We start from the raw sequence: 144,179 nt of genomic DNA on the forward strand, positions 1-144,179 counted from the left end.
CACAGGAGTGGCCCTGGAATGGTTGGCCTCCTTTTTGGAGGGGCGTACCTTCGAGGTTTGGGAAGGAAATGCAAAATCCCCTCCCCTCCCACTCCACTGCGGGGTGCCACAGGGCTCATCCCTTAGCCCCACGTTATTTAACGTGTATATGGCACCCTTGGAGGGTGTGGTGTCTCCGTTTGGCTTTAAGACCATAAGCTATGCGGATGACACGCAGCTAGTGGTGAGTCTTACACAGCTGGAGAAACAGCCAGAGACACTCCATGCTTGCTTGAGAGATGTGTTTGATTGGATGTCCAGGTCATCGCTCAAACTGAATGGCTCAAAAACTGAGCTGATGATCTTGGGTCATTCAAGTTTTGCCCTCTCGCCAAGCAGCTGGCCCAACTGCATGGGCACCCCGCCTGACCCAAAAAAAGAGATCAAGAGCCTGGGGGTCTGGCTGGAGCCGGACTTGTCCTTTAGGACACACGCCAAGAAGATCGCGGGCGTTTGTTATGGAATGCTCCGGTCGGCCCGTAAGGTTCTCCCCCTGTTACCAGAACTCTCCCGGAAGCTGTTAGTCCAAGGATTAATCATCTCACGCCTGGACTACAGTAACGTGCTCTTTCTTGAAGCACCAGAGTCAACATTTAAGATCCTGCAACAAGTGCAGAACGCAGCAGCAAGGCTGTTGCGGAATGTTCCGGCCAGGCAGTCAGCCAGGCCTGCTTTAAAAGCACTCCATTGGCTCCCTGTTAAAGAGAGAGTTACCTTTAAGGCCCTGTGCATCGCTCACAAGAGCATACAGGGGAAAGGACCAGCTATTCTGAAGGACATGATTCGCCCTTATAAGTCTACAAGAGCCTTACGCTCTGACAATAAACATTTCCTTCAGACTAAGAGAATCAGGAGAGCCCGCTTAGGGGGCAGGAGTTTTTCTATCCATACAGCGCTCGCCTGGAACTCCCTCCCATTCTCGCTGCGGTCCGAACCAAACCTTCTCAGATTCCGGAAACATCTGAAAACGTATCTGTTCCCAGAATAACTGTAGCTTCTCTGTTTTTTATTAGTAGCCTGCTCTTGGTTTCTATAAGCGCTGGGATGCCTCATGGTAACCGTGCGCGGTACAAAATTCAATAATAATAATAATAATAATCTAGAGGGGACTTCAACTCCCAGCAAGGCTTGCGTGAGTTCCAGGAGGTGCTACTGCAGCTGTGGTTCACCTGGAGGCGTACAAATTCACTTGCGGCACCCGCATCGTGGGAACTGCTGTACGGCAATCTTTCCACTGATCTTGCTGGTATCTAGAGAGGGCTTCAACCCCCAGAAAGCACCCCTTGTGTGCCAGGAGGCACCAACGCTGCTCTGTGTGCCCTGAGGCATACAAATTGACTCGCGGTACCCGATTTGCAGGAGCTGCTTTGCCGTAATCTTGTCACTGATCCTGCCGGTATCTAGAGGAGACTTTAACCCCTAGCAAGCCCTGCCGTGTGCTCCAGGAGGCGCCAATGTTGCTGTGTGTGTCCAGAGGTATACAAATTCACTTGCGGCTCCTGCATCACGGGACGTGCAAGGGCATGGCCGGATGAAGCCCATACCAAGGGTGGGCCTGTCTGAGCCTTCCAGGAATCGGAGGAGGCTGGCCCGGGCTACCCCCCTAAAATCTGGTTTTCAAGAGGTGCAACCCAAACTCTTTCACATTGTGAAAAAGGTACTGTGAAGTTCATATTTTACTATCCCCTTGGTTTGCAAAGCAAAGACCCAACTAAAATGGATAAACATAGGGGAGTGGCAGGAACTCTAGACGCATTCTTGGTTATAGCAGAATCATTATTGACTCATGAAATAGAGCTAACTGAGCGGTGTCTCTCTTTGGATCCAGCTACCTTACCTAAATGATTATCATTGGGTATTCCCATGACTATATTGGGGTATTCTGCACAATTATCCTTGGCCGTGGATCCCATTAATGTATCACCAACTCCCTAACCCTCATTCACATCTCTGATACCAGATTCAACAACTAGGTCACAAACCTCTAAGATCTCTGACATTAAGAAGCCGGTGGTAGAACCTGTGATGAAACAGAAACGGGAAACTGTTGGAAAAAATAAAAAGGTTTCAAACGGACTTCAAGTGATTAATTGCAATAACAGTGTAAACAATGGGAGGAGTGACATCCTGAGGTGTATTTCTGTTGGTACGCAAACTGAGGCGGTATTATTGATGCCTGTCTAAAGGGACATAAATATCGTAGATACTATTACTGAAACCAATGCGACAGATGTAATTACTGAAGATAAAGTACTAAGAGGGATAATATCCCGTGTCCACGATTTAGGTGAAAAAAAACTTGCACAATTATGGGAAAAACTGAATCAGGTGGACATTGCCTAAGGAGGATAGACAGGTGAATGGTGTTGATACAATAGATTTAAGAACATTAGCATATAGTGATTCTTCTGTAACTCTATATAGAGAAGGCAGAGGTGAATGTTCTATCAATACTACCGCAAATGATATGAAAGGAGTAACACATGATGTATGTAACAGACTAAAGATAGCAGGCACCCAAAAACAAAAAACATGTTTAGATGTAGGAACCACAGTAAGTACCACACACAAGTATGTGAGAGCTTATTTAAGTAATAATCGTCCAAAATGTAATACAGATGTGCTTAACCTACCCCCAGCCTTCTGTTCTTATGTTGTGATTTTGGCCAGGGTTCCCGCCCTTAGGGAGGAGCAAAGAGAGACTTGAAGTGATCTACCAAACAAGACCGTACACTGGTTGATAAAGAATAAAGGGTTTCACCCTTTACATACAAAAAGAGTGGGGTGGTTAGGCCAATCTAGTAAGTGCATTAAGGGTTACAGTGTAGTGAATAATTTTCGCAGAGCACAGTTGGCTAATCATATATTGAACTATTCCGTGGCAAATCTAAAATCCAATACTAGCTGTGTACTTCCTTTGGGATACTTTTACAAACCACAGATTGACCCCTTTGCAAAAAGACCTAATCCAATCTTAATGTCTAACAAGTTCCAGGTTCTTTCAGACCTGGATGAGCAGGACTTGCAATTATCTGGATTACATCAAGAGGCGACATTTACCGAGAGGACTTTGGTCTTGAATTCTATGGCAATTGTTAAAGACCTAAATGTAAGTGATACTGTTATGGTGAATGGAGAAATAGAGACTAGTATTCGAAATGAGGAATTTACTTTTGTTGGGGATACAGGTATATTGCATGACACTATAAACACATCAGTTATGTCTATACTTGAGGGAAATAGGACAATGGTGGATGCTGCTCATTCATTGCAGAATAATGGAAGTGATGCTTGCAATGATTATATACACACTTATGATGTAGTTGAGATGGGATTGGTGCTGGTCTAACCTGCACCAATCCCGGGAAAAGCAAAAGGACTACTTGGCAAATTCATTATGGAAAAATGCCAAACTGATTAAAGATTAATTTTGTTGAACATTGCAGGGCTCAAAAGAAATCAGAGGGATGAAATGTGGCAGGAGTATATTGGCCAAAATGAAATAATCTTACTCCAAGAAGCGTGGATGTTGGAAATACCCAATAAAGTAGTATATAAAATGTATAGGGCAGCTGCTATCCCCTTGGCCTGAGGTATACCCTCAAGGGGCCTCGATATTTGGGTAAAAGATACCCTAGTTATAGATATAAAACAATTGGAATTTTCAAACCAGGATATTCCGGGGATAAAAATTTCAATACCTAAGAAAATAGATTTATATATCATAAAAAAATATGTATAGTAGACCCAGCATAGCGAGCAAGGAGTCTGAGGTTATTGAACAGTTAGATCATTTTATGCCTCTATTTACTCTAGGGCTTGAGGTAATTGTGGGAGTAGACTTTAACTGCAAATCTGAACCAGTGGCAGGATTTACAAATATCTTTGTAGTTGTGGTAAATAACATTCCTCTGTTAGATAACAGTCCAGTAGTATCTTGTACTACAGCAGTTGCGCAGTTGTCAAGATTGGTTTCGGGACATGGTCTTTGAACTTGTAATGGTAGGTTGCCTTCTGATAGTCGTAACGCTTCCACATTCAAAAAGGGTAACTCTAAAAGTTGCATAAATTAAATATTGGTATCTATCGCACTATGGTCCATTCTTTGTCATTTGAAAATCGATGATAGATCTGAGAGTGACCATTATCCATAGAGCGTTGCGCAAAGCTGCCAATCTTTTCCAACCAGCTATTTTGAGGGCTAGAGACAATATTGAAGATGGAATAGACCCATTATTGACAAATAATCGTTGAGCTTTAAAGTGGCCTTCTATAGGGGGAAACAAGGTGGCTATGAAACATATCTACAATATTATTGTAGGAACTATTTCCCCGAATTCCCAATAATAAGTAGGATCCCCAAGAAATTTAGAAAGGGTGCAATAGGGGTGAGTAATTCAGGTAATCTGTGGTATAACAAAGAAGGCCATGATGCAAAAAAATAACTTATTTTGACAGCTAAATGTTGTGGCTCTAAGGGACACATATAAAAGGTCAATAAGCCAAACTAAGAAACATTGGGATGATAATATTTGGACAGAGCTAATTACTGCAGCAAAAGCAAAAGACCATCTAAGCATTTGGTGCCTAATAGCTAAAGGCAATACAAAGGGAAGATGTACTAAAGATCTCTTTTTGGACACAAATACATGGGTAAACCATTTTTCACACCTTTATTCTATAGCCGACTGTGACATAGAGTTCAGTCCAGTACATGTAATTACTGCTACTTCAGTCCCATTACATTTTAGTTTGAAAGAAACTTTGGCAGCAATAGATGCAATTAAACCAGGGAAGGCACCAGGACCAGACAAGATTCCATGACATCTGTGGAAACATGATAAAGAGGTGTGGGGCCCCTATATTAATTTCATCAGTAACTCAGTGGCTGCAGGTGAAGCTATACCTAAATCATGGAAAGGAGCTGAAATTACAACTTTTTTTAAAAAGGTAACCAATACGACCCTTCACACTACCAATCAATTAGTTTAATAAATGTTTTGCAGAAAATATATGTGCAGCACATTTTAACCAAACTGAATTATTGGATTGAGGAGAATAGTATTTTATCAAGGTATCAGGCCGGTTTTAGAGCTAAAATGAGTGCTATTGACCAGGTTTTTAGATTTTTTTTTCATGAACGTGAAATACACAATACTCAAGAACGGCCTTTGTATATTGCCTTTGTTGACCCAAAGGCCGCCTTTGACCTCATCTCCAGAAATCTCCTTTGGAAATCATTAAAAAATAAGCGGCACCTGGAGAAATACTCGTGCAGATAAAAAGGTTGCATGAGGACAATTTTGCAAGCGTTAGATGGAGTCCAGGGGGTCAACTTACTGATCCTTTTATGGTTTGCAGGGGTGTAAGGCAGGAAGGTGTGCTGGCCCCACCTTGAAATGAAATACCAGCATTTGTAAAGCGCACAGCTACCTCCGAAGTGGTGTCCCGGCACTGGGGGCTGTCTGGAAGATTAAGTTAGCTATTGCCCAGAGTCACATGGTGCTGGTCTAACCTGCTGCCGGTGCCAGGGATTGAACTGTGAACCCCATTGTCCGGAGTCAGGCACCCTTACCGCTGTGCCACGCCTTATTTGACCTAAAGGCCGCCTTTGACCTCATCCCCAGAAATCTCCTTTGGAAATCCCGAAAAAAATAAGGGGTGCCAGGAGAAATACTCGTGCAGATAATACGGTTGCATGAGGACTGGGGATTGAACCATGAACCTCATGGTCCGGAGTCAGGCACCCTGGCCGCTGTTCCACACCTCTTCGACAATATATGTTATATGTTGATGACATTCCAGAATATCTGTTGGGCTGCAAACATGATTCTCCCAAATTGGGGGGTGAGCTAATACCGGCTCTTTTATTTGCTGATGATACCATCTTAATTTCCCAAACACCCAAAGGTTTACAAAGTTTACTAGATACCTTTGGGGTTTACTGTGAGTCTAAAGGCCTGAAAATAATCTCAAGTAAAACTAAGTATATGGCAATAAACCCACACAAATCTTTTAAAAATAATGTAACTGTCAAAAATCAGAAATTGGAATATGATTATACTTTTAGCTATTTAGGCATTTCCTTGGATACTAAAATGACTTGGAAGTCACAACTGGAGAAGAGCAAGGCTATTCTATATCAAAACTCCATACCAATTATTAAAAAACTTGAGAGTTCTATATCTAAAGCGGTTTCCCCTGCCCTTGAGGTTTATAAATATAGGGCACAATCGACATGTATTATGGGGCATAACTATGGGGCCCTTCAAATAATAATACTCTCAGGGTGGAGGAGAATACGTTTTTTAGAAAGGTATTGAGCCTTCTGAAGCGCACACTGCTAACTCCAATAGTAATGGGCCTTAATATACGCCATATAGATTACCTGGTGCGTCCACGACCCTTATTGTTTTGGGGTCGCTTGTGGTTTACAGCAGAACTTGTCCACCATAGAGAAGGACTAAAGGACATTTTAAAATGTAAGAATATTAAAGGATTAGTATGATTTAAACATATCCATGGTTGGATCCATAAATTAGGTCTTAAACAGTTGTGGGAATGTCTGGCTGAACTGGCTAGGGGTTCCAAAAAATTGTTAAACAAACTTTTTGGGCTGATATTCAAGATACTTTATCGCATAGCTCAGCATCAGGTACATTGACATTGCGGTTTCTTCTAATGAAACCAACCTGGAGGTTTGAGCTATTTTTAGATGAAGTCCAGCCACAGTTGGCAAAATCTCTATTTCTTAAATTTTGTTACGGCGTATTACAGATAAATTCTAACACGTTGAATTGGCCCCATAAAAATGAGAATGAAAGTTCTGAGTGCTGTGATTTATGTACTATGGGTGCAAAAGAAATTGAATTGCATCTATTATTCTTCTGCCCAGCCAACATTAAATATAGAAGGAAATGGATCAAACCCATCTGTCGATTGTTGGGTACAAGATCCTGTAATGAGACAGAAAGAATATTGAGATCAGATACATCACAACCAGTAGTTATCAGTGTGAGCAGGTACTTATTTGGTGTGAGTCTAATAAGGAAAAGGGAAGACATAACATTTTAGTGAAAATATACTAAGCACTTTTTGTCTTGCACTTGCACTTTAGGTTTGTCATATGGAACTTTTTACCAACACTGTACTAATTCTGTATTACATTAAAGAAAAGTATATTAATTACATAGTGCATTTTGCATTTTTTTCTTATTTTCTAATTCAGAATTTGATCCAATGTAACGCCTCAATGTTTTACAACATTTTCAAATATATTTATTTTTTAAATTGCTTGAAAGGTCTTCATTGGGTATGTATTCCCAATAGTAATGTAATGGTCTTGAGGTAATTTTGAAATGTTTTTATCATATGTGTATGTGTATCTTTTATGGTTTTTTAAACTGAAATAAAGATGATTGATTGATTTGCCCAGAATCACAGCTTATCTTCTGTAGGGCTGCTCAGCCTCCTCACACCATCCCAGCCCTGCCAGAAGAGATATATCATCCTCCCAGGATGGCTTACATGGTGCAGTATACTTGCAGTACGCAGTGTGCTAGTGGGAGTGTACCTAGTAAACGTGTTGCCTGGAAGCCCGTTTTGTTAAATGGACCAAAGTGTCTCTTGTGAAGAATCTACTGAGAGCTTGGGAGTTGAGGGACGACTGGAACCTCTGTGTATTTGACACTCCCCCTGAACACAGCTTGATGTGCCCTGGTGGGCGATGTATAATAAGTCACTTGTCATTTTAAAACCCATTCTCGAGCAATCGCTCACACCTCCATTGGTTTCCAGAGCAATATATTTTCTTGTGAAAAGATTTGCAGTAGATAAAACATCTTTCAGACTGCTCCCAAGGCAGCTTCAAGTGTCCTGAGCACAACTTATATTGATTAATTGCATTAGAAGCGCCGTGGAGAAAAGTCCTGCTACTACCTGCTTTTGACCTCTGAGCCCCTTCTGTCGAGCAGCCTCCATTGATGTTAGCGGCGTCTTCGAAGTAAGTCACCTCGGTGCCAGTAAGATTCATGCCATCTCATTGAATGAGAAGAGGACACCATGAACGCCAGCTGCAGAATGCCGGCCGTGAAGGGGAGAGAAAGATCACCAGCAGGACCTTCATTTTCGGTGACAGCCAGGCTCAGGTATGCCGAAACTCAATTACCGGTGGTGGGGCAGCATCACCTGTGGCTACACGGAGGCCTGGTTCTCCACAGCGATCCCGGAGAAGCTCCAACCTTCAAATTTGAATTAAAATTTTGATTGTTTTTATACTTGGTTGTCAATAATTCCTAATTTATGTATGAGCTTCATGAATGCTTGTTTCTGTATTTTTGTGTTTTGTAGTGCAAATCATTGAAATTGCTTAGGCCAGGGTCACTGAATTCCTATTCCAATATTCACTCAGTAAAGGCCCCCAGATTTCAATACTTATTCAGTAGGGGTCCCCAGATTGCAGTAATCATTAAGTCAATATCCACAGAAGTTAAAAGGTTAAGAACCACTGCCTTAGAGATCAACATAGCATGTGTCAAAAATATCTCACAATTGTAGTGTGTCTTACTGTGTACTTGTTCCACTTCAAGCTTTTTAAGCTATTTACTAAATTGAAGCAGAGGCACTAGAATGAGATGACAGTGGATGCAGGTTTTCAATATTTCAATGAATCAACCAGGAGAGGCAATAAATGATTTCCGGGCCCATAACACCACATATAGGCAAGAAGCCATTTGACACTGGACCTTCAACCAGAGACGAGCCAGGGCTTGAGACTTAGCCCTGCTCTCAGATGCTCCTATTTATAGAGGAAGAAAAACCATCCCCAAGTCTGTCATAAAGATCCTGTCCTCAAAACGTGTCAGTTGACATTTCGGAAGATTGAGTATTAGTGTTGTAAAGCCTCTTAGGTCCAATTCCATTTTATGTAGGCCTGACTTCATCATGGAAAGCGGAACGTGCCAACGTCTCAATCTTAGACTATATAAGTCCCCATCATTCCAGATTTATGCAGAATCATTGTCATGTCTGCCATTTAACCCCTTAACTGCTGTGCCTCCCCCCCCCCCCCCCCCCCCCCAGTGCTGAGCCCTTTTTTGGCTATTTGTAGTAGTTCGTGATTAGGCCTCTGTAACTTTTTGACCACATAAATTATCCATGCCAAATTTGCGTCCTATGCTTCCAACATCATGGGTATTCTAAAGATACCCAGGGTTTGTGGATTCCCTAGGGGGTCCCAGATTTCAGCCAAAATACAGCAACATTTTGTTTTTTGGGTGTTTGGGGGAAAAATGGGAAAAAAGTCCAACATATGAATGTGTCTGGGTTTTTCCCTGCAAATGGTATCAAAAAAGGGTTTGTGGGGCTAAAATATCCATTTCTCCAGCTGTTAAGGAATGATGGACTTTTGTCAGAAATTCAAAAATGTTTACACGGTTTTGGCATTTTTCTGGGACATAGCCTATTTCTTCTATTTTTTGTGCTTTCAACCTCCTTCTAGTTAATTGTAGAAATGGGTATTAAATCAATATTGGATCCTGAAAAGCTATACATTTCCGGAAAGTAGACAAAATGCTGAATTCTGCAAGGGGTCATTTGTGTAAATCCATCAAGGTTTATTTATGGAAAGGAACAGTTACATTTTGGAAAAATTGAAAATTAGTTGAAAAAAACGCATTTTGTGTCAACGTTTTCACCTGTAAATTCTTTTAAATATGACAGATCAATATACCGTTACATCTAGTGGACCTTACTGGTTGTGGGATATATAGGACTTGTAGGTTCACCAAGAACCGGACGAACCCAGAGACAAAATCTGAGCAGCGTCTTGCAATGGTTTTTTATTATGTACCGGGTATAGAGCAAGTATTCCGGGAAAATGTATACATGGAAAATTTGGTATGAAATTCTCCTATGTAGTTTTGAAATGGGATCAAAATATAGAGTTTAGAAACAGGAGATATTTGCACATTTCCGAAACTGGGAATACTCATACTAGCATGAGAATTGTTGGTCATTTTTCAACATTTCTTTTTTTTTTACACATTGTCTTTCAATTGGAAGGAAGCAATGTATCGAAATTCAATAGGTAAAGACAGTTGATTTACAAATCTGAATTACCCTAAGTCTCCCAATAAAAATGGTACCCTACTTGTGTGGGTAGCAATAGTGCCCACAACAGGAAACGGGTGAAAATGCAACGTGAACACACCACAATTTCACAATGAAAAATTATCCTTTTTTTGCAAAGTGCCCAGCTGTAGTTTTTTAACCCTTGCTCTGCTGACACCCAGGGAAACCTAGCAAATCTATAAATTTTTGAAAACTAGACTCCAAGGGAAATCTAGGATGGAGTGACTTGACTGGCTCTCACCAGGATCAGTTACCCAGAGTCCCTTGCAAACCTAAAAAATTATCCGAAAAAAACACGTTTTCCTAACGTTTCTGTGGTGGAGAGTTCTGGAAGCTGTGTGCATCCACAAATTTCCACCCACTCCGTGTTCCCCAAAGTCTTCCGAGAAAAATGGTACCTCACTTGTGTGGGTAGGCCTAGTGTCCGCGACAAGGAAACGGCGCAAAAAGCAACTTGGACCACAATTTCACAGTGAAAAACAACCCTTTTTTTGGCAAATTGCCTAGTTGTACTTTGTTACCCTTAGCTCTGCCAGCACCTATGAAAACATAGCCAACCTATACATTTTTGAAAGCTAGACACCCAGGGAAATCCATAATGAGGTGTCTTGTCTGCCTCTCACCAGGTTTTGTTACCCAGAATCCCTAAAGCCTAAAAGTTTTTAAAAAACAACATTTTCCTCACATTTATGTGGTGGAAAGTTCTGAATCTGCGTGGATCCACAAAATTCCACCCACCCCGTGTTCCCCAAAGTCTTCTGATAAAAATGGTACCTCACTTGTGTGTGAGGCCCAAGTATCGGCAACTGGAGATGGCCCAAAACGCAATGTGTACCCACCACATTTTTCCTTTTTCAACTAAGTGCCAAGCTGTAGATTTTGAATCCTAGCTCTGCCTGAACCTTGGGAAACCTATCAAACCTATACAATTTTTAAAACTAGACTCTCAGGGGAATCCAGGATGGGGTGTTTTGTCTGCCTTCCACCAGGATTTGCTACCCAGAATCCCTTGCAAACCTAAAAAATCATTTAAAAAAAAACATTTTTCTCACATTTCTGTGGTTGAAAGTTTTGGAATCTGCGTGGATCCACAAAATTCCACCCACCCCGTATTCCCCAAAGTATCCCAATAAAACAGTACCTCACTCGTGTGGGAGGGCCAAGTACCCGAGACAGGCCAGGGCCCAAATCGAGTTAAGGCGACATCAAAATTGGCTATCACAAAACAACCTGGTTTTGCAAGGAGGTTCATCTTGGTTTTTGGCCCGGTGCTCGGCGGCCAGCTATGTAAACCTATAAAACCTACACATTTCTAAAAACTAGAAACCCAGTGGCTTCCAGGGAGGTATGGCTTGCCTCGATCCACCACGTTTTATTACCCAGAATCCCCTGCAAACCTCAAATTTAGCTGGAAAAAACACTTTTTCCTCACATTTTTGTGTGGGAAAGTGGTTGAATCGATGGGCAGACATGCATTTCCTATCACCCAGTGTTCCCCAAGGTCTCCCAATAAAAACGGTATCTCACTCGTGTGGGGGGCTAAGTACCCGCGACAGGCCAGGGCCCAAATCGAATTGAGGCAACATCAAAATTGCAATCACAAAACAACCTGGTTTTGCAAGGAGAATCACCTTGGTTTTTGGCCCGGTGCTCGGCGGCCAGCTATGGAAACCTGTAAAACCTACACATTTCTAAAAACTAGACCCCCAGTGGCTTCCAGCGAGGTATGGCTTGCCTGGATCCACCAACGTTTTCTTACCCAGAATCCCATGAAAATCCTCAAATTTAGCTGGAAAAAACACTTTTTCCACACTTTTTTGTGTGGGAAAGTGGTAACATCACTGGGAAGACATGCATTTCCTACCACCCAGTGTTCCCCAAGATCTCAAGATAAAAACGGTACCTCACTTATGTGGGAGGCCCAAGTACACGCGACAAGCTAGGGCCCAAAACGTTTTTGAGGCGACTTAAAAATTGGTGTAGCGATCGCCACCGTCAACATAGCCAGATGCAAAAGATTCCGTACTGAACGCCCGTACGGAAATACTACAAGTCCCAGAAGGCCATACGGCGCTGGGGGTTGAGACAATGGGAGGACCTTATTTGTGATAACAGCGCCGACGAAGAGCCAGCTTGGTCAGAGTGCTGTTAGTTGTCTGCGTCAACGAAGAGCCTGCGTGGTCAGAAGTCCTGTGGAATCATTGTTACAAGCCGTATCTTGCAGCGCATGTATACTTGAGGAGTGCGGGCTCGCCTACTACGTTATTCTCTTGTTGTTTTCTAATATTTGTTTAGTACTGGTGCAGATGCACCTTCCATTATAGTTTATGTACCGTGGGTTTACAATCCTCACTATCAGTCTTTACTGCTATAAATGTTATTCTGGGCTAGTCCGTCCACAAGGAGTATTGTGGTCCTTACAGGGCGTGTCACTTAACGCCAAGTACGAAAAGCCCTCATAAACCTCTCCTAGGCCAACTGAGGTGTGTTTAAGTCGAGAAGTGAAGTTAACTTCTCAGTACTTTTGGCAACATCTCCATAAATGTGCAGAGTATATGTTCTGGATTCATTCTCAGATACACTGGGTTGAGAAGCTGGTGAGTTCAGTAACAGGGGGGAAAAGAGTTCAGACAGTAACAGCTTGTGGTATTAAATTCTTGCTCTCTGTCTTCTCCTTTGTCTGCAGTGTCACAGTACCGGTGACCTCGTGGGTATATCGACCAGAGGATACCAGAAGCACCAGATCCCCAGTTGCCAAACCACCTCCCTTTCTGTACATAATTCCATTGTTGGGTTTTGTGCAGTACGGAGTTGGGAGGAATATCGTCTATCGTCTCTGCTGGCCATCGGAGTCAGGTTAGTGGCGCTTGCGTGTTCTTGCGCTGCTTTCAATCCCGACAATTTGCTATCACAAAACAATCTGGTTTTGCAAGTGGGTCACCTTGGTTTTTGGCCCGGTGCTCGGCAGCCAGCTAGGGAAACCTATAAAACCTACACATTTCTGAAAACTAGACACCCAGGGGCTTTGAGAGAGGTATAGCTTGCCTGGATCCACTAACATTTTCTTACCCAGAATCGCCTACAAACCTCAAATTTTGCTGAAAAAAACACTTTTTCCACACATTTTTGTGTGGGGAAAGTGGTGACATCGCCGGGCAGGCACGCATTTCCTACCACCCAGGGTTCCCCAATGTCTCCCAATAAAAATGGTACATCACTTGTGTGGGAGGCCCAAGTACCCGCGACAGGAAACGGCCCAAAACCTTTTGTGATAGGCAATTTTGAAGTCGCCTCAATACATTTTGGGTCCTAGCCTGTCGCAGGTACTTGAGCCTCCCACACGAGTGAGGTACCATTTTTATTGGGAGACCTTGGGGAACACTGGGTGGTAGGAAATGCATGTCTGCTCGAATATGCTACAACTGTCCAACATTAAAATTTGTGGAAAAAGTGTTTTTTTCAACTAAATATGAGGTCTGTAGCGATTTCTGGGTAAGAAAACATTGGGAGATCCACCCAAGCCATACCTTCCTGGAACCCGCTGGGTGTCTACTTTACAGAATTGTGTGGGTTTTATAGGTTTCCCTAACTGGCCGCCGAGCACCAGGCCAAAAGCCGAGGTGACCCCCCTTGCAAAACCAGGTTGTTTTGTGATGGGCAATTTTGAAATCGCCTCAATACGTTTTGGGCCCTAGCCTATCCTGGGTACTTGGGCCTCTCACACAAGTGAGGTACCATTTTTATTTGGAGACATTGGGGGACACTGGGTGGTATGAAATGCGTGTCTGCCTGGCGATGCCACCACTTTTCCACACATAAATGTATGCAAAATGTTACTTTTTTAAACTAAATATGAGGCTAGCAGGGCACATTGGGTAAAAAAAAACAGCGAGAGCCATGCAAGTCATTCACCCTTGTACTTCCCCCTTTGACTACTACTCAAAAATATAAAGGTTTGCCTAGGTGATAATTGAGCTAGGGCAGAAAGTCCCCTGCTACCCATTTTGACATAAAAAATATCTTACAAAAGGCCATTAACCCAACACAAACATAAATCTAACTTTAACTTGATAAAGCTAATCCACCACTTACACTGATTGGTTTTAGCACCTCCAGAAACACTGGCTTCAAAGCACAAATACTGAAAGTATATAAATATTGAAGCCAAAGATTCTGAAGCGGAGGCATAAAGCCACATCACGTCACCAACCACTTTATGGTCCATTCACACGTCATTCACACACCACACACAAAACTTCCATACCACCAGCCAAGGGCTCAATCAACCATATCACTTGCACTCACACAAACATACTGCCGCCATGCAAGGGCCCATCACATTCATATTGCACAGGACATTATGACTTTTAATATATTTTACCACCTGTCAAATCTCCAAATCCTTCTTCAAAAACATTCCAGAATGCATGCCCAGTTCACCTATACTAATGGCTTTGATGACAGTCACACAAGGCTCAGGAAGACATGTGTTTCATGCACCTTTAGTGCACTCACTATTCTAAATCCAACTCCTTCCAGTTTGTGGATGCAAGTTGGGGGGTGCTCGAGTATGCTGCAAAGCCATTTCTCGAGCTGAGCAAGCATATCTACCTTTGAAACTAAGGCAAACATGCTGGAAATGTTCAAAAGATATCATAAACTATGAACGGAGGAATGTGAAACAAGGGTAGTCCGTGACAACATAGGATATGTCCAATAAACCCTTATGTGCAGTGACTGTAATGCACTTATCATACAGCAAACTGACCATCTACTAAGTTCTAACGGAGGATGAACATGGCAAGCAGCATTGACCCTAAGTGCTACAGGAAATTCAGTGTGAGTGTGGGAGCAATGGATTTCGATCCATGGGAAAGAAGAAGTCAGAATGTGTACCTATACTACCTTTACTATCTGCCTTTTACCTTTGCAATATTCATCAGAAAGCGTCCCTACCGTAAGCTGTTCTACCCAGTTTGTGTGTCTGTCCACAGAGTCCTCACTAACATGGTCCAATTGTTAAGAAACCCTATACTAATGCCTTCCATCTTTAGCTACTTGAAGCTAGAGTGAACATTTCTGTCACAAGCTATCAATGCTTTTACAATGCTCAATCCAACTCAGGGGGGTGCCTGAGAATGCCACAAAGACATTTCCCGAGCTGATCAAGCATATCTACCTTTGAAACTAAGGCAAACATGCTGGAATTTTCAAAAACTTCATAAAGAGAACATCATAAACTACGAAGAACGGTTGAATGGGAAACACGGGTACTCCATGACAACGTGGCATATGTTCTGTCCACCAGTATGTGCAGCATGGGGACTATAATGCACGTGTCACTTGGCAAACAGAACAGCTACCACATTCTGAAAGCAGATAAAGGTGTGGCCCAGAGACAGTAGGTATCCATTCACACCAACTGAACGGTTAACCTATTGGCAGCTCCACCTCCGTCAATTTCCCAGTATTTTGCTTTAATGTGATACACCATAAAGCAAGTAGGAAAACAGAAAGCAGGATTACTTGGGCACTGGGGACAGTAAACACGACTCTCCAGCCTCTTTCCCTGCATCGAGCACACTTTACAACGACAACATGGTCGCTCCTTTTTGGCTGTTGCAGGAATTTTATCTGCAAAGTTTTGCTCCTGCAGCTTTGCCACGTCCTCCAGAACACATGAAGTGGAAGCTTCTGCTTCTGTAGCAGTGAGAATTTCAATCACAGACAACTGAAAGTCAAGGAAAGACATGAGTCTTTCTGTGGTGGTCTCACGATAAACAACATATGCATTGTATGTTTCCATCTGGATCAGGTGAATAAACAGTTTCATATACCAAGTGCAAGTTTTACGACTTGTATTGTATGGCTGAAGAACCTGGTCGTTCTTGTCCACTCCGCACATGTACTTGTTGTAATCAAGTATACAGGTGGGCTTGTGGACTTCGGCCATCCGACCCCAAACCATTACAGGGTAATTGCTCTGAGCATCAATTGTATTGAGCACATACACGTCATGCCTATCTGAGAAACTTCGTTGGAATGCGGGAATGCTTTGCTGCGACAACAAATTGTACTGCAAGCCACGGTGTCAGCTTTGTAGAGCTGCTGAACAGCTCTACTCCTGTATAGAAATTGTCCACATAAAGGTTGTCCCCTTTGTGAAGAAGTGGCTGGACAGGCTCCCATATGATCTTTCCTGTGACCCCTAGCATGGGAGGGCAACCTACAGGGTTAAGAGTTGTGTCCTTCCATGTATACACTCTCAGGCTGTACACATATCCAGTCAAGCTATCACACAGCATGTACAGCTTGATGCCATAGTGAGCGTGTTTGCACGGAATGTACTGCCTAAACAGCAGCCGCCCTTTATACAAGATCAAGGACTCATCAAAGGCTATATTCTTTCCAGGAGTATAAACCTCTGGAAACCTGGCAGACAAATGATCCACGACAGGCCGAATTTTGAACAACCTGTCATGGTCTGGTTGGTCCCGGGGAAAAGCAGCAGGATTGTCATTGAAATGCAGCATGCGCTGCAATAGCAAAAATGATCTCTGCATATATATGGTGCAAAGAAAGGGGTTAACCAAACCATGCGAGTAAACAAGTAGGATAGCAAGGTTGGTTTATGCACTACCCCCATTTTAAACGTGAGGCCTGAAAATATCTTAAACTCCCCTACATAAGTGGGAGTCCACTGCGTACCCTAGAATGAGGCCCAAGAGTGCCTCCTTGCTCCCTCAGAAATTGTTCTTCAAGCAAATTTGTTTGCTGCACAATTTGGTCTAGGAAGTCAACACCAAAAAAGAGAAGGAAGTAGTCAATTGGCAAAAAAATTGCCGTATCTACTTTACATCCAACGTCCCCAGTGAAAGGCGGAATTTGGGGCTGAACTAAATTGGGAGGCTGCCAAGACAGCACTCTGTCTGTGCTTGCAGCCCCATGTGCCTGCACTCTGGGCTGACCTAACCAGTTACAGGTGTCCTGCGGCACAGACTGTGCTGGCAAAGGGACAGCACGACTGATATTGTCTCCTTCAGAATCGCTGGACGATGAGTCTTTGCCGACTGAAAATTCACTCCCAGATTCGGGTCCAATATTCTCTCCCTCAGTTCCTGTCTCAGTATCTGCTGCATCAGTCTTTGATCCTGCCTCAGAGCTGGACTCCAGAACCAGATTTAGGTTCTGGGAGGCATTCATCCAAAGATGTGCCTTCTCTTTCAGTGCCTAAACTAGCCTTTTAAAACACTATCCTACGTATAAAGGTGATAGATTTTTGGTCCTAAAGTGTAGGTGGGTGTGTACATGAGTAAAGTGTTTACATTAATGATGACAAAGTCACCTTACCTTTGCGAAATCAATACGATCTCCAAAAAGACTAAGAAAGAGAGAAAAAACAAACAGTATTACTTTACCTTGCCACATTCCCATCAGCGCAGCCTTTTTGCGCTGGAGGGAGCCAGTGCAATCATCATTTTGGCGCCAAAATTCCTATGGGTGAACGTGTGTTTTACAATTGCACACTATGACCTCCTTTGATGGATGTATGACGTTACAACACATACTTTTACAACGCCTACCTTTACAACACATTTTTTACGCCGCAACATCCATTACAACGCATAACATTACAACGCATGCTATTACAACGAATTCTTTGAAACTACCTTTACAACGCATTCCACTACAACACATACTACATTTACAACGCATACCATTACAATGCATAACATTACATTGCATGTTAGGTAAGTATTGGATAGTGTTAAAATTACTATTGTAACTCCAGGGGGTGCAACAGTAGGGTAAGTGTTGGATAGTGTAGGGGTTAAAATTACTATTCTAACTCCAGGGGGTGCAACAGTAGGGTAGGTGTTGGATAGTGTAGGGGTAAAAAATACTATTTTAACTCCAGGGGGTGCAACAGTAGGGTAAATGTTGGATAGTGTAAGGGTACTATGTGTTGTAATGCTGTGCGTTGTAATGGTATGTGTTGTAATGACTGCATTGTAATGGCATGCGTTGTAGTGGTGTGTGTTGTAGTGTCATGCGTTGTAATGGTTGCGTTGTAAATGCATGCATTGTAATGGATCTTGCGTTGTAAAAGTTTTGTTGTAATGGTAGTGTGTTGTAAAAGTTGTGTTCCCCCTTTGATGCGCCCACTACCATCCTTGCAAACGTGCCCCTCATCTCTCCATTGCCCCTCTCTCACATACATTTTAAAGTGCCTTCCCAGTGTGTTGTTGTGGTTCAAGTATCTGCCATTTATTGTAGCATTATCCTTATACTTGTGTTTAGTACTCTTTTGTAACATGAACACACCACTTTTCTCTTGTAACAAATGCTTGCTTGTTTGCTTTAGATACTTGCACAAGTGCCACCATTGCCTCATGTAACGTTTGTTCTTGTTTTTGTGTCTGCCATTTATTGCAGTATTATACCTCTACTTGTACTTTGTATGCTTTTGTAACCTGCACACATATCACTTGTTTCTCCTGTAATGTACTGTTTGCTACCTCTTGTATTTGTGTGCTCATGATTGTCACTTTTGCCTCCTGTAACCTAACGTTTGCTTTTTAAATTTATTCACTTGTAATTTTCTCCTCTTGTATTATTACTGTTCTTATTGTGTAGCGCTCTGGCACCTTCTGGTGAAGTCCACGCTACATAAAAACACTTAAAATACATACATGAAAATAAAAAAATAAATAATAAGTATGTCCCCCACAGGGGGTCGGCCACTAATCAGAAGGACGACCCCCTGCGAATATTGCCGCCATTATGTAAATTTAAAAAACTGTTTTTTTTTTACTTTTTGGGTGGGCGATCCCCCAGGGAAAGCCAAGTTTATTAATTAAAAAATGTGCCCTGGGGGGGGCCGACCCACCACCACAGAGTACGATCCCCCCTGGTGTTCAGTGGGGTTTCCTGGCCATGGATGGCAGCGATGCAGTGATCCACGGCCAGTAAACCCTTTCAGGAAGGCCTAGTTTGAAAGGGGAGATTCTACTCTTTCAAAAGAGGCCTCCCTGAAAGCTGGGGAGGCCGTTTACAGCCAGATTTCCCCCAAGGAGTGGAGAGCGGTCTTACCTACTGCTGTCCTCTGCTCCGTTGGGGAAATCAGTGACGTCAGAGCGCCTCACGGTGCGCTGATGTCACAGTTGGGGTGGAAGGGGGCGGTGGGAGAAGTGGAAGGCTTTAGGTGTCTCCCCCAGTAAAAAACTTTTTTTTAAAAACGACATTTAATTACAGCCCTCCCCGGTGACGTCCAATGGACGTACGCAGCACTAGGGAAGTAGTGCTTGCATCCCCAATTGGCGGACGCAAGCAGCAAAGGGGTAATGCAGATGTCATTTGACCCTATCTTTATAAGAACTGCCAAAACATGAAGCCATCTGATTGATGACTAAGCCAACTCTTGATGAAACATTTGTCTGGGCCAAATATCTACTTTTCACTCTGTCAAGGTTAAATAAGAGCACATACAGACATATCACCAAAATAATGTAGTGTGAATTGACATCATTTTACGTTAAATGTTCATAAGGAAACGTCTGTGATGCACACCTTGATTCACATAATCTATGTTAGATATTGTGTAACTTACATAAGAAATGCCAATCTCTGATAAGATTTAATATATAACGACTAACACTTGTCAGGAGAGGTTCTTCGCCCAGATTTTTGCCCAAGATTCTGCCAGAGAAGGTACTGCCAGCATACTTTGCAGATGCCACCGCTCACTTGAAGACAGAAGTCGAGCCCTGAAGGAAGACCGCAGCAAGTGTTTGTGCCTACACATAAACACTGGCTACACACCTCCGAAGGTAAAGATAACCTTTGCTGTCGGCAAGGTATGCAGTGCATCTCTTCTCCCTAAGGGGAAGTAGCTCTGCCTTCCATGCTCTCTTAGTGTAGGGCATAGAAGTAGGTATGACAGGTTAAAATCTTTCCTGATCTCTTTCTTGTTGGAGAATGTGAGCTTGAAGCCGAAGTAAAAGCTGTTCGTGGAAATTTTACCCATAAAATCACTTCCCAAAATAGAACAGTCACTGGCCACAACCTTGCTCCCATATATACCCACAAGAAAAAAGGGATTCATGGGCTGAAACCGAAAATATGTTACTGCACAAGAGTGGGCAGGGCTCAACTCATGGTGCAGCACTAAGAGATGCTTTTTCACAGGTTATTGCGTACCACGTCCTACCTTTTAACACAACAGTCATACTAATGTCATCTAAAAGGTAATGATGCCATCAGCATGGTCAATATCTGACATTTCTTACCATCTCCAAAACCGGTCAGGAGAAATGCCAACCACAGGGATCAGCACAGCACATCCTGCTAAAAAATTGCTTTCTTGTTGCACACAAAACCTTTCTGCATCCAGCGCAAAATGACAAGTATAAAGATTGGAATTCAAGTCAATTAGGGATCCCCAAGTCCTCTCAGCCAGACACCGAAGAGAAAAAGCAGGAAGAATGCTGGGTAAGCTATAGTGTCCAAATGGTGGGAAGAGTCATCTAGCAGCTTTCTTTGAAGTTCCTTTTTTTCTCTTGTCTTCCAGTTCAGAATATTTCATTAGTAATCATTGGAAAAAATGATGGATGCATGAAGGGATATGGGCCCTACCCCTGAAGATGAGGCAGCCAGGATTCCTTCTGCTTTGCTTTGCCTTCCTCTACACAGGTGAACAGAGCACTAAGAATAAATAAAGAATAAATAAACAAATGAACACCATTTTATTTGCAGGAATTTGCTTTTGTCTACTTCGAGGAAGAACAGACATAAACTCTGAATCTGATTGATCAGTTTGATGACCACAAAGATATAGGGGCAACCTGGAACTCAATGAACATTTTTTGTTCAGAACTCATCATCTCTACGGCAACCAGTTTTGGGAGAAGATGCTCTCCTGCGTTTGCGTATGCCAACTCAGTTCTTATCACAGCACACAGGAAAGGGAGGTAGGGCAGGAAGCTGCTATTCACTACAAGTGGTTTGTACCGTGTCCTTGCTTTTTGGTAATTCTTTTTTAGGCCGGTGTTATTAAAGACAGGTCATACAATTGTCTGCTAGAACTGGTCTGTCCTTCTCTCTCTTTCAAGGTAGTAATTGGTGCCAGGCTGTGAAACTGGATTAGAAAATCATTTTATAGGGAAGGGAGAACTGACAGAAGCAGTTCAGGGGTGGGGGGGCATGTGTGGATTGGGGAGACAGCACTCTCTCACTTCCAAATCCGGTATTTGTGAAGCCCAAACTACTCACTCCTAAGGGTCTCAAGGTGCTGGAGGACGTTGGGAAGATTAAGTGAGTTATTGCCCAAAGTCACAGCCTGCTAAGCTGAGCTGCCAGTGGTGCCAGGGATTGAACCGTGAGCACTACCACTAACACTAACCCTATGGAGCAACCTATAACCCTAGGGGTTCCATATATAGAGAAAGTGACCCCAATGCACATCCCAACTAGTACAGGTTTTTAAGCACTTTTTTACATGCTATACATATTTGCTACACAGTTTACCAAAGAGGACCAGAAATCTCAGGTAAAAAGGCCTGAACCATTGTATAATCAGTTCTCATCTGTCATTATTAGTACCAAGATCAGGTCATGGGAACATAGTCACCCACTTTAAAAGGATTGTCTCTTTGGATGGGCCCCACTCAAGCAACATGGCATAAAGAGGGAGAGCACATGCCAGGAGACTTAATAAAGGGGCCTCCTGAGCAATGTACACATCTGGACTGCCATATTATTAAAATAAGCAGGTTGCTGTATGGACACTGAGCTTATGAATTTCAACCCTGCTTTAGCCATGAAAAAACAGATTTGGCAGTCATGTAGAGTTTGACTACATTGCAGTATAAAAGCCACACGAGGTCTGGATCTCTCTGCTTGATTTTGAGACTTATGAACAGAATGCTGCAACATCTCTCCAGGCTGTAGCTCTTCAGACTCCAGCTCTTCATTCTCCAGCTCACCTGAGCCCAGCATTTTACCTGCATTCCTGTAGCACTTCACGCTCTTCAGTGTTGAGGTGCTAGGACCCATCAGCTCTAAAGCTCGGATGTCGTCATTCTCACCAAAACCTGGCTCATCCAAACAGAGGCACTTTCAAGACATCCCTCAACCAATACCAACCACTCCTGAACAAAACAAAAAAGAACACACTAGCCGACCACTTCGAAGCCAGCTCCAGTCAAAGCAAATAACTCTTCAACATTTCTAGAGAGTTCACCAACCCCTCAACCTTTGAAAACATCATCACCCCCTCCGCTGCGTCAGCCTTGTAGATTTCCTACATGACAAAATTGCCACTATCTACAAAACTTTGTACCCTGACCCACTGCCAGCAACACTCTCAACCTCAAACCACGACCACCTGCTCACCACCTGGGACCAGCTCACCACGCAAAACACCACCCCTATCATGAAATCCATCCATTCTAAAGTACCCTCAAACCCCTGCCCCCAACTTATCTTCAACCTCAGGAGCAAGATTATCAGCAACAAACTCCCCACCATCCTCAGCACTTCCATCACCATGGCCACATTCCCCAAAGAATGGAAACAGACTTAGATCAAACCCCTTCTCAGGAAGCAAACTGCTGACCCAGGAAACCTCAAGAAGTACTGTCTCATTTCTCTACATCTACACAACAACAGTCTTCGGGACACCTCTCAATCCAGATACTGCACTAACCACAGCACAAAAAATGCCCTAATCACTGCCACTGATGATATCAAAACCCTTCTTGACTGGGGTGAAACAGGAGCCCTGATCCTCCTCAACTGTATCCCACAGCACCGTCATCAAGATACTCCACTACATTGGAATCCAAGGAAATGCCCTCAAGTGGATTGCCTCCTTCCTCACCTGAAGAACCAGAGAGTTTGCTTCCATCCTTTTACCACCGAACCCAAGAACATCATCTGTACCTAAAGGCTAGTCCTACAGCCCCACTCTGTTTAAACCTAAATGACTCCCTTGGCCACATTATCAGAACACACAGACTTAACATCATATCCCATGCAAATGACACCCAACTTACCCTTTCGCTGTCGGAGACCTTCCACCACCATGGCTGACTTCCACAGATGCATGACTAGCATTTCAAACTGGATGAAAGACAACTGCTAAAACTCAACACAGACAAAACAGAATTGCTAATCTTCTGGATTAACTCCTCTTTGTGCAACCCACCAGACTCCTGCGCTCTGCCTCCTTCTCCCTCACTCACACCCCCACATCTACAGAAGGAAAATTGAAGGATGCTCCTTCTCCTATCACACAGCAAAGTCCTGGAATGACCTTCCCCTTCACCTCTGAACAACACCCTGTCTGCTGGACTTCAGGAAAGGACTTAAGACCTGGCTGTTCAACTGAATTCCCCCCACCTAACCCTTGGCCACTTGGTTCACAGTGCCGGGACACCCTTTAAGGTGATAAGCCATGCTTTACAAGTTCTGGTTGATTGATTAATTATTTGTTATGTTTGTGAGCATCATAATGTGAGAATACATTTGAAACATTTCCAGGTAAAAGCATTGTTTCCACCTTTTGTGATCATGAACATTCAAGTGTTCACAAATATAAGCTACAATCAAATGTACAACATTCATGCAGTCCACTAACCACCTCCACACTGTTGATTCACTCCTTAAATTACCCAGGTAGTACCCATGCAGTCCAGTAATCACTCTGTCACTCCCTGTGCACTCTTGCAATCACCCAGCCAGTGCCATGTACTTATCCAATCACTCTGTCAATGTACTTGCACTTGCAAATGTATCATGCACTCTCTTTGCAGCACTCTAATAATCGAGCTAAACAGGCACTACTCATGCAGTCATACAATCGCCGTGCCAGAGCCTCGGGCCTCTTGGAGGCTCTGCACTGGCTTCCTGTCCGGAAGCGGATAATTTTTAAAACTCTCACCCTGGCACACAAAGCCTTGCACACCTCCGGAGCTAAATATCTTCAGAAAAGGCTGTCCTTTTACCTTCCTGCCAGGTCGCTTAGGTCTGAAGTTTTGTTTCTTGCTGTAGTGCCCCGCGTGAAAAGAGCTCGCAGCGGTGGCCGCTCCTTTAAACTATTAGCGCCTCAGCTGTGGAACAAACTGCCTGTGTCCCTGCGTAGCACTCCTAACCTGTTGGCCTTTAGGAAGGGGCTTAAAACTTGGCTTTTTACTTCTTAGTTTCAGGTTCTATTAGGTTCCCCTTTTTTTCTGCTTATGTTCATTTTCCCTGTTGTGTTATGAGATTAGTGTGCAATTCAAAGCGTCGGGACACTCTTTCGAGTAGCCGCACGCTATACAAAAAAAAAAAAAACCTGTAAAACCTGTATCACCCATGCACTACCCATGTACTGTTTTAATCAATCAACATCTACATAAATACTCATTCAATCACCCACTTGTTAGCATGCCGTTATTTTTCTTTTTTTTAACCAGATAAGGTAGTTCCGGAAATAACTATTTTTTCTTCTTTTTTTGGTTTTATAATCTTTTTGTATTTTTTAAACTATTTTGTATATTTTATTGGTGTTTTTTTCAAAAACCGGAAAAACAAAAGAACTAAGTTTGAACTTTAGCAATCAAATAGTCATTGCAACAACAACAAAAAACTTAACAGTGGTGGTTTCTTGCTGCATAAACCACAGCATCATCGGATCGCTCCCCATAGCTACCCACAGTGTTGTACTTTACGCAGAGTTGTTTAAGATTGGCAAATTCTGAACAAAGGTCCGGGCCTCAAGATGAGGAGCTTGAGGCTCCTGAAGTACTGAGACCAGCTCCCTGGTCATGCTGCTGCATTTATTCTTGCACACATCACAGTTGTTCCCTTGCCAATGATTGAGAGTGAATTGTCTGCAGGTGTTCGAACATGCTAGATGTTCCCCAGGAGTATTTCTCATCACTCCCCCTCGAGAGTACTCTTGGACAAAGAGTACAGCTGACCATTTGCGCATTCACTTTTTTTCACCAGTTAGAATAGTGAAAAACATCCACACAATGCTTTCCTCCTTCTTCTTCAATGGAATGTCGGATTCTTCTTCTTTCGAAGGAATATCCAGCACTGGAGAAGAAGAAGTCATTTCAATGTGAAAAGGAAAACACCAAAGAAATCTCAAAACACACAGCAGGTGTGTCTCTTGGGATGATGTATGAAAAATGAGAAAAATGGGTGTGGTCCTCCAACTTTTAGAATAGAAAACCTTATGAACCAAATAATGATTTCATGTAAAGTCACGTGGGAGTCGCTCACCCAGCACCCACCCAGTGCGCACCCGAAGCAACTGTATTTTTAACACCAATAAAACTTTTTGCAATTAGAAATATGCATTTTTATAATTAGTTTACATAATCTCTTGGTGGAATATACATATTTAACTAGTACACATATAGTTTTCAACATATATTTTTTTTCACGGGAGTCACGCATCCAATTCGACCGCACACGTTCATTACTTTACGGAGGGCGGGGAACCTCACTTTAGTTGCATACCAAACGCGCACATGATGCAATCCCATATGTATATGATGTTATGCGGGGGCCAGGCACCAAGCAGCCATCGCTAACCGAACGTGGCCCCTTCTGGTCTTTTCTAATATGGCGGTTTGAATTTGAGCACCCACGGTGATAGCTACATGAAAGCTAGGCGACTCCATTATTTAATTTTTTTTTTAAAATACGTATATTTTAAAAGAAATAGGACATTACATAATTAAATTAAAATATATGAAAATATTAAATTTACAAATTAGCATTTTAAAAAACCATAGGAATTCCCTGAACAAACCATAGGTTTCAGGCCTTTTACAGTTAGAAATTAGCATTTAAAAAACTTAGAAATTCACTGAAAAAATCATAGGTTTCAGGCCCGTTATAGTTAGAAATAAGCATTTAAATAAACCTTATAAATCACTGATAAAACGATAGGTTTTCAGGGACGTTATAGTTAGAAATTATCATTTAAAAAACCTTAGTAATTTCCTGAAAAAAATATAGGTTTCGGGGACGTTATAGTTAGTTGGACATTTTAATCCTACAAAACCATAGAAATGTTGCTGTTATAATTAGTTCACCAAACTATAACCTGCGCCTTCGCAATGCACTGCTGATGATGTCACATATTAAATCATTCATGACATAGACAAATACATCACTGATGAAATCTCAAAAGACATCACTGATGACATCACTGATGACATCATCCATGTGATAATCTGATGCACCTCCTCACATCCTAATATAACCTTTGATACACCTACTCCAAAATTCAGAATACCATTTTCGAAACCATAGACACACCAATACCACTTACTACATATCTTCTAACTGGTTCTTAGGACTACACACACATCTACTCATTCACCTATACAATCACTCATACATGCAGTCACACATCAAAACAACACTATCATATACACTTATACCCTGCACAGACACTCACACACCAGCACTCTTCCAGACTTACTCACACACCTAGTCAGTCATGCAAAGAATCAATCACACTTCATTTACTGACCTATACAGTATACACACAACAGATCACTTATTCAAGCAGAAACAAACAAATAATTACTCTCTTATACAATCACTAATAAAAGTACACACTCATCTATACAGCCACTCTCACAATCACTGCTCTCACATTAAGGGGCATATTATCAAGAACAGCGTTAAAATTATCAAAGCTTTGGCGGCATAAAACTGTTGCTAAAGCGGCGATAATGGGCTTGATAATAAGCCCTTGAGAATTCCAATAGAAGTCCATGTTCACAGCAGAATAAGGGCTTATATATATATGCAGGGCTTTTAAAATGGATATATCGAGGAGACCGCGCACATGAGTCAGTAAAGCCCACTTGGGCAGGACTCCGTCAGTCTTTCTCACCCCGAACATTCTCAATAAACAAAAAAAACCCACAACTGACCACCCGCTTTTACATTCTCGCACTTGCGAGCATTACCTGTAAAGGCACACGCACAGCCTTGGAATCAGCGCCTTTCCCACACTACTAAGCCACATTCCGGGGCTTCTAAAGACAGACAATCGTAAACATTTCATTTCACAGCAATTCCATGCGCACGATTTTGCTCACAGCCCCTGCCCCTGTAACCTGGTCTTCACCACGAGGAGCAAAGGTGATAGCAGGATATTCGCACACTTAGCCTAAACATTTTTGTCTTAACGATAATCAGGCTCACTCGGAGACACATCCAACAAATAAGCTGTGGAGCGCAGACACACGAGGTTACAGAGTGACAGCATGCAGACTGTTCTTAAACATGAGGTTTAAGGAACTCTTTCATTTCTCTACCAACACGTGAGAGAAAACAGGCTATTCTTTCTTCGGTTGTGTGTTTATTTTGACACCGCAAAAAGCTTTGTTCTATTATTCTTTCAACTAGCACACATATATTGCAATCACTATATGTAAAGACGTATTTACAAACATTTACAATAATTAATTTTCATGCCTTTTTGTTATGTTGTGTCACAATGACTTGCAAAAATTTGAAAGCTCTTCCAACTCTTCTATGTTCACGATCACATGCCAATTTTGTCACATGGTTTTTCTAATTAATCAATTTGCCCTAGTATAAATACAGTTCACTTGCAAGGTGTAAAACAGATGTAGTGAGCAAGGCGGTTCCATCCGGCAAAACGCGTCTGATCGCTTGTATTGATGAATAAAGAAACCTTTAATTACATCCACGGAGTCGGTGCCTGTTCTTCTTGAAATCTAAAAGCCAGGATTGGGAGAATACATTTAAAGCTATCTGGAGCCTTTCACACCGACCCTCCTTGATCAGGAGCACCCCGTACAGCCAGAGAACCGAACTTTGGATGAACTTTCTTCTACACGAGGAATACGAGGCGCAGTGGAATCTAGATTTGGCAGACACTGCTTCCGCAACGCAACCGTGAGTAATCCTGATCCAGTGGCGGCCAGAGGGCTGACAGGGACCTGGGGTCTCAAGGGGCAGCGTAAGGAAGTGAGTGCAGAAGCCGGATCGCCTCAGGAATATACTAGCAGGAGAGGTAGACCTTAAAGTGGAACGCGCTAATAAGGCAGTGGATGTTTAAAGGAAATCACTTGATACCGATACAGCGATGTTAGCAGAATGGGATAAAGAACGGGAAGAGGCTGCTCTTGACATCTTTAAAGAGCAAGCTGAGCCAGCGACAACACCGACAACCAGTACTGGTACACAGCAGACACCCCAAGGGAATGAAACCAAAAAACTTCTGAATGAACTGGAAAAATTACGAAAGACAGAAGAGGCTAAGTGGTGGGAATGCACATCTCTCAAAAAATATCTCGATGTTGGCAGAGTACCCAGAGGCTTAAGAATTTTGGTAGCGCCCATGTATGAGGACCCTGACCCAGCCATGCTGCAGGAATGGGCAGATAATAGCGCTGAATCATCGCGCACCATGCTGCGCATCCTGGTAAAATATGCCACTTCGGATAGGGAAAAGCTACTCCTAAAAATCAACCATCTTATGGAAGAGTTGGCAAAAGTGTCAAACCAGGAGATGGTCAAAAAAGGATTGGAGGATATTAACATGAGAGTACAAAAACTGGAAAGCACCATCAAAACCAGAAAAGCGGAAAAATTCCACTGAGATAGAAGGTCGGATCTACACCTTCGCAAGGAAATTTGAAAACATACGCAGGCAGCAGCTTTCCGGTACAGGTGGTGCTTCCTCTTGCCCCCAGGTGTTGAGCGAATCTGAAATAAGCTCAGGTGCAGAGTCGGAACCAGAAACAGGAGCAAACGCAAACACAACAAAGACCATCCCAACACCTATGGATGAGTTTGCTTTCTTACGAATGGAAAGACTTATGAGCCTAAGACCCACAACGCAAAGGGGAAATACGAGCACAAATATCCAAACCAATCGATCAGCAGAAGGAGGAAAGACAGACGCTGGGGCAGAAATGGTAAAAAGAACAAAAACCACATACAGACACAACAGGAGACGATGAACAAGGACATTTCAAGCACAAACACAGTCATAAATCTAACAACAATGGAGCTGACAACTGAAGACACTTATTTAAACATTTATTCTTCCATCGACCTTTACATATACATATATAAAACATATTTATTTTTCAGAAAGACACACATTCACTGGATGGTGTCATCAGTGATGTCATGAGTGATGTCACTGACCATGTCATGAGTGATGTAATATGTGACGTCATCAGCAGTGCATTGCAGGCGCGCAAGTTATAGTGGGTCCAACTAACTATAACGTGGGAATTTCAATGGTTTTATGTCAGTAAAATTTCCAGCTAACTATAACTGGTGTGAAACCTATGGTTTTTTCAGTGAATTTAATAGGTTTTTTAAATGCTAATTCCTAACTATAACTGGTGTGAAACCTATGTTTTTTTCAGTGAATTTCAAAGTTTTTTTTAATGCTAATTCCTAACTATATAAGACCTGAAAGCCCACCAGGAATCTCCAGTATGCGCCAGGGGACTGCATTGCAGAGAGGTGTAATGAAGCCACGACCCTTTTTACACCTCTCTGCAACGCAGCCCCCGTGCATGTTTGAAGAGGAGGAACTAATTCTCCTTGCATAATGGGGGCCCCTGGAGGCCAACTAGCCCACCTGGAACCTCCAGTAAGCGCCAGGGGGCTGCATTGCAGAGGTGTAATGAGGCTATGCCCCTTGTTATACCTCTCTGCAACGCAGCCCCCTGCCGTGTTTGCAGAGGGGCAACTAATTCCCCTTGCTTGCTGGGGGTCCCTGGGGGCCAACTAGCCCACCAGGAGCCTCCAGTATGCGCCAGGGGGCTGCATTGCAGAGAGGTGTAATGAGGCCACACCCTTTTTACACCTCTCTGCAATGCAGGCCGCTGGCGCGTTTGCAGAGGGGGGACTAATTCCCATTGCATACTAGGGGTCCCTGGGTCATATCTGCCCAAACACCGATATTCCGAACGATTGAAAATGACTTTTCTTGAGAAACATTTGGATTTGGATTATCATGTCCTATACTTTGGAATTTTTGAAAGACTGACTTTGAGGATGCTATAAATTACTCACGTCTGCCCGAATTGTGTGGGTAAAACTGATACCTAGTCACTTTGAATAAGAATGTACTTACGTCTCGTCTAACATTTGGAAGAAATATCTAGTTATATGACAACAGGATATCAACATAACTTGAAGGAAATAGGAACGCCCTGAAGAAGTTCTGTTGTACAGAACGAAACGTTTCGTCTGGCTGTGTTACATAAACTTAAGGAAAATAAAAGCATTTGAATATACACCAAGATTCAGAGCTTCAATAAGGACTCTAAGTGGTATGATTTGATTGGACTCATTGTGCAAGTGGTGCTGTGCCAAACTTTGGAATATTCTCCACTACTCTCTACTACTCATTCTCTACTACTCTACTACTCTCTACTACTCTCTCTCTACTACTCACTCCCTACTACTCGCTACTCACTACTCCCTACTACTCACTATCTACTACTCTCTACTACTTACTCTCTACTACTCTCTCTCTACAACTCACTCTTTACTACTCACTACTACTCTCTACTACTCACTCTCTACTTCTCACTCTCTACTACTCTCTACTACTCACTCTCTACTACTCTCTCTCTACTACTCACTCTCTACTACTCACTCTACTACTCACTCTCTACTACTCTCTACTACTCACTCTCTACTACTCTCTCTCTACTAGTCTCTACTACTCACTCTATAATACTCTCTACTACTCACTCTCTACTACTCACTCTCTACTACTCTCTACTACTCACTCTTTACTACTCTCTACTACTCACTCTCTACTACTCTCAACTACTCACGCTACTATTCACTCTACTACTCTCTACTACTCACTCTCAGCTACTCTCTCTACTGCTCTCTACTACTCTCTACTGCTCACTCTCTACTCTCTATTACTCACTCTCTACTACTCTACTACTCTCTACTACTCTCTCTCTACTACTCACTCCCTACTACTCGCTACTCACTACTCCCTACTACTCACTATCTACTACTCTCTACTACTTACTCTCTACTACTCTCTCTCTACTACTCACTCTTTACTACTCACTCTCTACTACTCTCTACTACTCACTCTCTACTACTCTCTCTCTACTACTCACTCTCTACTACTCATTCTACTACTCACTTTCTACTACTCTCCACTACTCACTCTCTACTACTCTCTCTCTACTAGTCTCTACTACTCACTCTCTACTACTCTCTACTAATCTCTCTGCTACTCACTCTCTACTACTCTCTACTACTCACTCTCTACTACTCACTCTCTACTACTCTCTACTACTCACTCTTTACTACTCTCTACTACTCACTCTCTACTGCTCTCTACTACTCACTCTACTACTTACTCTCTACTACTCTCTACTACTCACTCTTTACTACTCTCTACTACTCACTCTACTATTCACTCTACTACTCTCTACTATTCACTCTCTGCTACTCTCTCTACTGCTCTCTACTACTCTCTACTACTCACTCTCTACTCTCTAATACTCACTCTCTACTCTCTACCTCTCTACCTCTCTCTACTTCTCTCTCTCTACTAGTCCCTACCTCTCTACCGCTACCTCTCTAATTCTACCTCTCTACCTCTGCACCTCTACCTCTCTACCTCTCTCTATACACACACATATACACATATATGCATATATATGCATATGCATTTATAGATATGTATGTGTATGTATATATATATATAAAAAAACAACAAAAAGATTTTTTTTAAAACAGCTACTTTTTTTTAAAACTGTCATTCTTTTTCTCCATGGTACGCTCCCCGGTACGCTCCCCGGTGCGCGTACCGGGCGCTCCCCCCGCGAAAATCGAAAAAAAAAATATTTTTTTTTGCCCCGCGGGGCCCTTTTATGGCCCCCACATCAAACCTAGGGGGTCAAGGGGGGGTCTACTCTGCCCCATTATGGTCAATTCCCCCTTTGTTTTAGCCACCTCTTGTGTCTCGATCCTACCGAGACACAAGAGGGCGGCCGCTCCGGACTGTTTAGAATGTTTACAGACACCCAAGAGCCAATCAGCTTTCCGTACGCAAGTCGCGTGGCGCGCCCGGTGCGCTCCCCGGTGCGCGTACCGGGGCGCGGCTATAGATATATATTTTATTTTTAACCTAAATTACTCAAAATCCACTGGAGCACATATCTTGAGACATAGCAAAGGCACATCGGGCTACCAGTCCCTACAATTTTGCCAAGTTTGGTGTAAATCCATTCAGCCGTTCGGGCTAAAAGTGAAATCGACCGCCCTATGGCCGTCGACCGTCCTGAGGCGGAAGCCGGGACCTGGTATGAGAGATTGTTGCTCTGCAGCGGAAAACTGCTTTTAAACGCGCAAACTTGATTGCTTTTAAAGAATAATTTTTAAAGTGTAAATTCACTTCTGTGACACTGACGCCTTTGTTGGGCTACACCTCACTCCCTTGTTCCCGCCCCACCGCAGCTGTCAGGCGCTGCCGGGGACCCTAGTGGAATTAACTTCAGCTGAGGAGCAGGCGAGCTGCACAGTGCTCGGCCCCTCCCACCTTTAATCTTTAAAACCCCGTTCACAGCGCGAGCACCGATTGATAGTGTGCATCTGAACGTGGAGGTCCTGAGGCGGAAGCCGGGACCTGGTATGAGAGATTGTTGCTCTGCAGCGGAAAACTGCTTTTAAACGCGCAAACTTGATTGCTTTTAAAGAATAATTTTTAAAGTGTAAATTCACTTCTGTGACACTGACGCCTTTGTTGGGCTACACCTCACTCCCTTGTTCCCGCCCCACCGCAGCTGTCAGGCGCTGCCGGGGACCCTAGTGGAATTAACTTCAGCTGAGGAGCAGGCGAGCTGCACAGTGCTCGGCCCCTCCCACCTTTAATCTTTAAAACCCCGTTCACAGCGCGAGCACCGATTGATAGTGTGCATCTGAACTTGGAGGTCCTGAGGCGGAAGCCGGGACCTGGTATGAGAGATTGTTGCTCTGCAGCGGAAAACTGCTTTTAAATGCGCAAACTTGATTGCTTTTAAAGAATAATTTTTAAAGTGTAAATTCACTTCTGTGACACTGACGCCTTTGTTGGGCTACACCTCACTCCCTTGTTCCCGCCCCACCGCAGCTGTCAGGCGCTGCCGGGGACCCTAGTGGAATTAACTTCAGCTGAGGAGCAGGCGAGCTGCACAGTGCTCGGCCCCTCCCACCCTTACGGCTACTAATGAACCACCCCCTTAGGAGGCGCAGCGGACGAGCGCAGCGGGCGAGTCGACGGCGCGCCGAAGACGCGCCTAAGACAAGCCCGTCTGCGCCCGTCCGCGACCGGCCGTGACCAGGGGCAGACCATGCTGCCCGTCCCAGCGCCTACTCGAGGTCAGTCCTCTTGAGCTACAGAAATAAAGGACAGGGCCTGCTATCAAGAGACACTCTTAGTCGCCTCTGCTCCAATGGCATCCTGTCCCAGGGCTGTCATCTAACCACCCCGGCGCTACAACACACGCAGAGAGACTTACTCCCGCCACCGCTCACCATCTTCTACCTAAACACTCGCTCCCTGGTAAAACACCAGTTGGACATCTTTCTCCTATTAGATATAGAAAAACCGGATATTCTCCTGCTCACGGAGACATGGTTAAACTCCAACTCTGCTCCCGACATCATTGCAGCACTCCCACCCAACTACTACATCATCCACGCTGATCGGATCAGCGGGAAAGGGGGAGGAGTAGCAGCTATTATTCGTTCCAATCTGACCGTCACCTCCCTTGCTAGCCTCCTGCTGGAGGAGTCAGACAACCTTGTGATGAAAATCACCACTCCTGACTCGACTATTGCGTGTGTTCTACTGTACAGACCCCCGACCCCAATGCCTACATTTCCTATGAATTTGGCCGACCAACTTGCTAATCTAGCACTCGAACACCATAAAATCTTTTTGATTGGAGACCTAAACTATTGGTACAAAGACCCCCTAGAGGGCCCCCACTCAGCCGAATTGTCGGACCTCCTATCCAACCTAAATCTTACCCAACTAGTCTCCTCTGCCACTCACTGTAAGGGCCACATCCTCGACCAGTTGTGGTCTAACACCACTTGTACCACTGCCCCAACCATATCACCATGCATCTGGTCTGATCATGCCCTTTTGCAATTTAACCTCTGCATCTCCCCTGTGACCACTGCCGCACCTGTCGGTGGTGGGTCAGCCAGGAATTGGAACTCAATCAACAAACCAGCTTTTTTAGAGTCACTAGCCAACACCATCCCACCTACTCATGATGAGATCAATTCCTCGGTCTCCTCGCTCACCAGCTGGCTCAATACGGTCAGGGATTCCCATGCCCCTCTTAAAAAAATCAAACGGGCAAGACGCGTTGACGCCAATCGGTGGTTCTCCACCGACTTAAAAGCAAGGAAATTGACCTTACGACAACTAGAACGCCAATGGCGTAGGAAGTACGACCCTGACTTAAAAAAAATCTTTATGGAAGCTAGGAAAGAATACATGATGGCCATCCGGACGGCCAAAGCATCCTACTTTTCCTCTAAAATTTTGGAATCCACAAATAAGTCTAAAGACATCTTTTCCATCCTTAACGAACTTACAAACCTTGATACAGTCCGACCCAAGATCATCCCTACCCAGTCGTTATGTGATTCACTTAACGTATACTTCATCGACAAAATACTGGACATCAAAGCCAGCATTCCTCGACCAGTGTCCCCCCTCACTTCTGGCATGTCAATCAAGCCGAACCACTACACCTTGAGCAGGTTCCCACCCATTACCCAGGACCATTTTTGGGAACTACTATCTAGAGTAAAATCTGGAGCTCCCTCAGATAGCTGCCCGCCCCACATCCTAAAAGAGTGTTTTCTGACCCACCCTGCTCCTGCCCTTACTATTTTGAACAAATCCCTGACACTTGGCCTAGTACCCACAGCTTTTAAAGAAGCCATAGTCATCCCGCTCCTAAAAAAACCGGGGGCAGACCCTGCCTGCAAGGCCAACTTTCGGCCGATCTCACTGCTGCCCTATTTGGCAAAAGTACTTGAGGCACATGTGGCCAAATGTTTATCTAATTTCCTTGAGGGATCCTCCTGCTTCGACCCTCATCAGGCAGGCTTTCGGCCTGCTCATTCTACCGAAGCAGTAGTCACGACAGTTCTGGACACCCTGCGAGACTGTGCTGACAGACACTCTCCGCAAGCCCTGGTGCTCTTGGACCTCTCGGCCGCCTTTGACACGGTCGACCACAACATCTTGGCTGACCGTGTCGAACAAGCCGGCGTCAGGGAACTAGCAGCCGACTGGCTGAGATCCTTCCTGACTTACCGTAATCAAACTCTGCGTCTAGGTGACTTAATGGGCACCAAACAGGCCATCACCTGCGGAGTGCCACAGGGCTCCTCCCTGTCTCCTCACCTATTTAATCTGTACATTCTCCCTCTGATCCAGACCTTAAGAGATAATCAGGTGAGAGTCTTCAACTACGCAGACGATTTACAGCTGCTATTCACCATCGATAACACCGAAGACTCCATACGGCACTTCCAGTCCACCATGAGGATCATCAAAACTTGGATGGACCAGAATCAGCTCAAATTAAATCAGGGCAAAACGGAACTAGTCCTGACTGGCGATAGCAGCAAGCACTGGGGCCCGCACTATTGGCCTTCTGAACTAGGCCAAGCCCCAACACCCTCCCTGTCAGCTAAAACACTAGGAGTTACCGTGGATCGGGACTTATCTCTAAAAACTCAAGTTGGTCAAGTGGTCTCCAAGTGTTTCTTCCAACTGAAGAAAATTCGGAAGGTACGTCGCCTGCTCACACCCGAGGCACTCACCCAGGTGGTGATGGCTACTGTATTATCCCATCTGGATTACGCTAACTCCATCTAGCTAGGTCTTCCCAACTACCTAGTTAAGCGACTCCAGATGGCACAGAACCATGCCGCAAGGTTAATTCTGAACCAACCCAGGCGCCAGGTAGCCACCCTCCTCCTCAGGAAACTACACTGGCTCCCGGTGGCCCAACGATGTGCCTTCAAAACTGGCTGCATAATTTTCAAGTCCTTATACTGTAAAAGCCCTCTATTCATCAACAATCTGATTTCCAAATACACCCCGTCCCGCAACCTACGCTCACGCCATCAGAACCTCCTGCAGTCGCCTACCTTCAACTTAAAGCGTGCAGGAGGTCGTAGGTTTGCCACCCTCGCTCCCTGCTTGTGGAACTCTCTCCCGATGGAGTCCCGGAATTGTCAAGACCTCCTCTCTTTCCGGAAAGCCTTGAAGACCTGGCTTTTCAGACAAGCATTTTCATAACTCTCTCCCCTCTATGTTCATGTTATCACTGATCAAAGCGCCAAGCAACCAATCGGTGATAGTGCGCTCTAAAAGTACTTTAATAACATAATAACATAACTATGGAAATTAACATGGAGAAAACGCGTTTTGGGACCCCCCTTTTATCTCGGCCCCCGCTTGACATATCCCCCCCAAACTTTCAGGGAAGGACCGGGGCACCGCGAGGCCATTTTCAGGAAATTTTCAGGCAGATTCGTCAACCGGCGACAAAGTTATTCCAAATAGAATTTTGAAATTTAACATTGAAAAAAATCCTAACTATAACTACCTACTGGCGACCGCCAGTAGGTAATATATATATATATATATATATATATATATATATATATATATATATATATATATATATATATATATATCCTTGCAATCTCTGTTCACCACGGCGTTTTACACCAAACAGAAAGGAGGACCCCAAAGCGGCAAGTGAATTTCAAGTGGGAAGATTTATTTGCTCACACGAAATGGTATTTCAGGCATGACGCGTTTCGGTTAACTAGTAACCTTGATCACATAGTGACACTGCAGTTAGTTACATCATTAAATACACATTTTTTTCAAGCATAGTGGTCATGTGACATTAAACAGTGAAGAGATACTATTGTTGACATCATGTCCTTATACATCAGTAGTGACCAGCTTATGCATTGTCAAATAGGATTTAACCGTTCATGTTGGATATGTATGTTATTTGCTGCATTATGTGACGTCATCAGCAGTGCATTACACGCGCAAGTTATAGTGAGTCCAACTAACTATAACGTTGAATTTCAATGGTTTTATGTCAGTAAAATTTCCAGCTAACTATAACTGATGTGAAACCTATGGTTTTTTTAGTGAATTTAATAGGTTTTTTAAATGCTAATTCCTAACTATAACGGATGTGAAACCTATGGTTTTTTCAGTGAATTTCATTGGTTTTTTAAATGCTAATTCCTAACTATAACTGGTCTGAAACCTATGGTTTTTTCAGTGAATTTCATAGGTTTTTTTAATGCTAATTCCTAACTATAAGTCTCACTTCATAAGTAAGACTGTTAGCGCTCTAGTTGCTTAGAACACTCTGATACATTCTGTCAATGGGCTACAGTTGGGCTATATTTGAGCTATATTTTTTTTTTGTCTCTGGTGGCCATCTTTGGGCTACATTGGGCTACATTGGGCTACATTTGGGCTACATTTTTGCTCTAACATATATAAAGCCCAATGTAGCACAATACATATTTTATCAAAGTTAATTTTCGTAAAAAGCACTTCAGAATAGGGCTACCTGTCCCTACAATTTTCCCTTTTTTTTTATGGAGCGCTCCCGATGCGCGCCCCAAGGAGCGCCCCGAAAAGCGTACTTCTATAAAGCGTCCCGGGGCGCGCTCCGGGGAGCGTCCCGAGAGCGCCAATATCGCGAACGACAACATGATCGTGACGTATCGCGTAGCCGCGTCCGCGTGATACGCACGGCGTAAGCGCACCCGGAAGCACTCGAGTGAATACGATCGTGCAACGTAGGCGTCTGACACGCTTACGCGGCGCGCCCCTGGCCGCGCCCCGGGGCGCATCGCGTAAGCGCGTCGGGTCATGTGACAGAAAATAACATTTTTCATTGGTTCATAACAGTTTTGGTTTCATAATGATGAAGCCCATGGTCATTTGACCTGTAAATAACACTTTTCATTGGTTCAATAATTATTTTTTTCTAAATTTAGAGAAACCCACCCATTTCTCTCACTATAGATTTGCACTTGGAGAGAGCAAGAGGTGTTTTGTGAATTTTCAACTCATTACTTTCCTGATCTACAGCAATGGCTGCAAGGGAGTCATCCAGCAGTGATTCAGATGGATTTGTGCAAGAGGACCCTCCTCACCAGAAAACAAAGAACCACTTCATCTGGAAATTTTATGACATCCCTGAAGGACAAAAGAAAGTTAATGCAAGTAAAGTAACTTGTAAAATATGTGGAAGTATTTTATCCAGAGGCAATCCTCTAAAAAAATACAGCTTTGGAAATGCCGATTTAATTAGGCATGTCAAAAGAAGACACCCAAAAAATTATTCCAGGGAGAGTGTCAGGGAGCTGGCAGAGAAGGCACGAAGAGATGGCAGCAGCACCTCCACTGGTGGAGCAACACCTTCAGGTTCAACACGTGCAAGAATGGTCCCTAACGTCCAGCCGGTTTTTGCAGGCATAACATTTTTATGCAAGGACTGTGACGAACTACTCTGTTATGGGGAGCAGAGCGTTGAACTCATTGCAATAAAGAAACAGGAACACCGATGCTCTCCGCGTCCCTAAATTTTCTCATTTTTTTGCTCCTGTTGAGCATTTTTTGAATCCCTGTTTTTGTTTTTCCCCTGTAAAAAATCCCCAAAAAATAAAAAATCGTTTCAAAAAGTATAAAAAAATATAAAACAACAAAAACAAAAAAAGTTCTTTTCAGAACTACCTCCAATTTATAAAAAAATTCTATTTTTTTTTTAAAAAGTGTCATTCTTTTTCTCAATCGTACGCTCCCCGGTGCGCATACCGGGCGCTTCCCCGGCGCAAATCAAAAAGAAAATTGTTTTTTTGCCCCGTACGGCCCTTTTATGACCCCCACATCAAACCTAGGGGGTCAGGGGGGGTGTACCCTGCCCCCTTTTGCTCATTTCCCCCTTTGATTTTTACCACCTCAATCCTACCGAGGTACAAGATGGCGGCCGCTGCGGACTGTTTCAAATATTTATAGACACCCGAGAGCCAATCAGCTTTCCGTACGCAAGTCGCGTGGCGCGCTTTGAGCGCTCCCCGGTGCGCATACCGGGGCGCGGCTCTAGATATATATATTTTTTTGAACCTAAATTACTCAAAATCCACTGGAGCACATATCCTGCGACATAGCAAAGGCAGATCGGGCTACCAGTCCCTACAATTTTGCCAAATTAGGTGGAAATCCATTCAGCCGTTCGGGCTAAAAGTGAAATCGACCGCCCTATGGAAATTAACATGGGGAAAACACGTTTTGGGACCCCCCTTTTATCTCGGCCCCCGCTTGACGCATCCCCCCTAAATTTTCAGGCAGATTCGTCAACCGGCGCCAACGTTATTCCAAATAGAATGTCGAGATTTAACATTGAAAAAAATCCTAACTATAACGACCGCCAGTAGGTAATATATATGTATATATATTACCTACTGGCTGTCGCCAGTAGGTATATATAGTTAGGATTTTTTCCCTATGGGATTTTTGAAAATTCTATGTCTAATAACTTTGGCGTTTGTGGATGGAATCAGCTGAAAATGGCACATTTTGTTTCTGAGCGTCCCTTGAAAATTTGGGGGGGTTTCGTCAAGGGGGGGCCGAGAAAAAAGGGGGGTCCCAAAACGCGTTTTTAACATTGAGTTTTCCATAGGGCGGTTGGCCTCACTTTTAGCTCGAACGGCTGAATGGATTTGCACGAAACTTGGCAAAATTGTAGGGACTGTTAGCCCGATGTGCCTTTGCTAGGTCTCAATATATGTGCTCCAGTGGATTTTGAGAAATTAACGTTCAAAACAAGATATATATCTGTAACAGCGCTCCGGGCTGCGCTTCGGTCCGCTTACTTTTCGCGAAACGGAACTTTGGGATGCGAAGCTGATTGGCTTTCCGGTGTCTGTCAACATTCTTAACAGTCCGGAGCGGCCGCCATCTTATCTCTCGGTAGGATCGAGAGAGAAGAAGAGGTGAAAAACGAAGGGGGAATTTAATGAAAGGGGGCAAGGTAGACCCTTCTTGACCCCCTAGGAATGATGTTGGTCTTGTTAAAGGGTCCCGTGGGGAAAATAAAAAAAAATTGATTTTTCACGGTAGAAGCGCTTCTCGGGCCGCAAACTGGGCCGCAAACTGGTAGCGAAACGGGAATTCGCCATTTTGTGTTTCGTTTTAATTAAATTACTAGGTATAAGGGGGTGTGGGAGACGTATCCTGATCCCTTATGTTTTTTGAGGGTTGGTGAGGATGCTCATATATGTTGATATATGTCTTCCAGCGGCTGTGAGTGCGCCATCTTATCTCTCGGTAGGATCGAGAGAGAAGAAGAGGTGAAAAACGAAGGGGGAATTTAATGAAAGGGGGCAAGGTAGACCCCTCTTGACCCCCAAGGAATGATGTTGGGGTTATTAAAGGGTCCCGTGGGGAAAATAAAAAAAATTTGATTTTTCACGGTAGAAGTGCTTCTCGGGCCGCGAACTGGGCCGCAAACTGGTAGCAAAACGGGAATTCGCCATTTTGTGTTTCGTTTTAATTAAATTACTAGGTATAAGGGGGTGCGGGAGACGTATCCTGATCCCTTATGTTTTCTGAGGGTGGCTGAGGAGGCTCATATATGTTGATACATGTCTTCCAGCGGCGTGACGTCTGTTAACGTTCGATTCGATGGAAATCAGGAATTGTTGTCCGCCAATTTGTCACTGCGATAAAATATTTTGTTATAAATGAATCCTTATTGATAAACATTGTATGCCCCATCTTGCCTTTTTTTCAATGGCACAATTTTGTCATGCACGGCAGCCATTTTAGATGCCTTAACCAGACCCACTCTCTGCACGCCGTCGATTCTCAGCACGGCTCTCCACCCTCGCAAGCATCTCCCCCACGCACTGGTCACCCCCGCTCTCTCTCTCATGCATGGGCCATAAACTTCCCCCCATCTGCGCTGCTCTTCCCTGAGAATCACACCCTGTGCCCGCCCGACACCTCCCCTTCACCCTATTCACTACCGCACCCTCTGACACTCCTCTTCCTCTGTGTCCGATTGTCCAGGCCGGTCCCAGGCTATCACCTAGCCCTGCGGATGTAGTTTATAGCCCCAGCTGTAGAGAATCCAGACATGCCAACCCTCCCGATTCAGGCGTGAGACTACCGATTTCAGTGCTAGTCTCCTGCCTCCCGATTCCTGCAAGCAAAAACCCGATTCCTCTGGGGTTTCAGCTGACAGGGCTTGGTATTGTGTTACGTGCTAATTCTTCCAGGAAACGTCAGAGGGCCGATGCAGGGGCTCTAGAAGGGGTGATAAACCATTCAAGCCTCATTAACAAGCGCATGGTCTTTTAAAGATATGTGAAGTTCTCGGGGCGGCGGTGTGTGTGTGCCCTCTTTCAGGAGCGGGCGGGGGGGGGGGCACTGCCAGCAACTTGCCAGGCCAGGCAGTGTTCAACACTTGCATCACCCTTTCTCTGCCTGCTATTGCGCTCCATGCTTCGGAAAGGTAAGAAAAAGAACGTGCATTTGAGTTTGAAATGTCCGATCCTGTAGCAGCACACTTCCAAAGCCCACACATGACAATAACCCGATTCAAGGCCCTATTCACCCGATTTTTTTAAAATATATAGTACTCCAACAAAGTAGGATTATAAAACTTTATTAACTTTATAAATATATCGAACGCAACAAAAACTGTAAATATATTTAAACATTTTTTGGCAAAAAGAAGCAACAATGGTCAGTAGCTGTCTTTTGTGCGAATAGTCCCAAGGCAGCACAACGTGCTGAGTTCTGGACGGCACCCAGGTGATGTTACCTGGGTGCCGCACTGGTTTTTGGTTTTCTACAATGCAGCTCAGAAAAACAGCGTGGGGCGTCCCGGGTGGTGCGGGGGGAGGCCTTGTCAGTAGCGGTCTGTTGTGCGAATAGTCCCAAGGCAGCAGAACGCGCTGAGATGTGGATGGCACCCAGGTGATGTCCAGTAACTTGCTGCACTGGTTTTGGTATCCTACAATGCTGCTCCGAAAAACGGCGTGGGGCGCCCCGGGGGGGGCGTGGGGGAGGCGGCGTGAACGGGCCTGCCCAGGTGGAGGCTCGTCTGCTGTACTGGGGCGCCCCTTTACCGTTTCAGTTGCCATTCCGCCCGCTTTTGCTACACTGTGCCTCATCCTCCATTCAGCTGTTTATCGCCCGCTCTTGCGGCTACAGCGTCTCGCTCACCATGTAGTTGAGTTGCGCCCACTCTTGCGGTGCAGCGATAGGCGGCTGCCATTGGATTCTTAAAATGGCGGACGGCTCTTCGGATTTGGGCCTGGTCCACTAAAATGGCCCTGGGACACCTTGGAACTCGGACGCCTGCTAGGGCTTGGGCTCCATTCTCGAAAGTGTCCCCTCAGCCTTGAAGATTCTACAAAAGTCTTGGGGGCCCTCGACTCCTGCAGGCTTCCGGTGGGGAGCGGCTGCCATGATTGCTCACGGAATGACCACGACGGAGCCACGAGATGGTGGTGCTCTCATGCTGACGCCAGCTTCAGTCTGAAACATCCAGAAACAAGGTGGGGCTTTCATCGTTTGGGAAAAAAAAAATGTTCTAAACCAATGAAAAGTGTTATTTTTAGGTCATATGACCAAGCCTTCCATCATTAGGAAACCAAAAGTAAAATGAACCAATGAAAAGTTTTATAAACAAGTCACATGACCTGTTATGCGCCATAGGGCTACAAAAAGCATAGAAAATCCGTTGGCACGTGAGGCGGCGTCAGTAGCGGACCGATGTGCGAATAGGCCGAAGGCAGCACAACGCGCCGAGATCCGGATGGCACCGAGTTGTTGTCCAGCAAGTTGCTGCACTGGTGTGGCTATCCTACAATGCTGCGCCGAAAGTCGGCGTGGGGCACCCCGTTGGCCTGTAAGGTCGCGTCAGTCAGTGGGGGCTGTGCGTCTCACCCAAGATGGAGGCTCCTCGGCTGCAGTGCGGTGCCCCTTATCTTTTCACTCGTCGTCCAACTGAGTTGCGTCCGAGGTGGTGTCCAGCAAATTGCCGCACTGGTGTGGCCATCCTCCAATGCTGCGCCGAAAGACGGCGTGTCCAGCTGAGTTCCGGTCACTCTTGCGGTACAGTGACTCGAACGCGCCGAGATCCGGATGGCACCGAGGTGGTGTCCAGCAAGTTGCCGCACTGGTGTGGCCATCCTACAATGCTGCGCCGAAAGTCGGCGTGGGGTGCCCCGTTGGCTTATGAGGTGATGTCAGTAGTGGACCGATGTGTGAATAGGTCGGAACCAGCACAAGGCGCCAAGATCCGGATGGCAAGTCCTGGATATTGAGTGCCATAGTTGAGAGTTCTGAGCAGTGCTTGTAAGACTGTCTGAAGCTTATTTGCACCTGCTGCAGCTTCACTATTGCCCTGGTGTGGCCAAAGATCGCCCATGACATAGGCGGCCGGCTCCCGAGGTCCGACGGAACTTTTTTCCTTTTCCTTTCTGCATCTTGTCCCACAATCCGTTTCACCTGAAGACACGACCAGGTCCCTGAATGTGTGCAGGGGGACGTTATTGATTGAATCAAAATGGCGGCTTCACACAAAGCTGACTCAAGCGTTGCTGTTGATGCTATACAGACAAAAATTGGTTTTCAGTTTGTACATTCTTCAGGATTTTTTTTTCCATCCAAGGCTGATTGAGAGTTTGTAGAAAAATGGCTTCAGATTTTCAACATACTACTCTTCAACATTCTTCCTAAATGTAACAATGTGAGACTCACTAGGAGAACGGCTGTTTATCTTTCCTTTCAAAGTGCTGCCAACAATATTTTCTGAATGGAAGACACCATCTTGTAGCATAAAGGGCCGAAAGGGGTTCTGGTCTGGCCGATGGTTGGTGGAGACATTTTGACTATATCTTGGACCTGCCCGGCCTCGCCCAAAATGGCGCCGGTATAAATGGGACTCGTAACTCCTTGTTGTGTACTGGTTGAACAACCTTGATATCACGAGATATGAATGCAGTTTTGATGCTCATGGCGGGCGGGGACGAGAATTGATTGAATATTTCGACATCCCTATTGATATTAAGTTCTGATGTGTTATTGATTACTGTACTATTGAAAGTTCGAATTAACGTCACCCATGGTACTTGCCCGCAAATGTATATCTAGATGATTTTTTTGTAAGTGGCTTTGTCGTATTTTAATTACAAAATGTACGTCCACCGATTCCGCAACTGTTAGACACCTTAGTTCTTGCAACCTAATGGCCCGCTCGTTACGTTCCTCTACAGTGTAAATGTCTCCTCATCATATACGTTTCCAGTTTGCTCCGTGGCCGGCCCACGTGGTTATAGGCCCGTATTTGTATACTGACATTTTCACAATAAAGGTTTTTAAAACAAAACATGGTAGTAGTATTTACATTGGTAAAGTTTTTACTTTTAGTCACTGTTTTCGAATCAGTAAAAGGCAAGTGAAATAAAGCAGTCCAATTACATGACGGATAAAAGGTATAATACGTAGGAACGCAGTAAAGATAAATGGTCAAGGGCAGTTGTGCTTTCCACTCCTGCAACATAAAGTGATCGATAAGAATCTGATAATCAGGCGTATCGGCGAGTAAGACAGCAGGCCGAGCCTCTTTTACTCAACGGCCCCATCATGGGACGAAGAAACGCCCTTTTTCTCGAAAAAGTAATATATTTTACTTGCAGGACAGTTGTACATTTTCCGGGAAAGTACATTAGCCTGGAACATTATAACATATATGTTTAAAAAAAAAAAATGTTCGAAATCAATAAAAAGCGTATTTTTTAGGTCATATGACCAAGCTTTTCATTATTAAAATAACAAAAGTAAAATGAACCAATAAAAAGTTTTATTGACAAGTCACAGGACCTGTTATGCTTACGTTACGCGCTGCGCGCCGCGCCCCGGATCACTTCCGGGTGCGCTATCGCGGCGTGTCATATAACGCATTACGCGACAACGTAGGTCAAGAATATAGTCAAAATGTCTCCACCAACCAGCGTTCGGAACACAACCCCTTTCAGCAGTCCAAAAAGTTCTGTTAAATGACAACAGAGGGGACAGGCAACAAGAACCATCAGTCAAAGAGGGGAGGGCAAGTTCTTCTCTACCGGGTCATGTTGGGGCGCTACCGGAACTGATCGAATTGGTAGTCTACAGTGTTTCTGGATGTTTCAGACTAAAGCTGGCGTCAGCATGAGAGCACCACCATCTCGTAGCTCCGTCGTGGCCATTCCACGAGCAAACAAGGCAGCCGCTCCCCACCAGAAGCCTGCGGGAGTTGGGGGCCCCCAAGACTTTTGTAGAATCTTCACGGCTGAGGGGACGCTTTCGAGAATGGGACCCAAGCCCTATCAGGGAAGCGTCCGAGTTCCAAGGTGTCCCAGGGCCATTTTAGTGGACCACGCCCAAATCTGTAGAGCCGGCCGACATTTTGAGAGTCCTGTGGCAGTCGCTTATCGTTGCATCGCAAGAGCGGGAGCAACTCAACTACTCGGTGAGCGAGACGCTGTAGGCGCAAGAGCGGGCAGTAAACAGCTGAATGAAGGAAGAGGCACAGTGTAGCAAAAGCGGGCGGAATGGCAACTAAAACGGTAAAGGGGCGCCCCACTACAGCGTGTCTTCAGGTCAAAAGGATTGTGGGACAAGGTCCAGAATAGAAGAGTCATCAAAAGGCAAAAAGTTCAGCCGGACCCCGGGAGCCGGCCGCCTATGTCGGGGGCGATCTCAGGCTACACCAGTGCTATAAGACTTGGGGAGGGGGTCGGAGCCAAGCGTCTTCTCCGAGTCCGTGCCATCACACCGCCCCTCGGGGGCCTCCGTCAAGCGGTTTAGGGAGGTACCATATCACATTGTTTTACTTTGAGAATAGTGAAGCTGCAGTAGGTGGAAATAAGCTTCAGACAGTGTTACAAGCGCTGCTCAGAACTCTGAACTATGGCACCCAACATCCAGAACTTATGCCATTTGAGAATGGCAGTGACATCGAAGCAACTCAGGGACCAAAACCATTAACGTACTTTCACGTATGAAAATCTTACTTGGGGAGGGGGCAGGAGCGAAGCGCCCCCTCCCAGTCCGCGCCACCACACCGTTTGTTGAAAATCTGAAGCCATCGTTCTACAAACTCAACCAACCTTGGATGGAAAAATCTAGAAAAATGTACAAACTGAAAACCAGTTTTGGTCTGCATAGCATCAGTAGCAACGCTTGCTATCAGAGTGCATGAGTTTCATGCTCGATCGATTGAGCTAGCCGGATCGGGCAATAAAAAGTATAAAATAGTTATGTAAATAGTTATTTAATAAAATGTTTTACCCTGTTACTTTGCTGGTGTGTTGTATATATTTTTAATATTTGCATAGGGTTTGTCGTTATTTTGGGCGGGGTGGGTGACGGAGCCGAGCTGTCTTGCAGCCCTCATGGTGTGGAGCTCAGTTCATCTCACTATTTTCGTATTTCTCATGAAGGGTTGTTCCTAATATTTCTATTTTAGCGAGGTCAAAAAGAGATCCAATTAGTGGCCTGCTGATTTTGCTCGATTACTTTTATTTTTTTACACGATTTTTCACGATTTTTCACTATCTGCAAAGACTAAACAGAGTATTGCGACTTTGTGCTTGTTTGTAAATAGAGAATGAACCAAAGAGAATCAATTGTAAAACAGTAAATGCTTGGATAACAATCAATAATCAATCAAATGGAGAGACAAGCAGGCACGACGGATTACAACGGGGGTAAAGGCCTGCGTTAACTACTCTTCACTATCTGCAAAGAGAGAGTACTAATAAGAGAAAAGAGGGGAGGGGGAGGGGGCAGCGTTCAAAGCACATCAGCGTGCATAAACACGAAAAAGTTTTTACCTATCACGTACTTGACATTTGACAGCTTTTGATATTTGCTATTAAAAAACCATTGAAATTCACAGAAAAAACCATAGGTTTTAGGCCATATATAGTTAGGAATTTGCATTTACAAAACCTTGAAAATTCACTGAAAAAACCATTGGTTATAGACCATATATAGTTAGGGATTAGCCTTTTCAAAACCTTATTTTACTCACACAAAACCATTGAAATTTCATATATAGTTAGTTGCACTAACTATATATCGCGCACCCGCAATCCACTGCTGATGATGTCACATATTACATCATTCATGACATGGTTAGTGACATCACTGATGACATCTCTGATGACATCTCAAATGACATCACTGATGACATCTCAAATGACATCACTGATGACATCACTGATGACATCTCAAATGACATCACTGATAAAATCACTGATAACATCTCATTTGACATGACTGATCACATCACTGATGATATCATGCATGTGATAATACCATGAACCTCTTCAGACTCTAATATAACCTTAGATACAATCAGTGTAAACAGACAGTCACAGACTGTCACTCATCCATGGAGTTACTCACACACCTAGTCAGTTATGCAAAAAATCAATCACACCTCCATTTTCTCAACTATACAGTTATACACACCTTACTTATTCAAACATATACTAACACATATTTACTCTCTTATACAAACCCTGATACATGTTCACAATGATCCATACAGCCACTCACACATTCACTGGCTCTTATGCAAAGTTATTTATATATGTCAACTCTCACATGTACTGTGTTTTACATATGTACTTACTTTGACATGTAGCACTGAGATATCCATTCACTCACTAATACACTCATGCACAGTCAACCGCCCATACATACACACACACTCAGTTTCCCATACAAATACTTGGACAACCAATGAATAACCCATACAGTTACTCATATAGCTACTGATCAACACATGCAGCAGTTTGTAGAACAACAGATATAATGATGCACAAATTAAGACAGTTTAGTCACTAACCCATACACTCAGTAAGACACATTTAATCATTCTCTCATACAGTCAGTCATGCACCTACTAAATCCTTCTTCCAGACACTTATACATCCACTCATTCTTCAATATGTAAGACATATTTTAACTTAACAGAAACATACAGTCACTGGATGTTGTCATGAGTGATGTCATTTGAGATGTCATCAGTGATGTCATCAGTGATGTCATTTGAGATGTCATCAGTGATGTCATCAGTGATGTCACTAACCATTTCAAGGTTTTGTAAATGCAAATTCCTAACTATATATGGCCTATTTTCTGTGAATATATATATATGTAGATATATATATATATATATATATATATTCACAGAAAAAACCATAGGTTATAGTGGATATATAGTTAGAAATTTGCATTTAGAAAACCTTGAAAATTCAATGAAAAAACCATTGGTTATAGTCCATATATAGTTAGGAATTAGCATTTACAAAACCTTATTTTACTCGCATAAAACCATTGAAATTCCATATATAGTTAGAAGCGCTAACTATATATCGCGCACCCGCAATCCACTGCTGATGATGTCACATATTACATCATTCATGACATGGTCAGTGACATCACTGATGACATCACTGATGACATCTCAAATGACATCACTGATGACAACTCAAATGATTGTATGTGTCTGTAAAGTTTAAATATGTTTCACATATTGAAGAATGAGTGGATGTATAAGTGTCTGGATGAAGAATTTAGTAGGTGCATGACTGACTGTATGAGTGAGTGATTAAATGTGTCTCACTGAGTGCATGGGTTAGTGACTAAACTGTCTTAATTTGTGCATCAGTATGTTTGTTGTTGTGTAAGCTGCTGCATGTGTTGATCAGTAGCTATAAGAGTGGCCATATGGGTTATTGATTGGTTGCCCAAGTATTTGAATGGGAGGCTGAGTGTGTGTGTGGGTGGCTGGGAGGTGCGTGACTCTGTGCATAGATGTGTAAGCAGTTGATTCACTCGGAGTATGAGTTCAAGAGTGCATATGGAAACAGCTATATGGGCGGTTGACTATGCATGGGTGTGTTGGTGAGTGAATGGATTTCTCATTGCTACATGTGCAAGTAAGTACGTATGTAAAACACAATACATGTGAGAGTTGAGATATATAAATAACTGAACATAAGAGCCAGTGAATGTGTGAGTGGCTGTATCGATCACTGTGAGCTTGTATCAGGGATTATATAAGAGAATAAATATGTGTTATTATATGTTTGAATAAGTAAGATGTGTATAACTTTATAGTTGAGGAAATGGAAGTGTGATTGATTCTTTGCATGACTGACTAGGTGTGTGAGTAACTCCATGGATGAGTGACAGTCTGTGAGTGTCTGTTTATACTGAGTGTATGTAAGGTTATATTAGAGTCTGAAGAGGTTCATTGTATTATCACATAAGTGATGTGATCAGTGATGACAAATGAGATGTCATCAGTGATGTCATTTGAGTTATCATCAGTGATGTCATCAGTGATGTCATTTGAGATGTCATCAGTGATGTCATTTGAGTTGTCATCAGTGATGTCATTTGAGATGTCATCAGTGATGTCATCAGTGATGTCACTGACCATGTCATGAATGATGTAATATGTGACATCATCAGCAGTGGATTGCGGGTGCGCGATATATAGTTAGCGCTTCTAACTATATATGGAATTTCAATGGTTTTATGCGAGTAAAATAAGGTTTTGTAAATGCTAATTCCTAACTATATATGGACTATAACCAATGGTTTTTTCATTGAATTTTCAAGGTTTTCTAAATGCAAATTTCTAACTATATATCCACTATAACCTATGGTTTTTTCTGTGAATTTCATTGGTTTTTTAATAGCAAATATGAAAAGCTTTAAAATGTCAAGTACGTGATAGATAAAAACATTTTCGTATTTATGCACGCTGATGTGCTTTGAACGCTGCACCCCCCCTCCCTCCCCTCTTTTGTCTTAGTAGTACTCTCTCTTTGCAGATACTGAAGGGTAGTTAACGCAGGCCTTTACCCCCGTTGTAATCCGTCGTGCCTGCTTGTCTCTCCATTTGATTGATTGTTATCCAAGCATTTACTGTTTTACAATTGATTCTCTTTGGTTCATTCTCTATTTACAAACAAGCACAAAGTCGCAATACTCTGTTTAGTCTTTGCAGATAGTCAAAAATCGTGTAAAAAAATAAAAGTAATCGAGCAAAATCAGTAGGCCACTAATTGGATCTCTTTTTGACCTCGCTAAAATAGAAATATTAGGTACAACCCTTCATGAGAAATACGAAAATAGTGAGATGAACTGAGCTCCACACCATGAGGGCTGCAAGACAGCTCGGCTCCATCACCCATCCCGCACAAAATAACGACAAACCCTATGCAAATATTGAAAATATACACAACACACCAGCAAAGAAACAGGGTAAAACATTTTATTAAATAACTATTTACAAAACGTTGGTTTATAAGATGATGTCAGTAGTGGACCGATGTGTGAATAGATCGAAAACAGCACAAGGCTCCAAGATCCGGATGGCAAGCTCCTGGATGTTGGGTGCCATAGTTTAGAGTTCTGAATTTCAGCCTTTTTCAATGCCTGTGCTTTGTTGAATCAAAATGGCGGCTTGACACAAAGCTGACTCAAGCGTTGCTACTGATGCTATGCAGACCAAAACTGGTTTTCAGTTTGTACATTTTTCTAGATTTTTCAATCCAAGTTTGGTTGACTTTGTAGAACGATGGCTTCAGATTTTCAACATACGGTGTGGTGGCGCTGACTGGGAGGGGGCGCTTCGCTCCTGCCCCCTCCCCAAGTAAGATTTTCATACGTGAAAGTACGTTAATGGTTTTGGTCCCTGAGATGCTTCGATGTCACTGCCATTCTCAAATAGCATAAGTTCTGGATGTTGGGTGCCATAGTTAAGAGTTCTGAGCAGTGCTTGTAACACTGTCTGAAGCTTATTTCCACCTACTGCAGCTTCACTATTCTCAAAGTAAGTGAGTGTCGTTTGTGGACCTGACTGCATTAGAAAACAATGTGATATGTTACCTTCCTAAACAGCTTGACGGAGGCCCCTGAGGGGCGGTGTGATGGCCATGGACTCGGAGAAGACGCTTGGCTCCGACACCCTCCCCAAGTCTTATAGCACTGGTGTAGCCTGAGATCGCCCCCGACATAGGCGGCCGGCTCCCGGGGTCAGGCGGAACTTTTTGCCTTTTGATGACTCTTCAATTCTGGACCTTGTCCCACAATCCGTTTGACCTGAAGACAAGCTATAGTGGGGCGCCCCTTTATCGTTTTAGTTGCCATTCCGCCCGCTTTTGCTACACTGTGCCTCTTCCGCCATTCAGCTGTTTACCGCCCGCTCTTGCGACTACAGCGTCTCGCTCACCATGTAGTTTAGATGCGCCCGCTCTTGCGGTGCAGCGATAGGCAGCTGCCACAGGACTCTCAAAATGGCGGCCGGCTCTTCGGTTTTGGGCCTGGTCCACTAAAATGGCCCTGGGACACCTCTGAACTCGGACGCTTGTCTGCTAGGGCTTGGGTCCCATTCTCGAAAAGCGTCCCCTCAGCCGTGAAGATTCTACAAAAGTCTTGGGGGCTTCCGACTCCCGCAGGCTTCTGCTGGGGAGCGGCTGCCATGATTGCTCGTGGAATGGCCACGACGGAGCTACGAGATGGTAGTGGTCTCATGCTGACGCCAGCTTTAGTCTGAAACATCCAGAAACACTGTAGACTACCAATTCGATCAGTTCCGGTAGCGCCCCAACATGACCCGGAAGAGAAGAACTTGCCCTCCCCTCTTTGACTGATGGTTCTTGTTGCCTGTCCCCTCTGTTGTCATTTAACAGAACTTTTTGGACTGCTGAAAGGGGTTGTGTTCTGAACGCTGGTTGGTGGAGACATTTTGACTATATTCTTGACCTACGTTGTCGCGTAATGCGTTTTATGACACGCCGCGTTAGCGCACCCGGAAGTGATCCGAGGCGCGGCGCGCAGCGCGTAACGTAAGCATAACAGGTCACGTGACTTGTTAATAAAACTTTTCATTGGTTCATTTTACTTTTGTTAATTTAATGATGAAAAGCTTGGTCATATGACCTAAAAATTACGCTTTTTATTATTTTCGAACAATATTTTTTTTTCAAACATATGTTATAATATTCCAGGCTAATGTACTTTCCCGGAAAATTTACAACTGTCTTGCAAGTAAAATATATTCCTTTTTCGAGAAAAAGGGCGTTTCTTCCTTCCATGACGGAGCCGTTGAGTAAAAGAGATTCGGCCTGCTGTCTTAGTCGCCGATACGCCTGATTATCAGATTCTTATCGATCACTTTATGTTGCAGACATGAAAAACACAACTGCCCTTGACCATTTATCTTTACTGCGTTCCTACATATTATACCCTTTATCCGTCATGTAATTGGACTGCTTTATTTCACTTGCCTTTTACTGATTCGAAAACAGTCACTAAAAGTAAAAAATATACAAATGTAAATACTACTACCGTGTTTTGTTTTAAAAACCTTTATTGTGAAAATGTCAGTATACAAATACGGGCCTATAACCACGTGGGCCGGCCACGGAGCAAACTGAAATCGTATATGATGAGGAGACATTTACACTGTAGAAGAACGTAACGAGCGGGCCATTAGGTGACAAGAACAAAGGTCTCTAACAGTTGCGGAATCGGTGGACGTACATTTTGTAATTAAAATACGACAGGGCCACTTACAATTAAATTTTCTAGATATACATTTGCGGGCAAGGGGTTACGAGTCCCATTTATACCGGCGCCATTTTGGGCGAGGCCGGGCAGGTCCAAGATATAGTCAAAATGTCTCCACCAACCATCGGCCAGACCAGAACCCCTTTCGGCCCTTTATGCTACAAGATGGTGTCTTCCATTCAGAAAATATTGGTGGCAGCATTTTGAAAGGAAACAGAAACAGCCGTTCTCCTAGTGAGTTTCACATAGTTACATTTAGAAAGAATGTTGAAGAGTAGTATGTGGAAAATCTGAAGCCATTTTTCTACAAACTCTCAATCAGACTTGGATGGAAAAAAAAAACCTGAAGAATGTACAAACTGAAAACCAATTTTAGTCTGTATAGCACCAACAGTAACGCTTGAGTCAGCTTTGTGTCAAGCCGCCATTTTCATTCAATCAATAGCGTCCCCCTGCACACATTCAGGGACCTGGTCGTGTCTTCAGATGAAACGCATTGTAGGAAAAGAAGCAGAAAGGAAAAGGAAAAATGTTCCGCCGGACCTAGTGAAGCTGCAGCAGGTGCAAATAAGCTTCAGACAGTCTTACAAGCACTGCTCAGAACTCTCAACTGAGGCACTCAACATCCAGGACTTGCCATTCGGATCTTGGCGCCTTGTGCTGGTTCCGACCTATTCACACATCGGTCCACTACTGACATCACCTCATAAGCCAACGGGGCACCCCACGCCGTCTTTCGGCGCAGCATTGTAGGATGGCCACACCAGTGCGGCAATTTGCTGGACACCACCTCGGTGCCATCCGGATCTCGGCGCGTTCGAGTCACTGTACCGCAACAGTGACCGCAATTCAGCTGGACACGCCGTCTTTCGGCGCAGCATTGTAGGATGGCCACACCAGTGCGGCAATTTGCTGGACACCACCTCGGTGCCATCCGGATCTCGGCGCGTTCGAGTCACTGTACCGCAACAGTGACCGCAACTCAGCTGGACACGCCGTCTTTCGGCGCAGCATTGTAGGATAGCCACACCAGTGCGGCAATTTGCTGGACACCACCTCGGTGCCATCCGGATCTCGACGTGTTGTGCTGCCTTCGGCCTATTCGCACATCGGTCCGCTACTGACAGTGACCGCAACTCAGCTGGACACGCCGTCTTTCGGCGCAGCATTGTAGGATGGGCACACCAGTGCGGCAATTTGCTGGACACCACCTCGGTGCCATCCGGATCTCGACGCGTTGTGCTGCCTTCGGCCTATTCGCACATCGGTCCGCTACTGACGCCGCCTCACGTGCCAACGGATTTTCTACGCTTTTTGTAGCCATATGCCGCAGAACAGGTCATGTGACTTGTTTATAAAACTTTTCATTGGTTCATTTTACTTTTGGTTTCCTAAAGATGGAAGGCTTGGTCATATGACCTAAAAATAACACTTTTCATTGGTTTAGAACATTTTTTTTCCCAAACGATGAAAGCCCCACCTTGTTTCTGGATCATTCAGACTGAAGCTGGCGTCAGCATGAGAGCACCACCATCTCGTGGCTCCGTCGTGGTCATTCCGCGAGCAATCATGGCAGCCGCTCCCCACCGGAAGCCTGCGGGAGTCGGGGGCCCCCAAGACTTTTATACAATCTTCACGGCTGAGGGGACGCTTTTCGAGAATGGAGCCCAAGCCCTAGCAGGCAAGCGTCCGAGTTCCAAGGTGTCCCAGGGCCATTTCAGTGGACCAGGCCCAAAACCGAAGAGCCGTCCGCCATTTTGACAGCCATGTGGCAGCCGCCTATCGCTGCACTGCAAGAGTGGGAGCAACTCCACAACATGGTGAGCGAGACGCTGTGGCCGCAAGAGCGAGCGCAACTCAGCTAGATGGCCGCCACCTGGGGAAGCCCGTTCACGCCGCCTCCCCCCCCCCCCGGGCCGCCGCACGCCAATTTTCGGAGCAGCATTGTAGGATACCAAAACCAGTGCGGCAGTTTACTGGACATCACCTGGGTGCCTGTCGTACATGTTGTGTCAGCCATGTGACACTGGACACAGACCGCTACTGACGAGGCCTCCCCCCGCATCACCCGGGACGCCCCACGCTGTTTTTCTGTGCTGCATTGTAGGATCCCTAAACCAGTGCGGCACCCAGGCGACATCACCTGGGTGCCGTCCAGAACTCTGCACGTTGTGCTGCCTTGGGACTATTCGCACAACAGACCGCTACTGACGAGGCCTCCCCCCGCCCCACCCGGGACGCCCCACGCCAATTTTCGGAGCAGCATTGTAGGATCCCTAAACCAGTGCGGCACCCAGGCGACATCACCTGGGTGCCGTCCAGAACTCTGCACGTTGTGCTGCCTTGGGACTATTCGCACAAAAGACAGCTTCTAACCATTGTTGCTTTTTGTGTTAATAAATGTTTAAATGTTTTTAGTTTTTGTTCTGTTCTTCAGCGTTAAAAGTTAATAAAGTTTTATAACCTTAATTTGTTGGAGTGTTATCTATTTTTTGAAAAACGGGTGAATGGGGCCTTGAATCGGGTTATTGTCATGTGTGGGCTTTGGAAGTGTGCTGCTGCAGGATCGGACATTTCAAACTCAAATGCACGTTCTTTTTCTTACCTTTCCGAAGCATGGAGCGCAATAGCAGGCAGAGAAAGGGTGATGCACGTGTTGAACACTACCTGACCTGGCAAGTTGCTGGCAGTGCCCCCCCGCCCGCTCCTGAAAGAGGGCACACACAAACCGCCGCCCCGAGTACTTCACATATCTTTAAAAGACCATGCGCTTGTTCATGAGGCTTAAATGGTTTATCACCTCTTCTAGAACCCCTGCATCGACCCTCTGACGTTTCATGGAAAAATTACCATGTAACACAATACCAAGCCCTGTCGGCTGAAACCCCCAAGGAATCGTGGGGCATATTATCAAGGGGGTTTATCTCCGCTTTTTTGGCTTTAAAAGCCATGAAAGCGGAGATAAAATTATCTCCCTATTACCAAGCTGTCGCTAACACCAGTTAGTGACAGCTAAAAGGAGATAGCGACCATCTTGGGCCCCGCTTTGCATGTCAGTGATATTTATCACTAATGACATGCAAAGTGGCGTGCCAAGATGTTAGCGACTGGAAACAGTCCCTAACATCGCTACCTTCTATTACCAACATTTGGAGATATTCGCGCTAAGCGCGAATATCTCCAAAATCTAACACCTGCCCTGAGCAGTTCTTAGCCATGTTATCCAATGGGAGGTGGATAACATGGCTAAGAGCATTAGGTCAATAATACATGAATATCGCTGACTTTTCTGCGATAATAGCAAGGTTTATCTGCGATAAAAATCGCCGATGTGCGGCGATAATTTTTGTCTCTAAACAAGTTAGAGACAAAAATTATCGCTAGTTGTTCGTAATATGCCCCCGGGTTTTTGCTTGCAGAAATCGGGAGGCGGGAGACTAGCACTGAAATCAGTAGTCACACGCCTGAATCAGGAGGATTGGCATGTCTGAATTCTCTACAGCTGGGGCCATAAACTACATCCGCAGGGTTAGGTGATAGCCTGGGACCAGCCTGGCATCTAAAATGGCTGCCGTGCACGACAAAATTGTGGCATTCGAAAAAAAGGCAAGATGGCGCAGCCGCTGGAAGAGATGTATCAACATATATCAGCCTCCTCAGCCACCCTCAGGAAACATAGGGGATTAGGATACGTCTCCCGCACCCACTTATACCTAGTAATTTAATTAACGAAGCTCAAAATGGCGAATTCCCGTTTCGCTACCAGTTTGCGGCCCAGTTCGCGGCCCGTGAAGCGCTTCTACCGTGAAAAATCATTTTTTTTTTATTTTCCCCACGGGACCCTTTAATAACCCCAACAACATTCCTAGGGGGTGAAGAGGGGGATACCTTGCCCCCTTTCATTAAATTCCCCCTTAGTTTTTCACCTTTTCTTCTCTCTCGATCCTACCGAGAGACAAGATGGCGGCCGCTCCGGACTGTCACGCAGCAAAAAAAAAAAAAAGCTCACGCACAGCCGCTGGAAGAGATGTATCAACATATATCAGCCTCCTCAGCCACCCTCAGGAAACATAGGGGATTAGGATACGTCTCCCGCACCCACTTATACCTAGTAATTTAATTAACGAAGCTCAAAATGGCGAATTCCCGTTTCGCTACCAGTTTGCGGCCCAGTTCGCGGCCCGTGAAGCGCTTCTACCGTGAAAAATCATTTTTTTTTTTATTTTCCCCACGGGACCCTTTAATAACCCCAACAACATTCCTAGGGGGTGAAGAGGGGGATACCTTGCCCCCTTTCATTAAATTCCCCCTTAGTTTTTCACCTTTTCTTCTCTCTCGATCCTACCGAGAGACAAGATGGCGGCCGCACCGGACTGTTTAGAATGTTGACAGACACCGGAGAGCCAATCAGCTTTCTGCGCGCAAAGTTCCGATAAGCGAAAAGTAAGCGGACCGGATCGCTGCCCAGAGCGCTGTTACAGATATATATCTTGGTTTGAACGTTAATTTCTCAAAAACTACTGGAGCACATATATTGAGACCTAGCAAAGGCACATCGGGCTAACAGTCCCTACAATTTTGCCAAGTTTCGTGCAAATCCATTCAGCCGTTCGAGCTAAAAGTGAGTCCAACCGCCCTATGGAAAACTCAATGCAAAAAACGCGTTTTGGGACCCCCCTTTTTTCTCGGCCCCCCCTTGACGAAACCCCCCCAAATTTTCAGGGGCTGCTCAGAATCAAAATGTGCCATTTTCCTGAAAATTTCAGCCGATTCCGTCCACAAACGCCAAAGTTATTAGACATAGAATTTTCAAAAGTCCCATAGAGAAAAAATTCTAACTATATATACCTACTGGCGATAGCCAGTAGGTAATATATATATATATATATATATATATATATATATATATATATATATATATCTACATATATATATATATATATATATATGTAGATATATATATATATATATTCACTGAAAAAACCATAGGTTTCACACCAGTTATAGTTAGCTGGAAATTTTACTGATATAAAACCATTGAAATTCCCACGTTATAGTTAGTCGGACTCACTATAACTTGCGCGTGCAATGCACTGCTGATGACATCACATATTACATCACTCATGACATGGTCAGTGACATCACTCATGACACCATCCTTGTGACATAGTGACAGACCTCCTTTCACTATAATGTAACCCTTGAGACACATATTCAAAAATAGAAACTGAAATTTTTAAAAAAATGGAGATACCTATATCAGTTACAACAAGCAATTCAGTAATTCCACTATCTATATACACATCCACTCATTCACCAATAGTTTTATATAGTCACTCATACATATACTCACTCATCATATGAAGTGATACACCTATACATCCTGTTACACACCGACATTCATCCAAAAGTTACTCACACACATATTCACACGTGCAGATAAACTATTGGACATCCATTTATTTGAATATAGAGTTATACACACACTTCCACCTTACTTCTATTTAAAATTACACATATTTATTCTCTTAAACAATCACTTATAGAAACACATACTTATTTAAACAGGAACTCTTACAATCTCTTACTCTCACATATACTCACTTATATACATCAATATTCATATATACTAGATTAAAACATATGTAGTTACTGATAAAGACACTAGTGAGACAGTCATTCACTCACTAACAAACACATATAGACACTCATCCACCCATACAGTCCTGTACATATGTTGTCTTCAAAACACATACAAACAAAGAGTCAGTCACTCATGCATCTATGTGCTAAGTAATACCCCCACCAAACCATATAGACACTCATACTGATACTAATAAAAATATCTAATAACCCATATACATACACATGAGTGGATGTGTATTAGATGGTGATATTACTGAATTGGTTGTTGTAACTGGTATGGGTATATCCACTTTTTTGAAAATATTAGTTTCTATTTTTGAATATGTGTTTCATGGGTTACATTACACTGAAAGGAGGTCTGTCACTGTGTCACAAGGATGGTGTCATCAGTGATGTCATGAGTGATGTCACTGACCATGTCATGAGTGATGTAATATGTGATGTCATCAGCAGTGCATTGCACGCGCAAGTTATAGTGAGTCCGACTAACTATAACGTGGGAATTTCAATGGTTTTATATCAGTAAAATTTCCAGCTAACTATAACTGGTGTGAAACCTATGGTTTTTTCAGTGAATTTAATAGGTTTTTTAAATGCTAATTCCTAACTATAACTGGTGTGAAACCTATGGTTTTTTCAGTGAATTTCATAGGTTTTTTAAATGCTAATTCCTAACTATAACTGGTGTGAAACCTATGGTTTTTTCAGTGAATTTCATAGGTTTTTTAAATGCTAATTCCTTTGTATATCGAGTTTCTAACCTTTTTTTTTTTTACAATTTGCTGTTTTTTTTTAAGTATTCATTTTTTCTTATAATTTTTTTCTTTTGCGCTCTGGGTGCGCGCTCCGGGAAGCTTTCAGCTAAGCTCTCCTGTAAGCTTCTCCGAGAGCTCATCTGAAAGCGCACCCAGAGCGCAACTGTCGTTCGTGAAAAAAAAATATGAATGAAAAGTTAATAATAATGCAAAACATTTCGTACCATACAAATAAAATTAGTTTTTTTTAATATGGAAAATGATTATGCATTTCTATAAAAGATTGATGACGTCACTTCGGCGCGCAACGTAAGTGCCCTCGGAAGCGCATACGTGCGCGGCGCATAAACGCACGGAAAAGCGCCTACGATCGCGCCACGTTTGCGCCCCGGAAGCGCCTACGATCGCGCTGCGTAAACGCACCCGGAAGTGCTCCGGAGCGCGCAGCGTAAACGCGTCGGGTCATGTGACCCTCAAATAACACTTTTCATTGGTTGCTAACAGTTTTTTTTTACAATGAATGAAATCCCCACCCATTTCCTTCACTTCTTCTTTCACTTTTGTGACTGAAAGACCTGCCTTTTTTGCTGCTCCATATTCCTGGATTCATCATGGCTGCCAGACCATCCAGCAGTGAAGATGACTTCATTGATGAAGAGCCTCCTACCCCAAAGGTGAAGGAACATTTCATTTGGAAATTTTTTAAGTTTCCAGAAGGCCAGAAGAAGGTGAATGCACCAAAAGTAGAGTGCAGGATCTGCAAACAGGTCCTGTCACGGGGTAACCCCCAAAAAAAATACTCTTTTGGGAACTTTACGATGATCCGACATGTGGAGAGGAGGCACCCCCAGAATTTTGCCCGGGAAAGTGTCAGGGCTCTGGCACAGGAGGTTCCCAGAGATGGGGCCTCTACATCAACAGGAGGAGCAACTTCTTCTGGAAGAGACCAATCTCAGGGGCAGGTAGCCAACATCCAACCTGCATTCAACCATGGGCTCGTCAGATGCAGATACTGCAATCAACTCCTCACCTATGGGGAGCAAAGTGTCCAGCTCATGGTTCGGGCATTAGAGAACCATCACTGCCCTTCCCACCCCTAATTTTTTTCTTTTCTTTTTGCTCCTGTTGAGCAGTTTCTATTCCCTGTTTTTGTTCCTCTTCAGTTAAAAGAAGAAAACCAAAAGTTCTTTTCAGAACTACCTCCAATTCTCATCAAAGAGCTATAATCTTAAAAAATGAAGAGTAAGTGAAATATAGTGCATTGATAATTGAAAGGAGAATGAGTAAGAAAGAACAGAAAGGTATGAGAGGTGAAAGGAAGTGAAGTAGGAGGAATGAAAGAAGGTGAGTGTTAGAAAAGAAAGTTATGACACAGTGAATAAACTGGAGTATTTCTGACATATCTGTAAACACAAAAGTAACGCATTGCAGGAGTGCGTCACAAAAGTGACGCAACTCCAGTAATGTGTCCTTTCACATGGAAAAAGCACCATGTGAAAGGTTTGCTGTGAAGCAGGCGCAAGATTTTGGCGCAACTGCATCCTAAAAGTGACGCACTGCGTCATTATTACCAAGCTTTTTGCAAGGAACACCCCCTCTGCATGCATTATACCTGACACTATTTTTTAAAAAGTGACGCATCTAGGTACATGGGTCACTTTTTAAAACTCTGCGCCATATTGTATCTGCATCAGGTATATTGTATGCAGAGGGGCAATCCCGCGCAAAAAGCTTGGTAATAACAACGTACTGAAATCTATGAGATTTCCCTGCGTCACTTTTAGGATGCTATTGCGTCAAAATTTTGCGCCGGCCTCGCATCACTTTTATGTTTACACATATGTCAGAAATACTGACGTATCTGTAGCTCCTTGCAACATGATTCGTCATACATTAAATATGACACATCTGGAATGTCATAAGGACTGTGGACAGAAAAGTGACGCATCACACCAGCAGTGTAATAAAATGTGCCTCGTTGCACTATATTTAAAGGATGCAACAGCATCCTAAAAGTGACGCAGTGAAATCTCAAACATTTCACTGCGTCGCTATTACAAAGCTTTTAGTGGGAGAACACCCCCTCTGCATGCATTATACCTCACGCAGATATAATGTGGCGCTTGATTTTAAAAAGTGACCCATCTACCTAGATACCTCACTTTTTAAATATAACGCAACGCGGCACATTTTTTTACACTACTGGTGCAATGCGTCACTTTTCTGTGCGCACTCCTTATGACATTCCAAGTAACGCATTGCTGGAGTGCGTCACAAAAGTGACGCAACTCCAGTAATGTGTCCTTTCAAATGGGGAAAGCAGCATATGAAAGGTCTTGCCTCAGTCTAACACCTGCTGTAAAGCAGGCACAAGATTTTGACGCAACAGCATCCTAAAACTGACGCAGTGAAATCTGAAAGATTTCACTGCGTCGCTATTACAAAGCTTTTTGCGGGAGAACACCCCCTCTGCATGCATTATACCTGACGCTATTTTTAAAAAGTGACGCATCTAGGTACATGGGTCACTTTTTAAAACTCTGCGCCATATTGTATCTGCAACATGATTCGTCATACATTAAATATGACACATCTGGAATGTCATAAGGAGTGCGCACAGAAAAGTGACGCATAACACCAGCAGTGTAATAAAATGTACCTCGTTGCACTATATTTAAAAAGTGACGCATCTAGATAGATGCGTCACTTTTTAAATATTGCATAACAATGCGCATTTTTTTACACCGCTGGTGCGTCACAAAAATTGACGCACAGGAAGCGCAAAACTAACAGCGCAAGGCCTTCATAAATATAATCCTGGATTTTCCCCGTGCTTCGCCGGTGCGCGTACCATGCGCTTCCCCCGCGCAAAACGAAAAAAAAATTTTAATGCCCTGCAGGACCCTATTTTAGTCCCTACATCAAACCTAGGGGGTCAGAGGGGGTCTACTCTTCCCCCTTATGGTCATTTGCCCCTTTTTTTTTCAAACCCCTTGTGTCTCGATTTTACCGAGACACAAGATGGCGGCCGCTCCGGACTGTTTAGAATGTTTACAGACAACTGAGAGCCAATCAGCTTCCTGCGCGCAAGTCGCGTGTCGCGCCGGGAGCGCTCACGGGTGCGCGCACGGGAGAGCGCCTATAGATATATATATTTTTTTGAACCTAAATTACTCAAAATCCACTGGAGCACATATCTTGAGACATAGCAAAGGCACATCGGGCTACCAGTCCCTACAATTTTGCCAAGTTTGGTGGAAATCCATTCAGCCGTTCGGGCTAAAAGTGAAATCGACCGCCCTATGGAAATTAACATGGGGAAAACGCGTTTTGGGACCCCCCTTTTATCTCGGCCCCCGCTTGACGAATCCCCCCCAAACTTTCAGGGAAGGACCGGACCGCCATGAGACCATTTTCCTGAAAATTTCAGGCAGATTCGTCAACCGGCGCCAAAGTTATTCAAAATAGAATGTTGAGATTTAACATTGAAAATTATCCTAACTATAACTACCTACTGGCGACTGCCAGTAGGTAATATATATATATATATATATATTCAGTGAAAAAACCATAGGTTTTACACACGTTATAGTTAGGAAGTAGCATTTAAAAAACCTATGACATTCACTGAAAAAACCATAGCTTTGATACCAGTTATAGTTAGCTGGAAATTTTACTGATATAAAACCAATGAAATTCCACGTTATAGTTAGTTGGACTCACTATAACTTGCGCGTGTAATGCACTGCTGATGACATTGCATATTACATCACTCATGACATGGTCAGTGACATCACTTATGACACCATCCAGTAAATGTGTGTTTTTCTAAAAAATAAATATGTTTTATATATGTATATGTAAAGGTGGAGGGAAGAATAAATGTTTAAATTATTGTCTTAATGAATGTTTTTTTTAAAAAGAAATGATTAGATAACTGGCTTATTAAGTGTATCTTACTGAATACATATATTAGCGAGTAATGTTTAAATATTTCAATATATGTATCAGTGTTTCACTTTGTGAATAAGTGGCTGCATGGGTTGATGAGTACCTACATGTGTGTGTATATGGGTTATTAGATGTTTTTTTAGTATCAGTATGAGTGTCTCTATGGTTTGGTGGGGGTGTTACTTATGATATGGATCCATCAATGACTGACTCACTGTTTCTATGTTTTTTGAAGACAACATATGTGCAGGACTGTATGGGTGGATGAGTGTGTATATGTTTGTGTTAGTAAGTAAATGACTGTCTTACTATTGTGTTTATCAGTAACTACATATGTTTTAATCTAGTATATGTGATTATTGATGTAAATAAGTGAGTATATGTGAGAGTGAGAGATTGAAAGAGTTTCTGTTTAAATAAGTATGTGTTTCTATAAGTGATTGTTTAAGAGAGTAAGTATGTATAAGTTTCCTTAGAAGTAACGTGGTAGTGTGTGTATAGTTGTATAAGCAAATAAATGGATGTTCAATAGTTTATTTGCATGTGTGAGTATGTGTGTGAGTAACTTTTGGATGACTGTCGGTGTGTAACAGGATGTATAGGTGTATCACTACATATGATGAGTGAGTATATGTATGAGTGACTATATAGAACTGTTGGTGAATGAGAGAATGTGTATATGGATGGTGGAATTACTGAATTGGTTGTTGTAACTGGTATGGGTATCTCCATTTTTTGGAAAATGTTAATTTCTATTTTCCAATATGTGTTTTAAGGGTTACATTACACTTAAAGGAGGTCTGTCATCAGTGATGTCATGAGTGATGTCACTGACCATGTCATGAGTGATGTAATATGTAATGTCATCAGCAGTGCATTACACGCGCAAGTTATAGTGAGTCCAACTAACTATAACGTGGAATTTCATTGGTTTTTTATCAGTAAAATTTCCAGCTAACTATAACTGGTGTCAAACCAATGGTTTTTTCAGTGAATTTCATAGGTTTTTTAAATGCTATTTCCTAAATATAACGTGTGTAAAACCTATGGTTTTTCAGTGAATATATATATATATAGAAACTGGTGAGCGGCGAGGTGCGCGAGAATGGAAGAGACAGGCGTGCTGTGCTGTAGGGACGAAAGAGACCAGCGCACGCTGAGGGCAGGCGAAGGCGTGCGAGGGGGACAGGTGAGATGCGCTCGCACGCCCTTTTCGTTTCTTCACGATTTAGATAATAATTCCTGGTGGTGAGAGGTCGCACGGTGAATGTTAACTAGCCTCGCACTGCCACAGGCACTCTCCCCCTAAACCCGTCGCTCATTCCTTCCACACTTCAGAAGCCCCAAAAGCTCTCAGTTAACGGTGCTGGGATTGGCCGGCCGGCCCCAGCACTTCCGGGTCACCGCGGGCAGCGCGGCGGCCCGATTTCAGGCAGGCAGACGAGGACAGTGCGCGCACGCGTGCGCGCTTATAGATATATAATTGATTTTAAATTCAATTTTCTCAGCAAATACTGGACGGATTTACACCATTTAAAGTAAAGCGTAATCTGCGAACCAGTCTCTTCCATTTTACCAAATTTCAAATAATTCTGTTCAGCCGTTCGGGCTGTAGTCGAGTCTAAAGGTCCTATGGAAATTAACATGGGGAAAACACGTTTTGGGACTCCCCTTTTTTCTCAGCCCCCACTTGACGAATCCCCCCCAAACTTTCAGGGAAGGAGCGGAGAGGAGTGAGGCATCATCCTTGAGAAATTTGCGAAGATTCATCAACCAGCCCTAAAGTTATTCCCAATAGAATGTTGGGGATTTCTTATGGAAACTAGGTCCTAACTATATATACCTACTGGCTACCGCCAGTAGGTAATATATATATATATATATATATATATATATATATATATATATATATATATATATATATATATATATATATATATATATATATATATATATATATATATATATTCACTGAAAAAACCATAGGTTTTACACCAGTTATAGTTAGGAATTAGCATTTAAAAAACCTATTAAATTCACTGAAAAAACCATAGGTTTCACACCAGTAAACCATTGAAATTCCCACGTTATAGTTAGTTGGACTCACTATAACTTGCGCGCCTGCAATGCACTGCTGATGATGTCACATATTACATCACTAATGACATGGTCAGTGACATCACTCATGACATCACTGATGACACCATCCAGTGAATGTGTGTCTTTCTGAAAAATAAATATGTTTTATATATGTATATGTAAAGGTCGATGGAAGAATAAATGTTTAAATAAGTGTCTAAAAGGATATTTTTTTTAAAAATTGATTGGTTAACAGGCTTATTAAGTGTATCTTAGTGAATACATATATTAGCGAGTAATGTTTCAATATTTAAATATATGTATCAGTGTTTCACTTTGTGTATAAGTGGCTGCATGGGTTGGTGAGTAGCTACATGAGTGTGTATTTGGGTTATTAGATGTTTTTTTAGTATCAGTATGAGTGTCTGTATGGTTTGGTGGGGGTATAACTTAGCACATAGATGCATCAATGACTAACTCATTGTTTGTATGTGTTTTGAAGACAGCTTATGTGCAGGACTGTATGGGTGGATAAGTGTGTATATGTGTGTGTTAGTGAGTGAATGACTGTCTCACTAGTGTCTTTATCAGTAACTACATATGTTTTAATCTAGTATATGGAGTATTGATGTATATAAGTGAGTGAATGTGAGAGTGAGAGATTGTAAGAGTTCCTGTTTAAATAAGTATGTGTTTCTATAAGTGATTGATTAATAGAGTAAGCATGTGTAAGTTTCCTTAGAAGTAAGGTGGTAGTGTGTGTATAGCTGTATATGCAAATAAATGGATGTTCAATAGTTTATTTGCGTATGTGAGTATGTGTGTGAGTAACTTTTGGATGACTATCGGTGAGTAATAGGATGTATAGGTGTTTCACTACATATGATGAGTGAATATATGTATGAGTAACTATATAGAACTTTTGTTGAATGAGTGGATGTGTATATAGATGGCGGAATTACTGAATTGGTTGTTGTAACTGGTATGGGTATCTCCATGTTTTTGAAAATGTTAGTTTCTTTTCTTGAATATGTGTTTCAAGGGTTACATTACACTGAAAGGAGGTTTGTCACTCTGTCACAAGGATGGAGTCATCAGTGATGTCATGAGTGATGTCACTGACCATGTCATAAGTGATGTAATATGTGACATCATCAGCAGTGCATTACAGGCGTGCAAGTTATAGTGAGTCCAACTAACTTTAACGTGGGAATTTCAATGGTTTTATGTCAGTAAAATTTCCAGGTAACTATAACTGGGGTGAAACCTATGGTTTTTTCAGTGAATTTAATAGGTTTTTTAAATGCTAATTCCTAACTATAACTGGTGTGAAACCTATGGTTTTTTCAGTGAATTTCATAGGTTTTTTAAATGCTAATTCCTAATCATAACTGGTGTGAAACCTATGGTTTTTTCAGTGAGTTTCAAAGGTTTTTTAAATGCTAATTCCTAACTATAACGTGTGTGAAACCTCTGGTTTTTTCAATATAGCTGAGAAAGGTATGTTTTTATAAAAATGTACACTATAATGTATATTATAATATTAGTTTTTGTTTTGAAATAGTTTTTTTTTATATTTTCATCTCTGGAGCGCTTCCGGTGCGCGCACCGGTGAACGCCCCGGTGCGCGTACCGGTGCGCGTCCCGTCAGCGCACCAACAAAAAAAAAGTATGAAGCTAAAAGGAATGGGGACAGAGAGAGTGGTGTTAAGAGAAAGACAGCTAGAGGGAGGAACACAGAGGGACTGATAGTAAAACAGAGAAAAGGTATAAGAGGAAGTAACTGAGAAAAGTAAAATGAATAAGGGAGCAAAAGAAGAGAAGAAATAGGAAGAAGACTAAAGCAGAGGTTCTGGGAGAATGTGAATGAATGATGAAAGTAAAAGGAAGGACAGTTAAGTATGGGAATGACAGGTAGTGACGGAATCAGAGGAAAGGAATAGCAGTGACGCAGGGAAAGTAAATAGCAGTGAGTATAAGTAAAGAGGGGTGAAAGAGGGTACATGTAAGTGAATAAGGGTAAGACATGGGGAGTAAAAGAGAGAAAGAAGAGAGAGAGTAAAAGAAGGAGTGTCACAAAAGGGACTAAGTGAACCAGTAAAAAAGGTAAGTGAAGGAGTGTGCATAGGCAGAGGTACTGAAAGAAGTTGAATGTGGTAGGAAGTAAACATGGAAGAAAAGAATAAGTGAGGGAAGTATAGTAAGGAAACAGGGGTGAGGTAGGGTGAGAGAAAAATAGTGAAAATAAAACAAAAGGTGATAACAAAAAAAATTTTGTAAACACACTTACCATAAAAATCAATGAAAACTTGTATCTGTGAAAGATAAAAGAAAAAACACGTTATAATTACTTAAAAATATATAATAAAATAGAAGAAACAGTTCATGAGGTTTAAAAATCTACAAAAGTTTACTAAGAAATGAAGCAATAGTGAAGGATACAAAAACAGAAAGAAAGTAATGTAGAAAGAGAAAAAGAAGGAAAAAGAAATAGAAAGAGAACAAATTCCTAAAGGTAAGTAAGATACTAAAAGAATGTAAGATATCAAAACAAAATCAGTAAAGATAAGAAAGTAAAGGAAAAATGAGTGAAAAGGAGAGAAGTCTGAATGAGAAATTATAAATAAAAAAGAGGAAGTCACAGAGTGAAGGGATGAAAGGAATGAGGTTATTATAGAACGATGGATAAAACAGGAGTGACAGAGTAAGTACACAGAAAAACAAAAGGAAGAACTAAGTGAACTACAGTACAATGAGTGCAAAAAAAAAAAAGGGGGAAAAAGAAAGAGAGGGTTAGGAAACTAAAGCAGTGGTACTGAGAGAATATGAAAAAGATAAAAAGTGGTGGAAGGAACAGAGGAAATGCATACAGTTCCTATTAGATTGAGAAGTTGTGAATGAAGTGCAGTAAATAAACAGCGATGAAAAAAGAGTGTAAATTAGTAAAGAGAGGTAAATAAGGGTGAAAAAGGAAAATGAGTGTGAGACAATGTGAACACAATATAAATTACACAATGCAAACTACACAATAACTTCTACAATATGTTACATTATTTATTTTTGCTGTTCTCAGAATATATTGAATTTCACTTAAATTAGTGAGTTCAAAGTCTTCATCATATAACAGCGGGAAAAAAAAACACAATCTAGAAGATTGTGTTTAAAAAAACCCATTCAAACATACATCTCATATATGTACACTAATGTTTGATTCACTTACTTTTCCGTGAGGCCAAATAGAAGATAGTGAAGGTCCTTTTGGTGGAAAAAAAGTCTGCTGTGCTCTATAACTTCCATTTCATCGACTTCCTATGAAAAAAGATCTAAGAACATCATACCTTACACTTTCCTCACGGCCAATTTGTGTCAGATATATATTTTTTTTACTTTGAGATCCACTTAAAGTATCTACATGAGATAAATAATTTAAAATATTAGATTAACTAACTAACTAACTAACTTTTATTATCTATTCCCAACTTCAAAGGCCAATTCCCTTTACTAAAACTTTGGTTTTAAAAACACTAGATAAGAATTTGAAGAGTCATAAGGCAAACATTGTTTATAAGTTAAATGAGAATCATTGCAGTAACTCCATCCATTTTCAGATTTTAAGTAGCATGTATAATGTCCTGAGGTTGTCGAAGAACCGTTATGATAAATAATAGCTTCAGTTGTAAAGGTTCTTCCTGAAATTGATAACTGAGAAGCTACAAAATTTTTGATAGAAGTTGTCAATTTAGTTCCATCAGGTCTACATCGTTGGAAAACTAAAATGATATGCTGCCTATAACTTTGTATAAATAATGTGGATAGCATTGGACACTTACATTGGGTACACACCATATTATGATCTGCTGCTTTAACTAGATTTTTAAAAGACACTGATTTACAGTCAGGTAAAATCAAATATATAAATTTTTCAGTGTCTATTCTAGTAGTACTTGATAAACTACAATTGTGGCAGTCATGCTGCCATTGATAAGAAAGGCTGAAAAGATTATCTACGTCTACACCTTCATCTTCCAAAACACCAAACATATACATTAAAATTTCCTGACAATCCTGCTGAATGTTCTGTGAAAATTTATCTTGACCAGAACACATATCTAAAATATTTTGAATTTCTGTTACACTTTCTATTTGTGCTGTACTACTTCTACATTTCTCAAACACAGAATTCAATAAACCACACAATCTTTGATCCCGATTTTCAACAATCTGTTCTTGTAAACTTTTAAGAAAAAAAACAACATTAACCACTACATTAGCATAGCAGTTGACACCAGAACTATTTTCAAACTGAAATCCAACAACATTTTCTCCACAATTTCTTTTTTTTCCTGTTTTCAATTACAGTTTTCTCTACTTTTTGTCTTTTTGCAACTACCTCACTACAATTATCCTCATTTCTTCGTTTACGGCCTACCGCACATTTTTCAAACAGAGGATATTGAGGCAAATGTGGAGCATACTCTCTTCTTAACCTATTGTATTCTTTTACACAATCTAGATCTGCAGAAATCTTTGTCTCATCACACGCAATCAAATACAATCCTGATAAAGTTCTGACTCGGGATAATGCCACATATGCCATACCCTCTTTAAACACAGATCTTCCAATGTTTACCAAAGCATTATCTACACTTAAACCTTGAGATTTATGAATTGTTACTGCATATGCCAAACAAACAGGAAACTATTTTTGGCGAACATATAAGTCTTTTACAAGTAAAAATCTAGCAGAACCACGACTTATTTGTTGTACTTGTTCAATGCCATCAAATTTTATTTTTAAAAATTCAATTCCATCTCAATTTCTGTAATTCACAAAATCAACAACATAACCCATTGCTCCATTTACCAGACCTCTTTCAACATTTAAATTCCTTCTCAAAATGATACGACAATTTAAACACACATTCAGAGTCTTTTCAAAACCAGCTGTTTTAGAAATACTTTTCTCCAATGAATCCAATTTAATTTTCAAATTTTCAGACAAAACAATTGTTGCACCCATATGCTCTATTTTATCTATTGCTTCCAGTTTCACAATCTCTTCATTTTCTAACTCTAACATTTTGTTGTTGAAGATGGAACATTCTTGCAGAGTTGGCATCAAACATATCCCAGATTTCTTCTCAGTCATTTTTTTAAAAATATTCTCTGGAAGAATGTTTTCATTTGGAAACAAATTTGAAATTAATCGACTATGCAAAGCTTTTTTCCCAAGCTCAGTCACTTTTCCAATTCTTACATCTTGTAGAATATTTTTATAATTTTCATCCTTTGCCTGTCGCATATTTTGAAGCAGTTCAGCATATTTAAAATGTAACCATATATTAACGTTTCCAATGCTTCCAAGGGACTTCCTAGTATCTTCATGTGTGAGCATTTTAAACACTGGTTGTCCTTTTACTGGAGTCAACTGCAATAGATCTCCAAAAACAATAATGTGTTTTCCTCCAAATAACACATCATACTCTGTTCTAAGAATTTCTTTTTATTCTCAAATGCACAAAAGCAAGCATTAGATTTGAGACCATGCTTACTTCATCAATGATAAGAAGTTTCATTTTCTTCAGGACTCCAGAAACTTCAGAACACGCATCTCCAGATAACTTGTTGTAATGCAATTTATTATCATGTTCAACTGGCAGCATCAGTAAACGATGTAGAGTAATCCCTTTAATGTTATGTGCTGCCAGACCAGTTGGAGCAGTTACAACACAAGAGAGTGGTGAATCTGTCCTTTTCTGCAGATAACTTGCAATATCTTTAATTAGAAAACTTTTTCCTGTCCCCGCTTCTCCACTTACATATAGTCGCACAGGGTCAAATGATGTACATGAGCACTCTTTTTTCTCATGTCTGAATCCATGTTCAATCTGCTCTGTGACTTCATCATATATCTTTTTCTGCTCAATGTTTAGTTGCTTTACCAAATCTTCTAAGTTAACTCCATCCTCTTGAGCTTGTTCCATAGCTCTTTCCACCTCATCCATGGCAGTGGCAGCTTCATTTTGGATAATTGGTCCTCCTAGTGGATCCTGGCTCAATGAAGTAGAACTCTGACTATCTTGAGAACTGTCTCTAGCTATCTCTTCAGCAATTGTGGTTTCTTGCTCCATTTCTTCATTCAACATTTGCAGATAATTTAGAAAAATAGGACATTCTATGGTATCCTTAGTTGCATTAAAAGAGTCTTCATAACAGAGAAAATCTCCAAGTAGTTCCTCTTCTGTACGCCATGGCTTAAAGAGTTGCAAAAGAGCTACATAGTAAAATTCCCTTTTCTCTGGAACTTCACAACTCAATTTTCGATGATTAATCAAATGGCCTTTTTTCTGTTTCACTAGACATCCTTTATAGCCAATGAGTGCATATTTTCCATTATTGATATCTTCTGTGATGTTCCTTTTATAACTGTAGTTTTGCAGAACGTCATACAAACAAGTGTTCTCAAGGTGAGTACTTATATTTGGATAGTATGTATCCAACATATTTGTCTTCAAAATATCTGTACTGTTTGGTTCTTTCTCCCCCAAATATTCAATTTCTTGTACAGATTTCAAAACTCGGTTTCGTGTTGCAGCAAGACCTAGACTCACCCAAATGATTGTTCTTGATTTGGCACAGAGACTTGCTGATGATAACCGATCAGAACATTCATATGCTCCAATTTCTCGATGCGACAACATCTTCAGACTGAAACTGTATAATTTCTTGCTTAGACTCTTTTCATGTGAAATGTCCTCCCACATTTCCTTCAGTTCTGTCTTTTCTTTTTTTGTGATGTAAGATGTCACATATCGAGCCACAGCAATAGAGTTGTCAGCAACGAACTGAATATCCATGTTAGCATTCCACATGGACAAAATCACTGGGTTCTAATCGTTGATGTACTTAGATTCTTCATTTCTTTTCAAATTGTATGTATTTTTGGGAGATTTCCTCATCACAGTATGTCGTAGAGATGACATCAAATTATTTACTCTTCCCTTAGAAATCACTGGTCGAGGAAATGCAAAACGACATTTCGTGTAGTACTTTTCCTTGTTTTTAAATTTTCGACAACAGTACTTTCCACAACGATGAGATTGAAAACGTAAAACTTGTTGCCTTAAATTGTTTTCTTCAGTAGATTTTGGAACAACACATGTTGAATACTCTTCAATGAAACTCATCACTGTTACATCTGAATCTGATCCAAATTTGGGTGCATCTTTAATCCACAACAACATATGTATATGAGGAGCACCTCTCGCTTGATGTTCCTTCCTCCAAAAGAAATCCAAAACCTCTCCAAGGGGAGGATTTTTTTTGTTGGTAATAAAAGACATCATAGCTTCAAATCTATGATTAAAATATCTGCAAACATTCACTGGATCCAAAGAACACAGTTCTCCTGGTGTTTTCAATTCTATATTTGGTATGTTTTCATTTGCCTCTCGTAGAAATTGAAGTAAATCGTCCCATGCATACTCAGCACAGCTAAGAGTGAGGAACCATGTAGGAGTTCCTAAGTTTCTTAGCATACATTTCAATTCTCCATGACGACGAAACCAATACTCGTTGGTTCCACGTTGACATGCCATGAGATTGATTAGCTGAGATTCCAAAATACTGTCTTGCAGATTAACTTTCTCCATAAAGTCCCTTGCACAAACATTTTGCAAATGAGCTCCACTTTTTAATATATGATTAACTGCATAAGAAAGCCCAGACAAATCACTTTCAAACAGTAGATGAAACAAATATGGAATGCATTGACGAAACCTTGGATCTTCAGCATATAATCTTAGAGTCTGGTATTCAGCTGCAGGAATTTGAACTGGTCGATCATCATATCGTCCACCACGACCTGTTGGAAATAATTGTGGAAAACAAAGAGCTTCCAAACTTTCTTCCCATACACTAATGGGACTTCCTTATGCTGCTTTCATTTTAAACAAGTCAATTGCATTTCCCATTACTTCTTTGGAATGCAAAGGATGAACAGTATAATGTTCATATATTTCTTCACTTCTAGACACATCAACTTTTTCAATTTGACCAACTGAAGAATCACTATCTTCTTCTATAGCTGTTTCCTCTGCTCCAACACTTACATCTTTGTAGTACTCATTGTTTTTGACCAAATACAACGTTGCCTTTTTGACTTTTTTAACATCCACTAAATCTTGCCAGATTACTCTTTGTTGGAACCCCATTAACTAGAATAACTAAAGGATCTTCTTCTACTCTTTCTACACCAATTGTATCAATATTTTTCTTTACATCTAGAGGCAAGTAAACAACTCTTCCCTTTAATCCTCTCAGTAAATCTGATGCAGGCAATTTCCCTGTCTTAGGCTCCATGCGTACAATAGCCTGAAAAGGATGGACACATTGAATCAAAATAGATTCATAAGTATTTAGATCCAACAATTCAGAAGGAATATCTATCAACTGAAGATTATTATAAACTGCTCTAGCAGGCATTTTATTTTCATTTAATTTATTTAAACAATAATTACAAATACGCTGATCCAAACTCAAATCAAAAGAATTCTCCACCAACAAATAACTTACAAAATCCTTCCATTCACTATTATTTTCCAATTCACTTTTTGCATATAAATCAGGTAACCTAGTCTGAATCTTATAATGAGTCCGTCGACAACACACACAAGTTAAATTAGGCCTTTCACTTGATTTCACCTTAAACTTGATAATTTCCTCATCAAACATTTCTATACTTGAAATCTGTCCATTATCTTCTGCATTACCATCCATTACTATATCTATTTCTACACTGTCCTCTTTGTTCCCAAAATAACAAAACTCAATTTCTTCACAAATAGTCTTCACATCCACTTCAGATCCATGCAAAAGAGCACTGTTTAACTGTTTAAGCTTAAGTGCTGGACTTTTTGCATAATACAACTTTCTCACTAATTTCCTCACCTTATTATGATGCACTGCTAACATCCTAAAATGATGAAAAACAGTCCGACAAACTTTTCTAGAAAGACAAGCCAGTGAATGCCCATGCAAACCTGTGCTTTCTCTCACTCTGCAAGGATCTTACTCTTGCAAGATCTTCATTTTTTGTTTGAGACTTTTCTTACTATATGTACGTAAGAAGTTTCGAAGCAAATCGATTGATTCCGGTCGCACACTACAAATACTACTGCATTTCCATGTGTACACTGGACCCTTAGTACGTCTCCCTAAAACTTCATCAGCTAACACCTCTTCTGCATCTCTAGATACAAGTTTCTCTTTTTCCATCACGCAACTATCTTTCACCTCATATGCTCGACCACTGGTGTCAACTGCATGCACCAAATAATTTTCCTGAAAGTAACTCTCCTCATTGAAAAAAGGCTCAGAACTTGAACTATGCATCCATTCACCAGAAAATACTTCACAAAAAATACTCCGATTAATAATTCTTTTCCATCTACTGTTCGATTTGAAAACATCAATAGCCTTATTAAGTATCTTAATTCTATTGATTATAAAAATAAATAATTTTTTCTTAACTTCAAAAGCCTGATCAACAATCTTTTCTACACTTTTCTTGTAAAAAGCAGCTCTCAGTTTACTTTTCTTATCATTTTTTAGCAAATTTAAAACTACCCTATTGCGAAACATTCGCCTACGAATGTCCCTAAAAAGATTTACCCTTCTATTGCTATCCATTCTCTTCTCTCCTGCTCCAATCGAGACATTTTTTGTGGGCCTCTCCTTCCTTTTTAGATTTGTTGACTTTTTCTGAATATTCACATTAGCAATATCATTTTTTTCTACGACATATGTTGCGAAGAAAAGACTTAATTGGCTTATCAGAAGCTTTTCTGGTGTTTTTGAAGTAGTTGTTGTAGAAGATTCCATAAACTCTGTTGTTGATGTTCTCCTTTTCCGTATGGTATTTTTGATAATTCTTTGCCTTGAAGGCATTTTTGCTTGCTTTTCAGAAGTTGATTTGAATCTGTTGTTCTGTTAAAAAAACACATGAAAGACCACTATTAGCAAACAACAAAGTATTGTCAAAAAGCAAACAATATAAACAATAAATTGCAACATATTTAAGTTTATACAATAGCAACTCAGGGCCTTATTTATAAAGGCCTTGCGCCACCAGTGCATCACTTATTACCCATGTTTAAAGTGATGCATCAGCTGCACAAGGCAATCATAAAAAGGTCCAAATGCAAATACCAATCAATTGCACCCAAAATTCGTTTTTTTAATAACAAGTAAGAAACACTGCGCAGAACCTATGTACAACCACTCAATATCAGCAGACAAAGTCAGGACCTTATTTATGAAGGCCTTGCGCCACCAGTGCGTCACTTATTACCCATGTTTAAAGTGATGCATCAGTTGCACAAGGCAATCATAAAAAAGGGCCAAATGCAAATACCAATCAATTGCACCCAAAAATCGTTTTTTGAATAACATGTAAGAAACACTGCGCAGAACCTATGTACAACCACTCAATATCAGCAAAAGAAGTCAGGGCTTTATTTATGAAGGTCTTGCACCACAAGAGTGTCACTTATTTCCCATGTATAAAGTGATGCACCAGTTGCATAAGACAATCCTAAATAAGAGCCAAATAAAAATACCATTCATTTGCACCCAAAATCGTTTTTTGAATAACATATAAGAAACACTGCGCAAAACCTATGTACAAGCACAGAATATCACTTTTGAAACATCACTGTTTCCCCAAATACAAATCCTCTATCTTTCAAATGTTGATATCAAGCATTATCAAAAATCCAAAAACAAATCAACAGCAAACAAAGTCAGGACCTTATTTATGAAGGCCTTGCGCCACCAGTGCGTCACTTATTACCCATGATTAAAGTGATGCATCAGTTGCACAAGGCAATCATAAAAAAGGGCCAAATGCAAATACCAATCAGTTGCACCCAAAAATCGTTTTTTGAATAACATGTAAGAAACACTGCGCAGAACCTATGTACAACCACTCAATATCAGCAAACAAAGTCAGGGCCTTATTTATGAAGGTCTTGCGCCACAAGAGTGTCACTTATTTCCCATGTATAAAGTGATGCACCAGTTGCATAAGGCAATCATGAATAAGAGCCAAATGAAAATACCATTCATTTGCACCCAAAATCGTTTTTTGAATAACATTTAAAAAACACTGCGCAGAACCTATGTACAAGCACAGAATATCACTTTTGAAACGTCACTGTTTCCCCAAATACAAATCCTCTATCTTTCAAATGTTGATATCAAGCATTATAAAAAATCCAAAAACAAATCAACAGCAAACAAAGTCAGGGCCTTAATTATGAAGGCCTTGAGCCACCAGTGCGTCACTTATTACCCATGTTTAAAGTGATGCATCAGCTGCACAAGGCAATCATAAAAAAGAGCCAAATGCAAATACCAATCAATTGCACCCAAAAATCGTTTTTTGAATAACATGTAAGAAACACTGCGCAGAACCTATGTACAAGCACAGAATATCACTTGTGAAACGTCACTGTTTCCCCAAATACAAATCCTCTATCTTTCAAATGTTGATATCAAGCATTATCAAAATTCCAAAATCAAATCAACAGCAAACAAAGTCAGAGCCTTATTTATGAAGGCCTTGCGCCACCAGTGCGTCACTTATTACCCATGTTTAAAGTGATGCATCAGCTGCACAAGGCAATCATAAAAAAGGGCCAAATGCAAATACCAATCAATTGCACCCAAACATCGTTTTTTGATTAACATGTAAGAAACACTGCACAGAACCTATGTACACCACTCAATATCAGCAAACAAAGTCAGGGCCTTATTTATGAAGGTCTTGCGCCACAAGAGTGCAATCATAAATAAGGGCCAAATGAAAATACTATTCATTTGCACCCAAAATCGTTTTTTGAATAACATATAAGAAACACTGCGCAGAACCTATGTACAAGCACAGAATATCACTTTTGAAACGTCACTGTTTCCCCAAAGACAAATCCTCTATCTTTCAAATGTTGATATCAAGCATTATAAAAAATCCAAAAACATTTGACTTCTAAAACATAACTATCTGCTTCTAAATATTCTCCATAGAGCAAACAAGTCTCTATCTAAATTAAATAAATCATTACTTACCTTTACAAATGCTTTTGGAGATTGAAAACAGTTTCAGACACACACACCAATTTCTCTTTAGCAGAGCAAAAAGTGTGCACTCAATACACTGAAACCAAGACTGGCATAGAAAATCTCTAACTTTGTACACATATGCCTTAATTAAACCAATCAAAAGTCTTCCCTCACTATTTTCAAACCAACACCCTTCCCCCTCTCAGATCTTTCTATCTGTTACCATAGCAACTCCCTCCTAACTGAACTCTCAGGTTCAAAAGTTTATTGTACAATGTTGCAAATTACCTCAGCAAGGATGTTTGACCTCTCAATACACCAGCCTATCCAGGGTATTTTAGCTTTTAGTGACTTTTTTTTAACCATTCAAATTGCTTCTTTAACACAACACAACCATGCACCCTAACTTTCAGTTTTCAACTATCTGAATCCACCAATCATTGCTTGTGATCCACAATTATTTTTTGTAAACTCCTACTGTTCCAACTGCCATTTCATTCCTACACTTCATCTGACTGCACCAGAACCTTCTCACATCATATATTCTGTATGGATTATAGGACATAGCTACATCCACTGGGCTCAAAGGTATGCAACAAGCAGAAATTATCACAACCTTGATTTATCAAATGTGGAAATCAAGTGGATTGGCCAGAGAGGATTAAAATGTCATCAATTGATACCATTGGTGAAAACCTTTTTGCATCTGTCAAGCCCAGACCTTTTAATAGTGCACTGTGGTGGAAATGATTTGGGCACTATGACTGGGGTTGGTCTGGAAATGCTCTTAAAGGACACCTTTCATCAATTGATGATACTTTTTCCACAAACTGCCTTGGTATATTCAAATATATGCCAAAGACAGAAATGGAACTGGTCCAACCAATTTTGTCCACAATTTGAGAAAGCACGGAAACATGTGAATAAATCTGTTTCTGCTTACATGAGAGACTATGGAATGGGTCCAATATACAATAACAACTTGCGTTACAACATGCAAGATATCTACAGAAGAGATGGTGTGCACTTCTCAGATGAAGGAAATAGAATATTCCTCCTGAATTTAAGACTGTGCATGGGAACCTACTTGTAGGTACCTAAATCAGCCACAGAACTCAAAAGCTCTTTTCAGAGCTACCCTACCTCTGATCATTCAAAACGTTTATCTTTTTCTAACTTTTTTCACTATTTTTCACCAAAGTACGCGTTCCGGTACGCTTACCGGTGCGCGTACCGGGCGCTCCCCCCGCGAAAAATTAAAGATTTTTTTTTTTTTTTACGTTTATGAGCCTCCTAAGCCCCCCTCAGAAAACCTAGAGGGTCAAGAAGTCTCTACTGTGCCCCCTTCTAACCATACCGAACATTGTTTGCCCTCCATCTTGTGTCTCGATTGTACCGAAACACAAAATGGAGGACTTCCGTTACGCTGCCGGTGCGCGTATCGGAGCGCGCACCGGTAAGTGCTCCAAAAAAAGGTGGGAAAGTAATTTTCAGAAAAACCACTGGAGACACTTTCATCAAATATAGAATACGTCCTACTACATAGCAGTCCCTACCATTTGCCCAAATTTGGTGGAATTCCATTGAGACATTTAGGCTACAGGCCTGTCTAAATATCCTGAGGTAAATTACATGACAAAAACACATATGAAGTGTGAGAATTCACAACCAATTAAAAAGTTTCTTTCATTGACTTTGAATATTTCCTGACGTTTGATTGGTTAAGTACAAGAATATATATAAAAGAAGAGAGGGAAACACAGCCATTTTGACTACTGCTTCCAGAAGTACATTTGAAAACAAATAACACTGACAACTTCAACTGATTTCTCCAAGGTAAGTTGGTATTTTGGAAGTATGTTGTACACTTTAAGTTAATTTAAGAAAAAATATTCTTTTAGTTATATACTATCCCTCTGTAATAGTTATAGATTGAGATAGACTTCTCTGTAATAGTTATGGATTGAATTAGGCTTCTCTGGTATACAGTACCCTAACTCTACTAATATAGTTAATTTGTATGCAATTTTCAGAAAGAAAATGGAAGGTGAAAATCAAGCAAATGTTACTTCTATCGAAGTAAAGGTGGAAAAACCAGAAGAGCAAAAAGATGAAGTTGATTTCATGGATGACTCTTTGGATAAACAGTTCATAGAATGTATGGAACAAATGGAATCATGTACTTATAATTATGAGGAAATACCGGACAATATTATGTTACAAGTTTTATTAAATTATGAAAAAGAATCAGAGGAATACATTTTTAGTTAATAATTTTAAATAAAATTTTTTTAAAAATCAATAAAATTAAAAAAACAACAAAAAAAACCAATTAATAAACATAAAAAAATTTAAAGTGATTTTTTGTTTCATAGTACGCTCCCCGGTCCGCTCCCAGGTGCGCGTACCGGGCGCTTCCCCCGGGAAAATCGAAAAAAAAAAAATTCGAGACTCCGCGGGGCCCTTTAATGGCCCCCACATCAAACCTAGGGGGATAGGGGGTGTCTACTCTGCCCCCTTATAGTCTTTTACCCCTTTGTTTTGGCCACCTCTAATGTCTCGATCCTACCGAGACACAAGATGGCGGCCGCTCCGGACTGTTTAGAATGTTTACAGACAACCAACAGCCAATCAGCTTTCGGTGCGCAAGTCGCGTGACGCGCCCGGAGCGCTTTCCGGTGCGCGTACCGGGGCGCGGCTATAGATATATATATTTTTTGGAACCTAAATTACTCAAAATCTACTGGAGCACATATCTTGAGACATAGCAAAGGCACATCGGGCTACCAGTCCCTACAATTTTGCCAAGTTTGGTGTAAATCCATTCAGCCGTTCGAGCTAAAAGTGAAATCGACCGCCCTATGGAAATTAACATGGGGAAAACGCGTTTTGGGACCCCCCTTTTATCTCGGCCCTTGCATTACGAATCCCCCCCAAACTTTCAGGGAAGGACCGGGGCGCTGCGAGGCCATTTTCAGGAAATATTCAGGCAGATTCGTCAACCGGTGCCAAAGTTATTCCAAATAGAATTTTGAGAATTAACATTGAAAAAAATCCTAACTATAACTACCTACTGGCGACCGCCAGTAGGTAATATATATATATATATATATACACATATATATTACCTACTGGCTGTCGCCAGTAGGTATATATCGTTAGGATTTTTTCCCTATGGGATTTTTGAAAATTCTATGTCTAATAACTTTGGCTTTTGTGGACGGAATCGGCTGAAATTTTCAGGAAAATGGCACATTTTGTTTCTGAGCAGCCCTTGAAAATTCGGGGGGGTTTCGTCAAGGGGAGGCCGAGAAAAAAGGGGGGTCCCAAAACGCATTTTTCCCATGTTAATTTTCATAGGGCGGTTGGCCTCACTTTTAGCTCGAACGGCTGAATGGATTTGCACGAAACTTGGCAAAATTGTAGGGACTGTTAGCCCGATGTGCCTTTGCTAGGTCTCAATATATGTGCTCCAGTGGATTTTGAGAAATTAACGTTCAAAACAAGATATATATCTGTAACAGTGCTCCGGGCTGCGCTCCGGTCCGCTTACTTTTCGCGAAACGGAACTTTGTGATGCGAAGCTGATTGGCTTTCCGGTGTCTGTCAACATTCTAAACAGTCCGGAGCGGCCGCCATCTTATCTCTCGGTAGGATCGAGAGAGAAGAAGAGGTGAAAAACGAAGGGGCAATTTAATGAAAGGGGGCAAGGTAGACCCCTCTTGACCCCCTAGGAATGATGTTGGGGTTATTAAAGGGTCCCGTGGGGAAAATAAAAAAAAATTGATTTTTCACGGTAGAAGCGCTTCCCGGGCCGCGAACTGGGCCGCAAACTGGTAGCGAAACGGGAATTCGCCATTTTGTGTTTCGCTTTAATTAAATTACTAGGTATGAGGGGGTACGGGAGACGTATCCGGACCCCTTATGTTTTCTGAGGGTGGCTGAGGAGGCTCATATATGTTGATACATGTATTCCAGCGGCTGTGCGTGAGCGTTTTTTTTTTTTTGCTGCGTGACGTCTGTGAACGTTCGATTCGGTGCCAATTTGTCACTGCGATAAAATATTTTGTTATAAATGAATCCTTATTGATAAACATTGTCTGCGCCATCTTGCCTTTTTTCCAATGCCACAATTTTGTCGTGCACGGCAGCCATTTTAGATGCCTTGACCAGACCCACTCTCTGCACGCCGTCGATTCCCAGCACGGCTCCCCACCCTCGCAAGCATCTCCCCCACGCACTGGTCACCCCGCTCTCTCTCTCATGCATGGGCCATAAACTTCCCCCCATCTGCGCTGCTCTTCCCTGAGAATCACACCCTGTGCCCGCCCGACACCTCCCTTTCACCCTATTCACTACCGCACCCTCTGACACTCCTCTTCCTCTGTGTCCGATTGTCCAGGCCGGTCCCAGGCTATCACCTAGCCCTGCAGATGTAGTTTATGGCCCCAGCTGTAGAGAATCCAGACATGCCAACCCTCCCGATTCAGGCGTGAGACTACCGATTTCAGTGCTAGTCTCCCGCCTCCCGATTCCTGCAAGCAAAAACCCGATTCCTCGGGGGTTTCAGCTGACAGGGCTTGGTATTGTGTTACGTGCTAATTCTTCCAGGAAACGTCAGAGGGCCGATGCAGGGGCTCTAGAAGGGGTGATAAACCATTTAAGCCTCATTAACAAGCGCATGGTCTTTTAAAGATTTGTGAAGTACTCGGGGCGGCGGTGTGTGTGTGCCCTCTTTCAGGAGCGGGCGGGGGGGGGCACTGCCAGCAACTTGCCAGGCCAGGCAGTGTTCAACACTTGCATCACCCTTTCTCTGCCTGCTATTGCGCTCCATGCTTCGTAAAGGTAAGAAAAAGAACGTGCATTTGAGTTTGAAATGTCCGATCCTGTAGCAGCACACTTCCAAAGCCCACACATGACAATAACCCGATTCAAGGCCCCATTCACCCGATTTATTAAAAATATATAGTACTCCAACAAAGTAGTAGGATTATAAAACTTTATTAACTTATAAATATATAGAACGCAACAAAAACTGTAAATACATTTAAACATTTTTTTGAAAAAAGAAGCAACAATGGTCATTAGCTGTCTTTTGTGCGAATAGTCCCAAGGCAGCACACCGTGCTGAGTTCTGGACGGCACCCCGGTGATGTCACCTGGGTGCCGCACTGGTTTTTGGTATCCTACAATGCAGCTCAGAAAAACAGCGTGGGGCGCCCCGGGGGGTGCGCGGGGAGGCCTCGTCAGTAGCGGTCTGTGGTGCGAAAAGTCCCAAGGCAGCAGAACGTGCTGAGATGTGGATGGCACCCAGGTGATGTCCAGTAAGTTGCCGCACTGGTTTTGGTATCCTACAATGCTGCTCTGAAAAACGGCGTGGGGCGCCCCGGGGGGGGCCTGGGGGAGGCGGCGTGAATGGGCCTCCCCAGGTGGAGGCTCGTCTGCTGTACTGGGGCGCCCCTTTACCGTTTCAGTTGCCATTCCGCCCGCTTTTGCTACACTGTGCCTCATCCTCCATTCAGCTGTTTATCGCCCGCTCTTGCGGCTACAGCGTCTCGCTCACCATGTAGTTGAGTTGCGCCCACTCTTGCGGTGCAGCGATAGGCGGCTGCCATAGGACTCTTAAAATGGCGGACGGCTCTTCAGATTTGGGCCTGGTCCACTAAAATGGCCCTGGGACACCTTAGAACTCGGACGCTTGCCTGCTAGGGCTTGGGCTCCATTCTCGAAAGCGTCCCCTCAGCCGTGAAGATTCTACAAAAGTCTTGGGGGCCCTCGACTCCTGCAGGCTTCCGGTGGGGAGTGGCTGCCATGATTGCTCGCGGAATGACCACGACGGAGCCACGAGATGGTGGTGCTTTCATGCTGACGCCAGCTTCAGTCTGAAACATCCAGAAACAAGGTGGGGCTTTCATCGTTTGGGAAAAAAAAATGTTTTAATCCAATGAAAAGTGTTATTTTTAGGTCACATGACCTAGTCTTCCATCATTAGGAAACCAAAAGTAAAATGAACCAATGAAAAGTTTTATAAACAAGTCACATGACCTGTTATGCGGCATAGGGCTACAAAAAGCGTAAAAAAATCAGTTGGCACGTGAGGCGGCGTCAGTAGCGGACCGATGTGCGAATAGGCCGAAGGCAGCACAACGCGCCGAGATCCGGATGGCACCGAGTTGGTGTCCAGCAAGTTGCTGCACTGGTGTGGCTATCCTACAATGCTGCGCCGAAAGTCGGCGTGGGGCGCCCGTTGGCCTGTGAGGTCGCGTCAGTCAGTAGGGGCTGTGCGTCTCCCCCAAGATGGAGGCTCCTCGGCTGCAGTGGGGCGCCCCTTAGCGTTTCACTCGCCGTCCAACTGAGTTGCGTCCGCACTTGCGTCTACAGTAGGCCGAAGGCAGCACAGCGCGCCGAGATCTGGATGGCACCGAGGTGGTGTCCAGCAAGTTGCCGCACTGGTGTGGCCATCCTACAATGCTGCGCCGAAAGACGGCTTGTCCAGCTGAGTTCCGGTCACTCTTGCGGTACAGTGACTCGAACGCACCGAGTTCCGGATGGCACCGAGGTGGTGTCCAGCAAGTTGCCGCACTGGTGTGGCCATCCTACAATGCTGCGCCGAAAGACGGCGTGTCCAGATAAGTTCCGGTCACTCTTGCGGTACAGTGACTCGAACGCGCCGAGATCCGGATGACACCGAGGTGGTGTCCAGCAAGTTGCCGCACTGGTGTGGCCATCCTACAATGCTGCGCCGAAAGTCGGCGTGGGGTGCCCCGTTGGCTTATGAGGTGATGTCAGTAGTGGACCGATGTGTGAATAGGTCAGAACCAGCACAAGGCACCAAGATCCGGATAGCAAGTCCTGGATGTTGAGTGCCATAGTTGAGAGTTCTGAGCAGTGCTTGTAACACTGTCTGAAGCTTATTTGCACCTGCTGCAGCTTCACTATTGCCCTGGTGTGGCCAAAGATCGCCCATGACATAGGCGGCCGGCTCCCGAGGTCCGGCGGAACTTTTTTCCTTTTCTTTTCTGCATCTTGTCCCACAATCCGTTTGACCTGAAGACACGACCAGGTCCCTGAATGTGTACAGGGGGACGTTATTGATTGAATCAAAATGGCGGCTTCACACAAAGCTGACTCAAGCGTTGCTGTTGAGGCTATACAGACAAAAATTGGTTTTCAGTTTGTACATTCTTCAGGATTTTTTTTTCCATCCAAGGCTGATTGAGAGTTTGTAGAACAATGGCTTCAGATTTTCAACATACTACTCTTCAACATTCTTCCTAAATGTAACAATGTGAGACTCACTAGGAGAACGGCGGTTTATCTTTCCTTTAAAAATGCTGCCAAGAATATTTTCTGAATGGAAGACACCATCTTGTAGCATAAAGGGCCGAAAGGGGTTCTGGTCTGGCCGATGGTTGGTGGAGACATTTTGACTATATCTTGGACCTGCCCGGCCTCGCCCAAAATGGCGCCGGTATAAATGGGACTCGTAACTCCGTGTTGTGTACTGGTTGAACAACCTTGATATCACGAGATATGAATGCAGTTTTGATGCTCATGGCGGGCGGGGACGAGAATTGATTGAATATTTCGACATCCCTATTGATATTAGGTTCTGATGTGTTATTGATTACTGTACTATTGAAAGTTCGAATTAACGTCACCCATGGTACTTGCCCGCAAATGTATATCTAGATATTTTTTTTGTAAGTGGCCCTGTCGTATTTTAATTACAAAATGTACGTCCACCGATTCCGCAACTGTTAGACACCTTAGTTCCTGCAACCTAATGGCCCGCTCGTTACGTTCCTCTACAGTGTAAATGTCTCCTCATCATATACGATTCCAGTTTGCTCCGTGGCTGGCCCACGTGGTTATAGGCCCGTATTTGTATACTGACATTTTCACAATAAAGGTTTTTAAAACAAAACATGGTAGTAGTATTTACATTGGTAAAGTTTTTACTTTTAGTCACTGTTTTCGAATCAGTAAAAGGCAAGTGAAATAAAGCAGTCCAATTACATGACGGATAAAAGGTATAATACGTAGGAACGCAGTAAAGATAAATGGTCAAGGGCAGTTGTGTTTTCCACTCCTGCAACATAAAGTGATCGATAAGAATCTGATAATCAGGCGTATCGGCGACTAAGACAGCAGGCCGAGCCTCTTTTACTCAACGGCTCCGTCATGGGACAAAGAAACGCCCTTTTTCTCGAAAAAGGAATATATTTTACTTGCAGGACAGTTGTAAATTTTCCGGGAAAGTACATTAGCCTGGAACATTATAACATATATGTTTAAGAAAAAATAATGTTCGAAACCTATAAAAAGCGTAATATTTAGGTCATATGACCAAGCTTTTCATCATTAAAATAACAAAAGTATAATGAACCAATGAAAAGTTTTATTAACAAGTCACATGACCTGTTATGCTTACGTTACGCGCTAAAATATTCGTGAAAAAAAATATGAATGAAAAGTTAATAATAATGCAAAACATTTCGTACCATACAAATAAAATCTGTTTTTTTTTATAAGGAAAATGATTATGCATTTCTGTAAAAGTTTGATGACGTCACTTCGGCGCGCAACGTAAGTGCCCTCGGAAGCGCCTACATTCGCGCCGTGTAAAAGCACCCAGAAGCGCCTAGGATCGCGCCACGTTTGCGCCCCGGAAGCGCCTACGATCGCGCCGCGTAAACACACCCGGAAGTCCTCCGGAGCGCGCAGCGTAAACGCGTCGGGTCATGTGACCCTAAAATAACACTTTTCATTGGTTGCCAACAGTTTTTTTTACAAAGAATGAAATCCCCACCCATTTCCTTCACTATTGCTTTGTACTTGGAGAGAGCAAGAGCTGTTCTGTGTACTATCTTCATCTCCTACTTTACTGATCTACAGCAATGGCTGCAAGAGAGTCATCCAGCAGTGATTCCGAGGCATTTTTAGAGGAGGACCCTCCTAGGCAGAAGAAAAAAATCCATTTCATCTGGAAATTTTATAACATCCCTGAAGGACAAAAAAAAGTCAACTCTCCAAAAGTAACCTGCAAAATATGTGGTAGTACTTTATCCAGAGGCAATCCTCTGAACAAATATAGTTTTGGAAATGCCAATTTAATCAGGCATGTTAAAAGAAGACACCCAAACAACTTTGCGAGGGAGAGTGTCAGAGAGCTGGCACGGAAATTACCCACAGATGGCGGCAGCACCTCCACTGGTGGAGCAACACCTTCGGGACCATCCCATAGAAGAATGGTCCCTAACATACAGCCAGAGTTTGCAGGCATCAAATTTCTGTGCACGGAGTGTGACGAACTGCTCTGCTATGGGGAGCAGAGTGTTGAACTCATTGCCCTAGAGAAACAGCAACAGCGCTGCCCTGACAGTCCCTAAATTTTCACATTTTTTTGCTCCTGTTGAGCCATTTTGGAATCCCTGTTTTTTGTTTTTCCCTTGACAAAAATCCAAAAAAATTATAAAATTGTTTTAAAAAGTCTAAAAAAAAAATATAAAACAACAAAATCAAAAAAAAAAGTTCTTTTCAGAACTACCTCAAATTTATAAAAAAATGCTATTTTTTTGTGAAAAAAAATCTGTCATTTTTTATCTCCATGGTACGCTCCCCAGTAAGCTCCCCGGTACGCGTAACGGGTGCGCCCCCCGCGGAAATCGAATTTTTTTTTTTTAACCCGCAGGACCCTTTTATGGCCCCCACTTCAAAACTAGGGGGTCAGAGGGGGTCTACTCTTCCCCCTTATGGTCATTTGCCCCTTTTTTTTCAAACCCCTTGTGTCTCGATTTTACCGAGACCCAAGATGGCGGCCGCTCCAGACTGTTTAGAATGTTTACAGACACCCAAGAGCCAATCAGCTTTCTGCGCGCAAGTCGCGTGTCGCGCCTGGAGCGCTCTCCGGTGCGCGCACCGGAGAGCGCCTATAGATATATATTTTTTTTAACCTAAATTACTCAAAATCTACTGGAGCACATATCTTGAGACATAGCAAAGGCACATCGGGCTACCAGTCCCTACAATTTTGCCAAGTTTGCTGTATATCCATTCAGCCGTTCGAGCTAAAAGTGAAATCGACCGCCCTATGGAAATTAACATGAGGAAAATGCGTTTTGGGACCCCCCTTTTGTCTCGGCCCCCGCTTGACGTATCCCCCCCAAACTTTCAAGGAAGAACCGGAGCTCGACGAGGCCATTTTCAGGAAATTTTCAGGCAGATTCGTCAACCGGTGCCAAAGTTATTCCAAATAGAATTTTGAGATTTAACATTGAAAAAAATCCTAACTATAACTACCTACTGGCGACCGCCACTAGGTAATATATATATATATATATATATCATTCAAGGGCTCCTGGGCTTAAAGACGCTACTCCACGCTGGAATTTCAACAGATTAATTTATTCATAGAAGTGGGACCGCAACCCGATTCTTTTCCAGTCCCTTACGCGTTTCAGAGAAAACCTTCTCTTTCCTCAGAGGGTGTGCAGCAGTGGAAAACCGGAAAGGAACTGCAACCTTAATTTATCCTTCAGGTGTGCGCTCTTCAGTGAGCAGCATGCCGGGAGATGCAGTTCAAATTCTTACCCCTCAGTGGGTTTCCTATGTTTTCCAAATGTTCTTTTGGCTGCCGATTTTACATTCTTTTCACAGCCCTTCAGTGGGCTCCAGATATATTGGTCCACTTCCCAATTCAATGTTCCTGCGTGCTGTGTCAAGGCTGTTTTTCAGTTTTCAGCCTTGCAGACCTCTGTCCGGTGTTCATGGCGGTGCATCTTCCGCGGCCGGAGTTATGATCTTGGTGAAAAGAATGTTCCTTTCCGGTTTTCCACTGCTGCCAGTAGGTAGTTGTAGTTAGGCTTATTTTGTATAGGGTTTTCGCAACATTCTATTGGGAATAACTTTGCCGCCGGTTGAGGAATCTGCCTGAAATCTTCCTCAAATTTGCCTTGCGGCGCTCCGCTCCTTCCCTCAAAGTTTGTGGGAGAAAAAAAAAATATATATATATATATTACCTACTGGCTATCGCCAGTAGGTATATATAGTTAGGATTTTTTTCTTATGGCATTTCTGAAAATTCTATGTCTAATAACTTTGGCGTTTGTGGACGGAATTGGCTGAAATTTTCAGGAAAATGGCACATTTTGTTTCTGAGCAGCCCTTGAAAATTTGGGGGGGTTTCGTCAAGGGGGGGCGAGAAAAAAGGGGGGTCCCAAAACGCGTTTTTCCCATGTTAATTTCCATAGGGCCTTTGGCCTCACTTTTAGCTCGAACGGCTGAATGGATTTGCACGAAACTTGGCAAAATTGTAGGGACTGTTAGCCCGATGTGCCTTTGCTAGGTCTCAATATATGTGCTTCAGTGGATTTTGAGAAATTAACGTTCAAAACAAGATATATATCTGTAACAGCGCTCTGGGCAGCGATCCGGTCCGCTTACTTTTCGCGAAACGGAACTTTGCGCGCAGAAAGCTGATTGGCTCTCCGGTGTCTGTCAACATTCTAAACAGTCCGGAGCGGCCGCCATCTTGTCTCTCGGTAGGATCGAGAGAGAAGAAGAGGTGAAAAACGAAAGGGGAATTTAATGAAAGGGGGCAAGGTATCCCCCTCTTGACCCCCTAGGAATGTTGTTGGGGTTATTAAAGGGTCCCGTGGGGAAAAGAAAAAAAAAATGATTTTTCACGGTAGAAGCGCTTCACGGGCCGCGAACTGGGCCGCAAACTGGTAGCGAAACGGGAATTCGCCATTTTGTGCTTCGTTAATTAAATTATTAGGTATAAGGGGGTGCGGGAGACGTATCCTAATCCCCTATGTTTCCTGAGGGTGGCTGAGGAGGCTGATATATGTTGATACATCTCTTCCAGCGGCTGTGCGTGAGCTTTTTTTTTTTTTGCTGCGTGACAGTCCGGAGCGGCCGCCATCTTGTCTCTCGGTAGGATCGAGAGAGAAGAAGAGGTGAAAAACGAAAGGGGAATTTAATGAAAGGGGGCAAGGTATCCCCCTCTTGACCCCCTAGGAATGTTGTTGGGGTTATTAAAGGGTCCCGTGGGGAAAAGAAAAAAAAAATGATTTTTCACGGTAGAAGCGCTTCACGGGCCGCGAACTGGGCCGCAAACTGGTAGCAAAACAGGAATTCGCCATTTTGTGCTTCGTTTTAATTGTTTAGAGATAAAAATTATCGCCGCACATCGGCCACAATGCATGAGTATCGTTGAAAAGTCAGCGATATTCATGCATTATCCAGCAAATGCTCTTAGCCGTGTTATCCACCTTCCATTGGATAACATGGTTAAAAACTGCTCTGTGCGTGAGCTTTTTTTTTTTTTTGCTGCGTGACGTTTGTTAACGTTCGATTCGATGGAAATCAGGAAGTGTTGACCACCATTTTGTCACTGCGAGTAAATATTTTGTTATAAATGAATCCTTATTGAAAAACATTGTCTGCGCCATCTTGCCTTTTTGTCCAATGCCACAATTTTGTCGTGCACGGCAGCCATTTTAGATGCCTTGACCAGGCCCACTCTCTGCACGCCGCCGATCCTCAGCATGGCTTCCCACCCTCGCAAGCATCTCCCCCACGCACTGGTCATCCCCGCTCTGTCTCTCATGCATGGGCCATATACTTCCCCCCATCTGCGCTGCTCTTCTCTGAGAATCACACCCTGTGCCCTCCCGACACCTCTCTTTCACCCTATTCACTACCGCACCCTCTGACACTCCTCTTCCTCTGTGTCCGATTGTCCAGGCCGGACCTAGGCAATCACCTATCCCTGCGGATGTAGTTTATGGCCCCAGCTGTAGAGAATTCAGACATGCCAACCCTCCCGATTCAGGCTTGTGACTACTGATTTCAGTGCTAGTCTCCCGCCTCCCGATTTCTGCAAGCAAAAACTCGGGGGCATATTACGAACAACTAGCGATAATTTTTGTCTCTAACTTGTTTAGAGACAAAAATTATCGCCGCACATCGGCGATTTTTATCGCAGATAAACCTTGCTATTATCGCAGAAAAGTCAGCGATATTCATGTATTATCGAGCAAATGCTCTTAGCCATGTTATCCACCTCCCATTGGATAACATGGCTAAGAACTGCTCAGGGCAGGTGTTAGATTTTGGAGATATTCGCGCTTAGCGCGAATATCTCCAAAAGTTGGTAATAGGAGATAGCGATGTTAGGGACTGTTTCCAGTCGCTAACATCTTGGCACGCCCGCTTTGCATGTCATTAGTGATAAGTATCACTGACATGCAAAGCGGGGCCCAAGATGGTCGCTATCTCCTTTTAGCTGTCACTAACTGGTGTTAGCGACAGCTTGGTAATAGGGAGATATTTTTATCTCCGCTTTCTTGGCTTTTAAAGCCAAAAAAGCGGGGATAAACCCCCTTGATAATATGCCCCACGATTCCTTGGGGGTTTCAGCTGACAGGGCTTGGTATTGTGTTACATGGTAATTTTTCCAGGAAACGTCAGAGGGTCGATGCAGGGGTTCTAGAAGAGGTGATAAACCATTTAAGCCTCATGAACAAGCGCATGGTCTTTTAAAGATTTGTGAAGTACTCGGGGCGGCGGTGTGTGTGTGCCCTCTTTCAGGAGCGGGCGGGGGGGCACTGCCAGCAACTTGCCAGGTCAGGTAGTGTTCAACACGTGCATCACCCTTTCTCTGCCTGCTATTGCGCTCCATGCTTCGGAAAGGTAAGAAAAAGAACGTGCATTTGAGTTTGAAATGTCCGATCCTGCAGCAGCACACTTCCAAAGCCCACACATGACAATAACCCGATTCAAGGCCCCATTCACCCGTTTTAAAAAAAATAGATAACACTCCAACAAAGTAAGATTATAAAACTTTATTAACTATTAACTATAACGAACGGAACAAAAACTAAAAACATTTAAACATTTTTCAACACAAAAAGCAACAATGGTTAGAAGCTGTCTTTTGTGCGAATAGTCCCAAGGCAGCACAACGTGCAGAGTTCTGGACGGCACCCAGGTGATGTCGCCTGGGTGCCGCACTGGTTTTGGGATCCTACAATGCAGCACAGAAAAACAGCGTGGGGCGTCCCGGGTGGTGCGGGGGGAGGCCTCGTCAGTAGCGGTCTGTTGTGCGAATAGTCCCAAGGCAGCAGAACGCGTTGAGATGTTGATGGGACTGTGTCCAGTGTCACATGGCTGACACAACATGTACGACAGGCACCCAGGTGATGTCCAGTAAACTGCCGCACTGGTTTTGGTATCCTACAATGCTGCTCCGAAAATTGGCGTGCGGCGGCCCGGGGGTGGGGGAGGCGGCGTGAACGGGCCTCCCCAGGTGGCGGCCATCTAGCTGAGTTGCGCTCGCTTTTGCGGCTACAGCGTCTCGCTCACCATGTTGTTGAGTTGCTTCCACTCTTGCAGTGCAGCGATAGGCGGCTGCCACATGGCTCTTAAAATGGCGGACGGCTCCTCGGTTTTGGGCCTGGTCCACTGAAATGGCCCTGGGACACCTTGGAACTCGGACGCTTGCCTGCTAGGGCTTGGGCTCCATTCTCGAAAAGCGTCCCCTCAGCCGTGAAGATTCTACAAAAGTTTTGGGGGCCCCCGACTCCCGCAGGCTTCCGGTGGGGAGCGGCTGCCATGATTGCTCGCGGAATGACCACGACGGAGCCACGAGATGGTGGTGCTCTCATGCTGACGCCAGCTTCAGTCTGAATGATCCAGAAACAAGGTGGGGCTTTCATCGTTTGGGAAAAAAAAATGTTCTAAACCAATGAAAAGTGTTATATTTAGGTCATATGACCAAGCCTTCCATCTTTAGGAAACCAAAAGTAAAATGAACCAATGAAAAGTTTTATAAACAATTCACATGACCTGTTATGCGGCATAGGGCTACAAAAAGCGTAGAAAATCCGTTGGCACGTGAGGCGGCGTCAGTAGCGGACCGATGTGCGAATAGGCCGAAGGCAGCACAACGCGCCGAGATCCGGATGGCACCGAGGTGGTGTCCAGCAAATTGCCGCACTGGTGTGGCCATCCTACAATGCTGCGCCGAAAGACGGCGTGTCCAGCTGAGTTGCGGTCACTGTTCCGGTACAGTGACTCGAACGCGCCGAGATCCGGATGGCACCGAGGTGGTGTCCAGCAAATTGCCGCACTGGTGTGGCCATCCTACAATGCTGCGCCGAAAGACGGCGTGTCCAGCTGAATTGCGGTCACTGTTGCGGTACAGTGACTCGAACGCGCCGAGATCCGGATGGCACCGAGGTGGTGTCCAGCAAATTGCCGCACTGGTGTGGCCATCCTACAATGCTGCGCCGAAAGACGGCGTGTCCAGCTGAGTTGCGGTCACTGTTGCGGTACAGTGAGTCGAACGCGCCGAGATCTGGATGGCCCCGATGTTGTGTCCAGCAAGTTGCCGCACTGGTGTGGCCATCCTACAATGCTGCGCCGAAAGTCGGCGTGGGGTGCCCCGTTGGCTTATGAGGTGATGTCAGTAGTGGACCGATGTGTGAATAGGTCGGAACCAGCACAAGGCGCCAAGATCCGAACGGCAAGTCCTGGATGTTGAGTGGCTCAGTTGAGAGTTCTGAGCAGTGCTTGTAAGACTATCTGAAGTTTATTATAAGAATCAGAGTAAGTTGAAGACTGTCTGAAGCTTATTTGCACCTTTTGCAGCTTCACTATTGCCCAAGGTGGTGTTCAGCGGAACTTTTTTCCTTTTCCTTTCTGCTTCTTTTCCTACAATCCGTTTCATCTGAAGACACGACCAGGTCCCTGAATGTGTGTAGGGGGACGCTATTGAGTGAATGAAAATGGCGGCTTGTCCAGCTGAATTGCGGTCACTGTTGCGGTACAGTGAGTCGAACGCGCCGAGATCCAGGACCGATGTGTGAATAGGTCGGAACCAGCACAAGGCGCCAAGATTCGAATGGCAAGTCCTGGATGTTGAGTGCCTCAGTTGAGATTTCTGAGCAGTGCTTGTAAGATTGTCTGAAGCTTATTTGCATCTGCTGCAGCTTCACTAGTGCCCTTGTGTGGCCAAAGGTCGCACATGACATAGGCGGCCGGCTCCCGAGGTCCGGCGGAACTTTTTGCCTTTTCCTTTCTGCTTCTTTTCCTACAATCCGTTTCATCTGAAGACACGACCAGGTCCCTGAATGTGTGCAGGGGGACGCTATTGATTGAATGAAAATGGCGGCTTGACACAAAGCTGACTCAAGCGTTACTGTTGATGCTATACAGACAAAAATTGGTTTTCAGTTTGTACATTCTTCATGTTTTTTTTTTCCATCCAAGTCTGATTAAGAGTTTGTAGAAAAATGGCTTCAGATTTTCCACATACTACTCTTCAACATTCTTCCTAAATGTAACAATGTGAAACTCACTAGGAGAACGGCTGTTTCTGTTTCCTTTCAAAATGCTGCCAACAATATTTTCTGAATGGAAGACACCATCTTGTAGCATAAAGGGCCGAAAGGGGTTCTGGTCTGGCCGATGGTTGGTGGAGACATTTTGACTATATCTTGGACCTGCCCGGCCTCGCCCAAAATGGCGCCGGTATAAATGGGACTCGTAACTCCTTGCCCGTAAATGTATATCTAGAAAATGTTATTGTAAGTGGCCCTGTCCTATTTTAATTACAAAATGTATGTCCACCGATTCCGCAACTGTTAGACACCTTAGTTCTTGCAACCTAATGGCCCGCTCGTTACGTTCCTCTACAGTGTAAATGTCTCCTCATCATATACGATTTCAGTTTGCTCCGTGGCCGGCCCACGTGGTTATAGGCCCGTATTTGTATACTGACATTTTCACAATAAAGGTTTTTAAAACAAAACACGGTAGTAGTATTTACATTGGTAAAGTTTTTACTTTTAGTCACTGTTTTCGAATCAGTAAAAGGCAAGTGAAATAAAGCAGTCCAATTACATGACGGATAAAAGGTATAATATGTAGGAACGCAGTAAAGATAAATGGTCAAGGGCAGTTGTGTTTTTCATGTCTGCAACATAAAGTGATCGATAAGAATCTGATAATCAGGCGTATCGGCGACTAAGACAGCAGGCCGAATCTCTTTTACTCAACGGTTCCGTCATGGAAGGAAGAAACGCCCTTTTTCTCGAAAAAGGAATATATTTTACTTGCAAGACAGTTGTAAATTTTCCGGGAAAGTACATTAGCCTGGAATATTATAACATATGTTTGAAAAAAAAATATTCGAAAACAATAAAAAGCGTAATTTTTAGGTCATATGACCAAGCTTTTCATCATTAAATTAACAAAAGTAAAATGAACCAATGAAAAGTTTTATTAACAAGTCACATGACCTGTTATGCTTACGTTACGCGCTGCGCGCCGCGCCTCGGATCACTTCCGGGTGCGCTAACGCGGCGTGTCATATAACGCATTACGCGACAACGTAGGTCAAGAATATAGTCAAAATGTCTCCACCAACCAGCGTTCAGAACACAACCCCTTTCAGCAGTCCAAAAAGTTCTGTTAAATGACAACAGAGGGGACAGGCAACAAGAACCATCAGTCAAAGAGGGGAGGGCAAGTTCTTCTCTTCCGGGTCATGTTGGGGCGCTACCGGAACTGATCGAATTGGTAGTCTACAGTGTTTCTGGATGTTTCAGACTAAAGCTGGCGTCAGCATGAGACCACTACCATCTCGTAGCTCCGTCGTGGCCATTCCACGAGCAATCATGGCAGCCGCTCCCCACCAGAAGCCTGCGGGAGTCGGAGGCCCCCAAGACTTTTGTAGAATCTTCACGGCTGAGGGGACGCTTTTCGAAAATGGGACCCAAGCCCTATCAGGGAAGCGTCCGAGTTCCAATGTGTCCCAGGGCCATTTTAGTGGACCAGGCCCAAAACCGAAGAGCCGGCCGCCATTTTGAGAGCCATGTGGCAGCCGCCTATCGCTGCACCGCAAGAGCGGGAGCAACTCAACTACATGGTGAGCGAGACGCTGTAGTCGCAAGAGCGGGCGGTAAACAGCTGAATGGCGGAAGAGGCACAGTGTAGCAAAAGCGGGCGGAATGGCAACTAAAACGGTAAAGGGGCGCCCCACTACAGCTTGTCTTCAGGTGAAACGGATTGTGGGACAAGGTCCAGAATTGAAGAGTCATCAAAAGGCAAAAAGTTCCGCCGGACCCCGGGAGCCGGCCGCCTATGTCGGGGGCGATCTCAGGCTACACCAGTGCTATAAGACTTGGGGAGGGTGTCGGAGCCAAGCGTCTTCTCCGAGTCCATGGCCATCACACCGCCCAAGTTTTCTAATGCAGTCAGGTCCACAAACGACACTCACTTACTTTGAGAATAGTGAAGCTGCAGTAGGTGGAAATAAGCTTCAGACAGTGTTACAAGCGCTGCTCAGAACTCTGAACTATGGCACCCAACATCCAGAACTTATGCTATTTGAGAATGGCAGTGACATCGAAGCATCTCAGGGACCAAAACCATTAACGTACTTTCACGTATGAAAATCTTACTTGGGGAGGGGGCAGGAGCGAAGCGCCCCCTCCCAGTCAGCGCCACCACACCGTATGTTGAAAATTTGAAGCCATCGTTCTACAAAGTCAACCAAACTTGGATTGAAAAATCTAGAAAAATGTACAAACTGAAAACCAGTTTTGGTCTGCATAGCATCAGTAGCAACGCTTGAGTCAGCTTTGTGTCAAGCCGCCATTTTGATTCAACAAAGCACAGGCATTGAAAAAGGCTCAAATTCAGAACTCTAAACTATGGCACCCAACATCCAGGAGCTTGCCATCCGGATCTTGGAGCCTTGTGCTGCTTTCGATCTATTCACACATCGGTCCACTACTGATATCATCTTATAAACCAACGTTATGTAAATAGTTTTTTAATAAAATGTTTTACCCTGTTTCTTTGCTGGTGTGTTGTCTATATTTTTAATATTTGCATAGGGTTTGTCGTTATTTTGTGCGGGATGGGTGATGGAGCCGAGCTGTCTTGCAGCCCTCATGGTGTGGAGCTCAGTTCATCTCACTATTTTCGTATTTCTCATGTATGGTTGTTCCTAATATTTCTATTTTAGCGAGGTCAAAAAGAGATCCAATTAGTGGCCTACTGATTTTGCTCGATTACTTTTATTTTTTTTACACGATTTTTCACTATCTGCAAAGAATAAACAGAGTATTGCGACTTTGTGCTTGTTTGTAAATAGAGAATGATCCAAAGAGAACCAATTCTAAAACAGTAAATGCTTGGACAACAATCAATCAAATGGAGAGACAAGCAGGCACGACGGATTAAAAAGGGGGGAAAGGCTTGCGTTAACTACCGTTCACTATCTGCAAAGAGAGAGTACTACTAAGACAAAAGAGGGGAGGGGGGGGGGTGCAGCGTTCAAAGCACATCAGCGTGCATAAATACGAAAATGTTTTCATCTATCACGTACTTGACATTTTAAAGCTTTTCATATTTGCTATTAAAAAACCAATGAAATTCACAGAAAAAAACATAGGTTATAGTGGATATATAGTTAGGAATTTGCATTTACAAAACCTTGAAAATTCAATGAAAAAACCATTGGTTTTAGGCCATATATAGTTAGGGATTTGCATTTACAAAACCTTATTTTACTCGCATAAAACCATTGAAATTCCATATATAGTTATAAGCGCTAACTATATATCGCGCACCCGCAATCCACTGCTGATGATGTCACATATTACATCATTCATGACATGGTTAGTGACATCACTGATGACATCACTGATGACATCACTGATGACATCTCAAATGACATCACTGATGACATCACTGAAAACATCTCATTTGACATGACTGATAACATCACTGATGATATCATTCATGTGATAATACGATGAACCTCTTCAGACTCTAATATAACCTTAGATACAATCAGTGTAAACAGACACTCACAGACTGTCACTCATCCATGGAGTTACTCACACACCTAGTCAGTCATGCAAAGAATCAATCACACCTCCATTTCCTCAACTATACAGTTATACAAAATTTACTTATTCAAACATATACTAACACATATTTACTCTATTATACAATCCCTGATACAAGTTCACAATGATCCATACAGCCACTCACACATTCACTGGCTCTTATGCACAGTTATTTATATATGTCAACTCTCACATGTACTGTGTTTTACATGTGTACTTACTTTGACATGTAGCACTGAGATATCCATTCACTCTCCAATGCACTCATGCACACAGTCAACCGCCCATACAGCTGTTTCCACATGCACTTTTGAAACCATACATCTAGTGAATCAACTGCTCACACATCTATGCACAGAGTCATACACCTCCCAGCCACCTACACACACACTCAGTATCCCATACAAATACTTGGGCAACCAATCAATAACCCATATAGTTACTCATATAGCTACTTATCAACACATGCAACAGTTCACAGAACAACAGACATAATGATGCACAAATTAAGACAGTTTAGTCACTAACCCATGCACTCAGTGAGACACATTTAATCACTCACTCATACAGTCAGTCATGCACCTACTAAATCCTTCATCCAGACACTTATATATCCACTCATTCTTCAATATGTAAGAGATATTTTAACTTTACAGAAACATACAGTCACTGCATGTTGTCATCAGTGATGTCATCAGTGATGTCATTTGAGATGTCATCAGTGATGTCATCAGTGATGTCACTAACCATGTCATGAATGATGTAATATGTGACATCATCAGCAGTGGATTGCGGGTGCGCGATATATAGTTAGCGCTTATAACTATATATGGAATTTCAATGGTTTTATGCGAGTAAAATAAGGTTTTGTAAATGCAAATCCCTAACTATATATGGCCTAAAACCAATGGTTTTTTCATTGAATATATATATATATATATATATATATATATATATATATATTCACTGAAAAAACCATAGGTTATAGACCATATATAGTTAGGAATTAGCATTTACAAAACCTTGAAAATTCACTGAAAAAACCATAGGTTATAGACCATATATAGTTAGGAATTCGCATTTACAAAACCTTATTTTACTCACACAAAACCATTGAAATTCCATATATAGTTAGTTGCACTAACTATATATCGCGCACCCGCAATCCACTGCTGATGATGTCACATATTACATCATTCATGACATGGTCAGTGACATCACTGATGACATCACTGATGACATCTCAAATGACATCACTGATGACATCTCAAATGACATCACTGATGACATCACTGATGACATCTCATTTGACATTACTGATCACATCACTGATGATGTCATTCATGTGATAATACGATGAACCTCTTCAGACTCTAATATAACCTTAGATACAATCAGTGTAAACAGACACTCACAGACTGTCACTCATCCATGGAGTTACTCACACACCTAGTCAGTCATGCAAAGAATCAATCACACCTCCATTTCCTCAACTATACAGTTATACAAACTTTACCTATTCAAACATATACTAACACATATTTACTCTCTTATACAATCCCTGATACAAGTTCACAATGATCCATACAGCCACTCACACATTCACTGGCTCTTATGCACAGTTATTTATATATGTCAACTCTCACATGTACTGTGTTTTACATATGTACTTACTTTGACATGTAGCACTGAGATATCCATTCACTCACCAATACACTCATGCACACAGTCAACCGCCCATACAGCTGTTTCCACATGCACTTTTGAAACCATACATCTAGTGAATCAACTGCTCACACATCTATGTACAGAGTCATACACCTCCCAGCCAACCACACACACACTCAGTCTCCCATAAAAATACTTGGGCAACCAATCAATAACCCATATAGTTACTCATATAGCTACTTATCAACACATGCAACAGTTTACAGAACAACAGACATAATGGTGCACAAATTAAGTCAGTTTAGTCACTAACCCATGCACTCAGTGAGACACATTTAATCACTCACTCATACAGTCAGTCATGCACCTACTAAATCCTTCATCCAGACACTTATACATCCACTCATTCTTCAATATGTAAGACATATTTTAACTTTACAGAAACATACAGTCATTGGATGTTGTCATCAGTGATGTCATTTGAGATGTCATCAGTGATGTCATCAGTGATGTCACTGACCATGTCATGAATGATGTAATATGTGACATCATCAGCAGTGGATTGCGGGTGCGCGATATATAGTTAGTGCAACTAACTATATATGGAATTTCAATGGTTTTGTGTGAGTAAAATAAGGTTTTGTAAATGCGAATTCCTAACTATATATGGTCTATAACCTATGGTTTTTTCAGTGAATTTTCAAGGTTTTGTAAATGCTAATTCCTAACTATATATGGTCTATAACCTATGGTTTTTTCAGTGAATTTTCAAGGTTTTGTAAATGCTAATTCCTAACTATATATGGTCGATAGCCTATGGTTTTTTCAGTGAATATATATATACACATACATATATAAACATATATCATCTGTATATCTATATAAATACAAACATAAATGCATGCATACATATACTTATATGCATACAGATGCATGTTATTTACATGAAAGTTGAAAAAACACTAATAAAAGCAAAGCTAAAAAGCCACCTCATTACAAACAGAATGGCTTTAACTTAAACGAGGGCGAGATCTATTGCATTTTCAATGCTTGTTTACTTTGGTTCCATCAAGAAGGCATTCAGATGTGTCACACATTTGCCATAAATTCTGAATGTTAGCACGCTAGTTGCACATTAGATCACTGTAGTAAAGCTACTGCTCACCAGGGACGTCTGCTGCTGGTATTCAAAGTGCATGTTTCAGTCTGCATGTCAGAATTTTTTTAATGAAATAGAAGAGGATTTGAGAAGTCACTCAAAATGATCCCTAATTTTTCTTTCTGAAGCACTAATCATACTTTCTATGGCAAAATATACCCCCTCATGTTGTTCCTTTTTAAATTGAGTGTTTTCAGACTTACCACTTCATTCCAATCAAGATGGCTTCTGGTGTGCCATACTTTTGTCATAAGTAAGACTGTTAGCGCTCTAGTTGTTCTTTAGAACACTCTGGGACATTCTGTCATTGGGCTATACTTGGGGTACATCTGGGTGATATTTGGGCTACATTTAGGCTCTTTTGTCTCTGGTGGCCATCTTGGGAGACTGTATGTCAGAATTTTTTAATGAAATTGAAGAGGGTTTGAGAAGTCACTCAAAATGTGCCCTAATTTTTCTTTCTGCAGCACTAATCATAATTCATATGGCAAAATACACCCCCTCATTTTGTTCCTTTTTAAATTAAATGTTTTAAGAGTTACCACTTTATTCCAATCAAGATGGCTTCAGGTGTGCCATACCTTTGTAATAAGTAGGACTGTTAGCGCTCTAGTTGTTCTTTAGAACACTCTGGGACATTCTGTCATTGGGCTATACTTGGGCTACATCTGGGTGATATTTGGGCTACATTTGGGCTCTTTTGTCTCTGTTGGCCATTTTGGGAGACTGCATGTCAGAATATTTTAATGAAATAGAAGAGGATTTGAAAAGTCACTCAAAATGTGCCCTAATTTTTCTTTCTGCAGCACTAATAATACCTCCTATTGCATAATATACCCCTCATTTTGTTCCTTTTTAAATTAAATGTTTTAAGAGTTACCACTTTATTCCCATCACAATGGCTCCAGGTGTGCTATACCTTTGTAATAAGTAGGACTGTTAGCGCTCTAGTTGTTCTTTAGAATACTCTGGGACATTCTGTCATTGGGCTATACTTGGGCTACATCTGGGTGATATTTGGGCTACATTTGGGCTCTTTTGTCTCTGGTGGCCATTTTGGGAGACTGCATGTCAGAATGTTTTAATGAAATAGAAAAGGATTTGAGAAGTCACTCAAAATGTGCCCTAATTTTTCATTCTGCAGCACTAATCATACTTTCTATGGCAAAATATACCCCCTCATGTTGTTTCTTTTTAAATTAAATGTTTTAAGAGTTACCACTTTATTCCAATCAAGATGGCTTCAGGTGTGCCATACCTTTGTAATAAGTAGGACTGTTAGCGCTCTAGTTGTTCTTTAGAACACTCTGGGACATTCTGTCATTGGGCTATACTTGGGCTACATCTGGGTGATATTTGGGCTACATTTGGGCTCTTTTGTCTCTGGTGGCCATTTTGGGAGACTGCATGTCAGAATGTTTTAATGAAATAGAAAAGGATTTGAGAAGTCACTCAAAATGTGCCCTGATTTTTCATTCTGCAGCACTAATCATACTTTCTATGGCAAAATATACCCCCTCATGTTGTTTGTTTTTAAATTAAATGTTTTAAGAGTTACCACTTTATTCCAATCAAGATGGCTTCAGGTGTGCCATACCTTTGTAATAAGTAGGACTGTTAGCGCTCTAGTTGTTCTTTAGAACACTCTAGGAGGCTGCAGTAGAACACAAAGGAATGAACTGACAGTCTCTGTCCTTGTTGGATGTACATGTTTTACTGAGAATGTCAGACTTCATTTTCACATGACTGAGAAAGATAATGTGAATTTACAGAAAATATGCTTTCAGTTTAGCTTATAGATCCCTTCCAAACCACTGTGGGAAAATCATGAAATATTAGTTTTCTTTCAAACAATATTCATGATATCACAGCAGAAGGTTTTTTCACATGGTAAAATCACCTTAGAACCCACCATAATTCCTAAAACGAGTATGGTACCATCAACAAATGATTTATAATGTAACTAAAGTCCTAAAACCCTCTATTAACTACAATGCTTTTTAATGAGGTGCTATCGTGTATATTGGTCCCAAGATGGCTGCCAACACTTCTTGGATGAAGTGCTGACAGCCAATCAGATCAGATGTGTGGTTAGGCTCCGCCCAGATATATATCTTTTTTTGAACCTAAATTACTCAAAATCCACTGGAGCACATATATTGAGACCTAGCAAAGGCACATCGGGCTAACACTCCCTACAATTTTGCCAAGTTTCGCGCAAATCCATTCAGCCGTTCGAGCTAAAAGTGAGGCCAACCGCCCTATGGAAATTAACATGGGAAAAACGCGTTTTGGGACCCCCCTTTTTTCTCGGCCCCCCCTTGATGAAACCCCCCCAAATTGTCAGGGGCTGCTCAGAAACAAAATGTTCAATTTTCCTGAAAATTTCAGCCAATTCCATCCACAAACGCCAAGGTTATTAGACATAGAATTTTCAAAAATCCCATAGAGAAAAAATCCTAACTATATATACCTACTGGCGACCGCCAGTAGGTAATATATATATTACCTACTGGCGTCTCGCCAGTAGGTATATATAGTTAGGATTAATTCCCTATGGGATTTTTGAAAATTCTATGTCTAATAACTTTGGCGTTTGTGGACGGAATCGGCTGAAATTTTCAGGAAAATGGCACATTTTGTTTCTGAGCAGCCCCTAAAAATTTAGTGGGGTTTCGTCAAGGGGGGGCTGAGAAAAAAGGGGGGTCCCAAAACGCGTTTTTCCCATGTTAATTTCCATAGGGCGGTTGGACTCACTTTTAGCTCGAACGGCTGAATGGATTTGCACGAAACTTGGCAAAATTGTAGGGACTGTTAGCCCGATGTGCCTTTGCTAGGTCTCAATATATGTGCTCCAGTAGTTTTTTGAGAAATTAACGTTCAAAACAAGATATATATCTGTAACAGCGCTCCGGGCTGCGCTCCGGTCCGCTTACTTTTCGCGAAACGGAACTTTGCGCGCAGAAAGCTGATTGGCTCTCCGGTGTCTGTCAACATTCTAAACAGTCCGGAGCGGCCGCCATCTTATCTCTCGGTAGGATTGAGAGAGAAGAAGAGGTGAAAAACGAAGGGGGAATTTAATGAAAGGGGGCAAGGTATACCCCTCTTGACCCCCTAGGAATGTTGTTGGGGTTATTAAAGGGTCCCGTGGGGAAAATAAAAAAAAAATGATTTTTCACGGTAGAAGCGCTTCACGGGCCGCGAACTGGGCCGCAAACTGGTAGCGAAACGGGAATTCGCCATTTTAATTAAATTACTAGGTATAAGGGGGTGCGGGAGACGTATCCTAATCCCCTATGTTTCCTGAGGGTGGCTGAGGAGGCTCATATATGTTGATACATCTCTTCCAGCGGCTGTGCGTGAGCTTTTTTTTTTTTTTGCTGCGTGACGTCTGTTAACGTTCGATTCGATGGAAATCAGGAAGTGTTGACCGCCAATTTGTCACTGCGATAAAATATTTTGTTATAAATGAATCCTTATTGATAAACATTGTCTGCGCCATCTTGCCTTTTTGTCCAATGCCACAATTTTGTCGTGCACGGCAGCCATTTTAGATGCCTTGACCAGGCCCACTCTCTGCACGCCGTCGATTCTCAGCATGGCTCCCCACCCTCGCAAGCATCTCCCCCACACAATGGCCACCCCCGCTCTCTCTCTCATGCATCGGCGATATACTTCCCCCAATCTGCGCTGCTCTTCCCTGAGAATCACACCCTGTGCCCGCCCGACACCTCCCTTTCACCCTATTCACTACCGCACCCTCTGACACTCCTCTTCCTCTGTGTCCGATTGTCCAGGCCGGACCCAGGCTATCACCTAGCCCTGCGGATGTAGTTTATGGCCCCAGCTGTAGAGAATCCAGACATGCCAACCCTCCCAATTCAGGCGTGAGACTACTGATTTCAGTGCTAGTCTTTCGCCTCCCGATTCCTGCAAGGAAAAATCCGGGGGCATATTACCAACAACTAGCGATAATTTTTGTCTCTAACTTGTTTAGAGACAAAAATTATCGCCGCACATCGGCGAATTTTATCGCACATAAACCTTGCTATTAGCAAGGTTTACCGCAATGCATGAATATCGCTGAAAAGTCAGCGATATTCATGCATTATCCAGCAAATGCTCTTAGCCATGTTATCCACCTCCCATTGGATAACATGGCTAAAAACTGCTCAGGGCAGGTGTTAGGTTTTGGAGATATTCGCGCTTAGCGCGAATATCTCCAAAAGTTGGTAATAGGAGATAGCGATGGTTAGGGACTGTTTCCAGTCGCTAAAATCTTGGCACACCCACTTTGCATGTCATTAGTGATAAATATCACTGACATGCAAAGCGGGGCCCAAGATGGTCGCTATCTCCTTTTAGCTGTCACTAACTGGTGTTAGCGACAGCTTGGTAATAGGGAGATATTTTTATCTCTTTTTTTTGGCTTTTAAAGCCAAAAAAGCGGAAATAAACCCCCTTGATAATATGCCCCACGATTTCTCGGGGGTTTCAGCTGACAGGGCTTGGTATTGTGTTACGTGCTAATTCTTCCAGGAAACGTCAGAGGGTCGATGCAGGGGTTCTAGAAGGGGTGATAAACCATTTAAGCCTCATGAACAAGCGCATGGTCTTTTAAAGATTTGTGAAGTACTCGGGGCGGCGGTGTGTGTGTGCCCTCTTTCAGGAGCGGGCGGGGGGGCACTGCCAGCAACTTGCCAGGCCAGGCAGTGTTCAACACGTGCATCACCCTTTCTCTGCCTGCTATTGCGCTCCATAATTCGGAAAGGTAAGAAAAAGAACGTGCATTTGAGTTTGAAATGTCCGATCCTGTAGCAGTACACTTGCAAAGCCGACATATGACAATAACCCGATTCAAGGCCCCATTCACCCGATTTTTTAAAAATATATAGCACTCCAACAAAGTTGGATTTTAAAACTTTATTAACTTTTAAATATAACGAACGCAACAAAAACTGTAAATATATTTAAACATTTTTTGAAATTAACCAGAACTATAACGATAACAACAACAACAACAATAATATAACTTTTATGCCTAAATTACGCAAACATTTAGCTAATCTGCTAAAGGGGGGAGTCGCCATTTCTTTACAATAATCAATAATGAAAAATCAACATCAATAGGGTTGTCCGTTTTCTCGATGCAGCACTATAGTGCAACATACACAGCACCTGGGGTGTCAAGAGTGAACAGGTCCTAGCTGCTTAACCAATGACTGACAAATGGTATATTAAACACTTACTATGTATAATACTTGCGTTCACAATAGTTTTAGTTTACAAAACAGAACAAAAGATGTCCCCTGTAAGTAAACCCATATTAGCTGTTTCAGTTATTGAACATCCTAAGGTTTTATGACATGGGGAACAGTGGTGATATCCTGGGCGGGTGATGGAAAAACATCTACAAAGAAAACTATTACTATAACGATAACAACAACAATAATATAACTTTATTAACTTTTAAATATAACGAACGCAACAAAAACTGTAAATATATTTAAACATTTTTTGAAATTAACCAGAACTATAACGATAACAACAACAACAACAATAATATAACTTTTATGCCTAAATTACGCAAACATTTAGCTAATCTGCTAAAGGGGGGAGTAGCCATTTCTTTTGATATTTTTGATAATTCATCCGTAGCCTCTCTAATCTCCATTACAATATGTTTCTTGCTGTCGCTAGCTGATGAAAAAACTAAAGTGATAACTTCCTCATCCTTATTTTGTCTTTCTTTGTTCCTTAAGATGTTATCTGTGTCAACCTCTTCCGAGAATGCTGATGCGTTAGGGATTTCCTTGTGTTTGTTAATAGCATTGGTGTCTGCACACTTCTTTGTCAATTCTGTGAACATGATAACTGCTTCATAAACAGACGATATCTTTGTTTAGTCATTAGTGTTAAGTGTGTCTGAAACTACAGTGCCCTTCTGTTTTTCTTTCTTCAGGCTCTACAGAGTTTTGTGTGTTGTTCTTTTGAGCGACAATTATTCCAGAGGTTTCAGGTTTACTTGTTTTGTCCTGCAGTGAGTTAACAGCTTTAGAGACTTCATGTTTATTTGCTATGTCCTGCTGTTCGTCAACTGCTTCAGAGACGTCAGCCTCATTTGTTATGTTTGACTAGATCCTGGACCTGCCCGGCCGCGCCCAAAATGGCGTCGGTGTAAATGGGACTCGTAACTGCTTGTTGTGTACTGGTTGCCCAACCTTGATATCACGAGATACATATGCAGTTTTGAAGCACATGGCGGAGGCTCGTCTGCTGTAGTGGGGCGCCCCTTTATCGTTTCAGTCGCCATTCCGCCCGCTTTTGCTACACTGTGCATTTTCCGCCATTCAGCTGTTTACCACCCGCTCTTACGGCTACAGCGTCTCGCTCACCATGTAGTTGAGTTGCTCCCACTCTTGCGGTGCAGCGATAGGCGGCTGCCACAGGACTCTTAAAATAGCGGCCGGCTCTTCGGATTTGGGCCTGGTCCAGTAAAATGGCCCTGGGACACCTTGGAACTCGGACGCTTGTCTGCCAGGGCTTGGGTTCCATTCTCGAAAGCGTCCCCTCAGCCTTGAAGATTGTACAAAAGTCTTGGGGCCGTCGACTCCCGCAGGCTTCCGGTGGGGAGCGGCTGCCATGATTGCTTGCGGAATGGCCACGACGGAGCTACGAGATGGTGGTGCTCTCATGGTGACGCCAGCTTCAGTCTGAAACATCCAGAAACAAGGTGGGGCTTTCATCGTTTGGGAAAAAAAATGTTTTAATCCAATGAAAAGTGTTATTTTTAGGTCACATGACCTAGTCTTACATCATTAGGAAAACAAAAGTAAAATGAACCAATGAAAAGTTTTATTAACAAGTCACATGACCTGTTATGCTTACGTTACGCGCTGCGCGGCGCGCTCTGGATCGTTTCCGGGAAGCTGCGCCTTGCGCACCGGAGCACTTCCGGGTGCGCTAACGCGTCGCGTCATATGACGCATTACGCGACAATGCAGGTCCAGAATATAGTCAAAATGTCTCCACCAACCAGCGGTCGGAATACAACCGCTTTCAGCAGTCCAAAAAGTTCGGTTAAATCTTAAGAGCGGGAGCAACTCAACTACATGGTGAGCGAGACGCTGTAGTCGCAAGAGCGGGCGGTAAACAGCTGAATGGCGGAAGAGGCACAGAGTACCAAAAGCGGGCGGAATGGCAACTAAAACGGTAAAGGGGTGCCCCACGACAGCGTGTCTTCAGGTCAAACGGATTGTGGGACAAGGTCCAGAATGGAAGAGTCATCAAAAGGGAAAAAATTCCGCCGGACCCCGCGAGCCGGCCGCCTATGCCGGGGGCGATCTCAGGCCACACCAGGGCAACACGACTTGGGGAGGGGGCAGGAGCCAAGCGCCCCCTCTCAGTCCGCGCCATCTCACCGCCCCTCGGGGGCCTCCGTCAAGCGGTTTAGGGAGGCACCGTATCACATTGTTTTCCAATGCAGTCAGGTCCACAAACGGACCCCACTTACTTTGAATAGTGAAGCTGCAGCAGGTGCAAATAAGGTTTAAACAGTGTTACAAGCGCTGCTTAGAACTCTGAAGTATGGCACTCAACATCCAGGACTTATGCCATTTGTGTAAGGCAGTGACATCGAAGCAACTCAGGGACAGAAAGCATGAACGAACATTCACGTATGAAAATCTTATTTGGGGAAGGGGTAGAATCCAAACGCCCCCTCCTAGTTCGCGCCACTACACCGTATGTGGAAAATCTGAAGCCATCGTTCTACAAACTCTCAACGCTTGCTATCAGTGCACGAGTTTCATGCTCGATCGATTGAGCTAGCCGGATCTGGCAATAAATAGTATAAAATAGTTATGTAAATAGTTATTTAATAAAATGTTTTACCCTGTTTCTTTGCTGGTGTGTTGTCTATATTTATAATATTTGCATAGGGTTTGTCGTTATTTTGGGCGGGGTGGGTGGCGGAGTCGAGCTGTCTTGCAGCCCTCATGGTGTGGAGCTCAGTTCATTTCACTATTTTCGTATTTCTCATGAAGGGTTGTTCCTAATGTTTGTATTTACCGAGGTCAAAAAGAGATCGAATTAGTGGTCTACTGATTTTGCTCGATTACTTTTATTTTTTTACACAATTTTTCACTGTCTGCAAAGACTAAACAGAGTATTGCGACTTTGTGCTTGTTTGTAAATAGAAAATGATCCAAAGAGAACCGATTCTAAAACAGTAAATGCTTGGATAACAATCAATCAAATGGAGAGACAAGCAGGTACGACGGATTACAACGGGGGTAAAGGTCTGCGTTAACTACCCTTCACTATCTGCAAAGAGAGAGTACTACTAAGAGAAAAGAGGGGAGTGGGGGGGGGCAGCGTTCAAAGCACATCAGCGTGCATAAACACGAAAAAGTTTTTACCTATCACGTACTTGACATTTGACAGCTTCTGATATTTGCTATTAAAAAACCATTGAAATTCACAGAAAAAACCATAGGTTATAGTCGATATATAGTTAGGAATTTGCATTTACAAAACCTTGAAAATTCAATGAAAAAACCATTGGTTTTAGGCCATATATAGTTAGGGATTTGCATTTACAAAACCTAATTTTACTCGCATAAAACCATTGAAATTCCATATATAGTTAGATGCGCTAACTATATATCGCGCACCCGCAATCCACTGCAGATGATGTCACATATTACATCATTCATGACATGGTTAGTGACATCACTGATGACATCACTGATGACATCTCAAATGACATCACTGATAAAATCACTGATAACATCTCATTTGACATGACTGATCACATCACTGATGATATCATTCATGTGATAATACCATGAACCTCTTCAGACTCTAATATAACCTTAGATACAATCAGTGTAAACAGACAGTCACAGACTGTCACTCATCCATGGAGTTACTCACACACCTAGTCAGTTATGCCAAAAATCAATCACACCTCCATTTTCTCAACTATACAGTTATACACACCTTACTTATTCAAACATATACTAACACATATTTACTTTACTCTCTTATACAATCTCTGATACATGTTCACAATGATCCATACAGCCACTCACACATTCACTGGCTCTTATGCCCAGTTATTTATAGATGTCAACTCTCACATGTACTGTGTTTTACATATGTACTTACTTTGACATGTAGCACTGAGATATCCATTCACTCACTAATACACTCATGCACAGTCAACCGCCCATACAGCTGTTTCCACATGCACTTTTGAATCCATACATATAGTGAATCAACTACTCACACATCTATGTACAGAGTCACACACCTCCCAGGCACCCATACACACACACTCAGTTTCCCATACAAATACTTGGACAACCAATGAATAACCCATACAGTTACTCATATAGCTACTGATCAACATATGCAGCAGTTTGTAGAACAACAGATATAATGATGCACAAATTAAAACAGTTTAGTCACTAACCCATGCACTCAGTGAGACACATTTAATTACTCACTCATACAGTCAGTCATGCACCTAGTAAATCCTTCATCCAGACACTTATATATCCACTCATTCTTCAATATGTAAGACATATTTTAACTTTACAGAAACATACAGTCACTGGATGTTGTCATCAGTGATGTCATCAGTGATGTCACTAACCATGTCATGAATGATGTAATATGTGACATCATCTGCAGTGGATTGCGGGTGCGCGATATATAGTTAGCGCATCTAACTATATATGGAATTTCAATGGTTTTATGCGAGTAAAATAAGGTTTTGTAAATGCAAATCCCTAACTATATATGGCCTAAAACCAATGGTTTTTTCCTTGAATTTTCAAGGTTTTGTAAATGCAAATTCCTAACTATATATCGACTATAACCTATGGTTTTTCTGTGAATATATATATATATATATATATATATATATATATATATTACCTACTGGCGATAGCCAGTAGGTATATATAGTTAGGATTTTTTCCCTATGGGATTTCTGAAAATTCTATGTCTAATAACTTTCGCGTTTGTGGACGGAATTGGATGAAATTTTCAGGAAAATGGCACATTTTGTTTCTGAGCAGCTCCTGGAAATTTGGGGGGGGTTCGTCAAGGGGGGGCCGAGAAAAAAGGGGGGTCCCAAAACGCGTTTTTCCCATGTTAATTTCCATAGGGCGGTTGGACTCACTTTTAGCCCGAACGGCTGAATGGATTTCCACGAAACTTGGCAAAATTGTAGGGACTGTTAGCCCGATGTGCCTTTGCTAGGTCTCAATATATGTGCTTCAGTGAATTTTGAGAAATTAACGTTTAAAACAAGATATATATCTGTAACAGCGCTCCGGTCCGCTTACTTTTCGCGTATCGGAACTTTGCGAAGCGAAGCTGATTGGCTCTCCGGTGTCTGTCAACATTCTAAACAGTCCGGCGCGGCCGCCATCTTGTCTCTCGGTAGGATCGAGAGACAAGAGGAGGCCAAAACAAAGGGGGAAATGAAGGAAAGGGGGCAAGGTAGACCCCTTCTGATCCCCCAGGATTGATGAGGGGATATTATAGAGTCACGCTGGGCCCAAAAAAAAAAAAAAAAATTCCGATTTTTTCGCCGTAGAGACGCGTCTTGGTACGCGAACCGGGCAGCTAACCGGGAAGCTAACTGGCAGTGTAACGGGAGTCTGACGAGTAGCTGATTGGCTGTCAACATTGTAAACAGTCCGGAGCGGCCGCCATCTTGTCTCTCGGTAGGATCGAGAGACAAGAGGAGGCCAAAACAAAGGGGGAAATGAAGGAAAGGGGCAAGGTAGACCCCTTCTGACCCCCTAGGATTGATGAGGGGATATTATAGAGCCACGCTGGGCCCAAAAAAAAAAAAAAATCTGTTTTTTTCGCCATAGAGACGCGTCTTGGTACGCGAACCGGGCAGCTAACCGGGCAGCTAACCGGCAGTGTAACGGGAGTCTGAGGAGAAGCTGATTGGCTGTTATCATTGTAAACAGTCTGGAGCGGCCGCCATCTTGTCTCTCTGTGGGATCGAGAGACAAGAGGTGGAAAAAAAAAAGGTGTAAATGAATGAAAGGGGTAAGGCAAACCCCTTCTGAACCCCTAGGATTGATGAGGGGGCTATTAAAGTTCCCTGGGGGGTGAAAAAAAAAATTTAGATTTTTCGCGGTAAAGGTGCTTCCTGGTACGTTAACCGGGCAGCTAACCGGCAGCGTAACGGGAGTCCGACATATTGTGTTTTTTGAACGTTTATGATATGTGCACGTGTGGATTTTGTCTAATTAACCCCTTCCGTGCGGGCGGTTTTCCCCGCCCATGCTGACTCCGCCTTGCGCGGGCGGAGTCATGACGGAACGGTTCCGTCATCCGCACAGCTCACCCGTAGTGCATGACGGAACCGTTCCGTCAGCAGCATGGAAGGGGTTAAGGTTAAAAAAATATATATATATCTTTAAGCGTGTTCTGGCGCGCTTACGTTTTGGGTTTGGTTTGCGCTGCAGAGACGATACGTCACGGTTATGCGATGCATCATGAGGCGTCTCACGGGCTACGTGATACGTCACTTAATAAAGAATATATTTTACAGCTATAGATATTAGCTTTTAAAAAACCAATGAAATTCACAGAAAAAACCATAGGTTATTGACCATATATAGTTAGGAATTTGCATTTACAAAACCTTGAAAATTCACTGAAAAAACCATAGGTTATAGACCATATATAGTTAGGGATTAGCATTTAAAAAACCTTATTTTATTTGCACAAAACCATTGAAATTCCATATATAGTTAGTTGCACTAACTATATATCGCGGACCCGCAATCCACTGCTAATGATGTCACATATTACATCATTCTTGACATGGTCAGTGACATCACTGATGACATCACTGATGACATCTCAAATGACATCACTGATGACATCTCAAATGACATCACTGATGACATCACTGACATCTCATTTGACATTACTGATTACATCACTGATGATATCATTTATGTGATAATACATCTTCAGACTCTAATATAACCTTAGATACACTCAGTGTAAACAGGCACTCACAGACTGTCACACATCCATGGAGTTACTCACACACCTAGTCAGTCATGCAAAGAATCAATCACACCTCCATTTCCTCAACTATACAGTTATACACACCTTACTTATTCAAACATATACTAACACATATTTACTATCTTATACAATCCTTGATACAAGTTCACAATGATTCATACAGCCACTCTCACATTCACTGGCTCTTATGTTCAGTTATTTATATATGTCAACTCTCACATGGAGTGTGTTTTACATATGTACTTACTTTGACATGTAGAACTGAGATATCCATTCACTCACCAATATACTCATGCACACAGTCAACTGTCCATACAGCTGTTTCTACATGCACTTTTGAAACCATACACCTAGGGAATCAACTGCTCACACATCTATGCACAGAGTTATACACCTCCCAGACACCCACACACATACTCAGTCTCCCATACAAATACTTGGGCAACCATTCAATAACCCATATAGTTACTGATATAGCTACTGATTTAAACATGCAGCAGTTTACAGAAGAACATAAATAATGATTGCCAAATTAAGACACTTTAATCACTAACCCATGCACTCAGTGAGACACATTTAATCATTCTCTCATACAGTCAGTCATGCACCTACTAAATCCTTCATCCAGACACTTATACATCCACTCATTCTTCAATATGTAAGACATATTTTAACTTTACAGAAACATACAGTCACTGGGTGTTGTCATCAGTGATGTCATCAGTGATGTCATTTGAGATGTCATCAGTGATGTCATCAGTGATGTCACTGACCATGTCAAGAATGATGTAATATGTGACATCATTAGCAGTGGATTGCGGGTCCGCGATATATAGTTAGTGCAACTAACTATATATGGAATTTCAATGGTTTTGTGCAAATAAAATAAGGTTTTTTAAATGCTAATCCCTAACTATATATGGTCTATAACCTATGGTTTTTTCAGTGAATTTTCAAGGTTTTGTAAATGCAAATTCCTAACTATATATGGTCTATAACCTATGGTTTTTTCTGTGAATATATATATATGTCTCTGCGGCAAAAAAAACTGAATTTTTTTTTTTTTTTTTTGGGCCCAGGGTGGCTCTATAATATCCCCTCATCAATCCTAGGGGGTCAGAAGGGGTCTACCTTGCCCCCTTTCCTTCATTTCCTCCTTTGTTTTGGCCTCCTCTTGTCTCTCGATCCTACCGAGAGACAAGATGGCGGCCGCACCGGACTGTTTAGAATGTTGACAGACACGGAGAGCCAATCAGCTTCGCTTCGCAAAGTTCCGATAAGCGAAAAGTATGCGAACCGGATCGCTGCCCGGAGCGCTGTTACAGATATATATCTTGATTTAAACGTTAATTTCTCAAAATCCACTGAAGCACATATATTGAGACCTAGCAAAGGCACATCGGGCTAACAGTCCCTACAATTTTGCCAAGTTTCGTGCAAATCCATTCAGCCGTTCGAGCTAAAAGTGAGTCCAACCGCCCTATGGAAAACTCAATGTTAAAAACGCGTTTTGGGACCCCCCCTTTTTCTCAGCCCCCCCTTGACGAAACCCCCCCAAATTTCCAGGAGCTGCTCAGAAACAAAATGTGCCATTTTCCTGAAAATTTCAGCCGATTCCGTCCACAAACGCCAAAGTTATTAGACATAGAATTTTCAGAAATCCCATAGGGAAAAAATCCTAACTATATATACCTACTGGCGACCGCCAGTAGGTAATATATATTTATACATAGATATTCACACAAAAAACCATAGATTTTAGGGACATTATAGTTCGTTGGACATTTCACGTGTACAAAACCATATACATGCCCCTTTTACACTTAGTTCAGCTAACTATAGCTCGCGCTTCCTCAATGCACTGCTGATGACGTCACATATTATATCATTCATGACATGATCAGTGACATTACTGATGAAATGACTGATGACATCTCAAATGACATCACTGATGACTTCATCCACGTAAAATCCAATGCACCTCCTCACACTCTAATACAGAGTTATTCAAACTGTGGGGCGCGCCCCCCTGGGGGGGCGCGAAGCCATCTCAGGGGGGGCGCGCACTCCACCAGCACCATAAAATTTCTCCTTTCATTGTTTCCCACGGCAGCGAGGCAAAGTGGAGCTGCAGGGGCCCTAAGAAGGGGTGAAGAATATCAACACCTTATTAACATGTCAAAAGGTCTTTAAAAGATGGAAACACCCATTACATCGATGTCAAAAGATCGCAGTGCCATCACACCACGACTTTGACATCACAGCATAGTTTGAATCGCATGCATAGTAAATGCATGCGACAACGGCGGTGTCAAATGCCAAACACAAGCACAAGGCTAGGTTCCTGCAGTGTCAACTTTTTGTAATGCACAAGAGGATCCTGCTCTGGTCGAGGCTTTGGAAACATGCAAGTACGGAATGTAAAACAAAACACAAGCACGATGCTTTGTGAAATAACTATAATTATGCATGAAATAAGTATAATTCTGCATTACATTATTGTGTGCCGAGAGGTTGTGGTGGATGTATGGGTGATGGGATGGATGGATGGATGAATGCCTGATGGATGGATGGATGCCTGATGGATGGATGGGTGCATGATGGATGCATGGATAGATGATGGATGGGTGTATGGTGTATGGGGGGATGGATGGATGAATGATCGAATATATGGATGGATGAATGCATGATGGATGAATGCATGATGGATGAATGCATGATGGGTGGATGGATGAATGATGGATGGATGGATGGATTATGGATGGATGGGTGCATGATGGATGCATGGATGGATGATGGATGGGTGGATGGTGTATGGGGGATGGATGGATGGATTAATGATTAAATATATGGATGGATGGATGCATGATGGATGAATGCATGATGGGTGGATGGATGGATTGGTGGCTGCATGATGGATGCATGGATGGATGATGGATGGGTGGATGTGTGGGTGCATGGATGCATGATGTGTGGCTGGTGGATGTATGGGGGGATGGATGGATGGGTGCATGATGGGTGGATGGGTGAATGATGGATGGATGCATGGTGGATGGATGGATGGGTGCATGTGGATGTATGGGGGATGGATGGATGCATGATGGGTGGATGGATGAATGATGGATGGATGCATGATGGATAGATGGATGGGTGCATGATGGATGCAGGGATGGATGATAGATGGGTGGAAGGATGGGTGCATGGATGCATGATGTGTGGGTGGTGGATGTATGGGGGGATTGATGGATGGGTGGGTTCATGATGGGTGGATGGGTGAATGATGGATAGATGCATGATGAATGGATGGATGGGTGCATGTGGATGTATGGGCGAAGGATGGATAGATGCATGATGGGTAGATGGATGGATGAATGATGGATGGATGCATGATGGATGGCTGGATGGATGGGTGCATGATGGATGCATGGATGGATGATGGATGGATGGGTGGATGGTGTATGGGGGGATGGATGGATGGATGGATGGATGGATGAATGATGGAATATATGGATGGATGGATGCATGATGGATGGATGCATAATGGGTGGATGGATGGATGCATTGGTGGGTGCATGATGGATGCATGGATGGATGATGGATGGGTGGATGTATGGGTGCATGATGTGTGGCTGGTGGATGGATGGGGGGATGGATGGATGGGTGAGTGCATGATGGGTGGATGGGTGAATGATGGATGGATGCATGATGGATGGATGTGTGCATGTGGATGTATGGGGGATGGATGGATGCATGATGTGTGGCTGGTGGATGGATGGGGGGATGGATGGATGGGTGCATGATGTGTGGATGGATGAATGATGGATGCATGCATGATGGATGGATGGATGGGTGCATGATTGATGCATGGATGGACGATGGATGGGTGGAAGGATGGGTGCATGGATGCATGATGTGTGGGTGGTGGATGTATGGGGGTATGGATGGATGCATGATGGATGGATGGATGGATAAATGATGGATGGATGGGTGGGTGGGTGCATGATAGATGGATGGATGGATGGATGGATGTGTAGTGTAGTTCCTAGTTTCCCACTATGCCCTGCGCATTGGAATAACATAAACAGTAGTATCGACGTGGAACTGCTTATATTCCAGGCCTCCACTGACTATGCTAAACTTAATTGGGTTGTGTTACCAACTAGCTCAGAGGTCACTGGAAACTTTCTTCTCTGCATAGGAAGTGATCAGCTTCCTTGGCACAGACAAGAAGGGATTCAGTTTTCCAACAACCGTGCAACATGACAACTTTGCTCCTCAGATCAAGAGTCGATCTCTAGGGTCGTGTGAAACAATAGACATAGATTTCACTCAGTCAGTCTAGTGCAATTTACTTTCACGAGATGTAGAGAATAGAGAGACGGGCGTTAGTCAATAAAGGTTAACATTTATTGAACAGTCTTTCTTCTCGTACAAGAGAAATGTATTGCCACAATTGCAATAATTGTTATTATAAAAAGTACGTACAGTAAGATAAGTATTGCGAAATAGAACTGTAAAAGCATTGATATGGTTTCTTAGCCATACAATGGTTTAAAAGTAATAAAACATATATACAGTCATATATACATTAGGCTAACATACTCAACTGGTGCTTCTAACTAAGCCTACCCCAGTGTGCCTGACCTAAGCCTAACACGTGAAAGGGGAGTAAGTAAGTAGCTTTAAGTTAAGTTGGTTTTGCCAAGGTTTGTTTCAAGAATTCTCGTCTAAGGGTTTAGTCAACACCATACCTCTGAATAGAATGATGGAGGATTGGTATCTCCTTCAGGGGTCTCTCTCGATATCCCAGTCACCCGCGAGGGTAAACCGGAAGCGCCGGGACTGGATTTCTCTGCACGAGAAAGGCAGCGGCTCTCTTCAGCGCGTCGGGGAAGGAGGGGGGACAGCGTCCGCGGGCAGCTGGAATCTGCTGGATGTCTTCGCAGAGGACGGCTGTTCAGCTCCTTAATCGTACTGCACCATAGTTCGCGCTGTAGCGGCGATAATGGTAATCAGCAGCTTCACCACCACAGGATAGCAGGCTGCAGCGACAGAGTGCTAGATTTACCAACACAGGGTCATGCAGGCAGCCAGCATCAGCAACAGTAGCTTGCAGCTCACAGCTCACTTGCTTAAGGCAACGTTGGTAATATTTATACCTGACAGGTGCCGGGTTTGACGCAAGTTTGCTGGACATAAGACGTCAATTAAAGATGTCACTAGGAAGTGACAGTTATCAGTTGCTCATTAGAGTTCCATTACTAATCAAAACATAGCAAGCGGGGATTTCCAGGTTTTCTAAGTTTTTATCTTGTTGAAGAACTCGGAGTGTTATCTAGGAATATCAGATAGTGACTGCTGCTCTGTCATTGCACTAATTGGTCGCAAAGGAAGTAGCAGAGAGTCATGCTGGAATGTGGCTCTGTTCGTGTGAGGCCAGAGATGACTTTTCAGAAAATCGCACTTGAACGGTTATGCCAATATAGGGAATAAATGGATTTATAGCCGAATAGGGGCATAAGGTCACAGTATCGATCAGGAACCTAGATAAGCACGCAACACCCACTCCACGTTTTCATGTCCATCAAAATTACTAAAACTAAGCAATAAGATGCATGTGTAACATTGCCCACCCCAAAATACATAAATGCATTCGAAATAGGCGTACTTGTAATACATGGAATTTAGGTACTGTATGTTTTTTAAAGCATAGTAATCATTCAAAAAATTATTGCATATGAAATCAATGAACGATTATGCAAAAGGAATTACACATGAAGTATCTCTGACAGAAGAAAAGCGAGATAAATCATCACATAAAAATGCATTGTAATAACATGTGTGCTAGAGGCTGGTGTTATGTTGTTATGTCTCTAGATGTGTTTTTAGAAATAGAAGTGTGAAGCTTCTGTTCTCTAAGAATAGTTTTTACGTTAAGCAAAGAATTGTTCGTGCCAGAAAAAGGTCAATATTAGAAAAATTGTCCAATTCAAAGAAAATAGATTTCCAAAGCTCCTGGCAGTTTATGTTGATCAAAACTGAAGGCCGAATTCAGAGTTCATGGGAACGCTGTGTGTCGGAAAGCTTCTCAAAAGTTATTGTTTCTCTATGGGAGAGAACATCGTATCAGACAGGCTCGCAAAGAATTGGTCTACAAAATCAGGTGATAGTTCAACCAAATTAGATAGCGCTGTAACTTGGCAGGTGTGAGAATGATTGCTGTCATCGAAGGCAGGACCAGCAATACTCACAGAACGTTGTACCTGGATGATGTTGCTTTTGTCACTCGCTCCACTGTTACCACTTGGCTGTAGTACAGGAGTCTCCATGAATGCCGTCATCAGGATTGGTAGCCGCTGGGGACAACACAATGCGTGAGCCGTTATTGGACTGAGCAAAGTATCGACGTCCATTGGTACTGCTGATGGAAGTGAAAGACAGATGTCCAACACGCATTCATCGCCGCAAAGCATACACCGTAGCACAGGTAAAATGCAATTTTGCCATATCGGTCTGAATGAAAGGAACCAGGTCATGTTTAGATCTCTCAGCCTGGCCAATCCAAGGACGTTAGTTATCCTGTCCCGGTAGCGCATTGCTAGGATTGTTTCTTCCATTCCCATGGGAGCTATGTCTGAGCCGAGGCTTGCCATAACGTAGCAGGAGGGTCAAAAATAGAATCCCTGCGATGAGTCCCAAAAATAATGGTATGCCGCCAAAAATGGAGTGCACAAAATTAGGAAAGATTCCCAAAATTGCCTGGAAGGGTGTTAGCAGTCCCGTAAAGACTGTCTTAAATATGCCTGGGATGCTTGTTGCCTTAGACATGTTAAGGAGTTGGCTGAACATTTCTACGAAATGCACGGGGCAATTTGTTGATAAAAGGTCATGGACTTCAGTAGCCGTCCTTGCGACTAGAAGATCATACGTCAGCACCATCTTTTAATAAAGACAAGTGTTGCTTAATTTCAGCCAGTGTGGATGTAGTTAGCCATTCTAGGCAGAGTTTCCCTACACTGTATGTTGTTATAATCCCTGGATGTTGTCTCAGGGAATATCTAGGGTCTAATCTGGTCATTTTTAAACCCTGTGTTTTGTTCAGGAATCTATCTTGACAGCTATTTGTGTCTGTAGGCCAGATTAACCACTTTTTCCAATCAGGATGTGTTCTGTTGAAATGTAAAATTTGTGACACGTCTAAATCAATATCTGTGGTTGTATTCTCAGGTATTGGCTTTGGTATAGACGGTGTTTTAAGGTCTTTGATCTTAGCTAGGCCAAGACAAGATGTTTGGTGTACAGTGTCATTTAAAAATAACATTTGTTCTGGTATCATGCAGGTTCTAAATAGTGCTTCAATGCCTTGCACCTGCCAATCTTTTGTACCCCAAATTGTTTTCGTTTCAATATTATTTTTCCAATAATCAAAACCAAATGTCATCATTTTGTCATAAAATGCTTCTGAATATATCAATTTAGAATTTGTCAGCATTGTTTTCATTCCTGTTTTATCTAACAGTTTGTAATAAAACGTTTCTGCATTACTGGTGTTAAACCCTGAGAAGTAGTTGAATTTCTCAAAAAATGCTTTAGAACTGCTTTTAGGTGGTGTAGAACAATGTTCCCATTGATTATACATAAAAACATTTCTAGGCTGTGCAGATTTATGCAAGTAATGATCCCCATAGTGGGTGTAACAGAATAACTGCTCATAACTAGATGAACCTTGTAAATAATCATGATCTGTGAATCTAGCTGACATTACTAAATCAGACATCATGTCATTAATACTGTTAAAGTCCCAATCATCAGAGAATGTACTCGGTGTTACAAAGTCACTTAAGGAAACCTTTAGTTGATGAGGATACTTCAGGATTTCGACCGGACCATAGATCTCATAGTCTGTTTTCTCCCATACTACCCCACCAGGTATTGGAATTGCTGTGACATTTACTGTTGACAGTTCTCTTTTCTTCACGTGGGATGATCTGTGTGGTTTCAGGACTAGGTTGATGTTCTGACTTGCTGTGTCCATTCAATTGTAATGAACTTTCCTAAAATTAAAACTAAAATTAGGCAGAGTAGGAGTATGAATACCCCTGAAATTATCCAATGCTCAATCAACGGTGAATCCAGATATAATTCTTTGATTTGTTGAAGGAGTCCTGTTGTATTTTCTTTAGAATACTTTTTTGTTTCTGGCATCACTTCGGGGTCATTTTGATCTTCAGAGAAGTTGTCGAAGTTGATGAAATAACTAGAGGCAGTTCTGTCAATTGATGGGATTGTTCTTTCAATCTGTCTCTCGGTAGCACTTTCTGATGCTACATTAGTGTAGACTGGTGTTGTTTCTTGACGAACTGTTTCAATCTGTGTTTCAAGAGGCACGAGTTCCATGGCATTATTGCATAGTCCTTCATTGTGCACTGCAGGCTGATCAAATGTGATTAGTCTTTCAGTTTGAACCTCTTGGATTGTTGCAAGTTTGGGTATTCTGTTGTTTCTTGGGAGTCCACTGGGCCTACTGTTGATTATAGGCCACATGCTTGTGGTTTTACCAGATCGATGGACACAATTCTGTTCTCCTTTTTTCCAGCAAGGGGCGGTAGCACAACTGATCTTGTTCCGGTGACTGCTAAGACAGGTACTGCTTTTCTGTAAGAAGGCCCAAATTCCTTCTTAACCGCGATCTTTTCTCTGACTAGATCCCCAATCTTTGGAATCCAGACAGGCCTTGCTGGGGCTGTTGCGGGTGGTGCCTCGTCAGTGGTACTTGGCTGTTGCTTTAACTTTATGTTGCTTAATGATTTTCTTGTTTCATTCAGTTCCTGTAAAACAGCCAAACGGTCTTTTTACATCAAACTGCGTTGTTTCTTCTTGTACCACTGACATCTGACTATCGAGGTCCTGAACGCGCATTCTAATTCCGAACAATAGTTCGTATGGGCTGAAACCTTTCAGAGAATTTCTTGGCATGTTGTTAAGACTAGTCTGGACACTTATTAAATGTTTGACCCACCCAGCGCCTGAACCTAATACCTTTGCTGTTATAGATTGCTTTATGCCCCGGTTTTTTCTTTCTATCACACTATTCCCTTCCGGGATATGACGGACAAGAATACCGCAACCCAATTCCCATGCTGGCCATGGCCTCCTTATAGGCTCGAGAGCTGAAAGCAGGACCCTGGTCAGAATGGAACGTGGTAATTGCGTATATGCCGATATGGACTCGCAAATCTTTTATAACCGTTCTAGCGTCAGCCGAGCGCTGGAGGCCACATCTTTTAAGTGCTTTTCGTCTTAACTATTAATAGGACGCAGGATGGGGTGTAGGCAGCGTTACGCTCTTTCTGATTGGTAGCCGGTAGCAAGGTTCGCTACTGCGTTCCCTATTACAGTTTTCACAGTTGTTTGCATATATTTGGTGTTCTACACTCATTCCCGGCCACCAGAATACTGATTGTAATTCAGTCAGTGATTCCTTGATCTCTCTTTGCCTAGGACCCAAACCCATGTGTGCGTCTGCTATTAAAAATATTCTCCTGTTAATGTTTGGAATTACTCTGTCCCCCACTCCAGGGATTCGAGCAAAAGGAATGGAGTTTGCATCGATTATGTATGCATAATTGAGTGGATAGTTTACGGGTAGTGCTGCACAGTCGCCTTTTACGGTCGTTTTTACTGCCAGCATGGTTTCCCCGTCTATGTACTTATCTGTACGCTTTTTTGTGGCTACGGAAGCCGGTTTAGTTGCTTCCGCGGTGGCTGTATTAGCCAATGAATTCCCTGCAACGTGAACGCCATCACGTTGAAGACTCTGTGCGTGAATCACGTGAGTCTTTTGTAGTTCTTTGTGTAAAAGAGCTACCTCGTTCCAGAGCTTTTTATGCTTTATTGTGGCACCTGTGTCATCTTTGTAGTCGTTTTCGATCCAACTCTGCAGTTTATTGTTGTAAGAGTTGACGCAAAAATGAGAATCGCACACTATAAGTGTGGGGAATTCGCGTTCTGCATTTTCGAGCGCCATCTTTAAAGATCTGATTTCAGTTCTCTGAACCGAACAGTACTTTACTGATTCAGTTTTTGTTATTTTCGGTCTGAATTTACCGCACAGCCAACGACCTTTAATAATCGCACATGCTGCATTGTAGGATTTACTCTCTACATTAAAATGCTGTACAAAGCTATCTGTATAGATTATACAGGCGTATTGTGGGAGAGGCAGAATTTCGATTGGCAGAGGATATTCTTCTTCATATTCTAAATCATTCAGTTCTTTGTATTGCGGGGCGAAATAGTATTTCACGTCTTCCGCTCCTAGAGAATCTATACACTGTATCCATTTCGGATCCAGTGACACTGTAGGCAGGTTTACTGGGCTGAATAGCGCTTCGAAGGCGGATTCCGCTGTGAGGATATTAATCCTTTTGCCGTGTGCTAGTTCTCGTTCATTTGCTAATGCGATTTGCACTGCGTTCACAGTTCTTTCTGTGTGACTGAATGCTTTTTCTGCTTGTGTGTACAAGTGAGATTTAATTGAAATAGGTACCTTTTCTCCCTCATTAGAGGTTAGGTACGTGAATCCGTATCTTCCTGGGATGACTCGGATTACAAGATCGATCGTGTTGTCACGTGTATCTAATTTTGTTTTTGCTAACATGTCTGTTTGCAGTGATCTCAAAATTTCTGTGTGTTTTGAGTCCAATTGATTTGTTTTAAATCAGGTTTAATTAGTATGTAGAGAGGTTTAACCCTCTCTGCGTAATTTAGTATGTAAGTTCTTCCGAAATTCAGAAAACCTAGTATGGATTGTAAATTCTTCAGCGTTTTTGGAGCTTGGAGTACAGCGCACTTCTCTAAGAAGTTGTCCACTAGGCTTTTCCCTTCACTTGATAACTCGTACCCTAAGAATAGTACTGTCAGATGGGCAATTCGGGACTTTTTAAAGTTGAATTTGTAACCCTCTGCTGCGAACCCAAGTATAATGGTGTTCACTCTTTTCAAGTGAGTATCCAAGTCGTCATCTGTGAGATAGATATCATCTACGTAAGACAATGCTTCATCATCATAGATTTGTAGTAACTCTGTTACCCTAGCTGAGAATAGTCCTGGGCTCTTCTTGAACCCCTGTGGGAGTCGACAGAATTTTTTCTGCGACCCAAATGCGGAGAAAGCGGTCAAATATCTGCTTTCTGGTGCAATGTTTTGACAAAAGAAGCCATTAGATATGTCTAATGTCGTTTTATATTTTTTCCTAACTATATTATTCATTAGGGCTGCACTATGCGAGTTTTGTACTGCAAAAGTTTTGCAACATGTATTAAGATGTCTGTAGTCCAAAACTAGATGATATGAATTGTCTGGCTTGGAGACAGGAAACAAAGGATTGTTCATTTGAGAGGTGCATGTTTCAATCACCCCCTGGTACTCAAGTTGATCTAAGATCTCCCTGACTTGTTTTTTAGCTTCTTGCTTTATGGGATACTGCCGTTGGGCAGTTGGTTCACTTTTTAATTGGATTTTGTGAGGCGGTGAATCCTCATCCCATCCTAGGTGATTTTTATACAATGCAGGTGCCTGGGCTACTGCCCATTTCCTTGCATATGTATATTTTTTGTGAATCGGTATGTGATTCGAGAAGGCAGGCATAATCACTTCTTCGCCATGAGGGCACTCCCTGACAAACTCCGGGGGCCAATCTTTTTCAGCTAACAGAATATCATAGCCTTTTGAGAGCTTATCCCAAAATAGACCCTTAATTTTCCTAGTCTTATCACCCTCTATACGCAATGTTATTTCGTATATTTTATGGGGCTCGCTAAGTCTGGCGTTGGCAGTTTCAACCTGAATGTATTCATTCGTGTCCACTGTCTCCAGATGACTCATCAAGATCTTGCGCGCTATACTGATCTCTGCTGCACTGTCCAACATTGTCAATGCCCACTCCCCGTTTTTCAACTGTGTCCTCAGTATTCTCGGCATGGTTGATTACTCTAATACTGGCTACCTTCTTTTTCTGAAATTGAGATTTCTTATTTTGAGCAGGTTCCTTGTCTTTGGACTTGGTGTGCTCTCCTGGGTCTGACCGTCCTCTTCTTTCCGAATTCTGTGGAAGAGATCGAGAGGGACGTGTATCAATACTTTGATATCTATCAAGTTTTTTTTTATATTATCCCTATTTCTAAGGTTATATCTTTTCTCAGAGGGCTCCCTCCGGGGAGGATGGCGTTCTCGAGTCGGAGTTCTTTCCCTCCGTCGAAAAGACCTTCCTCTGGACTGGAAAACTTTTTCCTTGGGAGTGGATTGTTTATTTCCATCCCAGCTCTTTTTAGGAGTGTTTAAATTATTTTTAATAAATAATTTTTCAGGATTTTCGAGCAGTTGGGGCTTAACTGGTTTTCCACCCAAGCTGTCTCTACCTAATTCTTCATAGCATTTTTCTATGATTTTTGCTAGCTCAACAGGATCTTTTATATCTGTTTCCTTCAACTTCTGGCGGATCGCCACAGATGCTGCTTCTCCTCTAATGTTGGCTAATAATATAGCCGAGACCTGCTTGAAGTCTTTTAGTAATTTCATACCTAGATTTAAAGCGGGCTCTGGACCGAATTCATTTTGAATCTGTTTTAGCACTTCTGGTATTACCGCCATAGACGGAACACCGTGTGTTTTTGTGTAAATGGAAGCAAAGACTGTACCCCAAGTGTCGCAGTCCTCCACGTGTGGTGCGATTCCCATAGGAAGGCAGATGGTCAAGATTCTGTGTTTCTCAATAGGGGTAGTATCAGGAAATACTGCCTCTATTTGTGTGATTTTCTGTGCTAACCAGAAAGGAATTTGTTCCTGTTTTACGGGTGTTTTACCAAGACATGACTGTATGTTCTGTGGTGTGATTTTATTTGTGTTCCCCTGATGAGGGGTCAGCTGTGGTGTATTAACAGCTGGCTGGACTGTTGCAGTCCGCATTACATATTGGACTAATTGCCTATGTATTTTTATTAATGTTTTTAGCTGTGCTAACAGCTCTTCCTTAGACATTCTTGCAATGTCAGGATGTGGTGTGTAGCTGGCTAGAACCGGCCACGTGGCTCCTGGTCTACCTAGTGGACCGAGCCTGGTTATGTGATCATTGTGTTTTAGGGCGCCATTAAACCAGAGCAGGTGCTCTTGAAATTTAAGTGGAATTTCAATCTCCTCGAAAGGAGCGTACTCTTCCGGAGGTTTCTCTATTTTGTAATAGTGAAACTCTTTTGTTCTAGCGTTTACCGCTGGAAAGTTTATCCATGAATAGAATACCTCTGTCTGCCGATACTCGTGAGCCTCTATCACGAAAATTACTGTACCACCTTGTGGTGTCAGTCCGTTCTCTATAAGTTTTAACGTTATAGATCTTCTTAACTGGACCGGGATGATAATAGCATCCGGGTCTGTGTATTCGGGACCTTGCTGAGTCGCATCTGCTGCGCCCCCAGTGGTTCCGTTATTTTCTCCTGGCATTGTAAAAATGCAAGGTTTGCAGAGTAGGTCTCCAAGGAGACAAAGATTAGGTGCACAATATTTTGGAACACTGTATCCTTCAACGTTGAATAAACCAGAGCTTTACATAGGAATCTCTTCCTACTAAGGTCGGGCGGATTTTAACCTTTCACCCACTCCAGACGTCTATTGGAGTATTTACGGGAGAAAGGGGTCTGTGAAATATGCACGACTGAGTTACTGTACAAGTCTTGCGTTAGTTTATCGCCTTACCAAACGTTTGGGCGCCATGTAGTGTAGTTCCTAGTTTCCCACTAGGCCCTGCGCATTGGAATAACATAAACAGTAGTATCGACGTGGAACTGCTTATATTCCAGGCCTCCACTGACTATGCTAAACTTAATTGGGTTGTGTTACCAACTAGCTCAGAGGTCACTGGAAACTTTCTTCTCTGCATAGGAAGTGATCAGCTTCCTTGGCACAGACAAGAAGGGATTCAGTTTTCCAACAACCGTGCAACATGACAACTTTGCTCCTCAGATCAAGAGTCGATCTCTAGGGTCGTGTGAAACAATAGACATGGATTTCACTCAGTCAGTCTAGTGCAATTTACTTTCACGAGATGTAGAGAATAGAGAGACGGGCGTTAGTCAATAAAGGTTAACATTTATTGAACAGTCTTTCTTCTCGTACAAGAGAAATGTATTGCCACAATTGCAATAATTGTTATTATAAAAATTACGTACAGTAAGATAAGTATTGCGAAATAGAACTGTAAAAGCATTGATATGGTTTCTTAGCCATACAATGGTTTAAAAGTAATAAAACATATATACAGTCATATATACATTAGGCTAACATACTCAACTGGTGCTTCTAACTAAGCCTACCCCAGTGTGCCTGACCTAAGCCTAACACGTGAAAGGGGAGTAAGTAAGTAGCTTTAAGTTAAGTTGGTTTTGCCAAGGGTTGTTTCAAGAATTCTCGTCTAAGGGTTTAGTCAACACCATACCTCTGAATAGAATGATGGAGGATTGGTATCTCCTTCAGGGGTCTCTCTCGATATCCCAGTCACCCGCGAGGGTAAACCGGAAGCGCCGGGACTGGATTTCTCTGCACGAGAAAGGCAGCGGCTCTCTTCAGCGCGTCGAGGAAGGAGGGGGGACAGCGTCCGCGGGCAGCTGGAATCTGCTGGATGTCTTCGCAGAGGACGGCTGTTCAGCTCCTTAAGCGTACTGCACCATAGTTCGCGCTGTAGCGGCGATAATGGTAATCAGCAGCTTCACCACCACAGGATAGCAGGCTGCAGCGACAGAGTGCTAGATTTACCAACACAGGGTCATGCAGGCAGCCAGCATCAGCAACAGTAGCTTGCAGCTCACAGCTCACTTGCTTAAGGCAACGTTGGTAATATTTATACCTGACAGGTGCCGGGTTTGACGCAAGTTTGCTGGACATAAGACGTCAATTAAAGATGTCACTAGGAAGTGACAGCTATCAGTTGCTCATTAGAGTTCCATTACTAATCAAAACATAGCAAGCGGGGATTTCCAGGTTTGCTAAGTTTTTATCTTGTTGAAGAACTCGGAGTGTTATCTAGGAATATCAGATAGTGACTGCTGCTCTGTCATTGCACTAATTGGTCGCAAAGGAAGTAGCAGAGAGTCATGCTGGAATGTGGCTCTGTTCGTGTGAGGCCAGAGATGACTTTTCAGAAAATCGCACTTGAACGGTTATGCCAATATAGGGAATAAATGGATTTATAGCCGAATAGGGGCATAAGGTCACAGTATCGATCAGGAACCTAGATAAGCACGCAACAGATGGATGGGTGGGTTTGGTGGATGGATGCATGGATGCTTTGATGCCAAACACAAGAACGAGGCTTTGAAAACATGCAAGTACGGCATGAAAAACTAAACATAAGCACAAGGCTTTGTTCCTGAGGTTCCTGCGATGCCAAACACAAGCACGAGGCTTTGGAAACATGCAAGTACGGCCTGAATAAATGGGGTGACATAAATGTAACTCTACAGGGCTTCTCAGTGGAGAGCATAGTCTTTGAATGGTACTCATTTTATTGACCACAGAAGTTTCTTTGAGGAGGCTTTGCAAGAATTAAGTGGAGAACCTGTTACAATTTGCACACATTTTATTTTGAAAAATGTAGTTTTGGACTGTGTAGTAAGCCTCTGTCATTTCACCGCACCAACTCTCAAACCTGCAGTTTTCTAAACACTCTTACTGTGTTTAACATTATTAGCCAGATATGGACTAGGAAATGCGGATGACGGTCGATTATGTAGAATACCAGGTTCCAGAATTCTTTGTCAAGTGGTGGGGGGCCCGACATCTAAATAAATTCAGATGGGGGGCTCAACCTACAAAAGTTTGAAGACCTCTGCTCTAATATAACCTTTGATACACCAACTGTACAATACAGACTATCATTTTCAAAACCAACAACACACCAGTACCAGACCCACACAGACACTCAGGCACCCATACAGATACTCAGACAACCAATTAATAACCCATGTAGACACACATGTAGCTACTCACCAACCCATGCAGCCACTTACACACCAACTGATAGACTGATACAGACATTTACACAGTTTACTCACTTACCTATGCATTCAGTAAGACAAGTTTAATCACTCAATTATACAGTCAGTCATACACCTACTAAATCATCTTTTCAGACACTCATACACCCACTCATACTTCAATATACCTTGGCATATATACATATATATATAAAACATATTTAAACTTTAAAGAAACATACAGTCACTGGATGATGTCATCAGTGATTTCATGAGTGATTTCATTTGAGATGTCATCAGTGATGTCACTGACCATGTCATGAATTATATAATTTGTGCATCGTGGGGGAGCGAGTTTTAGTTAGCTCAACTAACTATAACGGCCACATTTCTCTGGTTTTGTACAAGTGAAATGTCCAACTAACTATAATGTCCCTGAAACCTGTGTTTTTTTCAGTGAATTTCTAAGGCTTTTAAAATGATAATGTCTAACTATGCCTACAGAGGTAAGACTTGTGAAGAAAGAGGAAGAAAGACACAGAAAGAAGCAACAGAAATGCAAAAAAGGGCAATAGTAGTCTAGAGATGACTAAATGTGCAGGAAGAAACAAGAGATATGCAGAACGAACTAACAGAGGTGCAGAAAAAGGCCTTGTTGCAAAGTCATCCTGTGCCCGCAGCTTTTAAGTGACTGCTACGAGTGGTAACTCACTCTGACTGAAGTCTTTAGTCAGTGCTATGCCGAACAATACTTTGAATACAGTGAAAGCACCTACATAAACTAGGGTACACTATGGGTTGAGGTACCCCTGTGATTGGCAAGACCTTCCCTGTAAGGCACTAGTACATAATAGAGCAGGTAAATTAAAACTAAGGGTGGGTGGAATTTGCGTAATCCCGTTACGCAAATCTCTGTGAAACTGTAAAAAATCTCAGCAAACACGTAGAAATTCCGCAAACACACGGAATTGCTTGTTCGCAATGCTTTTTTACTGTTGGCAATCGCTGTTTGTGTGTTCGAGAGGAAATAGCTCGCAAACACGCATTTTGAAAATGCGAACAAGCAAATAATTTCGCAAAGTTGCGGAACGCAGGCTTTTGGGCAATTTTGCGTTCTCTGCGGAACGCGAAATTACTGAACTTCTGCAAATTCGCGAATGGAACAGAATTTACCACCCAGGCCTAATTAAAACTACCTCTAACTCAGAGGTGCAGAAAGAGGCAAGAAAAGTGCATAAACAGGCAGGAAATGTACAGAAGCACGCAACAGGGGTGCAGAAAGAAGTAAGAATAGTGCAGAAAGAACCATCAGAAATGAAAAAAGAGGCAAAAGGGGGGCAGGAAAAGGAAGGAGGGGTGCACACAGATTTAAAAGAGGTACAGAAGGAGGCATAAGGAGTGCAGATAGAAGGAAAAGAAGTGCAGAAGGTATTGGAGTGCTTTGCATGAGCACCAGTTACATCAATGACACATTGGTTATTTTGGTATGCATAGGGAGGTTAAGTGATTTGCCCTGAATCACAGTTCCTCTTCAGCAGAGTTACTCGGCCCCCTCCCACTGCCCCACCCCTGCCAGAAGAGCTATATCGGCCTCCCAGGCAGGCTTACACGTTGCAGTATAATTGTAGTATGCAGTGTGATAGCAGGAGTGTAACAAGTAAACATTTTGCCTGGAAGCCTGTTTTGTTAACTGGATCAAAGTGTCTCTTGTGAAGAATCTACAGAGAGCTTGGGGTAGATGGAGTGGCGGTTACCTCTGTGTATTCAACGCTCCCCCTGAACACAGCATGATCTGCCCTGGCGGGCGATTTATAATAAGTCACTCTGTCCATTTTAGGAATCAATCATTTTATTAGTGGAAGACAAAGGCATCATACACAGCTTCCTGCCTACATCCGTGGGGCGGCAGATCGATTATAAACTAAACTACACAGCGTTGGGCTTTGGCAAATTGTATCTTCCAGATTTTTAAGAAAAAGATGAAAACAACATATAGAAACATAACATGTGATCAAGAATATCAAAAGAAAATCCCGCCCTAACCCTTCTGTCCCACCCCCACCATATCCGCACTAGCTATTGCCTCCTTATAAACATTCAAGCTTCATTATTAGTTGTTGGGAAAGCTAAACGATTACTTTGCCGATGACTGGGCAGTGGATACCCGTTCCGATGGTAATAAATTAAAGATCTACAAATATTTAAGACAATTGACTTCCCTTGTATCGCGAGTTAATAGCTGCAAGGAGGGCGCCCACAGTTTAGCATAATTTTTTCCCTTGCGCTCTACCCTAAGAGACATGCGTTCCATAGCCAAGATGTACCATAGTCAGTGTATCCAGGACAACAAATCGGACTCTGACGTCATTCTCCCTTGCATTAGTATGACCTGTCAAGCTGTCAGCAGCGCTTAGGCTATTTGCCTGTCATGTTTGGATTTTAATGGGAAGATCTTGGAGTGAGAATGGCCAAGGAGGGTGTATTCTGGTGCTCTGGGCAAAGAGATGTCAAACAGCATCAATGTTGTCAAGTACCTCTGACTAATATTGTTGTCGTTTCGGACAATGCCATAGCAAGTGTGCTAAGGTACCCGACATCGCCTCCAGCAAAGGTTTGTCTTACTTTTGTCCCAACTATGAATGTGGACTTGCGTGTAATACCAGTAGGAGGAAATCTTCAAGGAGGATTCTGCCCCTGCTGTGTTGTGCGCTGTATGGTGGGTGTGATATAGGATATTTTCCTATTCCTTAAAAGATAGGGACCTACCTATTTCTGTTTCCCAACGCACTTGTGCCTTTGTGCGCTGTGCAATGGGGCCTACTGTTCTCATAGTATACAATTCAGATATGAGGCAACGGTCATCTTGTTTGCGGACCAACCATTTTTCAAACATGGTAAGAGGTCTGGACATTTGAGCATAATTTTAGGGCATCATGATCCAGTCAGATAGCTTGATGGTGGGGGTACTCATCAGTGAGTAGAAGGCAATAGTCTTATCGGAGCTGCGCGAAGGGATCAGCCCCTCTGTGTCAAAGATGGATCGCACTCTTTTACAGTCCTGACCTGCAGGGAAATCAGGGTTATCTACAATAGGCGTAATCGGTGAAGAAAAGGAAGTCCAGCCTTTTTTAAGCGCCGCCCTATCTCAGATCTTGAGTGTCGGCGATGTGACTGGCAAAGAGTAAAGACCCCAATCCCTATGCTTGCGGGGTAACCATAATTCCCTCCACATATTGACACCAGTCACAAACTGGTCCAGAAGAATTGTCATTTTCTTAGCCGCGATCCTTCCCAACCACGCAAGCTGCAGACCCGACCAGGCGTCAAGCACCTTGGCCATCTGTTCCAATAGCGTCCTATAATTGAGCATAACCGTTCGGGCAATGTTGGGCACTAATCTGATGCCAAGGCACACTGAAACATGAATTTATTCTGTAGTGCAAGCACCTCTTAGGAAGGAGCCCCAAGATTTAGGATAACCGGTTTACTTGAATCCTGATAGTTCCCAAAAGCGGATAGTTCCGCCAGCAGGGCTGTCAGGTAGAGTATCACATCATCCCCGTAAAGTCTTATTTTATGGATGTCAGCTCCGAATTTTATTTGTACAATGCGATTATCTGCTTTAATACACCGAGCTTGGGGCTCTATATAAATTGTGAATAAAAGCGAGGATAGGGGGCACCCCTGACGGGTCCCTCAAGAGATTGGGAAAGAGTGGGATCTGTTGCCATTGACCCACACGAAGTCAGTGGTAGCATAATAAATACACCAAATCCAGTTGATAAAATATTCCCCGAACCCAAAGCAGAGCAGGGTCTCCCCACCCTGTCAAATGCCTTCTCTGCATCGTTTGCTAACAGGCATGCCTTCCTCTTCGACCACTGCATTCTATTAATGTGGTGGAAGAGCCGCTTGGTGTTGTCTCTTCACTGCCTGGTTGGGATTAAACAGGATTGATCAGCGTCTATTAGGTCAGGCATAAGGGGATTGAGGCTGCAGCTAGAATGGCAGCAAATATTTTTGCATCAATATTGAGAAGGGAGATGTGTCTATAAGAACCATTTCATTGTGCCCTTTCCTGGCTTCAGAATGACATAAATCACCTGTCTCTAAAAAGAAATTAAACAATTTGGTTAAAAAGGGAGCCAGCTCCGTACAAAAGATCTTGTAAATGGAAGCCGAAAATCCATTGGGACCAGGTGACTTGGCCACCTTCAGTCTGTAGATCACCTCATACACGCCATATCAACCCCCTCCACGAAAGATTTAGAGAGATGTGTGATACCGCAGCTGCTCAGATACGTACTAGGGTCCTTCCCGGAGTATAAAGCACTATAGAATGAGCGAAAGGCGTCCTCAATTCGGTCGTTCTGATGCCTGCTCCTCCCCTTCGTGATCACGAATGGACTGGACTGGATTAGCGGTGTTTGCATTCTAGCTCTGAGTAATACGCCAGCATTGTACCGCATTTATCGCTACTAAGGTAGAACTTGTGACGGAGTCGAAGAAGAGCATATTCCACCTGATCTAGATCTAAATGTTTGAGCATTCGCCTGCAATTTTCCAGTTCCCTCCAAACCCTCGGTGCCCCAGTGCATTTGTGAATCGGCTTAAGCTCCATGACCTCTTTTTCCAATGCACCACGCTTCTCCTCATGGAAATTGTTATATGCCCCAGAAATGGCAATGAATGCCCCTGTGTCACTAGTTTTACCGCCTCCCAGATGGAGGAAAAGGGTGTGGACCCAATTCATTCAGCACTAGGTGATCTTTAATGGTCTTCTTGAGGTGTTGCACCATCTCCTCAGAGGCGCCAACTAGGGGTAAACGCTCATGATCGCTGTCCTGGCAGGTGTGTAGTGATAAGAGCATGATCTGCGAGAGAGCGGGTTCTATTGTGGTCGTGTGGAGGTGAGGTAATTAGGAATCAGAGGATAGAGTGATTTAGCCGCGCATATGTTTTATGTGCTGTGGAGTAGTATGTATAGTCACGTTCCCCAGGGTGCTGTGTGCACCAAACATCAATTAACCCGTCATCCCTCAACCATTCTTGGCCCTTTGCAGAGAGTGCCACTGTTTGATGTGTTCGTTTACTGGACCTGTTGAGTTCGGTGTCCATAAGAAGATTCATATCTCCTCCAACCAAGTCGCTGTATCTGGAGATGTGAGAGCATCCGTGAGTGCGGAGAAGAGGAAGGATTCCTGTTGTGTGTCTGGAGCGTAGAGTGGCGCTACGGTGAGGTAAGACCCACCCCATTGTATTCTAATAGCTAGTAAGCGTCCCTTTATTTCAGCAACAGTCATTAAGATCTTACCGAGAAGCGGGCCCCCAAAAATATTGCTACGCCATTTCTTTTTGATGGATACCCATGGACCAGAACTGTTTAGGGAAGTGTCTATCATGCATCTGTACAGAATCTTTAGAAAGGAGATGGGTCTCCTGTAAGAGAGATATGTCTCTCTCGGCACTGTCAAGGAGGGACACTACTGCTACTCTCTTCACTGGGTTGTTTAGGCCCCCGACGTTGAGGCTAACTATTTTAAGATCTTTCCCCATCCAAGGAATGTAACTACGCTATGTGGTGTAGTGATGTGCCTATGCCTAATCACACTTTGACTGAAGTGGTGTCTAGCAATCCCCTGCGGCAGAACGAACATGGTGACTGGTCCAGAGCTTCCCAAATACGAACCCAAACAAACCCGCCAAAAAAGATAAACAGATTCTCAGATCATGTAACATAAAGAGAAAACAACAAATGTCCGTCGTGAGGAGAAAATCCCGGAGGGACATAGCTCGGGCAGCTGCTCAGCCCTTAGTGGGCGAAGTTTGTGTCTACCCGTCTGCGGAAAGGCCGTCCGGTCCCCCTGACACCCAACCAGGCACCCCTTCCTGAGCATTTAATTGAGTACCCCACGGAGTATCCGGTTTCTCTGATGTTTGCGTCAGCGATGTAAGGACTGGTTCTCGTTCTCTGTCCTTTCTCAGCAATTTCTCAGATTTCTCAGCAATTCTGTTTGTTCCGTCGCTGTGGTGTCTTCCAGGCCAAGTATCTCCGTGGCCTCAGCTAGAGAGTGGATATGAAGCAGCTTTCCTCTGAGTTTAAATATGATGCGTCAGGGATGACTCCACGAGTATGGGATTCCTTGCTCTCGCAGGTGCGTTGTTACTGCTTCAAATTTGCATTGCTTAGTAAGCGAAGAAGCCGCCATATCCTGGAAGTTAACCAGGGAGTGTCCTCTGAAGTGCAAGGGATACGCTTCCCTCGCCTTCTGTATGATGCGTTCTTTCAACTGCAAGTTGTGGACTCACACAAGGATGTCAGGCAGTGGTTATTTGGTGCCACGTGGGAGGTCACTCTATGTACACAGTCCATCTGAATGTCAGTTAACTCTGACTCTTCTAGCACTTGCGCCACGTAGGCCCTAAGACCATTATCCTCCTCTTTTCACTGTATGCCCCGGATCCGCACATTGTTTTGCCAAGACCGCTTCTCTAAGTCCTCGGCATATACCTGTAAGTCCAGGTGTTGCTCCCAAAGGCGCAGCATATTTTGTTGTAGCTGATGGAGTTCCTCCTCTCATTGACATCATGCTCCTCCAGCATGGCTAATTGCTCTCCAATTTTATTCACATTTTCCGCACTTTCCGTAGGTCTGCAGCGAGCTGACCCTTGAGCTCCTGTATGTCTTCTTTAATGGCAAACAGTTCCAGCATGAATGCTTTGGTAGCTGGGGCGTCATCGCCAACCCCCAGTCCCTGAATTTTCTCATCAGATGTTGAGGGCGTCCCGATTGTTTCATGAGCATTTCTTTCAGTGTCCTCTCTTTTCTATTATGGGCTGCCGCCATTCTCCACTAGGCCAGCGGGCAGCATCGACCTAAATGGAGCTCCGTGCAGTAGCTGCTGGAATGGCGCCAGTGAAAGGAGGCCGTAGAGCCAACAAGGATCAATGCCACTCCTCTCTCAAAAGGTAGGATTCCCCCCAGTCGTGAATGATCTGGTAGACCGACGGTGGCCGGCTGCACTCACTGGTAGCGTCCCGCTGTGCAGGTGGAAAGGCTTGTCCCGGGACATCGCTTAGCTCCCTCGGAAGGCGCCGTCAGGGTCTAGTCAGTCTTGTAGAGGAATCACATAGTTAAGGCCTTCTCTGCAGAAGCGCAGACTGTCATGATCCCCCGGGAAAGGGCCGGTAGTTGCCACTCCTCCTCACCATCTAGAGTTCCTGCCTGAGCCTGGGTAACAAATTGCCTCCCTGCTGCAAGCTTCCAGGGTAAAAATCACTGCTTTTAGTGTCTCTGCCTCGCATTGGGAGCCTGGGTGCTGATTGACACTCGCGTTTTCCACTCAGTCCATTTTAAAGCCCGTTCTTGAGCACTCGGTCACACCTCCATTTCTTTCCAGAGCAATATATTTTCTACTGAAAAGATTTGCAGTAACTAAAACGTCTCTTAGACTGCTCCCAGGAAGCTTCAAGCGTCCCGAGCACGACTTCAATTCATTAAATGCATTTGAACTGTTTGGAGAAAAATACTACTACCTCCTGCCCATGACCTCTGAGCTCCCTCTGCCGAGCAGCCTCCGTTGTTATTTCCGGAATCTTCAGCAAAAGTCGCCTCGATGCCACGAAGCTTCATGCCAGCCCATTTAAGGAGAAGAGGCTCCCACAAACACCAGCCACAGAACGCCAGCCATGAAGGGGGAGGAGAAAGACGGCCAGCAGGACCTTCATTTTACGTGACACGCTCCTTTAGGTACGCCGAAACTCTATTACCGGGGCCAGGGCAGCATCCCCTATGGCTACACAAATGTGTGGTTCTCCGCAGCCATCCTGAACAAGCTCAAACCTTCAAATTTAAATTAAAATGTTGATTGTTTTCATATTTGGTTGTCAATTAAATAAAATATTTTCTTAATTTATGCTTGATTTATGATTGCTTAATTTATTGATTCTGTATTTTTGTGCTTTGCAGTTCAAATCATTGAAATTGCTTAGGCCAGAGTCTCTGGATTCCAATTCCAACAATCACTCAATAAGGGACCCCAGTTTTCAATAATTATTCAGTAGGGGTCCTCAAATTGCAGTAATGATTAAGTCAGTATCCACAGAAGTTAAAAGGTTAAGAACCACTGCTTTAGATAACAACATAACATGTGTCAAAATATCTGACACACGTAGTGTGTCTCACTGTGTACTTGTTCCACTTCAAGCTTTTTAAGCTATTTATTAAATTGAAGCAGAGGCACTAGATGAAATGACAGTGGATGCAGGTTTCCAAAATATCAGTGTATTAAACAGAAGAGGCTATAATGATATACAGGCCCAAGACACCAGATATAGACAGGAGATCAATTGACACTGGACCTTCAACCAGAGACAGGCCAGAGCTTGAGACTGAACCCTGCTTGCAGATGCTCCTCTTTCTGCAGGAAGAAAAACCATCCCCAAGTCTGTCCTAAAGATCCTGTGCTCAGAAGGTGTCAGTTGACATTTCGGAAGATTGAGTAGTAGTGTTGTAAAGCCCCAAAGGTCCAATTCCATTTTATGAACGCCTGACTCCATCATGGATAATGGAAGTTGCAAACCTCTCAATCTTAGAGAATAGAAGTCCCCATCATTCAAGATTTATGTAGAATCATTGTCATGTCTGCCATTTAATGCAGGTGATATTTGACCCTATCTTTCTAAGAACTGTGAAAATGAAAAGCCATCTGAATGATGACATAGATACCTCTTGATGCAACTTTTGCCTGGGCCAAATATCTACTTTGCACTCTGTCAAGGTTAAATAAGAGCACCTACAGACATATAACCAAATGACATAGTTAGAATTGACATAATTTGACCTTAAATTTCCATAAGGAAACGTCTGTGACGCACACTTTGATGCACATAATCTATGTCAGATATTGTTTAATTTACAAAAGAAATGTCAATCTCTGATAAGATTTAATATATAATGACTACCACATGTAAGGAGAGGTTCTTCGCCTAGATTTTTGTCCTAGATTAGTGTGCAGATGCTAAATATCACTTGAAGACAGAAGCTGAGCTTTGAAGGAAGATTGCAGCATGTGTTTGTGACTTCACAAGGAACACTGGCTACACACTTCCACTGATAAAGATAGCCTTTGCTGTCAACAAGGAATGCAGTGCATCTCTTCTCCCTTAGGAGCTCTAGACTGCAAGTAGCTCTGCCTTCCATGCTCTCTCAGTGTAACGCATAGAAGTAGACATTACAGTGTTAGGCTTAAGATGACGTTTTAAAACATGCTAGAAATTTTTGTTTTATTCTCATTATTTATAACATGCCTTCTTGGTGTTTTTATAATATTCAGTGTAGTTGTTTTAGATGTACTGAGAAACAGATTGTTCCTATAGTAATAAATACTTTTACTTAAAATTGTTTATTCATCTTAGTACAGAGTGGATGTGATACTGTAAATAACAACAATATGGTCTGGTGCTGTTTTCACTGTGCCCCTGATCCCTTTATGGGATTGTATTAATCCAAAAGCAATGCCTCTATCTAAATAGAGAATTGAATAGTGTTTTGCAGGGCTACAATAATATGTCTTTTACATTCACCACTGGTGCCTTATTCTCTGTTCACCAATGTCACTCAAAAAGCACCTTGTAGAGCTACGCCAAAGTCATACCTTATGCAATAGTAGAACATTATGTGTCAAATACTCCTGAAGAGTTTTAAGGCCTCCTATGGAAATGGAGCATGAAGTAACCTGTTGTCCCGCTGTGGAAATATGCATCATCCTTGGAGATGTTAAAGAAAAACCACAGGAGCCATCCTCTTTAAAACAAAATACATTCTAAAATCTCTCCTGATCTCTTTCTTGATGGAGTATGTGTGCCTGAGGATGAAGAAACAGGAATGTTTCCAGAAATTGTAACCATAAAATAAAGGCACTCCCCAAAATAGAACAATCATTGGCCACAACCGTGCTCCCATACATACCCGCAAGTAAAAAGGAATTCATGGGCTGAAACCGAAAATATGTTACTGCACACTGGGAGATGCAGTATTACCGGTTACTGCGTATCACGTCCTAACTTTTAACACAGCAGTCTTACTGATAATAGCCAACAGGTAATGACTTCATCAGAATGGTCAATATTTTTCATTTCTTACCATCTCCAAAAACGGACAGTAGAAATGCCAACCACAGGGATTAGCACAGCCCATCCTGCTAAGAAATTGCTTCCATGTTGCACGCAAAACTTCTCTGTGTCCAGCACGAAAAAACAAGTATTAAGATGGGAATTCAAGTCAAGGAGGGATCCCTAAGCCCTCTCATCCAGAGACAGAAGAGAAGAAGCAGGAAGAATACTGGGTAAGCTGGCCATTTATAGAGTCCAAGTGGTGGGAAGGGTCAGCTAGCAGAATGCTTTAAAGTTCATTTTTTTCTCCTGTCTTCCAGTTCTAAATATTTCATTAGTAATCATGGGGAAAAATGATGGATGGATGAAGGGTTAATGTTTCCTTTGGGGTATGGACCCTACCACTGAAGGAGAGGCTGCCATGATATCTTCTGCTGGGTTTTACCTTCCTCTACACAGGTGATTAGAGCTCCAAGAGTAAATAAACAAATGAACACCATATAATTTGCAGGAATTTGCTGTTGTCTACTTCCAGGAAGAACGGACATAAACTCTGAATAAGATTGGTCAGTTTTTAATGACCACAAAGACATAGGGGCAAACACGAAACTCAATAAACCTTTTCCGTTCAGTGCTCAACATCTCTATGGCAACCAGTTTTCGGAGAAGATGTTCTCCAGCTTTTGCTTATGCCAACTCAGTGCTTTTCACAGCACACAGGATAGAGAGGTAGGGCAACAATCCCCTCTTCACTGCAACTGGTAATTTCTTTGGGTCAGTGTTATTTAAGACAGGTCACACATTTGTCTGCTAAAACTGGTCTGCCCTTCTCTCTTTTTCAAGGTAGTTATTGGTGCCAGGGTGTGAAACTGGATTAGCAAATCATTCCATATAGAGGTGAGAACTGATAGAAGTGGTTCAGGGGAGCATGCATAGAATGGGGAGACAGCACTCTCTCAGTGCCAAATCCGGTATTTTTGAAGCACACACTACTCACTCCTAAGGGTCTCAAGATGCTGGGGGCCATTGGGAAGATTACGTGAGTTATTGCCCAGAGTCACAGTGTGTTGAGCTGAACTGCCGCCGGTGCCAGGGATTAAACGTGAGCCCTGCGTTCTGGAGTCATTCGCCCTGGCTGCTGCGCTACACCTCTCCCCCTACCACTACCACTAACCCTATGGAGAAAACTATAACTAGGGGTTCCGGATATAGAGAAAGTGACCCATTGCACATCCCAACCATCCCAGGTTCTCAAGCAATTTTATACATGCTATACATATTTGCTCACAGTTTACCAAAGAGGGCCGGAAAGCTCAGGTAAAAAGGCCTAAACCATAGTATAATCAGTTCTCATAAGTCATTATTACTGCCAAGGTCAGGTCATGGGAAAATATTCACCCACTTTAAAAGGAGTGTATCTTTGGATGGGCCTCACTTAAGCAACATGGCATAAAGAGGGAGAGCTTATGGGAGGAGACTTGATATGGGGGCCTCCTGAGCAATGCATAAATAAGTACTGCCAGAATATTAAAATAAGCAGTTTTCTGTATTGACACTGAGCTAAAGAATTTCAACCCTGCTATAGCCATGAAAAATCAGATTCAGCAGTCATGTAGAGTTTGACTCCATTCCGTATAAAAGTTATACCAGGTCTGGATCTCTCTGCTTGCTTTTGAGACTTATGAACCAGATGCTGCAGCATCTCTCCTGGCTGTAACTCTTCATACTCCAGGTCTTCATTCACCAGATCACCTGAGCCCAGCATTTCACCAGCATTCCTGTAGCACTTCATAATCTCTATGTAGGAATCACAGTGCACTCAACCTCCCCAGAAAAACCCCCACCACCCCCCACCTCAGGAAGCTAAAATAATAAGTAAATTCAAGATGCTGATCCACACCTACAAAGCCCTACAATACCAACTAGCACCATACATCAACCACCATCTGAGCTTCCACCAACCCACCAGACTCCTGGGCTCTGCCTCCCTCTCCCTTACTCACACCCCACATCTGCAGAAGCAACAGTGAAGGATGCTCTCTCACTTATCATGCAGCAAAGTTCTGGTATGACCTCCCCTTCACCTCTGAACAACACCCTGTCTATTGGAATTCAGGAAAGGACTCGAGACCTGGCTCTTCAAATGAATTCCCCCCCACCTACCCCTCGGCCACATGATACACAGTGCCAGGGCAACCACACGGGTGAGTAGCCGTACTTTACAAGTTCTGTTTGATTGATTGATCAATTGTTATGTTTGTGAGTATCACAATGTGAGAATACCTTTGAAACATTTCCAGGTAAAAGCATTGATTACGCTTTTGTGATCATGAGCAATCACATTTTCACAAATCAGAGCTATAATCAAGTGTGCACTATCCATACAGTCCTCTAAGTATCTCCACACTACTGATTCACTCCTCCATTTACCCAGGCAGTACCCATGCTGTCCACTATTCACATTGTCACTCCTCGTGCACTCCTGCAATCACCCAGCCAGCACCATGTACTTATGCAATCTTTCCGTCAATACACAAGCACTTGCAAATTTTTTATACACGCTCTTGCAGTACGTTAATATTCAAGTTAAATTGGCACTGCTCATGCAGTTATACAATCCCCTACGCACTACCCATGCACTGTTTGAATCAATCAACATCTACAGACATACTCATGCAATCAACCACGCTTAGCATGCACTTATTTCTTTTTTTAACCAGATAAGGTAGTTCTGAAAATAACTTTTTTTTTCTTCTTTTTTCAGTTTTATATATTTTTTGTATTTTTTTAAACAATTTTGTATACTATTTGGTGTTTTTTTTCAAAAACTGGAAAAACAAAAGAACTAAGTTTGAACTTTTGCAATTAAACAGTCATTGGTACTGAGACGGCCCTTCTGGCAGTAACGGAGGCAGCCAGAGCCATAATGGACCAGGGAGGAAAAACAGCCATTATTTTGCTCGATCTAAGTGCCGCGTTCGACACAGTTAACCATGCCACACTATTACATCGTCTGAAGAACATGGGTGTGTCGGGCGCGGCCCTTGCATGGCTGACCTCCTTCCTGGACGAGCGATCCTTTCGGGTGTTTGAGGGTGAGGGGGTTTCATCAAAGCATCCGCTTAGGTGTGGTGTGCCTCAGGGTTCCTCCCTGAGCCCCACCCTTTTTAACATTTATATGCAGCCGCTAGAAGGGATAGTCCACCCGCTCGGTGTGCGTATTATTACATACGCTGACGACACCCAACTGGTGGTCTCCCTGGACCACGCGGAGGGCTCCTCTAACAACTTAGGCCCCTGTCTAGAGGCTGTTGCTAAGTGGATGCACTCTTCCCACCTTAAGCTTAATGGGGAGAAAACCGAGATCATGTTATTGGGCAACTCTCCTCTGACCAACTTAATTTCCATCTGGCCCTCATGTCTCGGTGTCCCCCCTCCCCCTAAGCCCCTGATAAAAAGCTTGGGAATTTGGCTCGATAAAGCACTGGACTTCTCAGCTCAAGCCAGCAAAACTGCCTCCACCTGCGTTGGGCTGATGAAAATGCTCCGCAAAGTGCTCCCTTTGCTCCCAATCCAGGCGAGGAGGGTCATGGTGCAGGCCCTTGTACTCTCCCGCTTGGATTATGGAAATGTGTTATATCTGGGAGCCCCTGCGGCAGTGGTCAACAGGCTCCAGGTCACCCAAAACTGTGCCGCACGATTGCTGTTTAACATCCCTCGCTGGCAGTCCGCCAGGAAGGCGCTAAAAGATCTCCACTGGCTCCCGGTGGCTGCCCGAGCACAGTTTAAAGCCATGTGTATTCTACATAAATCTCTTCATCGAACAGGCCCGGCCATTCTACATCCTCTAGCGTCACTCTACACCCCTTCCAGAGCTCTTCGCTCTGGAACACTGTATCTGGCAACTTCGTCCAGAGTCAAGAGGGCCAGATGGGGCGGCCGCTCTTTCAGCCATACAGCGACAAGGCTCTGGAACTCTCTGCCTGTGACCCTGAGAGAAGACAGTAACTTACAGTCCTTTAGGAAGGCCTTAAAGACCTACCTGTTTGCAAAAGCGTACTAACTACCCGTAGGTCCGACACAGTAATCAGTCTAAAGCGCTGCGAGGCCTCCGGGTAGTTATGCGCTATAGAAATGTAATTTTTCATTTCATTTCATTTCATTGCAACAACAAAAACAAAATTACCAGTGGTGATTTCTTGCTACAGAACCCACAGCATCTATGGATTACTCCCCATAGCAAACCACAGTGTTGCACTTTATGCAACGTTGTTTAAGATTGGCAAAATCTGGATGAATGTCCAGGCCTCGAGATGAGGAGTTGAGGCTCCTAGAAGTACTAGTCCCAGCTTCCCGGTCATGCTGCTGCATTTGTTCGTGTCCTTGTTGCAGTTGTTCCCGTGCCAATGGTCGAGGGTGAATTGTCTGCAAATGTTTGAACATGCTAGATGTTCTGCAGGAGTATTTCTTTTCACTCCCCCTTGAGAGTACTCTCGGACAAAGAGTACAGCTGACCTTTTGCGCATTCACTTTTCTTTCGATAGGTGGAATAGTGAAAAATTTCCACATAATGCTTTCCTTCTTCTTCTTCTTCTTCTTCTTCTTCAATGGAATGCCAGATTCATCTTCTTCCGAAGGAATATCCAGCACAGGAGTAGAAGAAGCCATTTCAATTTGAAAAGGAAAACACCAAAGAAATATACACAAAATATAAAAAAAAACAGCAGGTGTGTCTCCTGGGATGATGTATGAAGAATGAGAAAAATGGGTGTTGTCCTCCAACTTTTTGAATGGAAAGGATGCTTGTTTCCGGTCCAGGGACGTGGGTCCCTTCTCACTTTGCCACTGTATTCAAGCTAGTGTGGCTGATGAACGCGGATCAGCTAGAAAACGGTCCCAGGATGCTTGTTTCCGGGCCAGGGAAGACATGGCTTGGCAGTTTTGGTTGGACTGTTCCAATGAGGCACAGGGTCAGACTGCTTTGCATATGGCCACATCTGAACTAGGGTGGCAGAGTGAGCTAAAGAATGATGATGGATTAAACCTAGATCAGTTGACTGGGGTGAGTGTTTGCAATGTTCAACACTCTGTCCATCATCCCCTTTGGTTTTGCTTTGTTTGCCCTAAGTTGGCAGGGTATGCCCAGACGTGGGCCCCTTGCTCACTTTGCCACTGGATTCAAGCTAGACTGGCTGATGATGGCTGATTAGTCAGATAAAAGTCTCAAGATGCTTGTTTGCGGTCCAGGAAAGACATGGTCTGGCAGTTTGGGCTGGACTGTTGCCATGAGGCACAGGGTCGCATTCCTCGAAACCAACAAATCCCTCGACTCCTCACAATCCGGCTTCCGAACCAAGCACAGCACTGAAACTGCCCTCATCGCAGCAACAGACGACATTCGAACTCTATTGGACAATGGAGACACAGTCGCCCTCATCCTCCTCGACCTCTCCGCAGCCTTCGACACGGTCTGTCATAGCACCCTTCTACAACGCCTCAGAAATGTCGGAATCCAAGGAAAAGCACTGGAATGGATCACCTCGTTTCTCACCGGAAGAAACCAGAGAGTCTGCCTTCCACCATTCAAGTCAGAGGCCACTGAAGTCATCTGCGGCGTACCACAAGGATCTTCACTCAGCCCCACCCTCTTCAACGTATACATGAGCCCCCTCGCGGTCATCGCACGCCAACACAACCTCAACATCATCTCCTACGCCGATGACACTC

This window comes from Lissotriton vulgaris, chromosome 6 (assembly GCF_964263255.1).
Source record: "Lissotriton vulgaris chromosome 6, aLisVul1.2, whole genome shotgun sequence".
Lineage (NCBI taxonomy): Eukaryota > Metazoa > Chordata > Amphibia > Caudata > Salamandridae > Lissotriton > Lissotriton vulgaris.